General features: G+C 39.2%; 1 protein-coding gene across 2 annotated transcripts; it reads right to left on the bottom strand.

Annotated features, from left to right (window-relative positions):
- Positions 1 to 54,390: 54,390 nt before the first annotated feature.
- Snca (synuclein alpha) lies at positions 54,391 to 143,556 on the bottom strand. Of its 2 annotated transcripts, XM_051152260.1 has the most exons (7): positions 143,391 to 143,550; positions 142,438 to 142,488; positions 141,198 to 141,344; positions 133,215 to 133,256; positions 126,383 to 126,525; positions 55,936 to 56,019; positions 54,391 to 54,993 (listed from the first exon to the last, which is right to left on the bottom strand). In XM_051152260.1, the coding sequence occupies exons 3-7, from the start codon at positions 141,316 to 141,318 to the stop codon at positions 54,961 to 54,963; spliced, it is 423 nt and encodes a 140-aa protein (XP_051008217.1). In that variant the 5' UTR covers positions 141,319 to 141,344; positions 142,438 to 142,488; positions 143,391 to 143,550; the 3' UTR covers positions 54,391 to 54,960. The 2 variants fall into 2 exon arrangements, with proteins under 2 accessions (XP_051008217.1, XP_051008218.1); XM_051152261.1 differs by lacking the exon at positions 142,438 to 142,488 and having other exon boundaries at positions 143,391 to 143,556.
- Between the last annotated feature and the right edge of the window lie 623 nt (positions 143,557 to 144,179).

Below are 144,179 nucleotides of genomic sequence, written 5' to 3'. Positions count from 1 at the left end.
TCTAATTTGGGGAAGGATGTTTACTTCTGTAGTTCTTGTTTTCTTCTATAAGCTCTTTTGTTCCCCGATTTCCTCAGTTCATGTTTTTTATTGTTTCTATTTCCATCTTCAGATCTTGAACTGCTTTATTGATTTCCTTCACCTGATTGTGATTTCCTGAATTTCTTCAAGTGATTTATTCATTTCCTCTCTATAGACCTCCTTAATAGCTTCAATGTGTTTGACTACATCTTCTTGTATTCTTTACAGATTTTGTTCATTTCCTCCATTATCATTTTCATAAGCATAGATTTGAGGTCATTTTCTTGTGTTTCAGTTGTGTTAGGCTGATTGCCTTGGGATAACTGGGTTCTGGAGATGCCATATTGCTTTGGCTTTTGTTGTTTGTGTTGTCATGCTACCCTTTAGCCATCTGGATGTCTATTTTATTGGGTAGCATTTTCTGGTGCCATTCACTACCTGTTGAGAGCAGCTCATAAGTGAGTGGCTATACGCGGAGTCCTCGCTCCGGAAGAGACCAGGAACTTTTTTGTGGACTGGCTGGGTGACCTGAGGTCAGACCCACTTGTGTCCCACACCATGGTGTCTCCTCCTGACTGAGAGACCCAGACACTGGGACCTATATTTAAAATAGCTGTGTGGTGATGCCTTTGAGTGGCATGAACAAAGCCCCGTGTCTGACATTCAGCACAACAAAATAAATAAAACATTAAGTTTGCATTTGCTGAAACTTAACTCGAAATTTCCAAAGCTAATTTTGTCAAAGGGAAAAAAAAATCACTATTTCAATATGCTGTTTATATGTATAGTAACTGTAAATTCCCATGGAATAAATGTGCTTTGTACTATTCCTAAAACAAATATGTATAGGCAGGTTTCTTGTGTGATATGTAACAAATATGTCATGACCTCTCAGAAATGAAGTTCCTAGAACTACATAAACTCGTGTCTACATATTCAAATGTATAAGTTTTCTGCTTTAAGAAGTATTTGTTTTCTAAATAATTTGTACATAAATTCTTAAATTCAGAAATCCAAGAGGTTTTATAAAGGTTTTGAATTAAGGACCATGGTCATTCACTACCTGTTGAGAGCAGCTCAACAGGTAGTGAATGGCACCAGAAAATGCTACCCAATGAAATAGACATCCAGATGGCTAAAGGGTAGCATGAGAACACAAACAACAAAAGCCAAAGCAATATGGCATCTTCAGAACCCAGTTATCCCAAGGCAATCAGCCTAACACAACTGAAACACAAGAAAATGGGTCCTGGGTCTGAGATGCTTCATACTGCAGAACAGCCAATTAAGATGAGGAAATAGGATTTATTTTTGCTGTTTGTTTCTTTTTTATTTTTTAATTATTTAATTAATTTATTCAAATTGCATCTCAACTGTTATCTCATCCCTTGTATCCTCCCATTCCTCCCTCCCTCCTGCTTTCACTCTATTCCCCTCCCCTCTGTGACAGAGGGAATTATGATTTATTATCTCAGTAATTATGCCTGATGTAAACCCAGATGAAAAGGGGTAGGTCTTTTTTATTATGTCTAATGGAAAAAGCAAAATCACTACATGGATCCAGCAGAGAGACAGCCATTATGTGTTAGTTTTATAATTTTTTGAGCCTGGGCCTCAATGCATTTAGTGTGTTGACTCCCAAAGCTGTTTGATTCTTATTTTTGAAGGAAAGTCTTTGGTTGACCTGCATTAGTTCATCACTCATTTGTATTCTTATATCCCTTCTTGTTTCGAATTGCTAATTGATCAGGTAGGAAAAGTGAACAAATACTGTCTAACTTGAATGATATGAAACACATCTAAAGAAAACTTACAATAAATTATTTTATTATTCCGTGCTTCTGGTTTTATTTTTAAAGTCATTTTTACTTTAAACTATGTTTTAATACACATTAAAATATTTTTGCAATAAGAAAACAAAGGTTTTTTTTTATTTAGCAAAATAAAAATAAACTTTTAAGGACCCTAAAAAGAATTCAAGTAATTAAAATAAAAAGCAAACCAATACATGAGATTGCCCATATCTCTTTAAAAATTCCCTACCTGGACTGTAAATGAGAGACACATGGGAGAATAGCAAAATAAAAGGATACAGAGGGTCCTAGAAATCTACAAGTAGAACAATATGATAGGCAGATTTGGGCCCAGGGGTCCCGCTTAAACTAAGGCACCAGCCAAGGACAATACAGGAGGTAAACTTTAAACCCCTTCCCAGATCTAGCCAATGGTCAGAATATTCTCCACAGTTGAGTGGAGAGTGTGATATGACTTTCTCACGTATTCTGGTGCCTCACATTTGACCATGTCCCCTGGAGGGGGAGACCTGGTGGCACTCAGATGAAGGACAGCAGGTTGCCAAGAAGAGACTTGATACCCTATGAGAATATATAGGGGGACGTAATCCCCCTCAGGAACAGTCATAGGGGAGGGGAATAATGGGAAAATGGGGGGGGGAGGAATGGGAGGATACAAGGGATGGGATAAACATTGAGATGTAACAAGAATAAATTAAAAAAAAAAAAAAAAAAGCTGTGGAGAGTGACCAAGGAAAGAGTGATATGGAACAAGCAACAGATTATATGAAGGAAAATATCCTGCCTGTGAATAAATGTGAACTAAAAGATGTGAACAAAGGAAAAAAACCAAAAAAAAAACAAAAACAAAAAAAAAAAAAACCAAAAAAACAAAACAAAATAAAAATTCCCTACCTGGAAGCCGCTAGTCCTGTAGGCTGGTAATAGTCATAGAAGTAACATGAAGTTCATCAAAATACAGAGTTCTATGACAGCCTAGAGGTCTCAGAATCCACTAAGTTCTGCATCCTTGTGCAAACATTAAGAAGAGGATGCCACCCAAACCACAAAGCACATCCACGCACAACAGTAATACATATCTGGCCTATTACCAGACATAGAACTTAGCTATAACTCTTTTTTCAAGTTAGGATTCCCCAAAAGAAAATAATGTAAGAGATGCAATATCTTCCACTAGATCAACTGACAACATTCAGAATAGGAGGAGGCACTTAGGGATCACACAGAAGTGTCTCCACTTTCTTCCTGCTTAACACAGTTCTTTAGATTCAGAAAAATATAACTAAAGCTAGGCATGGGAAAGGGTAAATTGTCATATTTCTCTCAATTATTAGAATCAAGTCTATAGCAGCAAAATTGGTTTAAACACACAAAGAAAGTTTAAATATAGACTCAGTTGTTCCTGTTTACATAACCATCCAATTATTTATCTAGGCCAACATGACATATGTCACCTAAATGATAAAAGGAAAGGAAATAGCTGCAAGTTCAAATACCTACACAGTGTTCTCAGAGTCAGTTGACTAAGAGGCAGAAAATATTTATATTGCTTTCACAGACTCTCATGTCTTTTGATTTGCAATAAATTGCCAAAATTAAGATTCCACTGTTGATTTTTATAAATAAGTAACTTGAGGGAGGAAGAAAAAAGCACTTTTCTGGTTGAGCTAAATGAGTTAATTTAAAGGATAAATGTAGGCTTGTCCTGGCAATTATAAAACTGTAGCAAGCAGAGCAGTGAGATGGCGTCACAGGTAAAGGTGCTGGGCACCAAGCTTCCCAGCCCGATGTCAATCCCCAGGACACATAGCATGGAAGGAAAGAACTGATTTCAAGAAGTCGTCCTCTGACTTGTGCACATGCACCTTGCCATGTGCTGGTGCACACAACATTCCTCTGCCAGTTGTGGCACACCCTGCCCCATAAAATTCTTCACAATTAGAAAGTAAAATAAATGGGGAACTAAAACAACCGTTATGAGTTCTTTCCCACAGATAAATTTAGGATGATCACTATGTTGTTCTGGAGCCAATACACTGTTATCAAAGATACTGAAATAGACAAATTCAGAAGAGCAAAGGCAAGATCAACCTGCATTCTTCTGCATTGCTTCTTTGGGGTCTAGTATACACAAACAGCAAAAGAAATAAGAACAACATCATATCTGATTATCTGATTCATGGTATTCAGTGCTTGATTTCTTTTTTTTTTATTTCTTTTTTAAAAATATATTTTATTAATTTATTCATATTGCACCTCAATTGTTATCCCATCCCTTGTATCATCCCTTTCCTCCCTCCCTCCCATTTTCCCCTGGGAGAAGAGGTCCCCCTCATTCACATAGGGGGAGGGGAGTAAGCTGTGCTTGGTTTCTTGAGTTTCATTTCAGGGACAGACTTTCAAGGCAAAGCCATCCTTAGAAGTTTTAAGTCTCAGAAGGTGACTGAACAATAGACCATGCCTTGGTTTGCATTGTATCACCAGAGACAGGCAGAGACATCGTTTCAGAGCCACACCAGATTCCATGCCTGTGTTTAACAAGCATTAAGTCTCGAGGTCAGAATGATTGAACATAATTTTCCATCTGGCCCATCTAATACCTTGTCTCCTCTGCCTACAGCGCTTCAAGCACCCCTTTTCTGAGGACATCGGTTTTGGATTTTGTTGTTATTGCTTGGCTTTCTCTGAATTTCATCTTTTTATTCTTCGTATAAGTGTGACAATACATTCTTCTTTGCTTTTGTCTGGCTTATTTCATTAATAATATTTCACAGTAGTTCTTAACATTATCTAAATAATGGTGAAGTGAAAAAAGTATTTATTTTTAGGGAAGAATTTAATTTATTTCAACCTAAGGTGGTTATTGATAGTCTTGCAACAAGATAAAGACTTATTCTTATGCCATTTTAAAAGTTGATTTTCTGGGGATTATTCTGGGGTTTTTAAAATTTATTTTTAGAGTACCTCAATCCTCTTACCACCTCATGCAATTTGAGCTATGGTGTTTGATCATTTTTTTTTTTTTTTTGCAGTACTAAACTTTGATTACTTTCTATTATTTTTAACATTTACTTATTTAATATGTATGCCTCTTTGTGTATATGTGAGACAAAGTCTCATGTAGCCTAAGCTGGCCTTGAATTACAGTTTATGTTGAAGGAAATAGCTCATATACAATTTTAAAAATATGTATTCAAAAATAGTATGATATTCAATTAAGAAAATAAATTTTCTTCCACAAATATGTGCTTCTGGAAAATATTTATATCTATACTTATAATTATATTTACAATGTTTATTTTATAAAAGTATATTGAATTTATTTTTTTTAGCAGGATCCAGATTTTAATACAAATTGATATTAAGTTAAATAATGAAACTAATAGTATCTTATATGAATTGGACCTCTGTGCTGAGGCCCGTTTGTGCTCCTTCCAACTTCACAGGCCAGCACAATCAGTTCAAATAGGACGTAGTTTGGAAAGATTGAGTTTTTGTTCCTAGGAAAGAATGATGCATGAGTAGACCCCGGGTTCTAGACAAAACTGTCACCCTCTAGGTGTTGCCTCCAAATGATAAGCATACAACCTTAGACACGTTGTTTTTCACAGCTGACGTTCAAAATTGACATGGCAATATTATTACTCAAAGTTTACAGTGACATACTATGCATCAAACCTAGACTAGATCAATTCATAGCAGACAGTTTGCATGGAATACTTATAAGCCCTATATGTCTAAATTCTGGTGGGGGGGGGTGATGGAGCGTACAGGGTTAACTTACCAATCACTAAAGTTGGTAGTGTTACCTGGCACTAAAAAAATCATCTTCTACGAAGAAAGGGTACAAAGGAGGCTAAAGAGGAAAGTGGAGGAACTAAGAACAAGTAGCTTGGTAAAATATTAGTTACTTTTAAAAGTAATTGAAGCATTTTCTGTATTTGAGCTTGATTTCTAAATTTCCACGTGATAATTACATCATGAATGTGCAGCTAGGCAAGCTGAGGATTTGGGGAGGTCTCTCGCAGTCTACTTTAGCTACTATACGCGACTATTACAGACTGGACTCTTTAAACAGCAGGCACTCTCCTGTGGTTCTAGAAACTGGAAACCAGAAGGATGGCACAGGCAGAGTCTGTTGTTCAAGAACTCTCTCCTCTTGGCTTTTAGATGGTCATCTCTTTAATGCGATTTGTCCTCAGAAGCCTGTACTTTTCTGTAGGGATGCCTGTCTCCCGAGTTATAGGCCTTCTTATGACCTCATGTAAAGCTAAGGATCTTCTCAAAAGCTGTATTTCCAAGTAGCGTTGAAGAACTTGTATCTCACCATTACATACCTCAAGCAACCACAGGGGTAAGGAATAGAGAAGAGGGTTGGAGGACATTTTAGTTCTTACAAAATCAACGGAGCTCCTGACTGAAAAGTATATAATTACTCTATTTTTCAATAATATACCAACTTTTTTTTCCCTAAAGAATATTATGTGAATGTGTTGCCCGTGCTGTTCTGTTTAATTGTATCATTTGTAAAATAACAGACCTTTGGCAACTTTTATTTCCAATTTAGCCTGATGGAAAAAACAAGGGATTTTTCAATATTTTTGTTTGTTTGTTTGTTTGTAAGCAATGAAATTTAACCCATCGTATGTGAGGCAAGTTCTCTTATTCTCATTTTAAAATGACAATTTCCGTCAGTGTTCATGATCATTGCACTAGTTCCAGAGACTTTCAGTACCACATGCTGTCAGCCACATGCTCTCATGGTCTTATTAAAATGTGTGAGTTTAATGAGAAGAGTTGAACACCCATCTTGCTGTGGTCTGGCATGACAGGTAAGAGCAGCAAGCAAGTTTCGCATCGAGTGAATGTTTTTCTGGCCCTTCTTCAATTCCCAGTGAGCCCTGAGGGATCCTTAGCCCAGACAGCAAATATCTGTTCATGAAGCTCAGGTGCACAACGTTCAAGCAAATGAATCTCAGTCCTGCAGCCTTTGTGCTTGACTTCTGGGCCTTGGTCTCTGCTGTTTGAAAACTGTCTGCCCTGGGTGAGAAAATTGAGCCATGACTATTCTGACCCACGTTTTCTGTCTCTTCATGCACATGGCATCATCTTATTTTAGTACTTGGTGCTGATACGTAGTATGTTGGTTCTTTATTTACATTTTTTATTTTTCGTGTTGGAGCATTTTGCCTGAACGTTGCTTGTGGTGTCTAGGGAAGCACGATGAAGCCGTTCGATCATCTGGTACTGGAGTTGATGATGTTGGTGAGAATCCATGTCCATTTTGAGAAACAATTCCGGGCCTTCTCAAAGAGCAGCCAGTGCTCTTAACCCATGAGTGATATCTCCAGCCCACTATGTTACTCACTGAGACAGTTTTCCTACTGTGTTAATACCATCTCATATTTTATGTGTTTACACAACAAATTACATTTATCATTTTAATTAGTTTTAAATTATGAAACAATTTATTTTTCAAATGTTTACTTATATCATTAATGGAGATTACATGATAAGAATTATAAGAGTGCAATTACTCAATAATTGAAATTTTTAATATTTTATTTGCCATGTAAACTTATAACCCCCAATCCTGATGATCATATACTGAGGGAAAATTTTTTTTCTTACAGTTAATTCAGAATTGTGATGTCTGATGTCTTGAATGATTTTGAAAACAATTGGAGTTACTTATTAAAAACCTGATGGTTAAGCCAGCCATTGTGGTGCATGTCTTTAATCCCAGCACTTGAGAGGCAGAGGCAGGTGGATCACTATGAGCTCAAGGTCAGCCTGGTCTACAAAGCAAGTCCAAGACAGCTAAGGCTATTCAGAGAAACCCTGTCTCAAAAACCCAAAAACAAAAACAAAAACAAAAAACCCCTGATGGTTAATATGTGTTTTAAGAGCACTGTAGTATCTTTGGTATTTTCATTAGAGACATATTTAATCGATTGCTGTGAGTATGGGTCTATAAAATGGTATTTGATTGTGATCTGTTGATTGTAATGAGGCATATATTGCCAAAAAACTGTATTGTTGATGAGCTGACAAAATTTCTCTATTATCTTAGGATTCAATGAACAGTTAACCCTTCACTGTTCACTGAGTCCTAATATAATGATATAAAATATATAGTATATATGAAAATAGATATCCTCATCTGAAAATAGACAATTCTACTAAACAGTTCCTTAGGAATTACATATCCCTAAGGAGAAAAATTATTGAAGAACAGAATTTGAAAGCAGTCGGTGATACACACTATCAATATCAGCACTTGGAAGGCAGAGGCAGGCAGATCTCTGAGTTAGAGGCTACTATGATCTACATAGTGAGTTCCAGAACAGAAAAAAACTACACAGAGAAATCCTGCACCCCCCACCCCCCAGCAAAAAAAAAAAAAGAGGTGGTGGAAGAGAATTTGAGTCTGCTGGTTAAAGTCATATCCAAATGAGATGTCCTAATACTATCTCCTAAATAATTCCTTACAGATTATTTTTATAAGATTATCTCCATCATAATTGGCAACTCTAGCATACCCAAGCACAAACTAATCTTTCTTTAGGACATTGTCATCCAAATTAGCTGCTGTTTCTGCACTGGTATTTATGAGTCCATATTCTGCGAGTTGTATGGAGTGGATGAAAGCCTCAGATTCTCTTCTCTGTCATCACCAAGCTACGTACAACCTCACCTTTCTCCTAGGAGACACAGTTTTCAAAGATGGGAGGTCCTTCTCTATTCTCCTCGCAATTCAGAATCCTGTGTGACAATAATGCTAAAAAACTATTCAGTGTTTTAGTCCATTGAATTCAGTATAGAGCATTCCCACTGAGCAAAATACTTTCCTGTGCTTCCCTGGTCAAATATGGCTGCTGTACTTCCATGTTCTCTGTCACTTATGAAGAGGCTGCCATTGTTGGAATAAAACAGCTGGGCAGGTTTCATCAGAATTGTGAATGACAGTAAAATGAAGCAGATGTGATTTACTTCCTAAACACAAGTTGAGGGACCCTGTCTCTATGACAAAAATTCAGCCAGCAGATGGCACCGTTTATCATTGAACTATAAAAAAAAAAAAAAAAAAAAAAAAAAAAAAAAAAAAAAAAAAAAAAATGCACTGAAGATGAACATGAAGGAGGGATCTGTCGCATCCTATTGTTTCTCCTCCAACTCACTTGGGTTCACCTCCACAAAAGATAAATAGATTTGCTCATCTGAAATGGACAAATGGTCTTGTTTCTGGTGCTTTGTTTAAGATTTTAAAATAATGACACGGAACATCTAAAAAGATTAATTGAAAGAATTTGTTATTAGCCTTGAAAACATAATTACATGTGTATATGTTTAGTAACAGACAAATCTGCATTTTCAGATTATTATTCAGCCATAATTCTGTACATTAAAATGTGTTCTCTCAACACTTGATTAAGATAAAAGTGGTAACTGTGCTCTTTGAGAATACTTCCTCTCCCAGCACACAAAGCCAGATGGAATCTGAAAGGTGAAAATCACAAAGGCTGTCACTTTTGGAAAGGTGACAAGGATCTCATTGGACAAGAGGTAGATGTGAAGCACAGTGAGATCAAAGTAGAGCCTCTTGGCTCGCCAGGCTCTGGAGTCATAAGCAAGACCACACTACTAGGAAATGTTGGTCCTCAGAGATAGAGGGAAAGCCCCCCAAAGAAGGAAACTCAAAACCATTGTGCTTGATCCCTCAAAACTGGCTGGATGAGCAGAATATGAGAAGAAGCTTTTTAGTCAAGACCTAAGCCTCCTAGTCTAGGACATGTGTTCTAGTTTTCTTCTGTTGCTCTGATAAATACTTTGACCAAAAGCAGCTTACAAGAGGAAACCTGTGTTTCTGCTCACAGGTTACAATCCATCACCGAGAAAACTCAAGGCTGGAACTTGAAACAGAAGCCACAGAGGAGCACTGCTTGCTGACCTACACAGCAAAGGCTAGCGCTCAGTTAGTTTTCTTATATAACCCAGGACCACCTGCCTAGGTTACAGTGATGCCCACAGTGGGCTGGAGGGCCTTGCCCCTCCAGCAAGTAACAAGACAATCCCAACCCCCACAGACATGTCCACAGACAATCTGATCCAGGCAAGACCTCAGTTGAACTTCCTGTTTTAGATGACTCTAGGCTGCATGCAGTTGACAGTTAAAACTAATGAAGATGATGGGATTGGTCTCATACAACTAGAAAAGTACAGCTTCCAGTTAGACTAGTTCAGGACAGTTGATGGCTGCTGGGGGCAGGGGAGATACTTTTCATCAGGAGCATGGCTGGTGGAAGAGTTTTCATGTTCTAAGTGATGGCACACACATAAACCCAAATGAAAGCAGCACTAACTGGACTCAGGAAAGAACAAGATGAAACAGAAAAGAGGTTGTGAAGATAGTAAGAAAAAATGTGAGAGGGACTCCAATGGAGGTAGAAGGAGGGGAGGATATGATGAAGGAAATTATCGAAGAGTAAATTAAAATATGATTTTAAAAGTTCTTAAATAAACTTCAATTCTGCTTTATCCTGACTTGCCTCACATTCTTTAAAAATATAAATAAAATAAAAACAATTAGCTGACATAATATTTGACTTACTTATTTGAGAATGTCACACAATGCATTTTGATATTAGTCACCTCTTCAACCCTTCTTCTAAATCCTCATAGGTCTGGCTACATCTACTTATGACCCAAACTTTGTGTCTTGTTTTATTTTCAGTAACCTCTTGAATCCAATTTATTTTACCATATACTTCTGGATGTGTATGGTTGCCATGCCAGTGACCACATATTTAAACAAAACTAGCTCTTCCTCCCCAAAACACTATTGCATCAACTCTGTATAGCTCTGTGGTTAGGGTTGGGATTCATGTAGTTCTTTCCTTTGGGTGCTCTAATGATGATTGACTTGATATTATGCAGGTGTTTTACAGGCAACCACAGCTTCTCAATGCCCTGACATTCTTTACTGAATCAAAGTCGAGGACCTGGTATTACTGAATTAAGTTACTGGAAAGATTAAAGAAACTCCTTGGGCTGTTACATGTGATAGTGTGCAGCTGCCGATGTCCCTGTCACTTCTGACAGCACAGGTATTAAGAAAGCAAGAAAAGAATTTCAAAAAGCCATGAAGAATAAATGGCTCTGACACTCTACCTTAAACATGAGAGGTAGCCAAGTGTTTCAGAGACCAAGCAAGTGCTAAGGGCCCTGACAACAAAAGCTCAGAGCTGTAGCATTAAAGAATATTTGAGAAGACGAGTAGAGTAGAGTAGAGAAGAAGTATTAAGAAGATAAAAGACAATGAGGACGTTAAGACCATGGGAAATTAATGTTATGAAGATCTGGTGGCTGGAGTAAGAAGGCTGGGCACACTGGGTGCTACAGTGAGAGTTGCCAAGGGACAAGGAGCCAAAGTTCCTGTCATTAGAGCACAAAAGCTATAAGTCTAGCCACTGGGGTTTACCCTCGCAGCTCAGTGCAATAAGCATTTAAATTTTATGATTGGGAGCCATAAGTCTCTGGTCTCTCTGGACTAGGAGCTAAACTTTTTTGGGTTTTTCCTATAGAATCGAAGACCACCAATGTTAAGGGAGCTATCCTTTTGGTTGTCTATGACTCTCATCTCAAAAGAGCAGAGAACCCCCTCACGTGGTCCTCATGGCAATCTGAGAGCTTGTTAGTATCATCCACTAGGGCTCAGTAGCTCAAAGACATTTGCATTGTGCTGGTGTCAGCTAGAAACATTATGCTTTAGCACTGAAGAGGAGAGAAGGCGATTTGAGAGAGGGGCACTGAGCCATACTCTCTTTCAGGAAAGAGATATATTAATGCTGCTGGCAACAGTGGTATAATGGGATCTGAGGTAGACTTTCAGCTCATGAGAGAAAGCAAAGTGCCTTGCCTTGAAGGTTTTAGATGGAATATATTGTCCTATGGAGGAGCAAGACTGATTACCATGTGACATTTGCACTATGTGACAGAGGGAGTAGGGCACACATGACTTACTTTATAACAGAAGTCACTCTTGTTTCCTGGATAAAGAGTGCTGCCAGGTTAATGTATGACCCATATTAAGTGATAATAGTCAAGGTCCCTCTGATCACTCTGCAGCAAGGGAGATGGTGTGGTTTTGCCCTGATAACAGCCCTTTCATCTTGGAACCTAATTACATGTGAGGCTTGGTAACTCAGAGGTCCTGGGTTGTCTATAATTTCGAGGAGAAGATGTAGAGGTGGGTGTCCCAGCTGGGTTTTCTCTTGCAGTGATAAAATACACTCACCAAAAGCCACTTAAGGAGGAAAGAATTTATTTAGCGTATACTTCCAGGAAACTGTCCGTCACTGAGAAAAATCAGGAACTCAAAGCAGGATGCTGGAGCAGAAACAATGGAGGAACATTGCTTAATGGCTATCTCCCAGGATCATACTGCCTTTCTTGTGACCTAGGACAGCCAAGGCCACACAGATGTTAGTATCCAATATCAAATGGGCAACCCTGAAAGTGTGTATATACTTAACATTATACAAACTGCACAAGATATATTTAAGAAGACATGTAAGAGATGTATATGCACAGGAAACATCAATTAACAAAAAAAGATGCCATGGATTTGAAGGCTGTGGGAGGGTTTGAAGGGAGAATAAATAAAGGGAGATGGTCTAATAATACTGCAATTTCAAATATAAAAAAAAAAAGAAAGAAAAGAAAAGCCCTCAATTAAGTATGTGGGCTTTTTTTTCTTTTAAGAGTTGCCATGCTCATGGTGTGTCTTTACAGCAGTAGTGACTAAGATACCTGGCTAGTTTTATTCAACTTGACACAAGCTAGGGTCATTTGGAAAGAGGGTCTCTCAATTGAAAAAATAAAAATGCCTCCATGAGATTTGCTGGTATGCAGCTCTGTGGTGCAGTTTGTTAATCAGTGATGGAGGTGGGAGGGCTCAGCCCACTTTGGTGGTGCTATCCCTGAGAAGGTTGTCCTGGGTGCTATAAGAAAACAGGTTAGCCGTCAGAAGGGTCAAGTGGAAGAAGCCAGTAAGCAGAACTCCTCTATTGCCTCTGCGTCAGTTTTTGTTCCAGGTGCCTGTCCTGATTTAGTTTCTTTCTGACTTCCTCAGTGATAAACCTGGGAGTGTAAGGTGAAATAAACCCTATCCTCCCTAAGTTGATCTCAGTCAATAGTGTTTTATCACGGCAATAGAAACTCTAACTAAGACACTCATTATGTCTGCACTGACTAGTGCTCACTGCAAAAAGAAACTTCTCTGACAAAGGCTGAGAACAGCTCAGATCTATAAACAGAAACATTTTGAAGGCAATTTTACAACATGACCGCTGAGGAAAATAATAACAGAAGAGAATACTCTATGACCTATAAATATCCCAGCTTTGGGCTGATGTCCAGGAGTACAGTACCAGGTATAAAATTCCCTCCTGTGGACCAATTAAAGTCCAATCAGAAAGCCATCCTCTTATTCTATCAATAGGCACATCATTCTCTTTCAAGTCAGTTTTGTTATGCATGCTCCAGTACGTCGTAAGATCGATGAGCTCTTCTCTCCCTCAGCAGGCTGTGTAGCCCCTTCTTGTACTAGGTAGCGAAGGAACAGATTTCCTGATAATTGTGAGAATGATTTCTGTATGTTCTTTAGTCAAGGTGTGAGGGGCCTTCAATAGTGTGGGCTTAACCATTCAGTTAGAGAGGGTAACCTAAGCTGCATCCCCTTTTGTGGGCAGGAGTTACCTCACCCACCATAATTTTTTCCAGATCCGAAAACTCACCAGAAAATTACAAGATTTATTTTTATTTTTATTTTTTTGTAGGATGGGTAGGGTTTTTTTTTTTTTTTTTTTTTTTTTTTTTTTTTTTTTTTTTTTTTTTTTTGGCTTATACTTTTATATCACTATTCATTGTTGAAGGAAGTGAAACACTGCAGGAACCTGGAGGCAAGAACTGATGCTGAAGTAAAGGAGGGGGTGCTCCTTACTGGCTTGCTCCTCATGGCTTGCTCAGCCTGGTTTCTTATAAAACCTGGGACCACCAGGCCAGGGACAACACCATCCAAAATAAGCTGGGCCCTCTGCCATAAGTTACTAATTGAGAAAATACCCCACAGATGGATTTTGTGGGGTGAATTTTCTTTTTATTTTAATTTTTTATTAATTTATTCTTGTTACATCTCAATGGTTATCCCATCCCTTGTATCTTCCCATTCTTCCCTCCCTCCCATTTTCCCCTTATTCCCCTTCCCTATGACTGTTCCTGAGGGGGATTTCCTCCCCCTGTATATGCTCATAGGGTATCAAGTCTCTTCTTGGCAACCTGCTGTCCTTCCTCTGAGTGCCACCAGGTCTCCCCCTCCAGGGGACATGGTCAATTATGAGGCACCAGAGTAGGTGAATTTTCTTAATTGAGGTTCCCTCCTTTCAGATCACTCTGGCTTGTGCCAAGTAGACATAGAACTAGGTACCGCAAAAGGTACGAAGTGAAATTACTGAGAAGAATGGTTTCAACAGAGGGAAGGCATAAAAGAAGGTGCTAACCCACAGTCAGAGGAATCGCTGGCAGAGACTTTCTCCCACTCTGCTGGCTGCCACTTCACTTGCTCCACAGTTTCTTCTGATGACCGGAAACTTCTGTCTTTTTCTTGTGCTATCAGTCTTCATCAGAAAGTCCTTACCTGCATCTGTAAGCTAAAGATTCTGTTTTTTACCTGTTTAAATGAGTTACATTTATTAGTTTTCATATGTTCAACTTCAACATAATGAAATATTATTTTTGACATGATATTGAATTTATTTTGCCAATATTTTATTGATAATTTATGCATCTGTGTTCATCAGTGAGATAAGGTTGTAGTTTTCTTTCTGTCTTGCTGTGTGTCTTGTTTGGATATCAAGGTAGTACTGGCCTCATAAAGGAGTGAGGAGCTTTCCTCACTTTTTATTTTATGGAATAATTTAAGTGATATTAGTACTAATTGTGCTTTTTGGAATTTACTTCAGTTTTTTCTCTTTGAAATTAGATTTATTTTCTTATATAATATATTCTGATTACAGCTTCTCCTCCCTCTACTCTTCCCAGAGGAAGAAGGTAAGTCCCTATAGTTGAAGACACCCTACACTTCAGACACTGGGCCCCCCTCCCAGAACACCCCCTTCCCCAATCTGGATATGACCTAAAATCTTGCTCCCTGAGGACTAGTTTTCATAGAACCAGAAAGCACCACACATGCTTCCAAAGGAAGGAAACAACCAACAGTTCTCCTCAGCTATGAAACCTATGAACTGCAATGATGAACAGCATAGCACAAGAACCCTGGATTGCACACTCAGCATGAAGACTGTGGCAGTAACAGGCATGTATCTAACTGGGTTTAAGACCTGTTGAAAAACAGGGAAACCTTGTCTGTTACTAGAACCTAGTCAGTCACGCATCTTGGAGGAGAAACTATAAGCACCACTTTACTGCCCCCTAACTAGATTCTATGTATTTGTCTTTATACCTACAAAGAAGGACAGTCCTCACTCCTCGGCAAGGAAACTTCCCTCTTGCACTACATGGAGATGATTACAGAACAACCCAATTGATCAAAACTCAGGGCTGTGTAGCACACTCTGAACTGATATATCTACATCTTCTGCACTCAAGGCTTAGGATTAATTGTGTAAGAGGAGGCAGAAAGTGTTCAAGAGCAAGAGGATTGGGGAGTTTTCCATGAAATGATTTCTTCTACAGATGTCAGAGAGGCCACACTCAAGAACTCTCATCAACATGGCTGCCTAAACAAGACCTGAATGAGGATGATACCAATAGACATTTTAACGTTGAACATGGAAAGCCAACAGTGTGTCAAGGCAGGAAAGAAATGCAGAGAGCAGAATAATCTGCACCCGGGAAGAGCAAAAGAATGGTTACGCACAACCTTGAAGGCATGCATATGTACATGTATATGGAACATTACACAACTGTACCAGTTGTACCTATGAATTAAGGAAACAGCCATACACACATACCTCTATATGCTACACTTAAGATTTAAATAAAAGCCTCAGATTTGAAAAAGGGCAAGGTAGAGAAGGGTTACCATGGGAAGTTTATGAGGGAGTAAAGAGAAGAGGGAATGTTATAATCATAGTATCATTTCAAAAGAGAAAAATATTAAAATATATTATCCCTGAACTCTCTGGGTCCTTCCATCCCCTGTCCCCCACTCTTCCATACCAATCTCAACAGGGCAGGAGTGAGTGCCAGCATCTGTCCCAATCTCCGGCTGGGTGGAGTCTCTCCAAGAGCATCTACATTGGGCCAATATCCACTTATAAGTGAACATATGCCATGCATGTCTCTCTGGGTCTGGGTTACCTCACTCAGGATGATCGTTTCTAGTTCCATCCATTTGCCTGCAAATTTCAACATTTCCTTGATTTTAAAAGCTGAGTAGTATTCTATTGTGTAAATTCCACAAAATCTTTACCCATTCTTCATTTGAGGGACATCTATGTTGTTTCCATATTCTGGCTATTACAAATAACTATGAACATAGTTGAGCAAATGCCCTTGTTGTATCATGGAGCATCTTTCAGGTATATGCCCAGGAGTGGTATTGCTGGGTCTTGAGGTAGCACTATTCACAATTTTCTGAGAAAGTGCCAGATTGATTTCCAAAGCGGTTGTACAAGTTTGTGCTCCCACCAGCAATGGAGGAGTTTTCCCCTTCCTCCACATCATAGCCAGTATGTGCTATCACTTGAGTTTTTTATCTTAGCCATTCTGATGGGTGTGAGGTGGAATCTCAGAGTAATTTTGAAATGCATTTCCTTGATGACTAAGGATGTTTAGCATTTCTTTAAGTATTTCTCAGACACTCAATATTCATCTGTTAAGAACCCTCTGTTTAGCTTTGTACCCCATTTTTTAATTGGGGTATTTTGTTTGGTGGTATCATGTCTGGTGGATCTGGACCCAGGGGGCCTGCACAAACTGTCACACCAACCAAGGACAATACATGCAATAAACGTAGACTCCCTATTCTGATCTAGCCAATGGACAATGTATTCTCCATGGTTGTTGGGAAAGCAGGGACTGCATCTGACATGAACTCTGGTACCCCCTATTTGACCACATCCCCTTGGTGGGGAGACCTGGTGGCACTCAGAGGAAAGGGAAGCAGGCTATCAGGATGAGACTTCATAGATTGTGGTCATATGGAGGAGGAGGAGTTCCCCTTCTGTCAGAGTTCTATGGAAGTAGAATAGGACAGAAGAAGGAGGGAGAATTGAAAAGGGAAGATACAAGTGAGGGGATTACAATTGGGATGTAATCTGGATAAATTGCAATGAATTAAATTTTTAGAAAAAAACTTCCTAAAATTCTCTTATATAGCATTCAAGTACTCTTCAACTTGCTTGAATATAATTATAGTTATCACTTTAAACTTCTGGCCTAGAAGTTCTTCTAAATTATTCTACTAGGGGCCATTATTGTAATATAGTAATTTTGGTGTAAGACATGGCATCTTGGGGTTCTGTGTTAATTTTGTTATGCTGGAATTTGTGTCTGGAGTTAGTTTGTTGTCTGGCTTTTTCTTTTTAATTTCTTTTAGCCACATATTCTTTTTTTTCAGTTGGATGCGTACAATATTTAGGAGAAGTGGGATGTAGTAGGATTGAGGTATCTTTTTTTATTTTGTGGTATTAGTATTTAAGTTTCAAGACTTGGTCCCTAGTCTTACTCTAAAGGGTCAGGTGATATTCAGGATCAGCATGAGCTTCTTGCCTGAGTCTTCTGCTTGCACCAAGAGTTCTGTGGAGCTTCTAATGCCTGTGGTACTCATAAATGGACCTATGTCTTCTTCAAGAGCAAAGATCAGGTTTCCTCCAAAGCTTCCAGCACAGAGCATTGAGGACCTCCCCAAATGCCTGAAAGCCTTAATCTGAGTGAGATTTGGGTTCTACTTGAGTCCACAGCTTCAGCTGCAAAGAATTGTAGCATTACCTGTACCACTGGACCTTTCCCTGGGTCAGCCAAATCCTCTCACCTGAATCTACCATTTTCTCAATGAGTTGTGGCCATCCCTGAGCTGTCACCTTCCCCTGGGTCAGATCCTCTCTCTATTGTGGGTGTGTAGCTCTGCTGTTCCTGTGGGCCTTACTCAGACTCAGCTCAGACCTTCTGTCAGCATCTGATACTTGCTGTTGAAGCCTCTGTTCCTGTGGGACTTTACCTGGGTCAACATTTTTCTCACATTGTTGACTTTCTGGGCACTGGAATTACAGGTGTGTGTTACTACATCCTGCCCTACATTTTTCTTCTTCTTTCCTTCACTTTTGAAAAATGTTTGCATTTAATAAACTGTATTACTTCAAGGCACAAGGATGCAGCCATCCCCGATACCCTTGGGTGAGGAGTTAAATCTTCTCAGATACTGTACGGATGAGCTTGGCTTTCATGATGACAGGAAGAGTAGGAAACTTTCTCTGCTCACACCACATCAGTGGGAGAGGCAGCCCCAGTCTTATTGTTCAGTCATTGTTGACATTGACCCCTGTCTATTCACTGACCTATGTCCATGATTTTTCAAGGTTGATAGTTAGCCATAGCCAGACATGCTGATTTAAGTGACGAGGGTTTGAGGTTGGGAAGTTTGTTTCGTTTGAATAAAATATAAAACCTCCTTTTTTCATTCCCTATGTAATAGTAATGGCTTCTTGGTGTAAATTATTTTATAGGATCTGAAATAAAATCAGAATGCAGAAATCTGAACTGATCTTCTAGAGTATTAAAATATTTACAGTGCCTGACCATGATGGCTGTGTGGACACTCTACATTCTGATGCCCAAGCTTTATTTAAGAAGGGACACTTTTACTGAGATCACATTAAATCATCATTCTGTGGTTTCTCCAATCACTTCCCAAATTCCTCCTTTTCCTTTGTGACAGTAAAATATACTGTATAATATCCACATATCCAGTGACAGATACATGAGGAGTTAACTTTCTCTTTATGGTCCTGGGACTTTGATAATCCATGGCTACAGAACCAAGCACCAAGACATACCTTTAGGAATCTACAACTTTCTACATATTCCACAACATTTTAAATTCAACACATATCATATATATGTTGCGCCTATATGGCAAAATTCAGTGGTATATTATTTTTATGAGAAATAGGAAGATTTTAGGGTTATAAAAGAAAGTAAAACTAATTCAGAAACAAAAAGAAATGGAGATCTAAAGCAGTTAATCAGTTGCAACAGGAAATTAATATATATTAGCCTGTTAGTTTCCAAAGGAGTGCAGCTTTTGTGCAGTTGTGCTTAGAAAACATCAAGAAGGAAGTAGAGTCCTACTTCCTCTGAAGTTCATGCCACATATATGGGAACTTGGAGCTTTCTATGTATTCTACTTCTATTGTAACTCTTTTTGTAGTAGATTACTTGACAGAAGTACTTACAAAAGGGTTTATTCTGTTTCACAATTTGAGGGTATAGTCTTCCCAGATGAGTCAGACATGGTGGCAGAAGGCAGTCTATCATGTTCAGGAATCGGAGAGAAATGAATGCTTCCTTCTCTAGATTCAGTCTGGTACCCTAACTAATGGAATGGTGGTCTCTGCATCTAGTGTATGTCTTCCTAGCTCAAATGACCCTATCTAGAAATGTCTTCAACTATGAGACTAGAAAATTATTTCCTAGATGATGCTAGATCCTGTCCAATTAAGAGCATAAGCCATAATAAACTCAGTCCTTGTCAGCTAAACATGTAATTATACCATTTTTCATAGCCTTCCACCATTTTTCTCCATGACTAATGATGATCTTATAATACAAAATGCACTTAGTCCATCTCTAAAAGTCTCCATTGCCCTTAACAATATCAACACTCTTCAAAACTGTAAGTGCAGAGTCTCCCTTAAGCCTCAGGAGATCTCCTATAACATTGAAAGCCGAGTGGATCCAACATACAATGGCACACAAAAAGGAAGCAACTGGAATGTAGCAAGAAAAAACTTTACCAAAGCAAGACCTAAATCTAACAGGGAAAAATACCAAACTCTATATCTCCATGTTAGTTTCAAGATGGATACATCAGGGGGCCAAAGGACTTGAGCAGCCACACTCTTCCATATCTGGTACCTGCAGCACACATAGGCTCTCTCAGGGCAGTCTTACTCTGTGCCTGCAGCTTTCCTCAGAAGGCACCACATAGTTCCTGCATCTACTGTGTTCTCCACTGTAGCTTTCACTTCACCTTTATAGCTTCACACAGTGACCTCCAAGGAACTCCAACTCTTGGTCATATATTGCATATCCCTAGCAGCATTCTGGGACACTGATGAGATAGGGCAGGTCTGAGACAGAGAAGTGTTTACACATTAATGTCTGCTTTGTCATCTGATCTTATTTTCTGTTTAGTTAATGTTTTTGTTTGTTTCGCTTTCAGACAAATGGTCTTGCTAAGTAGTCCTGGTTCACTTCCAATTCACAGGAAACCTTTCTTCAGTTACCTGGGTGCTAGGAACACAGACATCCACCACAATACTGGCTTTAGGTTCCATTAGCTATCAAATCAAAGAAGAGAGAAAAGATACGTTAAGTCAGCATCTTTTAATAAGTCAGGAAGTCATAAGAGCTCGGTGTACACTTGTGCATGTCCCAGATTGTCCATGTTGTGATTATGTCAAACATTCTAGGTACATTGCTGTGACGTCAAAGGAGCATTCTTCAGCCTGTACATACTGCATCTACGCAGTCTTTATGTAAGTGACAGAGCAGTATGAAAAATGATCATGGGGAAAGAAGAGAACACAAAGAAAGCTGCACAGTGGTTCAATGTTTGCAAGGATGGGGAGGGCTAGGGAGCACTCCTGTGTCCTTATTGTGCCAAAGAAAACTGAATTAGGGTGACAGAAGCATGAGAGTGGGAGAATGGGTTAAAGATGTGGTGAGGTACTCAGCAAGGGATGCTTGACTTAGCACACATGAATAAAAACATAATTTTGTTGTTTCCTAACATTATAAAAATGAAGCTATGTAATAGTTGTCTGAGATGAACAGAGCACAAGATGGTAGAATTAGCCCCATTTTCCTGTTACATAGTGGGTTCTTCCATTATTTTTCTAAAGTTGTAGTGACACAGAATGGCTTAGTAATATTACTTCAAATTACTCATGTAATTGTAGAATAGTCAAGTGAGAAAGAATCCTCACATTGTTAAAACTCTGCCTTTAGAAAAGAGGAAATACAAACAGAACGGTGTTTTACTTGAAATTTATGTCCTGAGGTAATGTGGAGAGATTAACACATCCAGAGAAGAACAAAAGCTACTGTTTGAAAAGACAGTGTTCTGAAAGCTAAAGTGTCGCCTGAATTACTTTTCAGGTTTGATTTCTACTTTAATTGGAGTTATTTAGAAGAGTGTTTATTTTAAATTGAGTAGTTTATCATGTTGTATTTCTCTATATTAATTCTATTAAATCAAATTGCACTGTGCTCAGAGAGTTTTACGCCATGTAAGTCTACCTTTGAAAAGCTTTAGACATTTTCTGTACAGTTGATTTTTCTAGCTTATCATGGGATTTTACAAAATAATAAAAACTATTCCTTTAGTTAGGTAGCACTGGGAGCTCTCCCTCTATTAGAGTGCTGTGGTGTAACGCAGCTCTGGATTCCTTTGCTGTATACAAGAACTTCATAGAGCACCCTCGACTCAGAGATTTGTATTCTTCTCCCTTATCTATTTCAAAGGCTTGTCTCCATATCACCAAGAACACAATCTGCATATTTAACCAAAATCAAGCACTTCAACCTTTATCTTTTAGCTTGAATTCATATTATTTGACATAAATCTTGTGAATTACATATCCCTTTGAAGAATGGAGGGAAGAAAACAGCCAAAATCCTCTCTTTCATAATATAAACAGTGATTGTGTGTGTATGTGTGTGTGTGTGTGTGTGTGTGTGTGTGTGTTTTGTGTATACACCTGTGGAGATCAGAGATCAATACTTAGCATCTTCTGTTGCTCTCTACCTTACTTTTTGAGACAGGATATCTCAAGGGATCTGGAAATCCCTAATTCAGCTAAGCTGGTTTGCCATGAGCCCCTCCCATCCTCTTGATTCCTTTGCTGGGGCCTATAGTCATGCACAGTCACACCAGGCTTTTTGTGTGAAAGCCATGGATCCAAACACAAAGCCTCCTTCTTGCACAGAAAGCATGTTGTGTGCCGAATCATCAGCCAAGCCTATAAACAGTGATCTTTATGGTCCTTTAGTCTGTCTTGTTTCTATGTCTCTCTCTTCAACTCTATGTCAGGCTTAAGAGAAAATGAAACAAAACAAAACAAGAACAACAAAAACCCAGCCAAAACAAACTAACAGTGTTCAAACACTGTGCTTGAAAATAGAGTAGCCTGGCAGTATAGGCAAAGGAGATGATTCTTATTCACCTGGTGTTACCACTTGGCCTATGTAAAAGTCGCTGATGAGCTTCATCCTCATGCCTTATCTTTATTTGACGAGATTTGTAATTTTCTGTGACAGAGCTTATATCCCTAGATATGTGTCTAAAGCAAACATTAATTTATCAGGTATCACTGGGACTAATAAACAGCCTAAGAAGCCCAAATGGCAAGACTGAGGAATGAAAATAACTCAAGGGGTTTGAGACATTCCAAATATTTACAGGAATCTCAAAAGCTACATGTCTATGTGGGACTGTGAGCACATGAAGAAGCACTTGAGAAAGTCCCAGTCTGTCATTTCCGCCAACCTCTGGACAGCTTGAGTTGCTGCACAGTGAGGAGGTAAGGGCCAAGTGATAAATTGTTCACTAGAATGTTAAAGAAGTAGATCAACATAGACACTAATTTTTCAAATGCAAAATTCTGCGGAAAAGGCTCTCTGGGGGTCCAAGAGCTATAGAGAAAGCACTACTGAATGGCCAGTTTGTTGGCTCTGTTTTTTAACAATTAAACTTTATTATACAACCCAACTACTTAACGCAAAAGGGAAAAAAGGTTAAAGGGAAACAAGAATGAACCTTTCCGTATCCGTTCCATAGGACGGGTCCCTAGGTGTCTCTGGCCTGCGTGCTGGTCTGACCTGTTTGCAGATCTTCTTCATGATCCATGTGAGCTCAAGCCTGGTCTCAACTTGTTGTTCCTCTCTGTCTTCTCCACCTGCCTGTCTGTCACATGCAAGGGGCAGTCTCCCTCTCGCATTCAGGGTCAATTAGAAACACAGTAGTCAGCCAATGGTCAGAATATTCTCCACAGTTGAGTGGAGAGTGTGATATGACTTTCTCACGTACTCTGGTGCCTCACATTTGACCATGTCCCCTGGAGGGGGAGACCTGGTGGCACTCAGAGGAAGGGCAGCAGGTTGCAAAGAAGAGACTTGATACCCTATGAGCATATACAGGGGGAGGTAATCCCCCTCAGGAACAGTCATAGGGGAGACGAATAATGGGAAAATGGGAGGGAGGGAAGAATGGGAGGATACAAGGGATGGGATAAACGTTGAGATGTAACAAGAATAAATTAATAAAAAAAAAAAAAAGAAAGAAAAAAGAAACACAATAGTCCTGGTGGAGTCCCTTGGTCCCCTTCCTGACTTCCAGGCCCAGGATGGCTCCACCCAGTCTATCTCAAGGTTAATCTCAGGGAGTATCCATGGCGTGTCCAAGGGCAAAGCCTGCCAAGACTGCTTTCACCTGTGACAAACTCAGCTGAGTAGAGATGTGTTTGAATATGCCAGATATTGTGGACTTAGTAAAACCAGCCCAGGAAAGGCAGGAATAAGATAAAGGCCTGAAGTTGAAAGAAACAGGGGGCAATGAGTGCCAACATCTAAACTTAGGATAATGGGAAAAGGGAAATAAAATAGAGCGTATGTATGGACAGGACAGTGTACTGGGGGATTAGAAACAGGAAGGATCAAGTTGGGGGTGGAGGGAAGGAGAGAGAGAGAGAGAGTTTGGGACAGAGAAGACTAGAATTGGGAGGCATGTGGGGGGGCAATATGGAGCCCAGTGGAGTGGAAAATTCCTAGAGGCTGTGGGGTGACCCTAGTGAAGATTTCTAGTAGTGGAGGATATGAAGCAAGTGAATCCTTCTCCACTGAGGCCAGCAAGGTAGTCCATCCAGGAGAAACGGATCCAAAGGCAGGCAATAGAGTTCATGTCAAAGACAGCCCCCACTCCATTTGCTACGAGATACACATGAAGAACAAGCTCCCCATCAGTTACATATGTGCTGGGGACCTAGATCCAGTCAGTACATGCTCTGTGGTTGGTGCTTAATTCTTTGGAAGACCCTTTGGGTTTAGGTTAATTGCCTCTGTTGGTCTTCTGTGGAGTTCTTGTCCCCCTGAGTCCTTCTGTCATTTTCCCCACTCTTCTACAAGACTCCCTGAACTCTACCTAATGTTTAGACATGGTCTCAGCATTTGTTTTGATTTGCTGCTGGGTGAAGTCTCTCAGAGGACTTTTATGCTAGGCTCTAGTCTCCAAGCACAACAGAGCATCATTAATAGTGTCAGGGTTGGCTATCTCCCTTGCAGTGGGTCTTAGACTGTGTCAGTCATTGATTGGACATTCACTCAATCTCTGCTCCATCTTTATCCCTGCACATCTTATAGGCAGGGTAAATTCTGTGTCAAAACTTTTGTGAGTGGGTTGGTATTCCCCTCACTCTACTGAAAGTACTGCCTGCTATAGTAGGTGAACATTTCTGTCTCCATTTCCCCCACTGCTAGGAGTCAGTCTCTGCTAGAGTCATCCCCGTATTCTCTCAGGGACCTATCCTGTTGCAGGTCTCCAGCTTGTCTCAGAGATACCCTGTCTCCTCCATTTCCTTTTTCTATCCCAACTTTTTCCACTTCCTACCTCCACTCTCTCTATATCTGATCTTCACCTTTATTCCCCTCCACATACCCACTCCCAACATGTTCCCCTTCTTCATCTACTTCCAATGTTTAATCTATTTCCTTTTCTGAGTGAGAGTCAAGTAACCTCCCTTGGACCCTCCTTTTTACGTAGTTTTTTGTTTTTTGTTTTTTTTTGATTCCTGAATTTTCATATGTTTATCCTGTACTATATGGCTAATATCCACTTATAAGTGAATGCATATCATGTGTGTCTTTCTGGGTCTCAGCTACCTCACCCAGGATAATCTCTGCTATGACAGAGCAAGCAAGTCCTTCATCTATCCTGCTTCACAATTATGTCTGCCAGATATACTGAGCCAGAAGGCATACGATGATGCTCCAATGTTATATAGAAAGAATGGGTGACTGGTCAGGGAGTAAACTGTCTCTGTCATCTCTTAGTTTTGGAATCTGCTTGCCTTCACTTGCTATTTATGTAACAATTTTATTCCTTCTCAAGTCTCTGATGAGGTTGAAGACTAGATAGTTATAGTTTCAGTTAGGCTTAAGTTGTTTAAGATTTAAGAAAATGTGATAATGCCTAGAAAGTTGTTGTTTTAAGTTGCTAAGTACAAGCTATGACAGAAAGATTTAGGTACAAAACTTAATAATTACCTAGATACGATAGATAGTATTTTCCTCAAGTTTGCCAAATACAGATAAGCTAAACATTTTTAATGTAACTTTTACATATGGCTTTCCTGTTGTTTCATAACTATTTTTACTGTGTGTAGTTTATTATAAATAAAGTCCATATGCAAAAACAAAAGAGAGAGGCTTCCTCTAAGCAGTTGATGGGAGCAGATACAGCAACTTATAGTCACATACTAAGCAGAGTACATGGAATCCCTGGAAAAGGGTACAGGAACCTTGAAGCCTCAACTGCTGCAGAAGCCATGGAGGAGAGTGATGATTACGTGTTTGCTCCCCATGGCTTGCTCAGTCTGCTTTCTGATAGAACCCAGGATCACCAGCCCAGGTATGACAGGACACACAAAGGGCTGCATCCTCACACATCAATGACTAAGAAAATCCACTGAAGCTCCATCTTAAAGAAACATTTTCTCAATTGAGGTTCCTTCCTTTCAGAAGGAACCTTCTGTTGTTAAGCTGACATAAAGCTAGCTGGCACATCAACTTTCCTGTAATACTCAGGATAATTGAGGAAGAGGAAATGGGATTATTGTAATAGCCAGAATCAGTAGATAACTGCAGTGAGACAGTATTTACCAAAGCTCCCAAGGTCTCTCCCTATCTGAGGAGCTATTGGCAATGAATGGTCACTGTGGGTGTGACAATCAGTTTTGTTTATGGTTTCAGGCCCTGAAGGTTATCCATGCTACAATAAATTTTCCACCAATCACCCATTCATATACAAGTTCTACTAATAAACTAATAAATACCAACTCAGTGGAAATTAAAGTTTTTTTTTTTTTTTTTAATAAATTGAGGGTAAAGAAAATGGAAACTTGCTGGGAGTTCTTCTCTGAAACATAGAGCACTATCTATCCAAAAAATGGATTAAGTACAGTATTTAGTAAACATTTATCATATTGACACAAAACTAAAAATTAGAGTAAAAGGATACTTGTGTTATATTTGTTATGATAAATAACTGAAAATACTGTCAATATTGCTTTTTACAAAGTTGCTTTATTTTTAAAAAGTTGCTTTATTTATGTAACTTACTAAGTGATAATCAGTTCATGATCAAATAATAGGAAATGCTAGAAAAATTCCTACACCTTATAAAAATACCTTGGAAGAGTGAAGATAATATAGAAATCAAGAAACTTGATTAGAATTATTTTTAAAGAGGATGACATCCTGGAGTTAAAACCAATAAAGAAAACTCAACCACTAATAAAGAAAATGCCTCACAGACTTGCCCACAGCCAATATAGTGAAGATTCTCTCTTTTTGGGTGATTCTTGTTTGTTCCAAGTTAACAAAACCAAAACCAAAACAAATAAACAAACAAACAGAAACCTAGAACACACCTTATGCTCTTCTTGAAACAAAACTCGAATATTCTTGCTTCACATGGCATTAAGTTGTGTCACATATCATTGAGAATATATGCACATCACATGCATTTGTTTATAACAGAAAAGCTTTACTCTCACAGGTTTATCAAGTTACAAATTGAGGAAGATAACATTGTGCCCAGGTCTAGGTGACCTTGCCTGTCGGCTGTATCAGGATTGAATGTGTAGCCCTTATCATCTGGACTCATGTCCTTTCTTCTTATCTTCTATTTCTTGCCTCATTCTCTGAATAATAAATGATGGCAGAACACAGCAGAGGATGAAGCTGCGACTCCTTGAAGGAAAGCACTTCTAGCTTCCAAGGTTAAAAAAATAAAAGAAAGAGAAAGCAATAAACAAATGTACTTGGATGAGTAGATTATTTCTGTAAAATGGACCAAGAAAAGCCATAAACATCTTACTCTGAAAGTGGAAATGTCAAATTGGAAATCATGTTGCTGCAACAGCTCTACGTACCAGTTTTTCTAAGTACTGGGAGTTCACTAGGCCTCAATCCCCTGAGATTTCCTACCTTGTTGAGAGGAATTTCAGGCCACTTGGGAAGGTCACATGAGAGTCCAGCTGACAGCCACTGCTCAGGGTTCAGAAGACAGCCAGGATTTACATATAGGCATGTGAATTTCACTCTGACATTCAAGAAAAAGTTACATAATATACATTTAAAAATGCATATAGAGGGCACTCCAGGTATCAGAATTAGAGTCCTTGTGATATATGGTAGACCGAAAAGACAATAGTTCTTTCATAATAGATGAAATATAAATTGCTTTGTATATCATAAATACCCATAAAGTAAATAACCATGTTTGCTCTAAACATGTGTAGACTTTTTTCCTCCTCATTATTCCTTGAACAATGCACTATAATAATTATTTACATAGAATTTTTACCCTATTGAACATTATCAGTAGTTGAGTTGTGGTGTACAATATGCTGAAGAACTGCGGCTTTGGAGCAAATGTTATGCCATTTTATGTAAGAGAATCAAATGTCTGAAGAATTTGGTAACCATAAGAGCTCAATATTGAAGTTAGGCTTCATAAATATGAAAAGCTGATTGGATGGATTTATATGGATTGATATAAATAATAATCATATAAAATATTGTAGAAATAAAAGTTATATTCTACAATTACACATACAGTATAATGGTGTCCAGATGGAATGCTAGTGACCTACGCTGCTGTTCAACATGGTAGTTGTGTCTCAAAAATAAGGGAATACATAGTGTGCTAGGTGAGCCTATGGAAATAATATCATATTTTATGTTACAGTATCCTACTTTTGTAAGTTATGATATCACTTTTGTTGAATTTTTATTGAAATAGCTATAAAATCCAGCTCAATTGTAAGACAAGGGTCTTAGAACGCATTTAAGACCTTTTGCTTTTGTCTCTGAACAAAATGTGATCTACATTGTAGATGAATAATTCAGTTCCCATTAATCTCTCTCTCTCTCTCTCTCTCTCTCTCTCTCTCTCTCTCTCTCTCTCTCTCTCTCACTCACTCTCTCTCCCTTCCTCCCTCTCTTTCTGTCTGTCTCTCTCTTCTCCACTTCCCCACTCTACCTTCTATTTCACCAATATATTGAGATATTGAGAAAATATAATGTAATTGTTATAAAGCATTCATTTAGTACTCCTACTGGAGTGGTCCCCAAAGTGAAGGCTAGAATAAACAAAACAAGAAAAGAGCACAGCATGATACCTTAGCAAGTGGTTGAAGACACAGACCCTAATGTTAAACGCAAGTATATAACTCAGAAAGTCTTGAGAGTGAAGGATCTCTGAAATAAAGGGTTCATTGAGCCATTGCTGGAGATATTCAGAAATGAACAAACAAAATAAGTTTCTGGAATTTCCAGAAGCAAGATCAGGCAGCAGTTTGGGAAATAGCTTTAGACCTAGCACTGAGTAAATGTTTAGAATATAACAAATGTTTCGAGAAGGCTGCCTATCTTAATTACTTTAATACTGTTATGATGAGACACCATGACCAAGGCAACTTGTAAAAGAAAGAGTTTATTCGAAGCTTATAGTATCAGAGTGTTAGAGGCCTTTACCATAATGGTGGGAACTTATCATCAGGAAGGTAGGCAGGCACAGCACTGAAGTAGCAACTGATAACTCACATCTTGAGACACAATAATGATACTGAAAGAGCAAACTCAAAATTGTGTAGGCCTTTGAACCTTCAAATCACACCCTCATACACTTCCTCCAACAAGGTCACACCTCCTCATAATCCTGAAAGCATTACCAACTGGAGAAAGATGATTCAAACATATGAGCCAATGAGGGGGAGGGCATTCTCACTCAAATGATCACATTCTGTCACTTGGCTCCCATAGGCTTGTGGACCACATCATAATGGAAAATGCATTTAGTCCAACTTAAAAAGTCCCTATAGTCTTATAACATTCTCAACACTACTTAAAAGCCCAAATTTCAGGTCTCTTCTGGAGACTCAAGGCAATCTTTTAACTGTAACTCCATGTAAAATAAAAAAGCAAACTTCATACCTACAAAATACAATGTCATATAATATATTTTATCACTCCAAAAGGGAAGATTTGAGGCATAGTGAGGAAATACCCAGGAGAGCACACTTCAAATCATGTAGCTGCATGTCTAATAGCAAAGGCTTTAGGTGGCTCCACCTTTCCAGCATTGTTTCCTACCAGACACACCTTGGGTTGGGTCCCATCCTTGGCAGATAGCCCACATCTTTAACATCCTGTGGTCTCCAGTGGAAAAGAGGCTTCGCTTTTACAGTGTCAGAAATAGCCTCTCGGGGCCTCCATGACTCCCCTGAGACATGCCTAGCCTCAGCAACTCTCTTTAACTGGGAAGGAAGTCCCTCAGAACCCCCTTACTCATATGTCATTCGATTCTAAGGCCAGAATTATGAGACCGATACTGCTAAGTTCAGCTGCATGCTTGGGATACAGGTTGACCCCATGGGAGCACATTTGTATATGCTTTCCTTTGTTGTTTCTTTTTAGGCACAGAAAATTCCTCAGCCTTATCCTTCTTGAAAATTGGAAGCTTAGCCCATAACCCTGAAAGTACCCATATCTTAACTCCATTTTTGAATAGGTCTTTCTTTAATCTTCTCAACTCTTACCTCAATAATTAAATTTCCTGGTTCTCTTTTTCTCTTCATTTTGTCTTTCTTTTTGTTGCTTTTGTCCCTTTTACTATGGATCTGAATAAGAGGGAATACTAATAACCAAGCAACAAAGTCAGTATTGTGCTGCCTTGATAGTCGTTCCACTCAAGAACCTAGTGTACTGCTTTGAAATTTAGCCTTAGGCAAATTCTTAAAACAAGGACGTAAGGCAGCTATATTTTTTATTAAAATATCATAAAAATAGGCTCTAGCTCAGTTGTTAATATTGTTCTCTGCAATCTCTTTGCTGGACTCCCTTAGTCCACATTGTTCTAGCACTACTGATTTTCAAGATCCTACAAGGATAGTTCATTAATCTCTGATTACAGCATTCAGCCAGTTTCTAATGCAAAAACAAAAATCTTCTACATCCCTCTAAAGCACACACACACACACACACATGCACATGCACATGCATATGCACACACACACACATACATACATACACACATACATACACACACACATACACACACACACACTGTCAGGTCTTCCACAGAAATACACAATTTCTTACTGGAGGATACGTCACTGGTGCAGACTTTGAGATTTTAAAAGCTCAAGCTATTCTGAGCTTGTGTCTCAAGAGATAAGCTTTTGCCTATTGCTTCCAGACTGGGTCTTTTGGCCTAACCTTCTGAAACTAAAAGTCCCAAGTAAGACTTTCCTTTATAAGTTGTATTGGTCATGATGTCTTGTCACAGTGATAGATAAGAGCTCATATCCTGACACAGGTAGAGAAAGCTAACTCAAAGTAATGTCATTTGAAATCTCAGTGTTATATTTTCCATTCTAAGACAGTGGCGTTCTTCCTCTAGTGAGGTGACACCTCCTAGTCTTCCTCTAACAGGCACCAGACTGGAGACCAAGTATTCAAACATAGGCTATGGTGGTTTGAGGAAGAAAGGCTCCATAGTCCTATTTAAATGGGTAGGGAGTAGCATTAGGAGTTATGGCCTTGTTTGGGGTAGGTGTGGCCTTACTGGAGAAAGTGTGTCACTAGACGAGGTGTTTGGGGTTTCAAATACTCAACCCAGGCTGCCCATTCTCTCTCTCTCTCTCTCTCTCTCTCTCTCTCTCTCTCTCTCTCTCTCTCTCTCTCTCTCTCTCTCTCTCTCTCCTGCTTTTCCATCTAGATGTAGAAATCTCAGCTACTTCTCTAGCCCCATGTCTTTCTGTATGTCACCATGCTTTCAGCCATGATGAAAATGGACTAAACCTCTGGAACTGTAAGCCAGCCCCAATTAAATGTTTTCTTTTATAAGAAAGAAATTCAGGGATAACAGCTGAGTTGTAATCTGAATAAATTAATAAAAAAATAAAAATAAAATAAAATAAAATAAAAAAGAAATTCCATGATCATGGTGTGTCATCACAGCTATTGTAACCCTAACCAAGACACCAGAACATGGGCATAAGTTGTTCAGTAAACAGGTTGAGAGGAATAACAAAGAGTAGGCAGAAAGCAGAACATGGTATAAAAGAAGTCATTGTTGCTTTGGAAATGTTTGGGGCTGTTAATGGGTTGCTATAGTATTTGGGAGTGGCATTTGAATTAAGATTTTACAATATAACCATGAGTCTGAACTGTTTTGTTTTGTTTTGTTTTTGGTTTGTTTTTCTGCCTGTATTTGTTTAATGATGCACCCTTTCTATCTCTCTTCTACCTTCTATGATTAAAGCTAAATGTAAGACATCCCATCATTTTTCTCCTTCCCAAAATTTATGATTTGTAACATATTCTTTAATGAATCCAGTAGACCTTGGTATATTTTGTATGATGTTACCATCATCATATCAGAAAACTCAAGTTGCTTAAGTACGCAAGATTAGGTTTGTAAAATAGGTCCATGCTTGGCATATTTAAGCCTTCAGGAAATAAATAGTAAAAAAAAAAATAAATAAGCTATAACTATTCTTATTAATAAGAATAAGATGGCACAATGGACAATGGGAACAGTATTGTTTCCTCATTTAAGTTACATCTGAGACCAAAGCTTCTTATCACTGGGAGAAGGACACAGTCACAGCGTGTTATCCAGGGACACTGGTAAGCTTCCGTATCAGCCACACTGGACCCTGAGTCCCTACCTAGCCATAGCTGCGTTAGCTGGGCTCCATTTAGCTGAGGTGTGCTTGCTTTGTCACACCTGCCAAAGGAGAATAGCTGATGCTCTAAAAGGAAGGCAGAGATAGAGTTTCTTAACTTCTCTCTAAAAATCAGCCATTGGAAAAATCACCGTGCTATGTACTAGAATTACTGTCCCTTGGCCTTTATTTCCGCTGCAGTGAAGTGCAATTCTCTTTAGTGCCAGCTTCATGTTCTAAATTTTTCTAACCACCACTCAAATGTATACTCTCCTGGTCAGAAGCACTTTGTCACATCTTATGCCAATAACACTTGGAGCTTCTCTTCTCTGGTCTGTCTGTCTCTCTCTGTTCCTTTCAAGTTTCTTTCTCTAGTTCACCCCTTGCTGCTTTTCACTGTGACCTTGACACTCCCATCCCCTGCAAAGGGAATCTCAATTGAGGGTTTGCGCAGATCCCATTGGCTGGGCGCACATCTCTGAGGGGTTATCCTGATTTCTAATTGATATAGGAAGTCTGTCTTAGTACTTTTCCTAGGCATATGATCATGGGATTTATAAAAAAGCTAGCAAAGCAAGACCCAGCAACAAGCAGCATTCCTCAGTGATTTTTGTGGCACTTACTTGGCTATGCATGTTGCTCTCTGGTGTGCACGAAATAACAAGACATCGCATCTTCAAGTTCCTGCCTGGAGTTCTTTCTCTACCTTCTCTCAGTGATAGACTGCTGGCTACAGGTGTAAGCTGAATAAACATTTCCTCCAACTAGTTGCTTTTGGTGAATGTTTTTCAAAGCAAAAGAGACCGGACTAGAACTACTTTTGCACCACGATTAGTGGATGGCAGACATCATCACACTTCTTGCAAAGCTGGCATTCAAATAAAACCCAATTAACATTTTTAGAAATTATTTTGTTTTTGTTTTTTATCTCAAGAGAATCTGTACATACTACCACACTCATCTCTCACTGTTGAGAAGCAGGACCTAAGCACTGCCATTTTCAGGACATGATTTTGTCCTCTCATAACAATTTCAAGCTTCTCATGTATGTATTATTTCCATTTCTAAAATAGTTAAAAGCAATCTAGGAGTTGTTTTGCACATGCATTAATTCTCTGCAGTGTATGATACTGTTTTGCTTAAAAACTCATAGGACTGATGACATAGAATTCCTATTAGGAAAAGAAATTCCATGTAACCTGTTTTTCCACCACAAATAATTAGTCACAGTTTTAAAGTTGAAATTGTGAGAAATGTGACATGTTACTGTACTTGCAAGGTAGGTGAGGCTGTAGGTCAGCCCCTGATCTATCCTTCCATCTATCCATCCTATGTCCCTACACTTTCTATCTACACATCTATCTTTATTGGTACTAAGCTTGGAACCCAGGACCTCAGGCAGCCTAGTCCAGCACTCTGCCACAAAACAACACTGAGCTTATGACACAGAAGAAAGGGTAAGTGAAGTCAGAGCTGGTGCAGCACAGTAGGACCGCTGGAATATGTATCATCTTCCTCTTAGTTACAAGCTCCTGCTTTGCAATGTAAACACATCTCCTCCAGGGAGAGGAAAAGAAAGTCTGTAGCTTCCCTGTACTATTTTGGAATACACACAAATGGCCCCACTGGGAGCTGTACCTTTAAGGTTGTTATAGTCAACCAGTGCTTATTCAGAAACCTGGGTCATAGAGAATGGAAAACTTTTTTTTTTCATGGTACTGTGGTCCAAATGGAAGAACATCTCTCTTAGCAATTTGGACTTGCTGCAGGCTGATAAGCTGCTGTAGATCCTTGGATAGTTAATGTTGCCAACTTGGCAAGATCAGAATTCCCTAGACAGCCTCTGGTGCCTCAGAGAACACTTCTGAGGGAATTATCTGGATTAGATTAATTTAGGCAAGAAAATTTACTATAACTGTGGATAATAATGTATCATCCACAGGGGGTAGCGTCTTAGACTGAATAAAAAGGAGAAAGTATGCTGACTTGAAGCATTCATCTCTCTGCCAATAATAAGCAATTAGCACACACGGACATTTCAACAGTTGAATAGAGCTATACAAATATCATGTTCAAGCCCAAGACGAGAGAAGCCACCACTGGGAGGTTCTTGGGACCAACCAACCGATGATGTTGGAATATTATTGCTTTGACTAGTTGCTGTTTTTCCCTGGCATTGATAGCAGTGTAGAGCCAGTATCCAATAGCCCTTGAAATTCTTTTGTTCCCATCTTTCTAGCATATGACTTCTATAAGTAAAAGGCTTCAGCATTTCCTGCAATCACTATGTGAATCACTCACATATTTGTGAATTATTTGTGTATACATTTTCCTGTTTACAAGAGCACACAGTGCTCTACCTGTGAGGCTCATTTTTCTTTCACCTGTTTTAGAAAATACAACTGGCATGCATTTGGAGTATTTTATTGGTCCTAGTAGCACTTAGCCTCCCTTCTTGGTTTATTTTGATGATGTGAATGAAGTGATTGTCTTGTGGCTTACCAAATTACCTAGCTGCCAGTGAAGACCGGTTTTCTTAAGCTATTTTTGTGATGCCCTGTGGTTCCTATTCTGTGATTGTCCTACAAATTCTACCTTGCCGTTCATCGCATTAATTGTAATCGGTTTGGTTTTGACAGTTAAGTGGCTCCAATTGGTGCTTATTATCTGGAGACTCTGCCTTTCTTGGTTGTTTTGCTGAACCCTGTTCCATAACAGAATATTCTGCTCTATTTTTCTCACCTACAAAAGAAATGTCACCCTCGATGTTCTCAATATTGCTGAGTTCCTCTTGCAAGAACATCATTTATTATTATATTATGTAGAACATTACTATTTTGGTAAAAGACATATTTTCCACCTCTTCCCATCTTAATTAATAATTCTACTACTCCTGTTTCCTTTCATTTGCTCTGTAGTTTTTAATTTCTATTCAGCTTTTCATAGAACTTCTAAACTCCATTCAAGCATTACAGCTGCAATCTCCTTGAGTCCTAACCACATTTTAAGATGCATGGCAGTGCCACAGAATCAAAAGACCCCTCGCTATTCAGACGTCTGTTCTATCCACTCCCCAACCTCTCAGTCTAGCACTTGCAGAATCCACCAAGTCCCATTCATTGTTTTCTGGCCCCTGCTATAATTTGGAGATATTACAGAACTACATTAGGCTCTCTAGATCCCAGAACTTCACTGGTCAGTTAATGTTGCATCTTGATGTCATGTACTGCTCTGGTGGTCAGAAGAAGATAAAGCTAGATCCTTATGTGTCTATTCTAGATGGAGAATGCTGCCTTGTTTTCTTTTTTTTATCATAACTATTTTTTTATTAATTTATGGACTGCTGCCTTGTTTCAAGCAGAGAAAAGAGGAAAAACTCTAGCCATGAAGAGTAGGGACATTACAGACCCAGGAACATCAGGAGAACCCGGAGTTTGGGGGTTTGCTGTTCTCTGTACTATTCCACATATCTGAGTCTCACTGTTCTCCAGTGTGAGGTTTGGACAGCACTGCTGTGATTTTAGCATTCTGTAACATTCTCCCGCTGGACCTAAGCGCCCTACACCCACATCTACAAAAGTAAGAGGTACTTGACACTGGCCACCAAGTATCTCTAACTTCTCAGACTTCCACATTTCCTTTTGGATCTGTGATCACTAATCCTATGTCTTCTTTACTGAATCAGTTATGCTCAGCAAAAGCCATGTAACTTCATGTGTTTCTAATTAGCACTTCTCCGAACATCTCAAATCGATGTGTCACAAGGCCTGCAAGTTCCCTCTTCTGGTGTCTGTTTGCTTCCTATGGAGTAAGTTTAACAGCCAACACTCCTACCAGACTCCTGCCCATCTCTCTTCTTTGCTAAGAAATATTCAAAAGGATTCTCAAGGCTTTCATTCAGCGTTTGGTACAATGCAATTATTCTGTTTACTTAATATGCAAATATCAGAACATTCTGTCAAGTTTAATAATTGGTTGCTCATTAATGTAATTCAAGTAGAATAAAGCTAATTATTTTTTCTCTTTTAAAAATTTAATTTTTAAAAATTCTATTGTATATACCCACTACACATAGTATTGTGTTCCATAAGAGCATTCTCATTAAAGTACACAATGCATAGCGAATATAATCTCCAATACCTTGGCTCCCTCCTGCTAGTTCCTAGGCTCCCCTAGACACTATTCTTTCTATTTGGAAGTCATAGACACAAACATGATTTTAAAATTGAGAATTCATATTTGTGTTTTTGAGCCAGTTTTAAATCATCTAAAATGGATATCTCCACTTGCATCTGAATGGCATGACTTCATTCTTCTTTATGGCTCAAAAATCCAATATATATATACATATATATATACATATGTGTATGTGTGTGTATATACATATACATGGCTTTCTCTGTTGTGGGATACCTAGCTATGTTACATCACAGACTTTTGTGAATAATGCTGCAGGAAATATTGGTGAGAAAGTGTTTCTGTAGTGCATTTATTTGGCGTCCTTTGGGCCAATACCCATGAGTGGTATAGACAGCTTGTGTGATAGATTTGTGTTTAGTGCTGTAAGGGGCCTCCGTACTGATTTCCATAGTGGTTTGTCTACTTCACACTCTCACCGTCAATGCATGAGGGATTCTTTTGTTGGCATCATGTATCTTGCCAGCATTTGTTATTGCTATCTTACTGATCGCCACTTTTACAGGAAAAACATTTACCACAATATAGTTTATGCCTCATTTTATTGACGGCTAGTAAGATTAACATTTTTTTCATTATGGGGATCATTTGCTTTTTCATCCTTTGAAAACTTTTGTTCGTTTCATTTCATTGACTCATTTATTGATTAGGCTGTTTGATTTTTTTCTTGTTTAGTCTTTGTCCTTTGTTTAATTTTGGTTTGTTTTGGTTCTTTGTATGTTATAAATATTAATCCTCTATCTGTTGTATAGCTAGCAAAGACTTTCTCCCATTCTATAGGCTGCCTCTTGATTTGATGATGCCTCTTGACTATGCAGAAGCTTTTTACATTTACGATGTCAAATGAAACTATTACAACACATCTAAACGGAGTTTTAGCTTATTGAATTAATCTAATTCACGATAAGAAATAGGTTACTACTAAGATAATGCTTATCTTATATTTAAAACTGTCCACTTCAGTCTAATCCACATGGTTCCTGACTATACTTCTTTTGCTCAGCTTTCTTGAAAGAGAATAATACGATTTTTGGCATAGGTTTCTTCACATGTAGTAAATTAACACTAGTTAGAGCCCTGGATTTTTTTGAAAATCAACTAGATAAATGTTAGTACATTAGTCTTGTTAAGTGCATGATGTTACTATCTTTACAGATGCACAAAACATGTACAATTGAATTGATTAGGGCTTGCAAAAGACATCAGGTGAGCTTCTTTAACTGCTGGAACATAATGATATCCACTCAACAGCCTCCGTCATCTAAGATCACAGAAAACCCTGCTTTTCCTTCCCTGTGCAGTTCTAGTCGAGGCAGGATAGCATACTATTGCAGAGAGGATTCCATTGAAGTTTGTTTGCATCCTTTCATGGAGGGCCAAGGGCTCCAAGTATGCTTTTTCTTCCCCAAAGAAAGAAAGGACAAGAGAGATGTTGTCTGTGAACCAACTCTGGTGTTCTCACATATGCCATTGACCAGTGTGCTGACCAGCAAGGAATCCATCTCTTCAGTGACATCTATGCTCAATTCCTGCCTTCCCTGCTCTGCTGGTATATGGCCCTCCATCTGAAAGCACAAGTGAATACACAAGAAATCCGTTCTATTTTTGTCATTTCTGCTCTTGCTCAAGCCCCCAGTATTGCTCCAGCTCAGCATTCAGCTGCTCAGACAATGAGGGTCTATCCCTTCAGCATGCAATTTCCTGCTCTCCATCTGTCAATCACATGAGCCAACAAAAGGAGTTCATTAAAGAGGCTAAGTGCTTGGTTGTTACAAGAGGAAAGAAAGCGAATATTGCTATTTTTGGTCAGAGTGTCCTTTTATAACAGCATTAAAGACTGCTCATTCCTTAGTTAACTGTATCCCTCACGAATCATCCAGTATCTTCGTGATGCTAATTATCCTAGGATGGGGAAAAGGGTAACTATGAGGTTTTGTTGTTTAAAAATAAAGAATAGATATGTAATTATTTGAGAAACTCAGCTTTTTGTTGTTTGTTCATTTATGTATCACTTGAAGAGCTACTGCAGTTCTTGATAAATTATGACGTAAATAAGGCTGACATACAATTAACAGTTTCTTTGCCGAGCATGTTATGGGACCAGCTTTATCAATTTCTATCAGGGGAGGTTCATAACAGAGTAAAATCCTTCAATCTAAGGGTAGTGAGGGTCTGATAGCTTTCACACAGCTCAGAAGGGAACCCTCGCTTATTTGTGCCAAAGGATTGAGCCCAAACATTTTTGATAAATATGCTGTTTTAAAGTAGTCCATTCTTTTATAAAATTGCTTTTCAGTGAGGCTTTCAAATGTCCTAGAAAATTCAATACAATTGACACATCCAAGATTTGACAAATACCTCAGGAGGAAGAAAAAAAAAAATGAAAAATAAAGCCGACTGAGATGATTTTTAAAATTCAATGTTGACTTTCCAAAATAATACCGAAAGCATTTGGATGCTAGTATCTGCATTAGAAGGGAAAAACTGAGGATGTATGCATTTGCTTGCTAAGTACAGTGATAATCTGTCCCTAACTGCTGAATAAAGGTGATCTTAAATGTGTATTTATCAATGGGGAGAGTCAGTGCAGTTTCATTCGTTAAACTGTCACACTGTTCTTTCAGGTTGTGGAAGCAGCTCTTGGTTCCTGTGTGTAGCTCTAAGAGTTCTCCCATCTGTGAACTGTACGTTACACCTGGTGATGGGGCTGGCCCCACCTGCAGGTCTGCTGGCTTGCTTGTATCTGATATGCATGCCTCATTTAGCTCCAGCAGTCAGACCACTTCAAGGATTTGAACGGTGGGACTGAAAGACAGAGAAGCTGATGCTGTGGCAGCTGAGACTCACAGTGGAAGTACTGGGGGCTTCTGATGCCCAGCCTGTCCCTGCTGAGCTCTGCCTTCTCTTCTATGATACCCTCTAGTATCTTCTTAAAAAGCAGACTTATTGCATCTAAACCCAGATGGTGTTTGTTACTTCCAAGAATTAGAATCTTAACTAATTCCTGAAGCCTATCTTTAGCTTACATATATGCGTGCTTAGCATCAATGCCATTCCCATATCCCTAGCTTTCTAATAAAGACAGAGCAATTTAAATTCAATATGTATAGAGCAGAGGGAGAGATTTTCCTCTAAGAATTGTCATACAGATTAAAATGCTTGTCTTAACCATAATTAAACAAAAATTCAGTAATAATCATACTAAAACTCCATACATTCTAGTTCACACAAATAACATTGTTGTGAATATGCCCACTGTAATATAATTAGACTATGTCCATCACTCCTACTGCTCAATACACCCTACTAAGTTTTGGTAAGCTTATATTATAGATAATGACAAAATGTAGAATATAATTGTGGAAGGAAACAGCACACTGAAGGTCATATCAGTATTTGAAATAGTCACATATTGACACAGAGTTTTTAACAATACAAAGTCCCTAAAATGTCATAATGACAACCTTTTGCTATCTTAGAAATGATGAGTAATGCCAGATTTCATAGCAACTCTCAGCTAATGCTAAAATAGCACTTTATCAATGAAGAATCAAGTTAGTGGTGCCATACCTCATTTACTATGAAAGAGAAGGAGAAGCATAGATAAAGAAAAACACAAATCTTGTCTTTGATAACATTACAGCTCTCATTATCCTTTGTTTTCTATGGTATTCTTAGATTCTGAAATTAGTCTTTGTGAATACACAGGTGGTCCAAAAATACGGAATCAAACCTTATACCCCTGGGAGGCTAATGAAATGCACAGGGTGAAAAAAAAAGTTGGAGGACATGCATGGTATATACTCAACTGTAAGTGGATATTAGCCCAACATAGATGTCCTCTAAGAGTTTCCACTCAGTGAGGGATTGGAACAGAGGCTGGGCTTCCCTGCTGGACCTCAGGTGAGAGTGGTATGGAAGAATGGGGGAATGAAAGGACTCAGAGGGTTCAGGAGCCCCACAAGGAAACCATCATAGCTGGTCGATCTGGACCCAGGGGTTCCTGCACAAACTGTTGTACCAACCAAGGAAAATGTATGCAGTAAACCTAGACCCCCATTCACATATAGGCAATGGACAACTCATTCTCCACAGTTATGAAGAGAGCAGGGACTGCCTCTGACGTGAACTCTGGTGCCCACAACTTAATCACTTCCTCTTTTATGGAGAGGCACAGAGGCACATGAGGAACAGGAAGCAGGCTATCTGGATGACAACTGATAGACTGTGGTCATGTGGTAGAGGAGGAGGTCCCTTTGTGTCAGAGTTCTAGGGGAGCAGAATAGGGCAAAAGAGGGAGGAAGGGGGGAAGGGAAGATACTAGTGAGGGGATAAAAATCAGGATGTAATCTGAATGAATTATAATAATAATAAAAATGCAAGCTGATAACATCATCAAGAACATGGTACCTAAGACATCAATAGTTGGGGTAGAGGGACTTGAAGAAAAAACACCAGGTTGACAACCTAAATGAAATCCTGACAGAGCTGAGCAGTGGACAAGAGTGAAAAGGACAGCTTGTACCCTTCTCTCTTTCTGTACTTTTCTTTGAGACTTTATCAGAAAAAAACAAAAAACAAAAAAACAAAGCAAACCAAAACAAAACCAAAAACCCACCAGGAACTTTAATCCCACTAGTAGCATTAGAAGCTATTACACAGGAAGTCTGAAGGAGTCTGGCAGCTGAGTGCTTGATCTGCTAATCAGTCATCTCTCTGTGTGCTGTACATTGGATTCACACTAGAGGAGACTTCAGATCCTGAAAACGCTGAAGTAAAAGCAAAGGTCTTGCCTTCCCAAAATTCATACTTTACCCATGACTCTGCAATTGCCAGAACATGAAGATATTGTATTATAGTATTTTCTTCCCAGACTCTTACTGTTCTACACCTCACCCCGCACCCCTTTTCAGTAGACCAGCTGGCTAGTGAGGGAGAGATTTGAAAGGCCAAGGCCAGGACATGAAGGACACGTCACACACACTCTCTGCAGACCTGTTGGTCTATTTATCATGTGTGAAAGCATCTCTGTTCCCACTGGAGAACTGCATAGGACCCAAACCACAAAAGCTGCTTCACCAATTAAAACTTGCCAGATCTGAGGGCTGGGGAGATGGACCAGTGGACAGATTGCCTGCTGCGCTATTGTTAAGAATCTGAGTTCCCTAGAATCCATGTAGAAGCCAGGTACAGAAGCATATATCTGTCGGTCCAGTGTTTCTATGGTGAGAGGGTAGCAGAAACAAGAGACTCTCCAGAAGCACGCCAGCCAGCTAGCCTGGGTCATGCAATGAACAACAAAAGAGACACTGTCTCAAACAAGGCGGAAGTTGAGGACCAGCTCTCGTGACCAATATGGGTGTATCCTGACACATAGTTCGGAATCACAATTACACACATGTCATGCTTTGGAGAGAACCTGCTTATTAAAATGTTAACAGTTGGTCACAGGACAAGGAGACATCAAATTAGTACTAAGCAGGAAGCTTCACTCCTATTGGCTAGCAGTTATAGTACTGGAAAGTGCTGCTTAGGTTCTTACAAACAGTCTTGCCCAGTTGTGAACCCAGTGAGCTACAGTACTGACCTGCAGGGTATGGTCTTGACTTACCCAAGATATCCACAGCAGGCCAATGGATGCAGCAGAAGAACAAATGGCACAGGAAATAATGGACTGCCTTTCATTGTATTCCATACCTGAACCAGAGAAGGAAATACGTGCCTGGTACTGTAAATTCAACCCAAGGGAGCTCTTAGGCCTCCAATTATTATTATCTTGCAATTATGATTCTGTTCAAATGGACATAGTATTAAACTGTCCTCTAAATTCATATTTCCGTACCAATAAATTCGTGTAGTTCTTAGACCTAATCAGAGACTTCTTTGTGCAGACATGCACAACTAATCAAAATGAACAAAGTGTCTGTGTAGTGCCCAGAGACAGATGAAGTATCTATCACCCTTTCCTCAAGGCTCTGAGACCAACCAAGAAAGAAGAAGGGCAGAAAGACTGTAAGAGTCAGGTAGGACCAAAGCAAAACAGTGTCTCCTGGAAATGACACCTCCATAAGACCTGTACAGCATCAAGGGGTTGGAAGGGGTTCATGAGCTCCAACCCCTAACTTGGAAGATGGCTTCTCGGGGAGAGTTTTCTGTACGGACCTTGGAACATGTACAATGGTCCAGTGAATGGCCACATACCCATGAGTATATGGGCAGCACAAATTGAACTCAGTTATTTAAAATAAGAAAAGAGAAGGGAACAGGAAGTTTAGAGGCATTGGAAGATGAGGTCATTATAAAATGGATTAAGGGAAGGAGTATGTGGATAAACAAGCTTAAGATACATTGTTTTCAATTCTCAAGGAATTAGTAAGAAACATTTCACTTAAAAACTGTTAACAGCTATGGAAAAGGCTCCAGGATAGAAGCTTAATTTACCTCTCAATTTTAATATTTTAATACTTATCTTGCTTTCTGAGAAGCAGTGCTTGAGAGAACACATCTTGTAAAAACACAATGTTATTCTTTGATTTCTGAGGCAAGTCTAGTAATTACTCCTTGTTGTGTGTCTCTAGCTTCCTAACCTTTTCTGGGTCATGTCCATTTTAGAAGTGGATCAAAATATAAGTGCTTAGCCATAAAAAGTTGCAAAGACATATGGACATGAAAGTTTATATAAATCCACAATTTGCATGCTAGTTAAATGTGATACTTTAATCTACCATTGGACACTGTGAAAAGGAAGCCTAAACTTTGAACTTTTTAAAATTAAGATTTCTTTCAGGTATTTTTTTCCATTTGTCTATGGATAATTTAAATGTTTGAAGTTTTACTGCTACCCTTTCTAAAAGTAGCTGCTTTTCATCCTTGCTGTGGCTCTTTTGACTGACCTGAAACAGGGATATATAAAGACAAGTGTGTTGCAGTTCCTCTATTACATCTAAAAGTATGATGAAACATGATATAAATCATATGCACTGGGGCTGGAGTGATGGCTCTGTGGCTAAGAGTGCCCAGTGCTCCTCCAGTGGACCTGACTTCAGTTCCCAGCAGTCACTGAGTGAATCATAACTATTTGTATTCCAGACCCAGGGGATACAATATCTTCTTTTAGACTCAGTAGGCACTGCCCTGGTGAGCATTCATAGACACAACTAACAATAAAATCAATATTTTTTTCAAAGAACACGAACCCTTCAATGTATTTGTGTAGTGTAAACTTGTGTTACATGAGAGCCTGCATGTTGTTGTTACTGATCTCTAAAGCTACAATATTGAGCTTAGCAATGGACTTACCACAACCAAGTGAGCAGCAAGGGGCTGGCTGACTGTTCATGTTATTTTCCTCTATGTGAGGTTACAGTGACGTAAGATTACACCTACTTGCTTCTGTGCAACCTGATTTAAAGCTGTGTTCATGAACTTATTCTGAATCAAAAGGTAGTTTGGGAATTACCAAATTCAATCTAAGATGAAGTACAAGAAAATATTTCTACACTAGTAATAATGCTTAAAACTTTGTTGCAATTTATTTTTAAAAATCTTCCCTTTCTTGCCTTCATCTTTTATTTTTTGAGGTTTTGGTTATTTACTTCTAGAATAATCTTCACAGTGGTAATAGAAGAAATTACTGTAATGTAAACTTATAAGTATTTCTGTTTAGACAATATTTTGATTTGATGACATCTTGCTCTTACATTTTTTATTTTTTTCTTATTTGATTTTTTTCTTCATCCACTAAAGGTAGGAAGATGAAAATGTAGATTTTCCATACAATACTTCAGTTACAATGGATCTTAATACTCTCTAAAAACATAATAAATGCCCCAAATCTTAATTTATATCTAATGTTCAGAGGCTCTGATATGCCCTAGGTTTATATAGGTAGCATATTAGAATAAAACCAAGGACTGAAAACAAAAACCAGGACCAAGTTTTGTCCTGTTTGTTATTATATGTGTTTGTTTTGTTTTGTTTTAATAACTTCAAAGTAGTAGGACATAGTAGTGCATGCCTGTAGTGTCAGTTACTTGAGAAATGGGAAAAATAGTTGTCTGTGCCCATGAATTTGTGTCAGGCTGGGATCACTAATGGGACTGCACACTTCACAGTAGATGGCAAACACAAAATAAACTCAGTGGGTTTTTTTTGTTGTTGTTGTTTTGTTTTTGAGAATTTTTATCTCCCATTGTTTTACTTGAACATTATTATCTTCCTGGCATTTTACGTGTATAATATGGTTCCTATTTCTTTCTTTTAAATTTCTTTTTCTTTCTTTCTTTCTTTCTTTCTTTCTTTCTTTTTTTTTTTTTTTTTTTTTTTTTTTTTTTTTTTTTTTTTTTTTTTTTTTTTTTTTTTTGTCTACTTGCCTTCTAAAGAGAGAGAAAGGAGTCATGTGTTGCAAACTGGGGAGGCGGTGGAAAGGATCAGAATAATGATGATTGGCATTTCAAAACACTGGGTCAAGCTTGCTAAAATGAGTAAAAATTTGTCTTTTGGAAAAGAAAGTCTTGAGGCTGGAGGCTAAATAAAGCTCAGTAACTGTCGCCATGCTTGGTGGTACAAAGATGCTCTCAGAGAGATGCATCACTGGGTAACTCGATCACTGTCCACATATCCTGGAGTGAAACCTAGAAAGTGCTGGCCTGTGCCCGGGCACAATGTCCTGTCATCAAAAACACGGCAAACATGTGCAAGACGGTTTCTAAGTAACCTTTTTTTTTTCTAAGTAGAAGTTCATTCTAAAATGATCAGTCACAACACAATAAACACATAAACCAGAAAAAAAATACTATTCATTGTCATTATCAAAGATTTGGTACATGATTTTGTAATATATTCTTTTCATAACTGACAGCATGGTAGGTTGGTTTCTAGTGACATTACCGTGAATGTCGGCTCTCCAGTACCTTATGGTGAGAATGCCATCGCAGCACAGATCAAGAGCAGCTCCAGCCTCCATTGTGGTCTTACAGTAACACTGCAGTCATGTGGTCTGCTGTCCCAAACATCACAACCATATACCATTTGCACAGTAGCGAGGGCTCAATTCCATTTTTCTTTGTTGTCTCCTAGTGCTGCGGGGCCTGTAGAGAGCCCTATTCTAATGTATAGATTTCTGGTATGCTGCACAGAAAATTAATCTCATCATTTTAATACATTTTATGCAAACAATACACACACACACAAACACACACACACAAGTACGGACACACACACAGAGTCACACATCTCTGTATCTTTTTAAAAGTAAGTCCACTTGCTAAACTCAAATGAGGAAGACCTTATGTGGCTGGCCCAGTTTGCAGCCTTGCACTGGTATAGTTGCTGAATTCACACCTGCTGCTTCTCCATCTGCTACAATTTTAGATCAGTTAGACCTTCCCAAAATATATGGAAAATGTCAAATATAATCTAAAAAAGCACTGTCGTCTTCAAGCTGATGGTGTCCTAAGCTGACTGATGTTTTCTATCCTAGCACTGTTTCCTTTTGTCATTAACCCAGAGTCCCCTCATTTAAAGGATCAGGACAATTTGGTCATGGTTTAAAGAACAGAGAGACAGCCTTGCAAAGGCAAATGCCATTGTGCTCAATGGAAAGCGCTTGAAAGGTTATCTCTCCTATACTTTGATGATATTAATCACATGCTTGAATAATATAACAAACCTTAGTGATGCATTTTGACATTCAGTGAATACACAAGCTGCTTCTGTCTCTACTTAAATATGTCTGGAATGAGAAGTTTCATGTAGGTAATTCCTCTGAGAAAGATGCTACAGAAACTGATATGGGGCCTCCAAAAATATGTCCAGGAACTTGATGAGATCATAGTCTTTCAGATGTGTGGTTGGCTCTTAGCCTCATCTTATGTTTTGTTCTTATTACTTAATATCTAAGCATAGAATTCGATATTTGCTTTCCTTCACATTTATATGAAACTTGTGTTACACATGTATTTCAATTACCTAAAATTTTCCATTTCATGTTTCATAACAATAAGAAATATCTGGGAGTAACGACGAACACAGTAGCTCAAGGGAGTAAGACACAATGAATCCCAACCATTAAAGAAGCATGTTGTAGTAGAAAGGAGGACATTTTGCCCAATTGCTGGTTTGCCACATTTGAAGCCATCTCCATAATGGAGTTCTTTGATGCTCATCATCCTCTTTGAGGTAGGCTGGGTGTTGCTATGAGTTAACACGTCTCATTGTCAATTCATCTTTACAATAATAAAAACATTTTAAAATGCCATAATCTGTATGTCTCTGAGGTTTTGAAGACTTTATCTAACTATCCTACCTTATCTTCCTATAGGATCATATTTATCTGCCATACCTAAGATGTATGTTCTTGTGATAAAAGTAGACTAGTGATTGACATGACCATGATTTGATCAGCTAAGAATTAACTTGTATAGCTTATTTATCCTAAACAGCCTGCAATAGAACTTTCAAAATATTGGAAGTAAACCTTGTATTATAATTGAGCTATATGGGTACAATATTGCATATTAGGGTAGAAATATGCCTAAAAAGGGGCAAGCTTGGATGCATGCAGAGTCAATGGCCAAATTCTCCCAAGACAGGGTAAGCAAGTCCTCAATAGTTCCTGCCTCACAAATATGTCTGTCAGCTATTGGGCCAGAAAGCTGAAGATGGTGCTCCAATGTTATAGAGAGTTTTGGGTGTCTGCTCAGGTAGCAAACTGTCTCTGTCATCTTCTCATTTGGGAAGCTGTTAAGCTGCACCCCCTGTATACTCAGGTAATTAATTTTATTCCTTCTCAAGTCTCTGATGGGGTTGAAGACCAGATAGTTTAGTTTTACAATTAAGCATAATTGTTTAGGGGTTTAGATGTTTTTATGTCTAGATAGATGTTTTAAGTTGATAATGACAATATGTGATGGAGATTGATTTACATTCAGAATTTTAGATTCACCAAGATAGAAAAGATATTTTCATCAAGGCTGTCAAATACAAGTAGCGAAAACACTAAATGTAACATTTATACAATTCCTGAGTGTGTCGTGGTTCTTCTTGCTGTAGGTAGTCTGCTGTATATATGTGTAACAGTATAAATGTATATGTTAAAAATAAAAAATATTTAATAAGAAAAGAAGCATGTTGTGTGTTCCTCATAGAGGCACATACTGGGATGTCAGCATTCCGTAGTGTTGAATTGATTGATAGTTTTTGAAATGATAAAATATTGAATTGTTCAGTGCTTGGCATTGCAACGAAGGTATCGAGTAGTAAAAGGCTAGAGGAATCTCTGATTCCGAGACAGTCCACAGCTTTGTGGCCATGCTAGTGGAGAGCTTCCTGTCACCAGACAGGGATGAACTGAGATAAAGAGGAGCAGCCTCAGGGAGGAGGTGCACTGTCAGAACTCATTTGCTAGAGCCTCGTAATGGACACCACAGATCTAACACCTGTGTTAGATCATGGAGCTCAAACTTTTAATTTCTGTGTACTTTATCATTGTAGACTCTGTGAAACTGTATCTTTTTCGATGTAGACGCTGTCAAGCTGTTCTGACTTAGCTACCACGTAGGGTATGTCGATAGAACAGCCCCCACCCTCTTTGAACCGAGACTATAAACTCATCCGCCAGAATGATAACTAATGAGGTAGCTAATACTCTACCTTGAAACCTGAACTTTTCCAGGCTACGTTTTAAGAATGTTCAGAATGTCCAAGGCCAAGCAGTTTTCTTCCTGGAATTTATATGTTACAAAATTTCAGTTTTTCCCAGAAACAAAACAAAATAAAATATGCACTGGGTCTTAGAAAGTGTGAATCCTTTAGGCTTTTGTGACTTTTTGTTTAATTCTAAATGCACTATTTATTGGCAGATTTTCTATTCAGGCACATTTATTATCTTCCCTGACATTTCTTTTTCTCCAAGAACAATTCAATATTTTCTCCCATCATGATTCATACCACTAGTACCTCTGGACTCCAGTGCTAATACCATACCTTGATAATGTATTCAGATCACAGCACTCAACCATTTTCTTAAGGCAAGTGTTGTGGTGTTTTTAGTTCTGTCTCTATGTAGGTGGCACTTGGGACTGGGGTAACCACTTCTGGAAACAAAGCAGAACTGGCAAGCTGAAACATGCCCCTGTGTGTTTGAACTTCTAGACTAAAGAGAAAGGAAGCAGAGTTGGTTCAAAGTCTTTGCTATTAGTAACAATCGAGATTACAAGTATTTCTTCTTCAGGAAAAAATTCTGATTAATAAGATGCACTTGACTATCAGAAAGTATAATTTGGAAAGGTGTCATTTGATTATGCTATGCTTTAAAATATATATTTGATAATAATAAACATTTGGTTAATTGTTCTATACATATTATCTGTAGTTGTATTGTTCTACTGTAGTCAGTGTTATTTCACAGTCCAATGTAGAGTTTTGTGTCTGGTTTTTGGTGACTTGTTTGTAACATTGTTTGCAGGGTTTTACTTGGATACAAGTTGGATGCATGTATAAAATTAGCATTTTGCAGTTGAAAATGTTATGCAGACATTACATGTTAAATATGAGATATGAACTTGTCTTTTCTTAATATATTATAGAATTAAATATGCAGGATGACAGATGGGACTGTGTATGCTGTGGTGGGTGGAAATAGGAATGGGATGTTTGTCAGCTGAGGAACTGCTCCAGGAACTCAACTCAATTACAGCCTGTCAATAGAAGTGTCCTTCTGTAAGAAGGGAGGTAGAAGTCATTGTTATTACAAGAAGAATTATTCTGTAAAAAACAAAACAAAGCTTAAACTGTTTCTAGTGCATCCAGGAATTGTCATGAAAACAACGATTAGGTATTTGTAATGGCTGGGAACTAGGTCTGGTAGGAAGAAGCAAGGAAAGCACAGGATTTGAATGTCTCTTGTCACCACAGAGACAAGATAGTCATCATAATATTGATACCCAGAGATCTCCTGAGATACAGTTTGAGATATGCTGGACGCCTCAAAGCTGCATCAAATATGCACCACTACATTTCCCCAGCACAAGCTGTGATTATTAAACTTCACTCCAGGTGAGAGAAATATGAGAGGATGGGGAAATAGAAAGACCCAGAGGGTCCTGGAACCCTACAAGAAGACCATCAAGGCTGGCAGATAGGGACCCAGGCGGGCCAGCACAAACTACTATACCAACCAAGGACAATGAAAGCAGTAACCCTAGACCCCCTATTCAGATCTAGCAAATGGGTAGCCCGTACTTCACAGTTGTGTGGATAGGGGGACTGACTCTGACATGACCTCTGATGCTCCCTATTTGACCACTTCCCCTTGGCGGGATGGCCTAGTGGCACTCAGAGGAAGGGGAAGCAGGCTATTCAGGTGAGACCTGATAGGCTGTGATCATATGGTTAGGGAAGAGGTCTTCTTCTGTCACAGGCCTAGGAGAGGGGAAAAGGATAAAAGAGGTAGGGAGGGGGAATGGGAAGATATAAGTGAGGGGATAAAAAATGGGATGTAATCAGAGTAAATTATTTAAATTAAAAAAGAAAAAAATCAAAGTTTGTTATCAACAATCTCTAACACTGGCCTTTGTTCCTACATCTTCACTTAGCTCAGAGAAGATCATTAAGGTGGTAGGGAAAGCATTGCCTTTGTCACTAGCCTTTTGTTCATCATGCTCAGGAAATGGTCTCAGGGAAATCATTGCATGAGCTGCTAAGTTCTCTCAAGTCTGGTAGCTAGGGACATCTGCCAACAATACTTGACAGTTTCTCATCATTTGACATGATGCTCCATCTTTATCAACAAGAACAGATCCTGCTGAACCACCTAGCAGCCTCTGAAGACTGGCCCTGGCATTTCCACAGAGAACTGGGTGAGGCCATGTACAATAGACAGGATCTGTATCTGGAGATTATTTTATAGGAGTTAGCCTTTGTTAGGAGTGATCACATTGGACAACAATGTTCCGCTATTCCAAGTTCCTGAGACTGTGAAAGAGTGTTAGTGTACAGAGTGTGAAATGTCAAGTTGGTACTGTCCTACTCACTGACTCCCAACACTACCCCTCAGGGTGGTCCATGGGCAGCTGCCACAGAAAGTACCTCATCTGCCATTCTTTTTTATCAGTCTACAACCATAGGACTAAAGGAAACAAGTGATTCTTTCCCTGGAGCTATACCTACTGGCATCTCAGCTATGTCGGGGCTAATGGAGAAGTTGGCATGTAAACACTACTTCATGGAGGAAGATGAGAAATGAATTAGATGTGGGAATCTGGAGAACATTCATAGCGGGCTTTTAAGGTTATTTTTTTTCTACTTTATGGATGAGTGAGTTCTGGGTGTATGTGTTTTTCCATGATATTTTCTACCATGATGCTTGTCCTTTTACCATCATGACCAGAACACTAATCTGTAAGTACCCTAAAGACTACCTATTTGTATATACACATCTCTCTTTTTAGCAGCCTATAACCTCACATGGTGAGAAGCTACCTGACATGATGAGTATAGTTTAATCTAAAGATAGATGTGTTCAATCAACACACTGTTTGTGGATAAGACACACATTCACCTCTCAGCAATTTACCATGGATCTGATAGCTTAATAATACTTAGTTAAGTCTATGTTTATTAAATTATTAAAATGTCCCAACAACAGTTACTTAATAGCTTCTGTCTTTATTCCTCAAAGTAGTTTCAGCATCATCTGAATCTTGTTTGCTATTTTCTATTAAGAGTAGATATAAATTATATAACTGAGCATATCTGACATATCTCTTACATAGCTTAAAGACTATAACATATTCTAACCAATAATAGCAACATTGGCTCACAGATTATTTACTATCAGCCAGGAATAATCTAAAGCATTCTGCTTATTATTTATTTTTTGCACAACAATGCTTTGAAGTACTATATTTGCCATATGCATTTTTTGGTAGACAAAGAGAGCCACCCATCTGGGTATCAAAGAATTTGCTCAAAGTAACACTGGCAATAGTCAGTCCTTGATGGTCTTGTTTTGGAGTCTGGGGTCGTCAGTACTCCTCTGGTTAAGCCTCCAGAAGCATGCATCACTGTCTATTCTAAGTCAAGAGTATTATATCCTTCCTAAGATAAACACACAGATTTGCGAGTATGTTTGCTTAGATTTACTTTCCTGGAATCCAGCTTAACATCTGTACTTATGGACATGGGTTAGATTCTATCTTCTTTCAAGATATAAACCTGATATTTATTTAGCTATAGAAGACAGTTGTGAAGGCTTGGAGAAATGCAATTAAAATGCAACAGACTTCCAAGGCATCATATCTTGCTGTGTTGCCATAGAAACAATGGGAATTTCTGGCCACTGACCTTTGAGGGAACCCAAAGATATGTTTTCATAAGGCTCCTAAGAGTAAACAACCTAGGATGTTAATCTCTAGTTGCAGATGCACCATGTAAAAATCTCCTTTGTAACCCTGGATGAATTTAGAGTTACATTGTATTATTCAATCTTACTATAGAGTCAAAGTAAAGCTCCTTGAAGAAATGTCTATGTCTGATCTAATATGGGATATAAGATAACCACAGCTACCATAGGAATCGGAGAGTGGTGAGGAGATCTTAGAAGAGTGTATTGGGGCTATTAGAAGCAAAGTTACCTTTAGAGAGTTCTGATGGTATGTCTTTTTTGCTACATTATGAGCCCTTCAATCTTGGGCTTGGGCAAAGCATAAAATTTGGTCCCAGTGTACAAAAATGTAACTAGAAAATAGGAGCTTATCACAAAATATGAATATATCAAGACCATTTACTAATGGAAATCCTTAGTTCATTCCCTTACTATATGTTTATTCACCAAGTTATTTCACTGATAAATAAACAAAATGTAAAATCCTAGTTATGAGCTAATTTATCTCTTTCTTTGGCCATTTGGCACCAGCCAAGTACCAATGACTCAATGGGGAAGTGACAAGGCTTGCTTTATGGTAAACTATTGTTACTATTACATCAATATTTTCATTTTCTATTAAAATAAATGGCTAGAATTATCAGTAAATGTATCATTTAATTACAATAAAATATCTATCAATGGCTGACTAGTTTTTCTATGATCAGAAATATCTCTTCATACATAAAACTCTCAAAGACACCTGAAGAAAAATAAGAACATCCTAATAATTGTACCTAAAGAAGTAGAATCCACCACACTCCTTAGACATCTGGAAAATTCTATTAGATAGTTTCATGTTCTTCCTCAGAGACACATTGTGAAAGCTGGGATTTTAGGCCCTCCTATTTATAAGCAGTCTTGAGCAAGCTCATTAGCCAGTAGATGCTTAAGCTTGCTCCTGTAGTAAATGAGGCATAAAATTCAATTTCTTGGTGTCGTTTTGAGAATTACATGACTTAAAATTATCCCTAAGTATATATTTGGAAAATAATGTTTTCTTAAAGTATGTCCAAATCCAGGGACAGGGCTAGCATGACCTTGTTAGTCTTGTATCTCACTGTTCAAGGAAGAGAGAACAAAGAAGGCAAGCTCATCCTTCCTAGGGATACAGCTTCCCGAGGGCGAGGCCAGGGGCAGTGTGTTAAGTTTTTACTTAGAAGAATGCATTTCCTTAAAAAAATTTAAACTTTAAGTTAAAAAAAAAAAATAAAAGAAAAGAGCAGTTTAGATAGCACTGTTTCTGGTTAAAAAAAAAAAAAAAAAAAAGGAAAGACAAACCATTTTTCTCTGCACTAAGGCTAGTTATATTACCATTAGCTATTTGACATTTTTATGTAACCGTAGTTCTATAAAACTGTTTTTTTTTCCACCAAGTTCAACCATGAAACTACAATTTCCTTGTATTTTTAGCCCTTAATGACTGAATATTCATTTACCATGTCAAGCTTATTTAGGTAAGTTTGCTCTTCATTTTGCCCATCTTTGTTACAGAGATGTCATCTGCCATCCTTATATTGATAGAGGAAAATATATTACTTTCTTTCTTAATGCCTTAATTAGGGTTCCCAGTGCTGTGAAGAGACACCATGACCCAGGCAACTCTTATAAAGGGCAACATTTAATTGTGGCTGTCTTACAAGTTCAGAAGTTTAGTTCACTGTCACCATGGCAGGAAGCATGGCGGCATGCAGGCAGACATGGTGCTGGAGAGGAGGTGAGAATTCTACATCTTGATGCAAAGGCAGCCAGGAGGAGATTTTATTCTGCAGACAGCCAGGAGGAGACTGGAATTCCACACTAGGCAGAGCTTAAGCATAGGAGACCTTAATAATGAATCACTTACCAGCTTCAAGGAAACTTAAATTAGACAAAAGAATTGTCACTTCTTTCCAGTGTCAAAGCACACATGCAGCTGAACACTCTAAAGTATGTTCTCATTTGGGCAAAAAGAACTTCCCAGTGATGGTATCTTCATAGTCTCTCATTCTTCTTCCTTCCCTGTCACTGCCCAATATACACCAAAGCACTCCTGACCACACACAATTTCTTTACCAAAATTGTACTTTCTGCAAGTGGCTCTCACCATGACTTTGTGGTTTTCCTTCTGAATAATTAGAAAGATGAACTGAATAATTTCAGTCATATTCAAGTTTTTGTCTGCATCTATGAGGAATGAATCCTCTCTAAGGAAAAGTTTTGCTTAAAAACATCCCCAAATTCCTGTACTCACAAGTTGACATTTCTTTTTGTTAATTTTGCTTTTGCCTTCCTATATCTGCTAAGGTATCATACATGCAGCCTGCTGATGGGAGACTTTGAAGTGTTTCAGGATACTTCCTGGGTTGTTGCATATCTATCTATCTATCTATCTATCTATCTATCTATCTATGTATATATACAATAAATTGCAACTTAAGGGGTTCTTTCATATGAATATGTAAAAGGTAGGCAGTCACTATCACTCACTTTTGTGTTCCAATGAACTGTTTCTTCAGTGCAGCTGTAACTCTGAGCAGCACTGTAGATCCAGTTGGCTCTGAGCGGTGGCAAAGGGGAATTCCTCCTGCAGGTGAGTGTTCCATCCTTCAGACAGTGTTAAAAACTTCATTTGTGTTAGTTGTCAATTCATGCTCATGCTCCTGATAAGCATGATTTCATTACTAAAGTTAAATGGAAAGCACAAGTTTGCAATGAGATAATATTTATTTTAATTTCCACAATTTATATACAAACACAAGTTAATAAAACACATCACAAAACTGTAAAATTCATAATTAATATTTATAGGTGCATAGTTTCATGCTCACTTTTTAAAATATGTATTAACAACTTTCACAATACATCATTCTTCTTAGACAGAAAGAATCATTAAGGACACCTAAAACTCTGATGAGATAGCAAATCACAACTTCATAACAACAACAACAACAACAAAAAAAAACCAGTGAAGATTTAGAAATTACTGGTAGTCACTTAGGTGTTTTAAATTTCTTCTAACATTTTAGTTTTAAAGCCACAATATCCACAGCACACAAGACCCTGCTACCATGTATTCATTGTAATGAGAGGGAAGCACCGGGATGCTGAGGGGCAGGTACAGGACATCAATCACTGCTGATGGAAGACTTTGAAACACACTGTACAGCTTTGAGAAAAGGTCATGACAGGGCACATTAGAACTGAGCACTTGTACGCCATGGAACAGCGGCCGGCAGATCTCAGGACACTGGGAGCAATGACATTCTTAAGCTTCAGGCTCATAGTCTTGGTATCCTTCCTAACATCAGGAAAAACAAAACAAACAAACAAACAAACAAAAAAAGCATGCTTTATCAGTAAAAGCCACAGCTGTCAAGTGTCTACTCCCTATGAGGGAGGACCTGGCCTTCCACTCAGATGTTTGATCCTTAGAACTGTGTTTGGAACTTCTCTGTCACAAATAGCAGTTTTCCATGTATGCCATCTGTAGGTTATAGGCACGGTCAGAGTTGTGCCATTTCATCTGTGATCTCCTCATGCAGTGTGAGTTGGCTGGGGCTGTGGGTTACCTCCTTAGCTCTGCACTGTGAGCTCAGACACCAAGGTGAGCAGCAGAAAGCTGCCTCCAGCGCTCACGTGCTCTTGTTCTCAGAAGTGAAAATGGGAAGAGACAAAGCTCTTCTTTCTCTCTGCTACTAAGGAACTTCGCCTTCATGGAAGCTTCAACACAGGCTCCTTTTTCTCTGTCCTAAAGCCCAAGCCTCCTGGACAAAACCTGGTTAACACTCACAGTAGTAAGAACCCTAAGGAACTGAATTAGATAGCCTTCCTCAAGATTAGTTCTAATTATATCAGTATTCTGCTGTTAACCTACCTTCAAATGCATTTTTAAAAGTAAATATAAACTTAAATGACAAAGTTAACTTGGCGCGCTACATAACCTTAATTATATCTTCAACCTTTATCTATCATTTTTTTGTTTTCCAAGCATGATTCATAACTGCCCACTGCTGCTCAGACACTTCCATATGCTTTTGTTTCCGGTAGTCTCTTGTGCTAGAATGTTCTCATTTTGACCTACCATATCTCCCACCTCTTCCACAAAGATCTTGGTTGAACTAAACTATCAAGATCCTAATATGGGTCAGACCTGAAAGTGACAGGATTGCCTATGTGATTACCTGTGATCCAAGTTAAAATCCTAACTATTTCTCTTAATTTTGTGTATGTAGGTGTTTACCTCCGAAGGCATCTCATAAGCCTCACTGCCAGGGTCTACAGGCATATCTTCCAGAATTCCTTCTTGTGGGTACCCTTCTTCACCCTACAAAGAAGGAAGTGAAAATGCAATGAGATAGCATTTTGACTTCTGCAACACAGTTTGGGAGGAAAACAAAAACCTCACATCTAATACATCCATGGGATGTTGGAAGGAATGTCGTTGCAACTGCATTCTTTAGGATTACTGATGGATTCTAAGTGTACTTAACCTCTGCAAAAACACTGTGCAAATGTGGGTTACCAATCTGAAGAGTACAAAGTTTTTCCCCAGGTAATTCACTACCCAGGAGGATGCCAGACCTAAAGCCCATAAATTCTCTCCATAAGCACAATGCAGTAGTACACAATGGATTATACTCAATAGGTGATGATGAATCAAATAATGGGAATGTGTTCAAAAATATTATAAAAATATGTGACTATTCTCCAAAATGAGTAATTATTTATGGTGGAATGTTTGGACAGAACCCATGTAGCATTTGAGCGCAAAAGTAAAAAAGCTCCAAGAAAGTAAGACAGATACTGACAGGCAAATTATTATTTATTTATTTATTTTTATAAATATTATAAGGTAAAGTATATGTGATTTATAATTCATTTAAAATTATTTTTATTTTATTTTATGTGTATGGACGTTCACCCTGAGTGTGTGGCTGTGCACTATGTGCTCATGTGGTGCCCCTAGAGGCCAAAAGAAGGCATTACATCTCTGAAACGAGACCATTGTGACCCTCCATATGGTTGCTAGGACTCAAATTTGTGTTCTCTGGGGGTGGGGAGGACCACTGAGCCATATCTCCAGTTCCAGTCATTCATTTTTAAATGACGCCAAAGAAAAAGTTCTTTTCTGAGATCTGAGGTTTGAGTATACATACTTAAAGCTTAAAAAAACAAAAAAACAAAAAAACAAAGACATGATTGAACCAAATTTTCAATTACTCTCCACAAATGTAGATACTCTAACATTCAGCCCAATATGATGCAGGCTATTTGTATTCTCTACCAAAACCCTTTTGTTCCTTCCCACTTGTTCCATTAAAGCAATTATTATATGATAGAGTGCAGTGAAAATTCAAAGAGCAGAGATGCAACCAGAGCCTAAATGGGCTCATTTGAAGAGATCAAAGGATGCCCAGCTTATGTGGACAACATGCCTGGTGTAAATGCCATCTCCCTCTGCTTTTATCATAGACATGATGGACAGGTAGGCCAGGGGTAGAGACAATGGTTGACAGTGAGGCAAGGTCAGACTCGGAAGATCATGCTTTTGGCAGCTGAACAAGACAGCCTATAGATTACCCTATCCTGCTGTATGGACATCAGCAGTCTCTATTAACATGTTCCAAGGAAGCACTATATCCTTTAAAGTATAAGTATATACTACGAAGAACAAACCAAAATACAATATTTGTCCTAAGCAAAAAGGCAAAGATGCTTTTACTTATAAGACATTCTGATGTGTAACCAGCATGTGCAAAACACCCAACAAAGGCTAAGATAAAGAAACTGATGCAGGGCAAGGTGCTGGCACCGATGAAGTGGCCATGCAGGGGACGGGCTCACATCAGCCATTTTTCCAGAGAAGGGTGTCAAAACCCTGTAAGAAGGATATCAAATACTGCAAGTCTTTTTTTTTTTTTTTTCAGTGAGATCTATCCTACAATGCCACCTATATCCTCATGCGTAGCTTGTATCTTACCTGGACTTTAATGTATGATATGCATGCTACCTGGTGCTTGATATGTATCTTGCACGCAGCCTGGCCCCTACCACATAACCTGCATCTCACCTTGCCTTTAGGATACTTCTTGCATCTCACCTGGACCCCCATGCATAACTTGTATTCTATCTGAGCCTTAATGCATAGCTTGAATACTCCTAGCCATAAATGCATAGTTTCCATCCTGCCTGGCCTCCAATGCATGGTTTGTATTCAACCTGCCAGCCCCATGTATATCTTTTATCCTCCCAATTCCTAATATATAGCTTTCATCCTATCTGACCTTTCCATGCATAGCTTACATCCTGCCTGGCCCTCATGCATACTTTGGAATTTCCTAGCCCTTAATGTAAAGCCTGTACCCTAAGTGTCTCCCCATGTATAGTTTGCATCCTACATGTCCTCCACTTATAGCTTGCATAAAAATCTTCACTGAAGCATGCTATAAAGCATTCTGTATAGGACAATACTCAGTAGCAAAGTTACTACAGAAACATGTATTATTCATGTAAACAAAAGTTAAAGCCAGAATTGACCATGATTTCCAACTAACCTTGTAAATTACTGTCCATTGTAAGCAATCATTTGTAACTTACATGGTGCCATTTAGTATAAGGACATAACAGTGTACTAGCTGCCAGTGTGAGTACAGTAAAATAAAAGATGCCCTCCACTTCAAAATTTTTGAGAAACTAAAGAACAGTTGGGATTTCTGAAAGAGAGTGCACAACAGTACATACTGACATTTTCAATGGTAAGGGCTAATTGATCACCTGCCATCTAAACTGAAAACAGCATGTCAAGATTTGCTTCTACTGCTCTTATGCTAAGACATGTTTTTGTTATAATGTCAGGCAGTGTTAATCAACCCCTGAAGAAAAGAAGCAACACATTGGCTCAATAGAGCAAATCATCAAGATGGAGAAAATGGTAGCCATGAAGACAAAGAAAGTAAATTAAAGGAAAGAACCTTGATATAAGGGGGGAAGAGTCATCTAAATACATCTTAGGATGTAAAGTGCTTATATCTAATATTAAATATATCCCCAGAAATATGTTTTAAATAAAAATAAGCTATAGTTCTAAAACAAGCAAAACCATGCATAGATGAACAAAATTTCTCCCAGAAGTCATGGGTTATTATACCGAACACCAAATGCCAGGGTTGGAATATTTTATGAGTTGTTGATCACAAAGACCCTAGAACTGCCCCCCTCCAAATACTGCAGGCTCTGGCCATTCTTTTTTGTTGCGCATCAGAAGTAGATGATAAGACTCTATTGCTAAAGACACTAAATAACATGCATACAGGACTTAGAGAAGTCAGTCAGGATCTGACCTGGAAGCTAGCTAGCTTTCATAGTCTTAGAATGTGCTATGCAAGATACTGGAAGTAAAAAGACATCACTGTTCTTATCTTATGGTTATAATCTATGAGGCCAACCTTCCAAGTACAATATGCAACAGTGGTACTAATGTTTGGGAGGTAACCAATTGTTCTCTGGTGGATACAGAGGTCTGCTCTAATCATAGTTCCTCGGAAAGAAAATGGATAGTGTTGTTTTTAGCAAATTGACCTAATATCAAGCTGCTTCTAAATATTTATGTTTATACTCTTTTTAAAAATGTTATTTTCATTCTTAATAAGAAACGCCTTTCCTTCTAGTGAAGAGTGGTGAATGTAGAGATTCAGGGCTAGAAAAAAGGCACCAAGTATTAGTGCTCAAGCTTTAACAATACATTTATACTATCCCCTCTAAGGATCAGTAGGCATTCAAGAAGTGGTGGTGGAAAGATTGTAAGGGCCAGAAAAAAGAGATAATATTTCCTTGAAAAGACATAGGAATTTCTATCACGAACTCATAGCAGCTACAGGTGACCACTCTGTGTATGTATAAAAATGAGCCTCTCACCAGTTGGGCATAGATAGAAGGGCTCAGATGATCCCAACTCTCACTGCTGTACTAATTACTAATGATAGATTGGGAGAAAGAGTAAATCATTGTCTTCAGTTTTATATCCAGTGATGATCACACCATGCACTAATAAACTAGTCAAAAGTTCACATAACAGGACCTGATTAAACCAAATGGGTCACAAAGCAAAAACAAAACTATGAATCTGGAAAAGGGGTTGTTAGCAATAGCGGCAGTGAGATCTTAATAGAGCTGAGAGAGAAATAAAATATTAGAGACAGAGAATTTATGAGGTGTTTGTGTGTGTGTGTGTTTGTGTGCATGTGTCATATAAAATTAATTGAAAAAAATGTGCATGCCATAGACTCTGTTTCTCACATAGGGAAACCCACTGTGTGTAAATCACAAGGCATATTTTACTAAGATAATTAGCTATGTTTTATGTGGGCACATTAAAAAGTGAAGTTGGCAGGAATGAAGCACTTGTTAGAAACTAAGTGTAAGATACAGCCTATGTATTCACCTTCTCTGTTGCCAGTTTTTGCCCTGGGTAGGCTATGTGGAGGGTTAGGGGAGAGCATGAAGTAAGGTTGGGAGAAGTGGATCCATGGACCTTGCTGATTACCTGGTGTACGCTCAGTCCTCCCTACCTGTGGAACAATACTTCCAAGTTGTCATTTAACCTACACATGCCTATGAATAGGCAAATAAAAAAACCACTCCTAACCACATGTATGCACCCTATATTCATACATATGTAAAACGCAACCATAGAGTTCATTGGTTGAGTTTTTCCTGACCTTTATGTCTACCGCTAAAATGATAGTAATAATAATTAGGAAAACACACACAACTATAGCCTGATTTTAATAACCACAACAAAATGACTAGCCACAAAGCTGACTGAAGATATGCAGTTCTTGGCTCATCTAAACGGCAACTGTTCTCTTATAGTGGCTTATATGTCCTCACTTATTATGATAAATCTAGCATTATTACACCTAACCAGTTTTTCACAATGAACAACAAATTGCTATGCCATCAACTCCATGTGTCACGTGGGAATAGCAAAGTCGGGAAACATTGGTAGGCCATGCAATAAACACACTGCTCTCAGGTCAGACCAATAGAGAGCTTTTTCAGATTATGAATGAAAATCTATACTGTTCAGTGACATTTGCAGAGAATCTAGTCCTACATGGAAATGATGTGCACCTATGCTCTCATGAACATGGACATGCTCTGCTTTGGAAGAACCCCAGCTAATTCCTTACTTTTTTTCTTCCCTTCTGTCACAGTGACTTAGTCTCCACAATCCTCTCAGACGAATAAAATGGTATGGAGAAAAAAATGAACACTCATTCATCTCATTGTTTTAAAAGGCTTGGGGGAAAATAAAAAAGTAAGATACTAAATTAAATCCACCCAGGGAATCTTTCTAGATGCCTTTTACCAGTCATCAAAAACCAGTTGTATAAAGCACCCAGCACACTAAGTAGGTATCCTCATAAAAGGATTTCTAACTAGGGTTTCGGGAGGTGACGTGCTATCTTAATTCTCATTCTGTTCGGTAAGCAGCATAGTGCCTGCCATTTTGAATGCGCAGCCCTCTCATTAGCTGACTCATCTAATGAGCCTGCACAGCATGGCAACAACTGCCAGCTTTTATTCCTGCTATTTGAGTGTGATCTGGTGGAAACACTAGCACACAATGGAAACTGGAGAATAAGCTGCATTTTTTCATGTCTTAGGACTGTTGAGGGAAAATATTGTTCTATATGTTTAAATATGTTCTTGACTTTTGTTTTAAACTTGTACAGATTAGACTTTTTAAAGATAATCTCCCTGGTTAAGGGGTCACAGGACATCATCAGAGTTCAAGTGTGATGAGCAGGGGAAGATTTGCTGCACAATGGGTACAGAATGAGACGGCCACGTCCTCTTTGCAGGTGCACTGCTCTTTGAAAGGAAGTCCTAAAATCAGCAACTGAATGAGAAAGACTTTTTCCAAGTATGAAACAGAGTCAGCGCTTGTATTCCAGGGAACCTTAGGGAATTCTGAAGATCTTCAAGGAAAAAGGAGGGAACTTTAAGACTTTAACAAGCCAAGGCACAGTTGTTTGCTTTTAACAAGCAAAGAAATGACGGACATTCTGTCTGACTGATAAAAAAAATTCTTCAGGCCAAACAAGCTGCTTGCATGCAAAAGATGGGCGAGGGATATGGGGGTTCTGAAGCAGCCAAGTAGGCGTAGAAATCAGTAGATATGAAACCAAGAACCCTTAGAGAGCAAAGGCTGAGAAATTAAAAGGCTTCACGAAAGCTGGAGCAGGAATGTTGGCAGAGACAAAGTGAAGTCTACCAGGCCTCCTGTCAGAAGGAAATATTCCTCACACAGCCCCAGCCTCTTAGGCTGACTGTTCTATCTGCAGTCCGTGGGACCACTGGCACTGAGGAACTAGGACATCAGAGATCACAGCAGTCTACTTCAGAAGGACTTGCAATTCTGTCACAGTTAAATATTGCCTCATGGTGCTAGTGGCCACTCTCTCTTCCTTCCTTCTTGGCTTTATTATTTTTTTTCTTAGAGGTTTTCTGGAAGCTTCAAACCATCTCTTAATAGATTAGTAGTAAAGAGGAACTTTTAACCAGGTCACAAAGAAACCTGGTAGCCAATGGTAATCCTTCAGAGGTAACTGAAACTCAGCATGGTGGTTCATGCAGGTAGTACCAGCCCTCCCTCGGAGAATTAAAACAATTGGCAAAGATTTGAGGCTAACCTTGGTTACATAGAGTGGGACTTGTTCTCAAAAATAAGTAAATGAAGTCACTAGATTAAACAAATAAAGAAGGTAATTGAAAGGAAATGCTACTAAAATGTTTTCTTGCCCATCTTACTTATAAATGAGCAACAGTAAAGACATGGCCCTCCTCGGTGCTTCATCAGGGTCTGGACACATTCCCAAGACTTTGGAAACTTTACCTGAACTGAAACCACGCCTCTGAGAAGGCTGTCACTATGATCCCCCATTCATTCACCACTGAACAGATTGCACCTAGCTCCAGTGCCTGTACTCTTAATTATAATGTTGAATTTTTGTAAAGTTTCTTATAGATAAACCCTACATATAAAACATTAAGACAGATTCCATGAATGAGGCATAATTAATTTCTGAATACCTGAACTATCTCTGGTATTAATTAAAGCTTGTTACTATTTGCAGCAGGAAAAATAAGCTCAGACAGCTAAGGGAATCGAGTATGTGTGTGTGTGTGTGTATAATGTTTTACCAAGGAGAAACTCAAGCAAATTGCTTCTAATGAAGAGCGCTACTCAGACACATCATCTTCTGAATTTGCAGTAAGCTATTTTATCAGAGGTTCTAACACTATCACCTTCCAGAATAGTTTAAATTATCATCACTTGAGTTGCTTCCTTCTCCCCTGCTGACAAGGAGCAGAATTCTGCTGAGCACTGAGGATGGTAATCCCTCTTAAGCCCCTGCATTATGTCCACTTTGATTATTACAATAAGGCATAATGACCCACTAAGTACATGGGGAGGCACCATATCTAGTCATCAAGTTTAGTTTGCTTATTTATTCACATAGGATCTGAAGAGAAAGAAAAGATTACATCCTCATCATTGATGAGTTCAGTGTTGTCTTTCCTCTGTGTACAATAAGGCACAGAATGTTTATTTATAACCTTTTAATTACTTTTTAAAAAACATCTATTATTTCCAGATTACATGCATTAATGAACTCTCAATAAGTCAATACACAGCTCTGTTCGACATTCTCAACGGATCTTTCTTCACTTTGGTTCCTCTAGATCTCCTGTTGTTGATGCTCTGCAGGAACTCTCAGGTTCCCACAGACACACAGAGTGTCTGCACTAAGACAGTGGGAGCATCATTATGACTGTGAGTGGAAGCTGCAGGTACTCTTGTCTGGTCAGAGTGCATTCGAATGTGACAGAAAAGCTGGAGAAAATTACCATCTCTATCACGTTGTGGAGCAAATGAAAGCTTCCTTACAAAACCACTCCAAGCACTTTGCTTCAGACTGTCCTCCTAGAAACTGTACACACGATGGGTTTTTGAAAACTCTAAAGAAAGTATGCTTTCTTTTGAACATGGTAACCAACTAACCATGTGGCAAATGCTACCTATGATATCATAAATATTAAACTTGGCGACATAAAGTACCAGTAATACCAGTACATGGTTATATATCAGAATATTTACTAAGAATCTACTATGTGCTAGGATAGTGTCTAATTTTGTTATGTATTTCAATAAACACATATTATTTCATTAGTAAGTACTTATTTTATATTATCAAGTTATAGTGAAGTTTTTTTCCTTAGCATGAACGAAAATGGAAAAAAAAAACCTGTAATGATAGAACATTTTGTCTGTTCTCCTCAATTAGTTACATTGGAGACTTTGAGGAACCTCACTGTTTGTCTTTTTCAAACATGGACACAGGCCCCTTCTCTATCCCCACCTGTCAGCTGCCCAGGAACTCAGGTACAGATGGTAGGAACAGATCCTGGCCGTGGGTAAAATGCATCTGCTGTGAGTGAGACCAGTGGAGCAGCTGAAAGTGCAAAGCTATCTGTGTCCTTTAGTGCAGGCTTACTCACAGCAGCTGAGGTGACAGACCACAAGGGTGGGACAAGTTTCTAGCCCTGGATCTGGAGGACGGGTAAACTTTCACTGACTCTTACGATGCTGCTAAGCAAACGTCTATTAATCTTCCAGTCAGTGGTTCTCTTAAGTAAAGCAGGATAAGACCTCTATGAAAAGCATGACCTTTTCTTTGTAGTCTCTGGGATCAAACTCACAGAAGGGCTAGTGCGCTGCCTATGAAACTCTAAGCGGCTTAGATTGGCTAGACCCAACTGTGACATAAGCACAGCACAGAAAAGCACGCCACAATCTTAGAGCTGGCAAATAATTATCATGCAGTGTTAGTGCTTATGACAGCAACTGGCTGCGTGGCTGGCTTCCAAAAGCAGGATGCATCTTGTGTTGAGGGGGTTACATGACTACTGAAAATGCAAGCTTCAAGTTATTTTATATGAAGAACTGACCAAATCTTAAGGACTTTTTGGTATTTTTATGTAAGACTAACGACTTCAAATTTTTTCATGAAATTACAATAGAAAATCTTATTTCTCTACAGTCTAATTCCTTGATGAGGTCTACGTTTTAGGCCAACAAAACCACAATGTGCCTGCTAGTATCAACCTAGAGGCTCTTCAAAAGAAACTGAGGTTAGCAGTATAGACATGCTTATATACAGTGAATGATCCCAATAGTTTCAGAGAATATACTGGTGTATAACATATAGTTTCACTTCAAGCAAAATTAAATCTAGAAGAACAAGTGATATGTAAAGGCTGATAAAGCAGGAAACTAAACAGGATCGAGCGAACCGAGAAGTGAAAATAAGATGTTCAACAGGAGGCGATATTACTCCCCCAAACAGCACTGCATCTAAATATTTTGGAGCTGTCTGGGAAAAGCAGAGAGAGGTGAGATATATCATGGATAAACTATGGCAATAGGAACAAGATTCTGTCCATGAAGGAATGAGAACTGGAGACAGGTGAGAACACTGAGCACTTGCCAGTAGTAGGGTGTGAACATTTAATAACTACTGTGTTTTCTGTGGCAGATACAAGGGTAACATTTGCTCCAGAAGAAACAGTCTGGCAGTGACTGCAGAATGGCTGCAGAATAATGACAGTCAGGTGGGCATGACAGCAAAGCCTCATGCTAGATAGCTTGGGCATTGTGAGTGAAAATGGAGTAGCTGTAACCTTGTTGAAGTCAATAGAGCAGGGTAAAAATCAATCAATCAATCATTCAGGAGGGCATCTGTGGTATCAGTGAATAGAGGGTGACTGCAAAGCTCCAGAGAGCAGCTGACTATAAATGGTGGGAGCAGAGGCCAGGAAGACCACACAGACTGTAAGGAACTAGAGATGTGAAGCTGCCGCAGATCTGGCTCCTCTGAAAGTTTCAGGGAGCTATCAGGCTTGAAGATGACTTAGACCTAAGAGTTATAACCTAGCAGCCATCAATGGCTAATGATCCTAACATTCTAGGCCCTGGCACTGTAAAACAATGCTTTAAACATGAAGATGCTGGCCACAAAGATATGTTTTAGAAGGCTACAACACTAGCCATGGTAGACATGGATCCCAGCCTTGGTGTCCCACTCAAAGACTGTTGAGGACACTGGCACAAGCTGCCTGCCTGCTGAAAGATGCCCTTCACAATAACTACTCAGTGCCAGGGTAACATGTGGTTAAAGTCCAGAAAAAAAAAAAGGCTACAGCCATGCCTAAGCCTAAGCTCCAGGCCTCAGCACTCATAGGCCCAGGGAGCATCTTTTCATCTACCCCAAATTTCTCTCTGGATAAGAGAAGGTCCCAGGCAGCTGATTGGTGACATTTTGAGTGCTGTGATTAAGGAAGTCATTAGATTTCACAAACCTAAAGAGAAAGAGAGGCAAGGGAATAAAATAAATATAATATCACACAAAGACTCTTCTTAAGAGTCAGAGGGTAAAAATATGGAAAACACATAAGCTGACATATGAATGAAAAATGGAAATAAAAAGGAAATGGTGGAGAGAAAGGCTTATTGTAGATAAAAGAGAAAGGATAGTTAGAGGAAGGGACATCTGAGAGAGTCCAGAGTGGTAATAACTAGACTGAGAAGTGTCCTGTGGGAAGAGGGCGTAGAGGCAGGACTGGAAAGAGAGGTGATCCAGGTGCAGGAGCCAGGAGGCCCAAAGGTACAAAGAGACCTGATAACCAAAATGGTTGGAGTATATAGAGAAGAGCAGCCCAGCTCACTGGGTTGAAGAGTTCAGGGTAGGGCGTACTGTGTGTCAGCCAGGAAGGCCCTGTTCTTGAGGGACTGAGGAATGCAGGGAGAATCTGGAGGCCAGGTCTACTTTGATATGTTTTTTTAAATAGGGATCATTTTATTTTCTATTATCATTTTATTTTATTTCTTTCACTTGTCTTATGTGCTAGCTACATCTTTAAGCAATTGAATTATATTGAATAAGAGTGGAGAAAATGAATAGCTTTCTTGTTTCTAATTTTGGTGGACGTGTTCTGGGTTTTTTCCTTTAGTATAATATAATTTGTATATTGCTCATAAATGGCCTTTAATTTATCGAAGTGTCTGAATTTTTTCACCATCAAGACGTTGAAGCTTGTATGTAATGGGAAATATGAAGATGAAGAAATAATGATGGTAGAAATGTGACAGTCACATCACAGCACCTAAATGTACCTTGTATAATGTACCTTCATGAAAGTGAGTTATCAAAACAAACGAAGAAAGAACAACCTTAGTCTTTGTCACAAAAAGTTTGAATCCTGCATCAATATTCAGTGACTTCACTAATACAACACTAAGAAATTATACCTAGAAATTAAAGCGAAAGCTATGGTTAGAATGGATGTATCTGCTTAAGCTACAAAACTGGATCTATCTTCCACTTTGATATGTTAAACAAGCACCTCCGCTATTTGTCCCAGGTTTGAAGCCTAACAAGGAAACCAGAAAATAACAATGTTCTAGAAGCAGAATGGAAAAATCCAGGTGCCGAGGGATGACACTGCTAAATGTGTCAAGCCCTTACCAATGAAAATGATGGTGGAAAGCACACAACCACACAATACTTCCTGTCCTGTGGTCTCACTCACCAGAAATTGATACAGGTTTGTAAAATTTTCCTAGGAATGCAGAATAGTCCAAAAATAAGAATAAATGGGTAGGTGTGGATAACAAGAACAGAAACAAGAGTAAAAAGTCAGATCTCAGAAGATGAATAAAAAGGGTGGTTGGAGTCCACAGTGTTGGAAAATAGTTATGAAAAGAATAACTAGTGATTAATTCAGAGAGCAACTGAACTGACCACGTGACTGCGTAGACTTGTCTCCTCTGCTTATTGTTTTCCTTTAAAAATTAGCTTTGAGGTTTGTTAAGCATGCGGTAGGAATGAAGCTTTCAGGTGTAAAGCAGAGAGAAATTTTGGTTGAGAGTTTAAGATCTCAGGTCACTAGTACATTTCTCTACACTTTATCCGTGAGTGACCCTGGTGCTCGGAAATACCGTCTTGGAAAAACTGACGCATCTTGCTGGGCAGTCAGGTTGCACGGGGGTCCAAAGCAATCAAGAGACTCTCTGACACACACTTCCTGTTTTCTCACTGAAACTGGTCATGGACTGGAAAGCAGGAGGGGAGAGAGTGGAACAATTATCTACCCAGCAGTCCTGTCAGACAGGCAGGTATCATCCTATCTTACCTGGGAGAGCAGAAGCTGAGGGGGCATCACTTTCTGAAAGCACAAAGATGGCATTCGAGCTTAGTCAGCAGCCATGCAAACGTCAAATCAAAGCGGGAGTTTTAAGTGCTGAGATGCAGTTGTAAGCGGGAAAGGTCTATAATAGATTCTGAAAAACTAGTTGGAAAGAAATTAGCCAACAGACGAGAAGGAATGTGTAACAAATGGGATCCGGCTTCGTCAGTGAAGGAGTGGTGCATAACAACTAGGACCCACATGTTGCCATTTTGGGGTTTAGTCAGATAGCCCAACATCTTCCTGTTCCTCGAACAACTAAAAGACTTAGTGTTTGGTATAAAATTTGAATCTTTCAAGAACAGAATATCTTTCGCATCTGTAATAAAAGAAACATGGCGTCTAAAGTAACAGACAGTGAAGCTTCTCGAAGGATAATAGGTTGTATATAAGCAAGTCAGGTGGTCCTACAAAGTTATAGCTACTAAATGCTGAGTTAAGCACACGTGTGACACACATGCAAAAGAGTGTACTATCAAATTTCTAAATTAAATTCCTATGTTAAATTATTATATGTAAAAAAAATCTCACATATTTATAAAATAAAAAATCAAACTGTATAAGAATGATTATACATAATGGACTTTACAATTGAAAGCCGCTTTTTGAAACAAAAAAACAATTGGGTTTGTATTTATTTACTTATTCTGAACAAATACTGTTTTGCATTATTTCTCTATAAAAACTTACTATTGCGCTTATTTCTTTTGATACATTCTTGCTATTTTAATTTTTTTAACTCAATTTTATTTTTACTTCTTGAGACTTTCACACAAGCATAACACACATATTGGTCCTATCACTTATTTTTGATAATTCTCAATTCTGAGCTATTTCCCAGTGACAATCTGTTGAACGCTGGCATTTCCCCCCCTAAAATCATAGCTCTTCCTCCTCATTATTCATTCCTTAAAGTGCAATTCAGTTTCTATTACTTGAGCACACAATTGCTACAGGATTGATCATGATGTAGGCAGCACAGAGATGTGTGGAAGAGCAATGAACAGCTCCTTTTGTGGTAGCCTCGCTCCCCCCGCCCCCACCCTCCAGCCAAAGCGTCCTCTGGAGATGGTTCCTAGGCATCGTAGTGTCAACAGCTTGCTTGACCTGTGAATATTTCAAACCACAGGACACAACATCTGGGTACTACAATGATACTGCTCTGTTTCTGCTGAGAAATAAGCAAGGCCGGTTTTCTAGGATAGAGTGTCATGGCTACTGCCCAGATGGACAATTTGATCAACTTAAAGCCTAGCTGCCACCCTCACTTTACTTCACAATCACCATTAAGTAACTAAATATATATTATATATTTTACGTATGTATGTATGTATGTACGTATGTATGTATGTATGTACGTATGTACGTATGTATGTATGTATGTATCATTCATCATCATAGATCATCTATTTATTTATTTAGTTTTTTGAGACAGGGTTTCTCTGTGTAGTCCTGGCTGTGTCAGAATTCATTCTGTAGACCAAGCTGGCCTTGAACCCCTGCTCTGCCTGCTCAGAGCTGGGATTAAAGGCATGAGCTACCCCCCGCACCCGACACACAGTATATGATTTTTTAAAAGCCCATTCTCCCCATTGCCTTGGCCTACAAAATGAATCTAAAATGTTCACTTGCTCACGTGCGAAAAGCATAGCAATGAAATCAGTCATGTTTCCGTCAAAAGACAGCATGATATAATGGAGTGCAACTGATTAATGAATGACGCCACTTTCATTGCACTGATAAATTATGACTTGACAGAGTACCTAATAGATTAGGTAGCATCAGCATACCTACAAAATGGGGGATTTCAAAACAATTACTCAGTGAGAGACCGATTGAGAAAGCTTAACATTTCCTTTTTATTTTCTTCATAGACTAGCAAAATATGTACTGGATGAGTCAGCAAAGTGCTGGAACTGGTTGACAAAGGTTACTTTTCATCACACACAGAACAGCCATTTGTAAATGTATTTAAAATGAACCTGCTCGTGTATCGTTCCCAAATCCCTCTTTCATTTATTAGTTCTTCTGCTTTGTGTGAAACACTGTCTTCCCCCAGGCCCTCTCTTTAAAGGTCTCCTATTTATGGAAGGAGGGATGACTACCTTGATTAGTGAATGAACACAGTAATGTGGAGCAGAATGCACCAGAGAGAAGAGGCTACCAATCTAACAAAGCAAACCAGGGGAGAAGAAAAGCATGCTGATAACACCACAGATATACACCTTCCAGCTTGTAACCTACTGTGTATTGGTGACAAAGGGAACATAGGTGCTTTGCAAACACAGTGTGGCCCGTGGCTAACGTGAACACTGTGACCACTCATACAAAGCAGTGTTCTTTCTTGCTTGAAGAACAAATCAACCAAAGAGCCAGCTCAGTCTCCAAAGTGATTTTCCACACTCCTCTTGAGGCACATAAAGAAGATAATGTCTATTGTTTTTAGAAAGCACTACTATAATTCAAGTCAGACAGGCTCACTGAGAGGAGGGTTTTTAAGGGCTTAGAAAACCATAGGGCAAAATGGTTTTTAATAAAACCAAGTACTTTTATGTGGCTTCATATTGACTGTATGAATGAAGCCTAGCGAGTCACTTGAAGGCCACAAAGATTCCATTTCCTTCTAAACTGCAAAGGAGGAAACTGAGATTTACTTGGATTTCCAATTATGAATTCACATCGAAGGGAAATTTAGCTAATGAGTAGTTTGGGTATTCATGAGTACAGTATGGTAGCTCAGCAAGATTTTTCCAACACTGCCGATCACGAGAGTTAGTACCATTGTTACCTGGGTGTGGTGGCCCATGCCTGTAACCCAAATACTCAGGGAGGCAGAGGCAGGCAGATCATTGTGAGTTCAAGGCCACTCGGGTCTACAAAGTGAGTCCAGGACAGCCAAGGCTACACAAAGAGACCCTGAGAAGACCATCTTTATAAATGTAACACATTGCTGTCTGATGTCAGCGTTCCCCAATAGGCCTTGACTTGCTGCCGTTGTGATATATCATATTTCTCTGTCCCACAGTATTCACTTCTGTATGCCCACTTCCCAATTTTATAGTTAATCCTTCAGTTTCCACCATTTTAAGAGCCATTTCATTTTCTAAGGAAATCCCCTACAGAAACTTAGTATGTTTGAGTTTCTGACATGTGTCTGACTTCATCAAGTACAAACACCAACATGAATGAAAAGATTTTAACAATAAAGTCCTAAATCAACATGGAAGGTCAAGCTTTTCAGGATGTCTCATGCCTTGAAAACCTCCCTTCTGTAATTATCTGAAGCTTTGCCTGAATAATTACTGAGGGACCCTGCAGTTGTTTCTTCTCCTACAGAGGTCATCACATTAATTAAGAGAGCTTCACTGGGGACAAGTTGCTGCTCTGAATCTTAAAGCAATTTATTTTTAGTCTTTTATTTCCAACAGCGGTGGAGAAAGCATTAAGGAAAAAAAATCCTGTTTCTTAGCAAAGTTTTCTCACACTGAGGTTTAAAGAAACAAGGTTTGGGGGGGGGGGTAGTCAAAGTAAAGAATCTTCTAGAGTGAGCCCTGACAATTGGACTATTATATTTTTAAAAAGGTCAGTTTGAAGTTCACACATCTTTGATGACCTATAATACGCTTTTCCTGGCTGATTCATTTGAACTAGCAGAGGCATGTGAACCAGGTGCTGGCTGTGACCAAGAGGCTAAAATTGTCTTCACACTACATCACCACTGTCAAGTGTGAAAACACAGCAAGACAATAAGTAAACCAAGAACTGAACTGACGAACTGGAGACCGTCTCACATCTACCCTGAGAGCTTCGGTTGGAATGGTATGGTGATGGAGAAATGACAATTAAAGCATGCTTCCCACAGACTGTCTGAGGCTACCCATGTTACAGTTGTGGTATGAACAAGACAAGCCATCTTAGTGGTAAACGTGGACTCCCCTTTGTCACCAATTGTCCCACCTTGTGCTCAGGCTGGCAGATATGCCCCTAGAAGAGAACAGGTCAGAGATGAGTAACTAGTGGTGTTCCCTATTCTTAGATCCTACAGGTGTTAAACAATAGCCAGCCTTGTTTTTTTTCTGTGACTCTCTCTTCCCTTTGTGCTTGTACAACTACCAGCCCCCATAAAGTGCCATGCTGGACGGTTATGGTGTAGGTTTTTATTCCTATAGTGTGGTGAGGATCTTAAAGCAAAGACATCACACACACCCATCTCTACCTTCTGTGCTTCAATTTTCAACTGCAAACTGACAATGAAAAGCATAAGGACATGAGGCAATTTAACTGTTTTTAAACAGAAAACTCTCAATGATTTGTGGCTGAAATTTGGACTCAGATTAAAAAAAAAAAAAAAGGAACTACTGTCTAAGGAGATACGATTTTTTTTAATATAATAGGCCAAAATTATGCATTGTTTGATGACCGTTTTTTTTCTTTTTTTTTTCTCCTTTTTTCTTTTGAGATTATAGTATAATTACATATGTTGGAAGGACCCTGCTGTTTAAGGTTGCAGTCCTCCCAGTTCAGATAGCTATTCTGAGGTCAGTGTTAGGTGTAGGACTCCCTCTCCCCAGCATGGCCTCTGGCTCTCTGCCCGACTCCATCTGGAGAGTGCCTTTAGACATAGATGCCCCTAATCACATTTGATATGTGCCTCTTGACACAGCTCCCTAATAGCTTTCCCCTCCCTGTGCCTATAGGATAATTGGATACCGTGTTTCCCATCCATATATTAGAAGTGTGCTGCCAAATGTAAAACAAGCATCTGTAAAATGCTAGGTTTTAACCAATTACGTACACCTATCCTAGAAGCCCCCCACTGACTCCCCAAGGCCTATGCAGCCTTCGTTCTCCCTGAGTATAGCTGAACTAGTTCCTCAAGGGGTTCCTGGAGTGTTTGCTCTCTGTCTTGCTTGCAGCCTTCCAAGCCCTGTACCTCTTCTGCTCCTCTGGCCTCAGTGAGCTGGTGGCCATCAGCGCCCCAGTTATGAGGAGAACAGCATACATAATTTGTCTCTTCCCTTTCCTCCCTCCAAGGGCTCCCCATGTACTCCTTCTTGCTCTTTATCAAACTCATGGCACATTCCTTTATTTATTGTTGCTACATGCATATATGTACATGTAAATACATATATATCCATAAATATCACCTTCTAGGTCTGTATAATGTTACTCGTCTGTGTTTTCAGGGCTACCTTTCCAGGATTGAATGGCTAATCGTTGTGTTCTTCCCTTAGAAAGACTATTTTTCTCACGGTGAGAATTCCTTGGTTGCTTATAGTTCGTCATGTAAAGTTAACATCTCGTGGGCTTTTTCCTTCCATTTTAGCATGTTGTACTTGACTTGTTCAGCTCATGTTTATGTAGCCAAATTGGTGAGACTTTCTGGGTGTAGTTTCTGGCATCAGTGGAGACAGTTTCTCAGAATTACCGAAAGATGATTTATATGGACAAAATTTAAATACATAGCATCTTGACATTAGAGGAGGCTATAAGGCAGAGTACTTATGTTGATACATTTTTGATGATTTATTCCTTGTCAGGCACACACTCGGAGCTTTACCTCAGTCTTAATAGGTGTGCTCCAGGATTAGACTTACCGTGCAGATGATGAACTCAGAGCTGTCAGTTATGACGGATGAGGTGAGGAAGTGTGATTGCGTTTTGAACTAACAAGCCTCAGTGACTCTCAGAGCACACTCATGTGTGGCCTCGGTGACTCTCAGAGCACATTCAGAGTGGCCTTGGTGACTCTAGGAGCACATTCATGGGTGGCCTTGGTGACTCTAGGAGCACATTCATGGGTGGCCTCAGTGACTCTCAGAGCACATTCATGGGTGGCCTTGGTGACTCTCAGAGCACATTCATGGGTGGCCTTGGTGACTCTCAGAGCACACTCATGTGTGGCCTCGGTGACTCTCAGAGCACATTCATGGGTGGCCTTGGTGACTCTCAGAGCATGCTCATGGGTGGCCTCAGTGATTCTCAGAGCACACTCATGTGTGGCCTCGGTGACTCTCAGAGCACACTCATGTGTGGCCTCGGTGACTCTCAGAGCACACTCATGTGTGGTCTTGGTGACTCTCAGAGCACACTCATGTGTGGCCTTGGTGACTCTCAGAGCACATTCATGTGTGGCCTTAGTGACTCTCAGAGCACACTCATGTGTGGCTTTGGTGACTCTCAGAGCACACTCATGTGTGGCCTTAGTGACTCTCAGAGCACATTCGTGTGTGGCTTTGGTGACTCTCAGAGCACACTCATGTGTGGCCTTATGCTTGGGTGGCAAGTATGTCAGTATGGCTGACACCACTCACCAGTCTTTACCTTATGGTCCGAAATTCCAAGAAAAATGAGAGAATATTTTACTTTCAGGATAATTGAAAGTGTCATTGAATTCATTCACAGCAGGCATCATGCACTTTCCAGCACTACAATAAAAGTATATGGTCAAATTTGGAGAGGGTTCGTGAGGTGCTGAGAACATGGTGTAGTCTTTAGTCCATGTGTGTGCGTGCATTCATGTATGTGTGCATGTGCGCGTGTGCACATGTGTGTGCATGTGTGTGTGCATTTGTGAAGGCCACAGGGCAACCTTGAGTGTCATTCCTTAGCATTTATTCAATTTCTTTCATGAAACAGGGCCTCTTTTGGCCTGGGACTCTCTGATTAGAATAAGTTAGTTGGCTGGCCAGGGAGCCATAGCGATTTGCCTGTCCATGCTTCTCCACCGCCACCACACTCAGGCTCAAGCTCAAATATTTGTGTTGTGACTGGTAAGAAGTTTACTGACTTATGGATTTCCCCTAGCCTGATACGTATCCATTAAGTGGTAACTTTTTAATGTGTGGGTTTGGCTTTGTTAGTCACTATTTGACTAGAGCACCAACACCTCACAATTAATATAATATAATGTTAACCAGTCTCTGGCCACTGGTCATCAAACTTCAGATCTTATGACGCAGCATTTCGATCTTACCACCGGTCCATTAAAGGCCCATTAAGTAATTAGCCAGCACCACTGATGTGTGCTGGTTTTGCTTCTTGCAGGAATCACCACACCCTTTGGCTTTTGGGAAAATGCCTCATCAAATCTAACAGAAGCAACTGCTTAACTAAGCTGAAGTGCGGTGGAATCATTTTCCTTTTTTACTTTTAATAATCTGTACAATTTAAAACTGTTTTACACTCCCAGAAAATGTCTTAGTCTCTATTTATAGACTCTGTAAGCACCACAGTGTCACCTAAGTAGGTGAGAAAAGCTCCACAAACCGTAAATGCCAGAGAAAGCTGTTTCCCAGCTGAGCTCTCTATAATGGCTCTTGACTCCAAAGCCCAATGAGTTTGTGTGTATGGTTTATAATGCACTCCCATGGGATATGGCTGTTAGTCAGTTTTAGAAATTGCATTGTCTCTTTCATTTCTTTTTGTGTTTGAACACAGTCTGTCCTTTGAAGATTACTGACTAAACATGTCACCTACATAAAACATCTTTTTCTGAAGAGTATAGGTAAGTATACCAAGAGAAGAAACAAGAATAAACAGGGGACCATCTGCTCAAATTCCTTCAGGAGCATATAAGCTAGCCACAGCCTCTCCAGCTGTAACAGAGTGCAGCCACAGCAAAGCCCTGGGGAGGCAAAGCTTTTCATAGGCAGCATCTTTCTGTTCTGCTCCTAGGGCAAAGGAACTCCCCAGATAATACCTTTGCTCAGTCCCCACTCCTCCTACACACAGACCCAAAGAGATCAATTAACGCTTGTTCCAGGAAGAAACACAGACCATAGCATCCGTATTGTAATATTCCTTTGTGAATAAGTTAGAAACTTGTGGAGATGAAGAGAAATGTTTTGAGGGAGACAGAAATAAAACTAAATCCATGACCTTATTACTTAAAGGCAAGTGTTACTTTTGGTCAAAATAAAGCAAAAGAATTCCATACTGAGAGTGGACTGTAAATGTGGCCCTGGTCTAGTGAAAGGATTACATCAAATGAACGAAGTATCTGAATCCTAGCATTCTTAGAGGACTCAGCAAGACCAGGAGAAGATTGAGCAAGCAGACAGTAATGCTGAGAGCTGAAAGACAGAATAGGATCCAGGTATAAATAAACGTATTTAATACTAGTGTATTTATTTTTGAATAGCAAAATATATGGCCTGTTCTCAACAGTTTAAAAAGATGGCTTGCTCTTTGATGAAATCCATGAAATCTAGTGCTTTGAGAATATGAGTAATTCTGGGGCGGCAATTGGTAGATTCCAAGTTCACTTTTAAATTAAATGTTTAACTTGGCATGTTAAGTGATTGATTTCCTTATGGTATTTTCATGCATCTATATCACTGTACTTGATCATATTCACCCCATATTTACCCCATATTCACCCCATATTCACCCACTCTTGACTCGCCTCTCCTTCACACTGATGTCTTCTGCCTAGATGCTCATTTTCTGTTTTCATGTCATTTAAATCTAGAGTCTACATATGAGAAAAAAAAGCATGAGATGTTTTCCTTTCTCCCACCATTGCTGTCTCATTATCTCTCTTCCTCACTTTGGCTCCCTTCCTCACAAACTTAAACAGTGGAACAAGTCTGAATGCTCATCAGCCAGAGAACGGATGAATGTAAGTAAGTCCAGAACACACATGTGCTTTGGAGTGATATTTGGAAGCCATCAACTGACCAGTTGCAATCTTTCTAGTCATAAAATTACTTGAAAGTACTTAGGTATACTTGGACATAATTTCCTCTTCCAGAATTCCAAGGAGGTGAAACAACAACAACAAAAACAACAACAAATATTTAAACGTGCATGCATTAGCTCAATAGATAGTGATGTGTTTCTCATTAGCGTTTTAACAAGTGTCCCTAACAAAATTAGCATTCATAAATACATGTATGTATAAATAAATTTATGAACAAAGTAATAAAATATTTTATACATTTAAGATGCATTTTATGACCCAGCTTGCCACTATCATCCCAATATTACTGTCCAGGTTTATTTGTTTCTGGAAAATGTTTGGTTATAAGTAAAATATGTCTTAAGTTGAACAATAATAATTCTTTTCATAAGATATTAACAAGTCTATGCACAAAAAATCACAACATCCTTCTTGCTAACCTGATTCTCTTCTCTCCCTCACTCTCTCCAGCTCTCTGGCCTCTTTCATGCATTTAAACCACAAGATTCTTGAATCTTTTAAAATCTCATATAGGAAAATTTTCTGCTTTGGACATGTCAATCCTATAGTCTAATGGCACCATCCTCAGACAGTCTGCTATTGTGGTATGGCTTGAGTTTTCACCCATCTGTCTACACTGAGACATAGCCTTTCTGTATAATAAGCCTCATATAAATGGTGCTGTCTTACCCACCTCTTTCACATGCTGTTATTTTACATTAATTTGGAAAAGCACATGTGTTCCTGCAGACATTCACACATTCACAATGGGTGCAAATACTTATGGGAGAGAATCAGGAGACAGTGCTTTTCCCCCAGCCTGGCTTGAAGGACTACACTGTTATCCACCGAGGGTGTGCACCACCGGAATGGCTGATGCTCCAGCAGGAATACTGCAGACAAAAGAAACTAGGTCATTGCCAATGGAAGCAGAGTGGCACACTTCCTCCCTGAGGAACTCAGAGGTAGATGGTTTCAAGGACTAAAGCCAAATGGATTAAAGTGAGCACATTCATTCTCCAGTGCATGAGATAACCTTTCAGACTCCAATAAATTGTCAGTGATCCTGGGATGGAGGCATAGGCCCAAAGATAGCATTTACAGTGGAAGAAAACCATGTTTAGCCTCAAGCCACAAGGTCTGAAGATGTTCAGGTTAAGAAAATGAGCTCTGGGGTGAAAAAAATAGTCAACCATTAACAGTTATAGATTCATCTCTCTACCAAAATGGATACAGTTTCCAGGACTATGAAGAGCTTCAGATCTGTTCAGAGTCTTGTCAGGCACCCACTCACTACTCACCCCTTCCCACCTCGCTACTCAGCAGCGATAGACCAGCTGTCAGGCAGACAAGAAATGAAGATTCACAATGCTCTTTGATCTAAGGTGAATAATTAATAAAATTTTGTATTAGAGGAATTTCATCCATTTTCTAAGCAGCTTTCTTTTAGCACAGCCATAAATCTGCCTATAATTGTCTTTAACTCACACTCATTTGACTTTCAATAGTGAAAACCTGCAACTAATTTGACGGTAGCTCTCATCTGTGTGAATTTCATGATACTACCAATACAGAGGCTTCCAGGGTCATTTCTTTTTCTTGCAACGTGAGTTAGCTTGAATAATTTTATATCTTCATTTGCCTCCTCTAAATAAAACAGAAGTATTTAGGAGGCAGTGGATGTGGTATAGTCAGTAATCACTAGACTTTTCTTTTAATGTCAAACAAATTATGTTTTTTTAGAAATTGAACCCAGCATAGGTATTCATTTTTAAAATACATTTGCTCTCACATCATCAATAGGGGATGAAATTATATAAAGCTCTGTATGATATCCTCTACATATTTCTGATCGTGGACAAGATTTTTAAATCTCCAGGAACTCTCATTCATGGACTGAATCTAAATACATGGATGGTTAAGGCTTCGTTAAGTGTTAATTTAACAACCCAATTCTTATGCTTATACGGGAGGTAATGAGATTCAAAGAAAGAGGCATCATCTGTGAACAGCTCTGCTTCCAGACTCCAATTAAGCCATTCGACTATTTATGGCCCTGAGACTGAGTCCGACAGGTTTGTGTACCATTCTATGTGGCCATATTGTGTAACAGTCGGGGGTTCGGAAAAATAAGGCTCCCAGAGAAGGGAAGGAAGCTTCAGTTTCCACTTATGATGAATCTCAAAATAGTACCACGATTTACAGGTTTATGTGGATCCAGAAAGCAGAAATACACAACAGCAAATGAAACTAATTAGAACTTGGCTGCTTGTCTCAGACATAACTATTATGATATAAATATAAAACATCAGGACATACTTTCTTTAATGTTGAAATCAATTCCTTTCTCACAAAGTCTATCCTGATTACATTTTCCCCTTTCTCTACTCTTCCTAGGTAACATCCCACCCCTCCCCCATACTGATCCACTTCCTTTATGTCTCTCATTAGAAAAGAAAGCCTTCTAAGAGATAATAATAATAAAACATAACAAAATAAAATATAACAAGATAAAACAGAAATGATCACATCAAAGTTGGACAGTGCAAACCAACAGAGAGAAAAACCCAAGAGAAGGCAAAAGTATTAGAGATCCACTCATTCTCACACTCTGGAGTCCCATAGAAACACTAAACTAGAAGCCATAATTTGTATGCAAAGGACCTGGTACAGACCCCTGTGACCCCTGTGCTTGCTACTTCAGTCTCTGTGAGTTCATATGAGCTTTGCTTAGTTGATGCTGATGGTCTTGTTCTCCTGGTATCCTCTACTCCCCCTGGCACTTATACTCTTTCTGTTTCCTATTTCATGGGGTTCCCTGAGCTCTGAAGGGAGAGATTTTATGGAGACATCTCATTTTGAGCTTAGTGCTCACAATGTACTGGTTAATAACATAGTTTAATTTAATCTAGCACATTAAATTAAATTAGTTAACATATAGAACTATAGGTGTCTACAGACTCCAAGTAAATACAGTCCCATATGTGTGTGTGTGTGTGTGTGTGTGTGTGCGTGTGTGTGTGTGTGTGTGTGTATTACTCTGCATAGGATGGTGACTAGAAGCCATTTTTATCACATTTCAGAAATTGGGCTAAAGGTTTCTATAAAGAAATCTACAAAAGCTGTGCTAATAAAGATATTTATACCTAGCCCAATTACCACCAAAGAAGACCCACAGTAAAACATCAGGCAGCTCTTGGGGCATACAGAGAAAGAGGAGGAAGGATTGTAGGAGCCAGAGGGGTCAAGGACATCACAAGAAAACCCATAGAATCAACTAACCTGGACTCATCGGGGCACACAGACACTGAACTACCAACCAGGGAGCCTCCTTGTGACTTACTTAGGCCCTCTGCTCATATGTAACAGTTGTGTAGCTTGGTCTTCATGTGGGATTTCTAGCAATATTACCAAACTGTGGACTTTCTAGTACAAACTAGGAAGAAATACTATTTACAAAGACCATAAAATTATACATTTTACAGTACGACTAGGAAATAATGTGTGTGGGGTCTTGCGATATTATCAGTCAGAAACCAAAGTCTCTCTTTCACTTTATTAGCTGTTTTCAAATGAGATGTCTGTGTATGTGTAGTGGGGAGCCAGAAAAAAATGAGCTCGTATGCCATTATCTGATGCAGAAGCAAATGTGTATGAAATCATCCGTGAGTGATGGTTTGCTAACAGCTAAGCATTCACACAAACCTTTGGGGACGTGGGTTCTCTGGAGTGTGACAGAATACACGTCTGAAATGCAGCAGGCCCATTTGAAAAGATCACACGCAGCAAATGGCCCTGCTGTTGTGACTTCTGCACAGTGACAGATTTATTTTCAATCTGATTAGCATTCGAGGATGAAAACTAAACCTATACTGAACCTCTCCTGTAATTTTTTCTATGTGAGTCCTGTTATCAATAACCTTGGAAATTTAAGACTGATCCTAAAAGCATTCAAAGGAGATAATGAAACGGCCATCATCTATTCCTGCTGCTCTTAGACCGCAATCAATCGGGACGCTACATATGTGAACAAATGTTTATCTCTCATCATCTAAAGCCAGAATGGACTTGTCATCCTTGAGCAAGATGTGTGACAGCCTTGCTGTGAACATGGGTTATGTTGGCATTCGATATCCTCAGTTCTTACTGAGCTCTTTCTTCCCTTTCATCTAATCTATATGACATCCAGTCATTTTATGACGGGGCCCATGAAAAAGTCCCAGCTAAAGGCTATCAAGGCATGCACACATTTCCTAGGCTGCAGCTGTGTGGTCACAGAGAAGTAAGCAACCGTTGTCGTCCTTGCTTGTTCTTCCAGTTTGGCTTTGGTTCTATGGGCTTCAGAGCTGTCTGTATTAGGAATGCTCACAGAAGGATGTAGTGCTAAACCAACTGGGACTCTAAATAGTAAAAAAGGGTCAGAAAAAAAAATTACAATTGATACTGTTTGGGTGTCAATAACCATAGTGTTTAAATGAAAAATGACACACTCGCTCTGTCATTCTTTTGTGGGATTAAAAAGGTCAAGTTCATATTATCAGAGAAGGAAGAATAGGAATTATTAATTTGTATGTTTCCAAGCGTGTGACTGATTCTTTATCACAGTGCTTTCATTCCAAAGTACTTTCATTTGTGATACTGCTTTCTTTTCTTAGAGGACACTTTAGCACCTGTATATAATTGATATCTACATGGTTCATTGTTTATACATTCCCTATAACTATAGCTTTAGTTGCTCAGTCTTAGTCTGATTATATTTGTTGCCGCTAATGGAACATGCATAAATCTTCTACCGTCATTCAGCAGAAAAGATTTAAGAGACACCAAATTCTTCCAGACAAGAAAAGATAATCATTTGCCATGATGCTTCTAATATTGACAGTGATTTGTGCTGGGTGCAGTCCTGCAATTGCTGGTAAAGTGAAGAAAGGGTACACAGGCCTGCTGGCTGGCTGGCTGGCAGGCTATCCATCCTTCCTCCTGACCCTTCCTCACAGAGCTACAGTGGTGCTGTGTAGATGAAGCTAGTTATTCTTTTGTGGTGCAGATGAATGACTCATGTGACTAGGGGACTGGCTGTGTGAGCTGGACAGATTTGCCATGGGTAGGACATAGATTTACAGAAGTCTCGGAGGACAAGGTCAGGTGCTAGGGGCACTTCTAAGATGGCATCTATTGCTTAGGAGCAGGGTTAGCAAAACTTATAATTACAGGTCTGTCTGTTATATTTGATAGCACTTACAGGTCTCTGTGTTATATTTTATAGCACTTATCATAATCCAAAAGATGTTAAGCATAAAATACTTCCCAGCTTTTAGTTGTCACCTAACCTCAGCTTTAACTTCTATTACACCATTTCCCTGAGAATTACATTCATATATCTTGTTTTATTTTATTTATTTTTTCATTTAGATACATTTTGTATGTTTGAGTAAGGAACTGTGGGAGATCCCTGAACTCAGGAGACGAGGAACAAGAATAGAGGGAAATAGCGCCGCAAGAGCTGCTGGGCAGAACTTCCCACGCTGGTTGGTGAGATGTGGAGATGGGAAATACCCATCCTCATGCTGAAACTCTTACTCTCTGCAAAGAAAAACTGTGTCCCTTGCCCAACAGTAAACACCCTCAAGTACACTGTTGAATGGATTAACTCTATCTTTCTTCAGATATTTTGGTGTATTCTGTGGATAGAGTAGGAGCCTACATAACAACCTACCTGCCTAAGATGAGAACCATGTCTCTGTAAATGCTCAACACTTGTTCAATGAATGAGAAAGCCATGGCTTATGGTAAATTATACTGTTGAGCTTAAAATGAATTTAGAGGTAATCTTTAGTCATTGGGCTATGAGGGTGAGCACAGTGCTATATATTTTACTGCCAAATCCCCTACAATTCATTGAAGAAAAGTGGTATTGGAGAGCTATGTACTTTATATATGAAATATCCATAATATCCCTATAGTGTGGATTTTTCTTTTTTATTTTAATTTACTATATTTTATACAGATTACATCCCTATTGCTATCCCCTAGCTTGTATCTTCCATGTACTCTCACCTGCAGTCCAGCAGCTAGTCCTAGCATCTGTCCCAGTGCTCCACTGTGTGAGTCTCTCAGAGGACATCTATGCTGAGCTAATATCTATTTATAAGTGAGTATACACTGGGTCTGGTTTACCTCACTCAGGATGATCATTTCTAGATCCATAAGTTAACTTTACAAATATAAATTCTATAGAATTGACAGCTATTAAACTTTCTATTTCTCCTTTTTATAAGCAACGGCTCATTTGTATAAAGTCATAACAAAATTTACTGTAATGTAAATTGTGCTCCTCTAAGAAATCTAAACGGCATAAGTGCCGTTACGCTTATAAATACCAGTAGACCTGGAAGATAGATATACCTTTTAATAAAGCTTGTAAGTACCAACGACATTCAACATCTAAAACCTCACTATATAAAATCAAATGCTACAGTGATAGTATGGCTCCAGAGCAATTACTGTAATGGCTGTGGTAGATCCATGCTGGCTCTTTTAGTCTTAGCTGATGAATGCATCTGCAATCATTCCTATGCAGAATTGTCTTCAACATGAGCCTTTTAGTGAGGAGAAAGGAAAACAAAAAGACAAAATGCTTCATTCCTCTTTGATCCAAACAGAATTACTTCACTAAGATCAATGCCTATGCCTGTAAATTCATATAAAATATGAACACTCCTTGTTGTTTAGTTCCATTGACAATCAAATCTGCATAGCATTTTAGGCCCCATGGAACCCAGTAATTACTTACATGGTTGGTATCAATCAGGACATTCCTGAAGCTGTGGTGAGCTTGCATGTACTAACTTGAAAGCATCATCAGACACCAATAGGTCATGGCTTCTCCCTCCACAGAGCTAGAGCTCACCCTCGGTAGGCTTTGTCTCAGGCCAGCTATCACAACTTTAAAACAGTGCTTTTAAATGGTAAACTGTATTATTTGTGCTATCAACATAAACTGTGATTTTGATAAGTAAAAGATAATTTAAAAGGAAGGCTACTTTGTTTTAGGGTCAGAATTATGGGGAAACCGGATGCAAAATCTTTTCACTTGCATCTTGACAAAACAGACCTTTTCCAAAAATATGCATTGCATTTTGAAAACAAGTGGCTGGAGATGGTGGTGCATGCCTTTAATTTCACCACTCAGGAGGCAGAGGCAAGAAGATCTTCTGTGAGTTCAAGGCCAGCCTAGTCTATTAAAATATGCGAAATACTGTAGACTTTCTATCTGTGAATGCAGCAAAGGAAGAAACCAGTGGTCTTGTAGAAATTGAAAGAGGGAAACAGTTCAGAAGGCTGATGGTTTCTGTGATGAGCCATAAGAGGCACACCTAGCTGTGGGTCTAAGAATAACTTCTAGAATGCAGTTAGGAACTAAATTGAGAATTTAATTCTTTGAGAATTTCATACAGTGTATTTGGTTATATTTGCCCCCACTCCTCTCCCCAGTTTTTCTCCTTACCACCTGCACGATATATCTTTTTTTGTAAGAAGACCCTCATATTCTAAGAAACAGCCTGGTCCTCTGGTTCTGACTGTCTTTTCAACCCCTCTTCCATAATGTTTCCTGAGCCTTTGGTGCACATGATGTTTGTAAGTGTACTGACTGGGAACAAACAAACAAATGTCAATTGTTCTGCATCTTGGTCAGTTATGGATTTCTTTACTTGTCTCCTAATGGGACTTAAGGCCCGCTGTATACATGTTTGGTACTGTAAGCTATGCCAACTACCCATGGCTGGTGAGGCAACAGACCCTAGAGAAGAAGTGCTACTGTTATTATTCTAAGCAACATAATTCCTAACTACATTCTAAGTAGTTGTCCTGATAGCTGCAGGAAAGGGTAATTCTCATCACTCATCAACAACAGCAGAGACCATCACAGAATTCACAACTGAAAGAGCTTTGAACCATATTTTCCCTCTACTGGTTTCCAAAAGACCAGTGGTTTCATTTTTTCTCTTTATTTCCAAATATTTCTGCATTCATTCCCAATGTAGAAGATGTATTGCATATCCTGTCATCCTGTGACCAGTTATTTCCAGGTCATCTTCTAGTCCATACTTTCTATCTATACATATGTAGATATTGGAACTCTAAAAAGCAATTAAAGTCAATTTTTTAAGAAAATATATCTTTACCTCACGATACTATCATTGAATTGAATTGCTATAGGGCAGGCTCTATATTATTTGATTTATTTATTTTTATTCTCATTTCACATCTGAAGGAAAAAGGCAAGGAACAAAAAATTCAGAGAATATTGTCCAAGGTCTCACAGCAGGCAAACAGGCCATCTGACAGGAAGACAGTTGCCAACTATTGTGATCAGGCATTTGATGCAATGCCCATGAACTCATTGCACAAACTGTACATGCAGACACTTCAGGCTCCATGTTTGCCTCTCCTGTGCTCATGATAGAAGAATTTCACTTGTATTGGAAGCCAAATGCTGAAAAGGTAGCAGCAGAATAAAATGAAGGTGGACCACAGAGAGCCTGAATGTGCTAATCATATGCTTTGCACTGTTTTGTAGGGTTTGGCACAGTGTTAAGGGCTGTAGTTGTAAATCTGTGGAAGTACAATGTGGAGAGATCTAACTGGAGGCCAGAGTAAAGATGAAGGAAGACTGATCTACATTAATGTAGGCAAACTTGGGGAAGATGTATGTGGAATTACTAGTTACACATGGTTGACAGTAACTGTGGAGGACAAGGTGGCACACATCTTGTCTATCACAGTAGAGCTGGGAGAAGATTTGCATCTGGCCTTGCTCTTGTCTCCACTATTGAGGAAAACAAAGCCTTTCAGGTGCAGCTTTCTTCAGCAATAAAACTCCAATCTCATAGCTATCAATTAAAAAGTATAAAAAAAATGAAAAAATGAGGAAGCCTAAGTCTGCTAGGCTGTGACTTAGTAGTAGATAGGTGTTGGTCCCTATGTAGGTATATATCTTAATCACTGATATTCTTATTTTAAATAATATTACAATCTGTATTTAATTCATATATTAAAATAATTATATTTTATAAAATTTAGTCAAAGTAGGATTTAATATGTTTGATATATTTCCTAGTAAAATTCAACACCATAAAGCCGTATTTGAATATGCATGTTTATAAAAAATGTATGAGAAAGACCATGATGATTCTTCTGTGTCCAGAGAAGAGTCACATAGTACTTATAGGGGCATATAGCTAAATGCTATGAAATTAAATGTAATCTAACGTGTGTTTGCAACGTCATTATTAAGTGGCAAAAATAAAATAGTTGTCCTAGCTTTTGCCTTTACTTTATACTATATTATTTTTATGCTATGTTATATTAGTATACTCAGTATAAAGGCTCATTTTGAACTGAATTTTCCTTAGGACATCTTAGAAAATACCACAAGCCTTGCTTTGTGGAAGAAAGGTTAGCCAAAGAAAACTCTGGAGTCCCATGAGCTCTGCTCAACCAGGCCAAGGCAAAAGAGCAAGTATGTTCTCAACAAATACTTGTACAACCAAGTATCTTTAGTATAAAAATCACCTGGCTAAAATGGTACTTTAGCTAGGCAATTGCATAGCCCAATTCTATTAATGCATTTATGTTTTGAGTAACATACAGTGTTAGTTCTTGGTAGGAAAAGTTATACTTCTGAAGAGAAGACAAAAAGCTTTCACTCTTTCCCTCCATGTGTTTACAATGTGTGAGATGAGAGGAACAGAAGAATGCAGTGTGGGAGGAGTTCGTGGAGTATGGATGGAGAAGGCCATGGAGTACAGCAAAGAGACCAGGTCATAGAAATGAGTGCTGTGCAAGTGACACACAATCAAATACTCAAGGTAAGAGATGTAATGAGACAGCGCAGGTAAAGGCGACCACCAATACAGCACATGCCATGTGACCACTATTCAGCACTGATGTGCTGTCAAACTTAGCAATTTGTAGGACTGCGCTTTTTCCCTTTTTAAAATTTCTGGTATTGTGATACATACTTTACACCAATAGATATTCTCTTTCCATTGCCACTCTCCCCAGTCTCCTCCAAATGCTATCAAATTAGTTGTCGTTTTAAGGGTGCTTTTATAGTCAGGAACGTGTGAGAACAGGATGTGTGATTCAATGATGGCCGTAGAGAGACAATGAACCAAATGAGTAGGAGCTCTGAATCTTTCTTTGTCTTATCTTGTTGCATTTTCTCTACAATGCTAATGCTGTTCCTAGGCCATGTTCTTATTTAATTCTCAACAAAAGAATGCCTGGAGTGATAACCGTAAGGGGTCGGAGAGGTTCAGAAACTGTACCTGCAAGGCCTCTACACTAGCATAAAGCAAACATGAAAACTTTCTTGCAGCTGTGACTGCAAAAAGAGGCAGGTCTCCAAAGGATGGAAGTGGCACTTGATGGCCACTGGAATCCTTCTCATTTTATGTTTGGTTATGACATACCTGCCAAAGGAATTCTGTGATGCTGAATACTGTGCAACTCCCTGGAGTTGACACAAAGCTTTATACTTCTTATGCGAATGTGGTACAGCTTCCACTCATGAATGTGTTGCTTTGTGGACCCTGTATGAACTACAAATACAAGGAATGGTAGCCATGCTAACCTACACCTATCCCGTGTCAGGGAAGTACATGGCCCGGCGAGGCAGTACTGACAAGCCAAGTGTGCTGGTTTGAATAGGTTTGGTCCACAGAGAATTCTATGTTTGAATGCTTGGCCCATGGGGAATGACACTGTTAGGAGGTGTGGCCTTGTTGGAGAAAGCGTGTCACTGTGGGAGTGGGCTTTGGGGTCCCTTATGCTTAAGCTTTGCCCAGTGTGAAATTAAAGTCCCCTTCTGCTGCCTATGGATCGAGATGTAGCACTCTCAGCTCCTCTAGTACTATGTGTGCCTGTAAGTTGCCATGCTTCCTACCATGATGATAATGGGCTGAACTTCTGAAAATGCCAGCTCCAATTAAACATTTTCCTTTATAAGAGTTGCCTTGATCATGGTGCCTCTTTATAGCAATAAAACCTTAACTAAGACACCAAATGCATTCTCACATCAGGGTCAAAATGGTCACTTCCTATTTTATTTGCTGCTACGATGAAGGTGAGAAGCCTGATGCTTGCTGGGTTTACACAATAAAAGATACTCCTCCAACAAAATGTGAGAAAATAGATGTGGGGCTTTTCTTGAGAGGGGTTAGTCTATACTTCTGTTAACCCAGGGTTGATGTCTGAGCTTCAGTTATCAATCGCCGTTCTTAATCTTAATCGTTAAGTGAGCACGCTGTTATTAGACTCTAGTTCTTTGTGATGAACAAAGAACAAGGTGAGAACACAAAAGAAAGTGTGTTGTTCTAGAGAAGTGCTTTAGCTCCCTCCGTGAGCGGCTGGCGTGCCCTGTATCTGAGCATGCAACCTGTTTTTGTTACCATGGGCGCTTCCACATAGTAAGATTCATGTCATGGGCACATGGTAACTGCTGGCAGGTTTAAATAGTAAATGTTGGATAGTGAGAGTAAGAAAACAGGAAGGCCGACAAATGGCTACTAGCTAGCATCTCTCACTCTGTTGAAAATACACATAATATTTAAATGAAAGAGCAATTGGCTTATGGTTACTTATTTAATTAAAGCATACATATACAAGTATAACTGTGGAAATACGTCTCTACAAAACTGATAAAGGTCCAAATCCCAAGTGGCTTCAACCCTATGAATCTCTTTCTTCATCCATGTAAAACATTTGTTCAGAGGCACACGGCTCATCTTATCAGGGAGGAGTTACAGTCAACTCGGTGCAAGCTATTGCTACTAAGCCAAATCGCAGAATAATTTCCCAAATGAACTAGCCCAAGGGGCATGTCCCATGAAAGCCTTCACTTACCAGGAAACTGAGACAGAGGGGAGGACATCCTATCGGGACTCTAAATGAGAGACGCATGGGAGAATAGCAAAGTAGAAGGATCCAGAGGGTCCTAGAAACCTATAAGTAGAACAATATGATAGGCAGATTTGGGCCCAGGGGTCCCGCTCAAACTAAGGCACCAGCCAAGGACAATACAGGCGGTAAACTTTAAACCCCTACTCAGATCTAGCCAATGGTCAGAACGTTCTCCACAGTTGAGTGGAGAATGGGGTATGACTTTCTCATGTACTCTGGTGCCTCACATTTGACCATGTCCCCCGGAGGGGGAGACCAGGTGGCACTCAGAGGAAGGACAGCAGGTTACCAAGAAGAGACTTGATACCCTATGAGCATATACAGGGGGAGGTAATCCCCCTCAGGAACAGTCATAGGGGAGGGGAATAATGGGAAAATGGGAGGGAGGGAAGAATGGGAGGATACAAGGGATGGGATATCCATTGAGATGTAACAAGAATAAATTAATAAAAAAAAATTTTAAAAGAGTTATATAAAAAAAAAACCATCATGGGGCAGTATAAGCAAAAACTGTGTTACGGTCGTCTTCTTCTCACTCATTTTACATAGTGAGGCTTAGCTTACATTCAGAACCTTTCTAGCATTTAAAGAATACACACTTGAAAGAGACACCTAAAGACTATGTCTTTCTGAAGTGATCTCTTCCCAATGACATACAGTGGAAGCCAAAAGGGCTTCCTAAGCACTGAGGAGTCCACAGCCATCATTTTGAAGAGGAGGAGGAAGAGGAGGAGGAGGAGCAGGAAGAGGAGGAGGAGAAAAGAGGAGGAGGACTATATATTATTTTGAAGCTTCCTCTGTTTTCTGATTTATGAACAGAATTCTGGAAACAGGGGCCCAGTACTTCTGACCTTTGGAGTGGAATACAAGCAATTTGGCATTTGGCTTTAGAAATATCCTCAGTGTTGCCAGTTTCCTCCTTCAGCAACAGGCGTGCAGCCAAAACAGTTTTAACCAAATCCTAGTACCCAGCAAGGCCTATGGTACTGAGACTATTTTAATCGCTGCTGAGACATTGAGAAGAGTGGAATATTGGCAATTCTGAGATAAACTGCTGTTCACCTGTATATGCCATCGTAAATCTGAGTTGCCAGTAGGTTTTTTGTTTTTTGTTTTTGTTTTTGTTTTTGTTTTTGTTTTTTTTTGTAGGCACTAGCATTGTTTTATTTTGAAGCTGCACTTAGTGGAAATGGAGCATAAACATTTCAATCTGAAATATTCAACTTCTAGGCTGGTTGCTTACTTAAAACCCAAACTTTCAGGATTCCCATAGGCTGAATCTTTCATGCCTTACCCAAAGTGTGAGCATGAAATAAAACTTAAATTTTATTTCTAAAGAGTAGGAGAGAATGAATCAAATGCCTGTTGCTACTTTCTAACAACATTGTTATCTGGTATTATTTTAACATTTTGTAAAAATTTCTGTTTTTTTTTTTTTCACCCTAGACTTCTGCATTGTGATATAATGGATCATTTTTCTCCTAATTCATGCAAATGAAGAATTATATATTTTCCATCTCATGGTTTAATTATGTAGATTCTAATGAGATGGTTAAGGTGTATAGGATGCTTTATTGAGGTTTGGGGGAAAGCTTAGAATAAAAATAAAGAATTCTGCAAGCAACATTATAAACAATAGGCAGTATGCATATAGTCTTTACTTGTATTAGCTTTTAAGTGAATGAAGTATTCTGGCTTAAAAGTCACTTAATTCTAAAGGTATTTATTTTAGTACTTTCATATTTTCAGGGAAAAAACACATTTATCTAGTTAAAACTGTTTTTCAGTGTAAAGAAACAGCTGTTTTATAATGGTTGTTATAATTAATGGTTGTGTTAATATTATTAAGGTGTAGATAAATTCTTGATTTCGTGGGAGTAGTTAGTAGAATGGTTGTCAAAAGAGGCTAGAAAGGGCAAGCGAGGGTAAGAGGCAGGAGGAGAATGGGTAAACAGTCCAGAACACGGATAGGAAGGACAACTCTCTGGTGTTCTACTGCATAATGTGACCACAGTTTATAATGTTTTATTAAGTCTTTTATAAGGAGCTAGGAGAATGGCATTGGCAGTTTCCTCACAAAAAAAACGAATGAGCAATGGCTAAGGCAATGGAAATTATAACCTGTGTTTTCAAAATGAGTGGTGTGTGTGTGTGTGTGTATGTGTGTGTGTGTGTGTGTGTGTGTGTGTGTATGTACTCAGGTGTGGGGAAGGATGACTGTTTATCTGCATGTACATATCTACATGTGTCTGAGTGTTGGAAAGGCGTATATAAAGACAAGGGCATCAGAGCAGGCAGCAAGACAAGACGCTGAGGAAGTCTGCACAGAAGCAGTTTGGTTTCCGCGGGTACTCGGACCTGCACATTCTACTGCGTTGCTCACTTGGATTCTCTGTAATTTCACCTCACTTTATTTTGATCACTACTCATCTGTGCGTCACTCACTTCTGGAGCACAGCCATGTGTGACCACACAGATGTTCTGTGGATATGGGTGTTGAAGGAGATTAAGTGGTTAACGTGACATAGAAGCTTTATGCCTTGCTATTGTGACATCACATAGAAACCAGGGCACCCAAATTATCAGTTGTTAAAAATTGCCTATTTGTAAAATCCCCTTGTTAACTAAGCTGAAGAATCGAAAGTATAATTTAACCAAAGGAAAGAAAAAACAAAATCAACAGCTACTAAACTACGACAAACCACCTCCATGCACTTCACAGAAATGCCAGAGGCACTGGGATTACTGATTTCCCTCCAGGCTTGACCTCCTTTTATATCTCAAACCTACTTGAAATAGGCTCAGAACACTTAGGAGCGCCAAGTGCCTGCCTAGGTAGCGCTGGCAAGTGTCTCTGCCTCTGCCTCGCTGGAAACTGCTCCTTCACTCACTTCAGAGGCATAGCCAGTGCACACAAGGCACCAGCTGAAATGCCTTAATGCCTAAGAACTGGTCACTAGAAACCTAAGTTCATATTCCATTTTCACTTAATGTTGACTTGCTTATGGATCAGTGGGCTTTTAAGACTAGCTCCTTTCTGCCATTACGCAAGAACACACACACAAAAAAACACTGTACAGTGCCCATGTCCCTGATCTTAAATGGCTGGCTTTAAGCCTGTCATCCAGAGACCCTTTTCCTCTGACCTGCATATTTCAACTTATCCAAGTAGAAACTCATGAAGAATCATGCTGTATATTTATAATCCCTGTGCTCATGAGGGCTGAGGCAGGAGAGTCATGGGTATTCTCCATAACAAGTCCTGGCTTGGTTTGAGTCTGTGATATATTTTTCAGAAACTGATATCCACTCCCTGATGGTCATCCAGTATATGTTTTCTAATACTATGGACTTCCTCCCTGCATACAAGTTTGTGTTTGTGTATGTTTGTGTGTGTGTGTGTGTCTGTGTGTGTGTGTGTGTTGTTGTTGTTGCTGCTGTTGTTTGGCTTTATATGAATCCTGAGGAAGATCTCCCAAAGAACTGCATTCATATGTTTTGTTGGTCAGTAGTTGGTAGAATTCTCTGGTACCAATGGTACCAGACATGGGCTGACATGGGCTGTCCACTTTGTATGCTCCTTCATTCCACTTCCATATTATAGATGAATAACCATAGGACAACCCAAACAGAAGGATAAGATACAAAAAGACAATGAAAAAATTTCAGAGTTTTCCAGAAACACGTAGTATGATTTGGAGTTGGTGGATCAAAACCAGTAACTGGAGAATTTAAGAATTACTACATCTCCTTGTAAAAGTTCAATGATTAGTAATAAATTAAATTTCAAAAATCTTCTCTGTTACAAAAATTGGAAAATGTTACTTAAAAATATATGTAGGCTTTTGTCTTTAAATTTTATTTGTGATGTGTGTGTGTGTGTGTGTGTGTGTGCATGCATGTGTGTGTTACAGTGGGTATGGGATATATATGTGCAGGGTGTGTGTGCATGTGGAGGTCGGTGGGCATCTTTGTGCAGTCAGTTCCTCCTTCAACCATCTGTGGGAACTGAACTCCGGATATTAGGTGTTCATGCCCAGCCTTTTACCTGTTGAGCTGTCTTGCCTGATCGTATTTGGGCTACCACTAACAGAATACTTTTTGTTACTTTTTTTTTTTTTTTACTTTTGCATAGTATTCACTGTGCATCACACTGTTATGTAAAGACATTTTGTTAGAATTCATTGTGGACCTCAAATTTTAATTCCTAATTCTGATTTCTGTCCTAATATATTTTGCACATTGCCATCAGAGTACCTTCAAGGTTCAAGTTCATATTACTTTTTTATTCAAAGTTGTGAAGGACCAGGGGAAGCTCACTATTTATTGTGTGGAGCTCCTACTCTCCTCTTCCCCACTCCCCTCCAGAACATTTCCTTTAATCCTCAGTGTGTATTTTACCTATTCATCCACAATGTCACTTCCTTCTTTGATTGTATGCTTGAACATTCTAGTAAGTCATCTGTTATTAAATTTTTCACTAATTCTTAATTTATCTTTTATACTTTTTATTTACTTAGTATGGGGGTGCACGTGTGACACAGTGGGCATGGGGAGGTCAAAGGACAACTTATGGGGTGGTGATCTTTCCTTCTACTATGTGGGTCCTAGGCAATCAAACCCAAGTCATCAGGCTTGGAAGGGTATTTCTTGATATCTCTTTAGAAATTACATAATGAGGCCTCTGTTCAACGGAGTAGGAGTTCCGTGAGTGACATCTTAGCATACAGAGTCCCATGTGAACTACAGAAGTCAATTACAAATCAGTTAACTGGTCAATCAGCTTGCTGCACCTTAAAAAGGCCCAAATAAACTATCTCACAGGGAAGTACACCCATATTTAAAAACAAAATTGGAAGTCCTGTGCCTCCCTGATTTGAACTTAATTCACAAAGTCAGAGCCTTTGTGGAACCCCAGGAACAGGTTCACTTTTTCCTAAACAGTGAGAGGAGGGTCAGGCCTGAGTGGCAGCAGCACAGTACAAGCCATGGTCACAGGAGGTGGCTTTACAGTAACAGTACATAAGGGAATTATAAATCCAAGAGTGTGCAGAATCCTGATTGCTATTCGGATCCGGTCTGTGACAGAGGCTCTCTTCTCACAGTCCGATAAGTAACTACAGTCAGACAACAGAAGTCTACACAAGCACATCCACGCTGCTTCAGATTAAGACTACACCCTGACCTTAAACCGGTGATGCTCAGCCCGCCTAGCGCTGCGGCCCTTTAATAAGTTCCTCATGTTGTGATAACCCGCCCCAGCCACAAAGTTAGTTTGTCTCTATTTCATACCTGTAATTTTGCTACTGTTATGAATTGTAGTGTAAATATCTCATGTCCAGGCTACCTTCTACATGACTGCGAAGAGGTTGCAGCCCACAGGCTGAGAACTGCTGCCTTAGACAATTTTAAATCTTTTCACATTGGACAAAAGGAAAGAACCTGGTAACATGGTTTCATAAGCATGGTCCTCAGAGTGGATACAACCAGACATGGACATCTTACTGCTTTTGATTTTTCATGTCATTTAGCCTGAAACTGCATGGAAATGTTGTAAAACCTTGTCAGTTAATACCTAAGAATCTGCTTGCTTCCCTTGTCACAGTCTGTAGCATTTTATTGGTAGTAACATGCATACATCTTCCTTTTTATCTTTCATGCTTTGGTGATGCCTGGGACTGAACCCAGTGTCTATGCTGTGCACGCTAGACAAGTGCGCTACCATGGAGATGACACTCCTGGACCTCACATCTTTAAGTGTGGTGTAATGATTTTAATGAAGGGTGAGTGGGTAAGATCTAGAAAAGAAACATTCTTCAGATCTGAGAACAGATGGCTAATCACTGTGACAACAGAGAGCATATCCCAGATGAATGGCTGTCAAGCTGAACTTGTTTCAATTTTTTAAATCAGTTGGAATTCCCTGCATTAGCAGAGCCAACACACGCAGGCCTTTAAAATGTTCCGTGCGCCTTGGAGAGCCTCTTGTTGCTTGTGCTTGCTAGAGCAGCAATGTGGTCTCAGGTGCCATTTCTTTGTGACCTCGAGCATCTATGTGGAATTGTTTGTTTTGGCATGAAAGACAAAAATGAGCTGCCATACTAACGCAGACCTTACATACAATTCTTTTTCTGTCATTATTTTACTATGTAGAATTCTGAGCCTACTTCCTCACTGATTAGCTTGTCTCATGCTCTAAGGCTAACTGGAGGTTTGCCATTTTAATGTTTGAGGTTGCAAGGGTCAGATAAGAACACTAGTTACATGTTTGCTCCACTCGTCAGCATAGTGCTAAGAAAATGCTGCCAGGAACGAGAACAGTGGGTTTTGGTTCCCTCTATTTGACCCATTCACCAGGAAATGGGACAGGCATACTAGGTGTACAAAGGATTGGCAAGGTGAAGCTTCTAATTTTGTATTTACTTTTAATTACAGAGGCCTGAAGCAAGTCACATTTCTTCCTGGTCTTCCCGCATGTATCATGGTGGTCAGAAAGTGATAGGGTTATTGTAATCCACAGTGACTCTTCCTGCTGCCACGTCCCTGAGTCCTTGAAATCCACACCACATTTCCCATTTGTGATCAGTTCTAGCATTCTCTGCAGACACGTGTGGTGAATAATAGAAATGAGTTCATTTTCTCTGAGTCCAGATAGACATAGTAAAGGCATTTATCCATCTATCAGGAGTTTACAGTATTTTGAGTGGTAGTTTTGTACTTGTAGTATTTACTATGAATTTTCCCAAGGATCGGTTAAGATATAATGAGGCCTGTCCAATAAAACTATATTTGTAATACGTAAAATGTTTCTTAGTATAGTTAAATGGATTCAAATTCAAAATCGGGTGGATGAGGTTTTATTAAAAAATGAACAGAGGCCAGAGAGGCCGCCTGATTTCCTGACTGCATTCCAGGAGGCAAAAACAAATTTGGGTTTAATCCCTTGTTAGGTGTCTGGCCAAAGACACTCTCCCTTTCAGAAAGCTGAGCCATAATCTATCTGAAGGGCTGGTGGTCTGTGAAGCTGCGTATGTGAGTTCCATCTTCTGTATACTTGTCACTATGACCAGTACCCTTTCTTATGAAAACTCGGAGAGTAGATAGGCAATAGATTGTAGCACAGTCAGTACTACTGTGCTGCTGCTTTGCAGAATGATAGACCGCACGCCAAGGGTAAATCTCTTTCCTAAGACATTTTTTATTATTGTTTTTGCTTTTTGGTCTCTTGAGACAGGATCTAACCATATAGTCTAAGTTGGCTTAAAAGTCACTGTGTCACACTCTACCTAGAAACCAAGTTTTCTCACCTCTACCTCCTGTCCTCAGGTACAGGCATGCACTACTGTGTCCCCACATCCAAGGTCGTTTTCTACATCTGATGTCTCACTAGACCCTGATATTCTGTTAGATATTCATCGTTGGACACCTCACTTACCTGGCGCTAAAGGCTTGAGTGAAATGGACTCTTAAAATCTTATAGAAAAGTAAGGGAAAAGCCAACATAGATGCTTATCTGAGTTTTCTGCATAAGCAAACTTTATTTCCCCACATAATACTTTTCAGTTCCTTTGTAAATCCAAAACCAATTTCAAATAAAAGATAACTCAGAGATAATTAATGAAAGAAAGTCCCGAGCTCACATTCACAGAGGCTGCCAGTTTTGTACTGGCATTGGGTGCTTCTAGGGATGAATCATACACAAGGAGCCAAGTTCAAGCTGGTCCACAAGCTGACATTAATTACTTGAATCCACTCCCAGTAGGGCAGTGCCTAAAGATGCTTCAGTTTGAGTAGAATATAGATTTGTTTAAAAGGTAATGATCTAGACAAAAGGATGTCTGACTTCCAAATATGCCTCTAAGAAAAATATTTGAGGAGGAATTGGATATGAGTGGGTAGAAATCCATAGCACAAATGGGCATCTTCACATTCTGTGCACGTCTATACACATGGCTTGGCCAGCTAACCAATGCTGTACCGAGCAACCAAGGTGAGGAGGTGACTGCCTGTGAAAAATGCAGCATTTTCATTGATGACATGTTCCCTTCCTGTGGTTATAAAACTATGATCTTTACTTTCTGAATGTTGACAAGTATAAATATCTTTAAACAAACAAAAGAAAACCTATTTTAGCAATTACTATCTCTATAGCTCAGCTATCTCTCATTGACATGATTGCATTTAATGATGAGTTTTAGCCTGCTACAGCAATTTATTGCTAAATTGTACTTAAGAATGCTTCATTTTTCTTAAATGGCAGAAAGTCTATGTAGGCATTATTATTTTTCACATATTCATCTTTCGTGAGCTCACTGACAAAACTTTATCTTCTTGTTAAATTCATAGCCCAGTTTCAAGCAAAAGAAAGATGCTCAGCTCTCTTCTTGAGGGAAGCTTCTAGCATCAGCCCACACACTGTACTTAATAGGGGGCCTATTGTGGCTTTCTAATGATTAGGCAAAAATCTGTTCTCCCTTCTCTGTCAGACATGTACTCTACAGAACATTTTCCCAGCCTCCTTAGATAATGAATCAAACATCATGGCGTGGAAAAGCGAATGATATGTGCCACTACAAAGAAGGGGTGGAGTGACAGATACACTCTTGGAGAGAGCAGTGGGGCAGCTGCGCCTCAACTTCTCTGCTCAGGAAACTCCCACATGCTAAAACACCCATTATGTAGCTATTATACTTGAGCATTTTTATAGGAGATTCAATGAATCATTCTTATTTTGTACTTTAAGTTTTACTTAATCCAAAATTCAAACCCACAGGAAGGTTTCAATAACAGTTCAAGGGCCCCCCCTATACCTACATTGCCCAGAATCCTTGATCATACAAATTTTACTCTTTCTCTCTCCCTACCACTCCCACCTCCCACTCTCCCTCCCTCCCTCCTTCTCTCTCTCTCTCTCTCTCTCTCTCTCTCTCTCTCTCTCTTCCTCCCTCTCTCCCTCCCTCTCTGTCTCTCTCCCCCCCGTGTGTGTGTGTGTGTGTGCACATGTGTATGTGTGCTGTGATGAAAGATGAGACATTAGCCTCAATGCTCACCATGTATCCCCTGAAAAGAGGAAGGTGAGTCTACACACACACACACACAAAAAAAAAAACCAACATAAAAGTTCTCCTAAATCATGAAGCCAATACTAATACACCACCATTATCCAAGTCAGACAAGGTTAAATTTATTCTACTTGTTGTTTGTTCAATTATTTTGCTGTTACAGACAATCTGAAGCCATACCTTCTTTCTGTCACTGTCAAGACATTTTTTCCTTTCCATTCCCACTTCTTTGGCTTCTGGACACTGACCCTGACCATGGCTTGATATTATTTTTCCTCATCACTAGGCCTCTTCCTACATCAGGCACTGGTGTTTTCACATTCCCAAACTAATGAAGTGGGGAGGGGACAGAAATACCAAAGGGCAGGTGAAAGGGCAAGGAAAAAGTAGTAAATAGATCTACTTTCAGAGTAATGTCAGAATGATTTTGAAAATCAGTGCTAAAATAAATCCATACAGGATACCTAATGTAACCATTCACATTTCACTCATGACCTTTTTTAGAACTGGGATGGTCTAAGGACAACTTGAGAATAACAAATGTTCTTTTAAACCATCCAGTTGCAACATTCAGATTTGCCGACTAAGCCTTATTTCTGCATGCTTGACATTTAGCATTTTATATCTTTTATTATAAGCTACAGCACCACTTACTTATAAAATATGTGTAAGTCAACATGACTTTTGGTCAAAGCAAATCTTTTCTCTAAACTCTAATTTCCAGGGGAAAAAAAAAGGTTTAGGCTTAAAGGAAAAGTATAGTACACATTGAGTAATATTTGTCTCACAGTAAATACTTTCTCTCCATGTAGGAGGTAGAAGAGTCCTGCCAAAAATATGTTCTCTTCAGTGAACAGTTACAACGGGTTGTCAAAAATGTTCACAAATGCAAAAGTAGGCCTGATTATCAGCGCCATGTTCCACACAATAATAATTTGGATTTTACCTAATTTCATCATATATTCATTGTGTTAAATAAATATAAGAATCCCTTAACATACTATGGATAAAATGTTATGGAGAGGTTTGATAGGTTAGCAGCAAAATAAAAATTTTCTTTGCTCCCTTCGATAATGCTAATTAGTTTCACCTAAAACCCCAGATAAGAGGACACACAAGACAATGATGATCATTACTGTGACAACAAGCAAGTATTGACTTCTAAACCATGGATGTGCTGCTTCTCAATCTGTGTTTGCCAAATGCTTTGTCTGCGGGGAAAAAAAGAATGTCTTTCCAATTCAGAAATTTTATTAAGAATATAGTTAGTTCCCAAGAAAAGTCCAAAATAGTCCTTTTAAATTTATCATGTCATAAAACTTAGTGCTCTGTCTACACCCACAGATTTCAAAAGTCAATTCTCACGTTCCTCATTTCTCTACTACTCTAGCTGAACCTGATGTCCTTGCCAGCAGTTAGTCTCCCTAGTTCATATTACAAGAAGCCCCAAGGCCCTGTGTGGAGGAAGGATTTCCTGAGTGTGTGAAGGAAGTCCTGTGGCAAAGAGAGTCTGGCTTTTTCTAGTGGGAGCAGTGTACATGGACAGCTAGCCAGGAGTTATCATAGTGTACTTCCTCCTACCCTGACTGCAGGAAAGGAAGTCAAGTTGATGGCCTGCTCATCAGGAAGATGGGATTTCAGAGGAAAGAGCCAGTCAAGAACTATGAAACAAAGGTAAAAGAAAAGGTTGACAGATAGCCTAACAAAGTGACAAAATCCTGGTCTTAAAAAATAGCAATTACTAGCAGAACTGCAAGCTGGTTCAAACAATAGTTGCTATACAACGCTGTAGCCTGTCTGGACCCAATATTTTCTAGAATGCCTTCTGACAGGAGTGAGAACTACTTTACATGATGCTCTAGCACATGGCTCTTACTCATGGTGTGTGTGTGCCTTCCCATGTTGTGGCTTTTCCCTTCCTGTTTCATTGTAAAGAACACTCCAGTGAAACCGAGGTAGAGGTTAAGTCGTGATTTCTCCTAACAGCAAGTCTCTGATTGACAGGCTCTCACGCCATCCTCTGCATATGAAAAGGGCAAGTTGATGTTCATTGGTAGCTGTGTTGTTTCTTCACAAAGGGATTAATAATGGAGGCCACCAGGATTTAGAATGTGAGAAAAATGACTATGTTTTGCCATTCTCATTTGCCCCTGCCTCCTTCACTACTCAGATTACTAAAAAGTTCTTAGTCTCAAATACTTTAAAATGTGGCCATGCTCTGTCCTCTCAAAATTGCCTTCACCTCACTCTCTATAAACATCTCCATCACTGAAGTTCTCTCTTCCATGCTATATGCAATGGCATCTACTGATAATTTTTTTCTAGTTGCCTTCAAACACTCATAGTGATCCGTACAACCTGCTTTGACTGGAGAGGCTAGAAATAAAAATGTATATTCCAACTGTAAAAAAGAAAATATTTCCAAGTTTCATTGATGTCAAACAATTCCTCATCTGTGATGCTCTCTTCTGTAAATGCTCCTGGTGAGAAACAAAAAATTTCTGGATATAAACTTCACTATGCCCATCTTGAGGATGTGACTGTCTATGTTCTTCTTTAAAACAGGCACTTGTGATACATTGTCGATCTAGAGTATTTGGAGGTTGTAGCTTTCTACTGTGGAGACAGTGGGAAGTTGCATTTTCACAGCGTGTTCTCCGCAATCAATAATTTGTATATTTTGCAGTTGTGATAAAGTATTGTTAATATTGGCTATAGAAGGTCTTATTAATAAGGAAATACTTTAAGATAATTTTAATGAGAGTTTCAATCATTTATATATCATTATAGTCCAGAGCTCATTCAATGCACGGTTATTTGCTTTCTTACCTTTTATGTATTTATTTATTTATTTATTTTGAGATGGGTTTCTCCGCGTAGTCCTGGCTGCCCTGAAACTCCCTCTTTAGACCAAGTTGGCCTTGCACTCATAGAGATCTGCCTTCTTCTGCCTCCTGAGTTCTGGGATTAAAGGTGTGCATCAACATCATCCACCTTTGAAGATTTCTTTTTTTTTTTTTCCTAAGGATGCTTAATGTTTTATTTATTTATTTTTTTATTATTAATTTATTCTTGTTACATCTCAATGTTTATCCCATCCCTTGTATCCTCCCATTCCTCCCCCCCCCCATTTTCCCATTATTCCCCTCCCCTATGACTGTTCCTGAGGGGGATTACGTCCCCCTATATATTCTCATAGGGTATCAAGTCTCTTCTTGGCTACTTGCTGTCCTTCCTCTGAGTGCTACCAGGTCTCCCCCTCCAGGGGACATGGTCAAATGTGAGGCACCAGAGTATGTGAGAAAGTCGTATCACACTCTCCACTCAACTGTGGAGAATATTCTGACCATTGGCTAGATCTGGGAAGGGGTTTAAAGTTTACCTCCTGTATTGTCCTTGGCTGGTGCCTTAGTTTGAGTGGGATTTCTTAACCCATAAAAAAACAGACTTAAGAACTGTTCAAAGGTACCTAATTCTTTAACCCAGAAACCATTTTTAATTACCACTGAACAAAGGTTATTAAAATTATTGCAAATATGAGCTGGTGAAACAGCTCAGTGGAAAGAAGTGTCTTGTGCAGGCCTGCATGGGGTCCTACAGAGTAGTAGAAGTGAGCCAAATCCAGATAGATGTGTCTGACCTCCACAGCCACAATATAGCACATACATAGTGTGGCACATGTGCATGCATGCACACGCGCGCGTGCACACACACACACACACACGCACACACACACACAAATATATTACGCATATACACCCTCAAACATACACAAAATAAAAAAAATCTAAGGTTTGAAACTGTCTTCTCAATTTTATTACATCTTCCACTGTATTAATCCCATTCTATTATTTTCTTACATACTTATTTTAGCTTTTTACTTCATTGACTTTAATAAGACAAAAGCCTCACATTTGTGTGGCAAGAGTCATCTTCAAGGCCTCAGTCACTGTTGTTCTTTTTAGGCTTCTGGTTTTGAATGCTTTATCCTACTTGTTTAATTAATTTTTTAATAACTAGCAGAAAGTTGATAATAATCATATATGAAATTATTTATGAATAAGATTAATAATTAAAGGAATTAGAGAGGGCATCTTTCATTTCTGACAATATGTATAAGAAGAGCATTCTGCTATCTTGCTCAGTTTCATATGATGTTGATAATTTGATAGTTTCTAAATGGGTCAAATGTTAAATTCTGAGGTGTGGGTATAAAGAGTGTACTGGATTTTTAAGAGATAGTATCTTTTAAATAGCATAGAATGTCTTGATAATCTTACCTAGATCCCATGTACAACCATTGATAGGCAGATTAAATAGATTTCTTTGTAGTTTGTAATGGCATGGCTAGAAGTCTATTTAACCTGTCTCAGCTGAGTGTATGCCACAACTGTATCTCAGTTCCAAAGTTTTCATAGCAACATTTGTCCGGCTACAAACACATTGGACACATAATTGTATAGATCAACAAGGAGTTCTCATTAACCACCGTGTTAGAAGGGATAGTTTCTTGGATCTTCAATGGTTACCTAATTCAAATGTATGGATAAACAAACGACAGGCGGTATATACATGCAACGCGGATGAAAAAAAAGAAGGACAAATACTGGCTTATCGTGAGGACCTGGTCAAATGTGTGTTCACAGGAAGGGAGACGGCTAGGGACACAGGAGCTAATAGTTACCTGGAGTGAAAGGGCAAGCATGTAGCCAAGTTGATGGCCTCCTGTGCTCCCAGGTCAGAGTCTCATCTGAACCTTCTGAAAGAAAATGATGGGGGAAAAGATGCAAGACAGAGCGGGAAGCATACAGAACCTAAAATCATCCCAAGAGCATCCCAAGAGAAGGAGAAGGGCAATTACAAACCTCCGATGCATCTGTGCTTTGTGTTGTGGCTCACAGTAAAATGTCCTTTCCAATGCTGATGACTGGTAAGGCAGGGGTTCTCATTTGGGGAAAAGATTAAGTTGAACCTTGGCCTGTTGAAGCTAAAATGGAGTGTTTATCTAAGTAAACATGTATTGATATGAAAGGAAATATTAAGTTAAAATTCTAACTAGAGTTGTAAATAAGGTGATAAATGGTTTTGAGAACATATGGCATTTCTGGGGGAAAGGCAAGCTTGGATAATATGTCTGGAAGCTACACAGTGGCTTAAAGGCTGAAATTGTGAAAATGTGAGGAATAGGTTTTTTTGGGAAAGACTTTGGGCAATAAAAGAATAAAAGAACCAAATAGTAACAAGACAGAAAGACTATGTGTCTTGGCGTGTGCAAATATGTACAGATGCAAAAATGGCATGGTTACTGTCTCATGTGGCTGCATCACTGTGCAAATCACAGCCTCAAAAAGTACACAGTGAAGGCAGAAGAATCGTGTGTAATATCACAAATCCCTTGTGTAAACACTATGCTATCCTATTACTTCCTTGTCCGTGTTTTACATAACACGCCTAACTGTTTTATGAGTGTTGTATGTGCCCTTTATTAAAAGATCCTTGTATAAATCCCACAAGGATTTTTCTAAAGACAACCTTCATTTGCTAAACATTATGCACTCCTTCTTGAATTTTAATAAATCTCATAAACACCACCAGATGTGTCTCTGAGCCTTTTTCTATGATTCCCACTGTCTCTTCCCAGGTCTGTTTTCTGTTTCAGTGCTTTTCTTCAGACCCTGGCCCCACCCTACTCTTGCTATTCACTGAGAAGAGGAACCATATGAATTGTACTAGGGCTTGTTGCGTCTCACACTACTGACATTTAAACAGCTGACTTCATCATAGGATCTTCAGCCTCTGTGCAGTGAATGCTGGGAAGCACATTTCTCCCGCTGATCAAGGTGACTCAAATAGTCCCTGTGGAGACTACTTTACCGTGGAAACAACTACTCTAAGTGATTTTTAATCTCTATACAATTCCGGCCAATAGATGCACCAGAAAGAGGGGGTGGGGGAGGTCAGGTGAGGTGATCTCTTCCCAGACAGTCACTAGTCACTCTCCATGCCAGGCCAGGGTAAGCTGCCAATTGTCAGTCCACAGATGGCAAGCCCAGTCAGGAGGCCATTTTCATGCAGCGCTCGCTGCATATTTCCCCCTGTTCATACCACCTCTCTGTTGTCCTCCTATTCCCAAATCTATCCCTCTCCCCACCTCTCTTTTTTCTCTTTTTGGGGAGCTCTCTTGATTGCTTAAATGGCTGCTGTAAGGTACTCTTATTACCAACCCCCATTTGCCATTTAAGTCATTTAATGAAGCTTCTTCAAACTATCTAATCTGTGCATACCATCTGTTCTTACGGGAATCATAGACAGTACAGAGGGAGTATCTACCAAAATTGTTAGAGAAAAGTCAAATTCTACATAGTTATGGAGTTCTCCCTGCACTGTCCCTACTCACTGCGATGTCTGTGCACACAGCCTTGTAGTAATCACAAGCTAAGACTCCTGTTTCTTTTATACCTTGATTTGCTTAGTTAGAAAGATTGTTTTAAATAGTCTTTTTGTGTGTATGAAATGATACATATTTAAAATAGAGCATGGCTCATCAGAGGCATTACAAGCAGCACTATAGCCAGGACACACTGAGGTGCCTTGAGGCCAAGGGTAGCATATACCTTCTGTAGCACTCTCTTGTAAAATGTTATAAAGTAACATGGAAGTAAAAATATATGACTGGGTACTCCTTTAGTCATGGGATCATTGCTTGACTCAGTACATTCTAGGAGCCTGATAATTGTGATCAAAACTGTAGAAGTTACAAATGCAAGTAAGATGCAGTCTTAGCTTCAGGAAGAAATAAAATCTCCCAAAACATGACAAGCAATTAAGATTATAATGGACTGGACATTACATTTGAGTCTTAAACCATCGGTGCCACTAAAGATCTTTACAGTGCCTATAAAGTGACTACACAACAATCCAACAACAAATACTTGTTGAATGTATCCACATTCATGAAACAATAAAAGACAATATCTCTGTTCAATGCTTCAGTGTCGTGTAGAGCAATTGGTGTAAACACTTCTTCCAGGTTCTACCTACATTGCAGACACAGCTAATGCCTACCCATCTTCCGTGGGTAATGGACTCACTGGGCATGATCTGTTCCTCTTTCTTTAAGGAATGTTACAGTAACATTATTTTTGAGATACAAATCATATCCCCTACATTTTAAATCTATATGTTTGCATTTCTACTCTTACCAATGTGAATCCATCTAGATGGCACAGGATAGGTGAAAGGAGGTAAAATGAAGTCCCTGGTACTCTGGAAATTATATATAACCTAGGGTTTAGCTCCTTCTGATGCACTATCTTTAGAGATGCTTTGTGAAGAATAATCCCACATCAATAAAGATTTCCACATATTCCATGTTCTTTCTTGCCCCAACCCCACCTTATCATCTTGCTTACTGGGTCACATTATTTAAGTTGATGAGAACTGAGATAATAGCACTAAAGGTCACAGTTCAACTTGGGGTTCCCACTGTTTTATATGAGTCAACAAATGCCCAGCATGGACAAACATAGAATCATAACTTTCCTGCATAGATATGCCCTGCCCCTTACTTCACCACCCAACCCTCCCCCTGTCCAGAGGCCCCAACAACCATTGTTTTGCATTCTCACTGTCCTCAGAATTTTGTCATTCTAACAACACTCACATTCTTATATATCCTCACATCCTATAGTCATAGTATTTTATGATTGCCTTATGCCATTTGAAGTATAGATTTTAATTTCCTCCATTTGCTTTGGGGCTATCAGAGCTCATTTTTTAATTGTCACTGAATAAAGTTCCATTGAATGGATGCATCATCGTTTGTTTATCTGTTCTCCCATTAAGGAAGTTCTTGGCTGCCTCCAAGTTTGGGGAACTGCAGATATATCTAGTGTCAAACCATGTGCAGGTCCACATCGAAATATAGGTTTTCAACTTAAGACTATTGGATCACATACTAACTTCAGGGTTAGCTTAGTAAAAAGCCTTCCAAACCATATTACAAAAGGACAAAACGTGATTTATATGTCCAGTTGCAGTGGAATAGGATTTTCTTGCTCACCACTCCTCATCTATGGACTATGGATTTGGGCATCCAACAGGTACATGGTGAGCTTTCCACATGGCTAGCTGTCATATAGACTTTCAGGTAATCATGGAAGAGCAATGGAATTTCAGGTCACTAGACCTCAGTTTGTTTTCACTCACAGTCACTTACCATTTATGAGATTTGGGGTTCATTTGATTTTTTTTTTTACAAGTTTTAAAATGTATTTATAAAATGAAATTACATTACTTTTCCTGATGTAGCATTAGTGTTGACAATAAGTGGAAATTAAAAAATGTGTTATGCATTTTAAATAATATAGAATCTGAAATTTACAAAACACTATAAAAAGTGTATTGTCTCATTTGTGACAGTCCTTTCTTCACAGTGTTTATAATTTGTCAAAGTAATGTGACACTCATCAAACTATAGTACTATTTTATAAATGTCAAGATGAAGCATTAAAATTTTTAGACCTTTAAGGAATAGATGGGCTATAAACTCCAAGCTCTTTTATGGCAGGCACTAGGACATTTATCACCACACCTCTAAAACATGAATTTTATTAGTTTCAATTCATACAGTTAAAATAACCAAATAATGAAGCAATGTGTTCCTGACCAGGTAGCTAATGAGTTCACTCCCACTTTCCACAGGACCCTGGAGAAAGCTACATGACCTCAACCCAACTACACAGATTAGCTCCAGAATTCTAATTCCTTGAAACCAAACCATCTGCATACATCATCATATAGCATGTGGACAGTGCCAAAATCTTGGAACTCTTTGGCAGATGCTCCTGCAGGCAGGATTTGTACTTTCTTTTTTAAAAAAAATATATTTTATTAATTTATTTATATTACATTTCAATTGTTATCTCATCTCTTGTATCCTCCCATTCCTCCCTCCCTCCCATTTTCTCCTTACTCCTCTCCCCTATGACTGTGACTGAGGGGGACCTCCTCCACCTGTATATGCTCATAAGGTATCAAGTCTCTTCTTGGTATCCTGCTATTCTTCCTCTGAGTGCCACCAGGCCTCTGCATCCAGAGGATGTGGTCAAATATAGGGCACCAGAGTTCCTGTGAAAGTCAAACCCCACTTTCCACTCAACTGTGGAGAATGTCCTGTCCATTGGCTAGATCTGGGTAGGAGTTCGAAGTTTACTGAATGCATTGTCCTTGGCTGGTGCCATAGTTTGAGCAGGACCCCTGGGCCCAGATCTGCTCATCATAATGTTCTTCTTGTAGGTTTCTAGGACCCTCTGGAACCTTCTATTTCCCCATTCTCCTATGCTTCTCTCATCTAGAGTCCCAATAGGATGTCCTCCCCTCTGTCCCACTTTCCTGGTGATTTTCATGGGAGATGCCCCTTGGGCTAGTGTCCAGACATAAGTGAGTATATACCATTTGACTCTTTCTGCTTCTGGATTAATTCACTAATCGTGATCATTTCTAGTTCAATCCATCCGTCCACAAATTTTTGGAATTCCTTGTTTTTAATAGCTGAGTAGTATTCCATAGTGTATATGTACCACAGTTTCTTTATCCATTCTTTTACTGATGGACACTTAGGCTGTTTCCATGTTCTGGCTATTATGAATAAGGCAGCTATGAACATGGTTGAGCAAATGTTCTTGTTGTGTGCTGGAGCATCTTCTGGGTATATTCCAAGGAGTGGAATAGCTGGGTCTTGAGGAAGCCTTTTTCCCAGTTTTCTGAGATAGTGCCAGATAGATTTCCAAAGTGGCTGTACTAGCTCCTTCATTGCTGGTAGGAATGCAAATTAGGATTTGTACTTTCTTGAAGCTTGGTTTTGAGCATGGCTCTGCAGCAAAAATGCTGTTTTACTTTTTTCTTCTGTTAAATAAATGGAAACAACAAATTCTAAACAACCTCAATTCTGTTTGTCACCTTAAGTGAAAGCTAGCCTGAACAGAATATCAATATAAATTTGTGGAAGATTTAGTATCTTAGCCTGTCATCTCCATGGCTGCCCAAAAGATAAGCGGTTTTGAATGATTCCAGTGTGATCAAGTGACGAAAGCAGAATGTTTAGAGCTAATACAGACTGAGGAAACTATTCCTTTAGATTATTTTTTGAGTTCAATATAGGAATGGAACAGAAAAGAGGAGTCCAAGGGTTCCATAGAGATGCTCTGATCATTATTCTGTATATGAAAACACATTGTACTCAGTCTGTGTCTTAGGACTTAGTGCCATCACACTATGTTCCCTGTGAGTCCATTCACCACATAGTTAAATGTTCATGTGTAGGACACAGTGACAAGCTAGGACAATGCATAATTTTGTATATTTACATATGTGGTTGCTTTGGAGATAGGTTTGTTGTTGAAATTCTTATTGGCTGCTGTGTAGGAATCACTTTCATGGGTCATTAAAAACCCTCAACTTGAATGGAAACTTGAACATTAATATAGTTCCAGTTTAGATTACATAAAAGATATGAAGTTGGCAGATAAAGTATGGCACTACTAATACCTAAGCATTAATAGATCCTGACAAAAGGATTATCTCTATCAGCTTGTTGAAATTCATGTGGGTGAATAATACAGTGGTATTTCAGTGCATCCTAGCACACTGAACACCAGCCAGGTGTACTGAAATGCACAAAAAAAAAAAAAAAACAAAAACAAAACAAACAAACAAACAAAAAAAAACCACAGATAGGAAAGTCCTTAATGGGGGAAACTCCATTGTAGTGTGATGATGCTTTAAACACATTTCAATTGTGTCAAACATAAGTACTAGGAAACTATAAGTCTACTTTCAATCATCCAAAAGGGGATGCATAGAAAATAAATTAATAAAAGCAAGTTCCACGTTGAGAGAAAACTCACAGTAAGTAACATAAAAAGCACATAGAAAATGAAATTTTATAGAAAAACTATAGGTGTACAATCATTGGAAAATGAAAGCGCGTTTTGTGAAACATCAGACTAAAACACATATCACATTTTACTGTATTTTAAAATTAATTTGAAAAGAAAAGTTGGTTTTGATGGCAGCAGCAGACCTACCGTACATATGTGTGTGCAGCCAGGCATGGGTTTAGCTAAAATGCTGGGTAAAGAACAAGTAAAAAAAAAAAAATGGTGGCACTCAGAGGAAGGATAGCAGGTTATCAAGAAGAGACTTGATACCCTATGAGCATATACAGGGGGAGGAAATCCCCCTCAGGAACAGTCATAGAAGAGGAGAATAAGGGGGAAATGGGAGGGAGGGAAGAATGGGAGGATACAAGGGATGGGATAACCATTGAGATGTAACAAGAATAAATTAATAAAAAAATTTTTTAAATCGGGGCAGAAATAATTCCTTATAAAATGCTGTGAATAAATCCAGCAAAATGTAAGGCGATGATTCACATAACCAAATCCCCATATTTACCATGTGGCACAGAGTGTCAATTTCACATAAATATCCTAATATAGTTGGAGAGGGTTTTCATGAGGCGAATGGCTGAGAGCTACGGGGCCAGCTTTGGGCTTCCCTAACACTATCTGGATGAGGGTCAAACAAGGACAGAAGTAAAAGACTGGTATCTCTTAAGCATCTTGCTCACATATTTCTTACTGGCATCCAGGTCTCACAGATCACAGATGTGTTTTGATCTAAGAATATGTGCACAGAAAATGTGCCTTGGATGTGCAAGTGACAGCCCTTCAAATAACTGTGCTGTGGGGTATCAATTGATCCCTTGCACCTAAAAGGAATTGCTGTGTTTTGAATAAGAATGGCCCCATAGGCTCATATATTTGAATGTTAAGTCACCAGGGAGCAACTGGTCTTAAAAGAGTTAGGAGGTGTGGCCATGTTGCAGGAAGTGTCTCACTGTGGGAGGGTTTTGAAATTTCAGAAACCCAAGCTGGGCCCAGTGGAACTTTCTCTGCTGCCTCCAGATCAGGTTGTAGAACTCCCAGATCTTTCTCCAGCACCATGGATACCCGCTTGCCCCCATGTTCCCTGGCATGATGGCAATGGACCAAGCCTCTGAAACTGTAAGCAAGCTCCATTTAAAGGCTTTTCTGTATAAGAGTTGTCATGATCATGGTATCTCTTCACAGCAATAAAATACTGACTGAGATGCTAACCTACAGTGGTTTGAACCAGAATAAATGGCACAGTGGGCCTTACTTCTTGGGCATTCTGACTATGGTTTTTAATACAAATATTTTCAAAGTTGAAGATATGCCCCTAACTGAGAAATTCCTAGACTACTAGTATAGGCTATAGATAAAGAAAGTCACAGTCCCCTTTGGAATCTTGACTAACTCCAGAGTTGAATACTCAGAATCACAAAATCTAATGCAGTGGAACATTTTTTTCTTCTCACAGTGAAACCATCATTGCTGAGAAGTCTGAAGAATTGAAGGAGCCCAGTGCTTCAGCCAGACCTACTGGATTCCACTCAACTACAAAGTACAGACAGTGATAAAGGCATGCTTTCTCATCCCTTAGCAGAGTCTCATTCATCCTCTTTACCACGTCACCTCAGTGTGTGTTGGCATGTGTGCATGTGCATTCATGTATATGTGTGTGTTTGTGTGTGTATGCATGCATATGTGCACAGAGGTGGGGGGCTGTGGATTGGGGGGGAATGGAGGAGATGCTATATCATATACATATTCTTTTCCTCTCATTTCCTTGTCACTTAGAAAGCTGTAGTGCTCCCTTCCAAGGAATTTACATGCTTAACTGGCAGCCTGAAATAAAAGGCAGAAGGAACATGAAATCTTTTTTTAGGCCTTCCTTAGTGTTTCATTTTATTGTTTATATTCCAATTTTTACAGGAAAGCATTGGATATGTTTGTATTTGAGCTGGGGAATGTTGCTTTGAAAGCGATTATTTTCAAAGGAAAACATAGTTAAATTTTACTTTTAAGTATGAACATGTAGATGCTCAAAAACTCCCAAGTTATGTGTGAGATCCCTGTTCATCTGTGAAATAAACTCATACACTATGGATGTGTCTAACTACTAGGAATAAATGATGATAATAAAAAGATGGCAAAATGTGCTTTTGTGACTTTCTGTACCTTATCAAACAGGATAACAAGCACATTGGGAATAATATGTAAAGCAGGGATTTTGTAATGCTGTGAATGATATTAATAAAAAGAGGAAGGTAATATTCTAGTGATACAGAAAAATGAAGATAGTTGCTAGTATGGCCTGAATGTCCCCAAACCCATTACTTGAAATATAATCACTAATGTCACAGTATTGTGATGCAAGGCTCTTTAAAGGTAATTACACTGGATCTGTGATCCAGTAAGGGGGTCTAAAGGGACAAGTTCACTGATTCAGTGTTCACCTTGTAAGGCCAGCAAACCTCCCCTCCAAGAAATAGTAACAAGATGCCATCTTGGAGCAGAGAAGAGATCCTCCAGGACACTAAACCCATCTTGTCTTTGAGTTCCCAGCCTTTACAATGTGATAAGTAAATGTTCAGTGTTCATAAACTACCCAGTCTCATGTATTTTTGTCACCATAACACATATTGACTATGAGGGCAACTCTCTCAGAGTTCAAAAGATTTGTGATAAGAATCAGCAAAGCTAGTTATTGATCAAGACTCAAAAGATCAGATATACTTGTCAAATATACATGAGCCAATAAATTAACCACTCAGGAAATACAAACCATAGCTCTTAGGAAATTTTTGTTCAAGTGTGTTCTGATATTCTGATATGTCATGTAATTATCATAAGCTAACAAGAAAGAGAATTGCCAAAATGATATTTCATAGTGGTGGACAATTAAAATAAAAAGTAATATATAAAAAACACTTCTGCTAAGAATTATTGGTGATCAGAAGTTACAAGACTTCACAATAAAATCTGATTCCATACTAGGAGGAGACAAATAATTGTTGTCAGTGCACTGGGTCCCACAAATCAATCTTATACACCACTATAGTTATACTGGTCGGTGCAGTACTGAACACATAGTGTGAATTAACTAGCTGAACTCATAAATGTGTGGATCAGTAAATGAATGAACAGCAAAGGTCATAGCCATATTAATAATTTCAAGTCCTGTAAAGCTAAAAGGGCATTATAAATCAATTTAAGTTGGAATTTGGGCAGCAACAAGGAAATTTTTTATCTTTAATTTCTAACTGTAATTAAAAGAGAGTAATGCTCAGAAATGCACATACACACATGTACACGCACACATGCATACATCACATACATTTATCATGTGCTTTTAAGAACAAAGGTGTTTACAATGTTTAACACTGTTTTATAATCTGGTTTTCACTTTATGTGGCAAGAACAACCCATTATGACATCCACCATTCTTCTTCTGTACCTTTCTGTTCAAGTAACCATCATATGGATAAGTCATAATGTATTTAGTCTACTGGCTATTATCAAGCTTCTAGCATTTAAGAAATGCATTACAACCAATGCTTTCCCAAATCATCTCATAGTTAAATCTAGAATTGCTAAGCTTTTGAACACAAAGGACACTGATTAGAAAAGCATACTTGCAGGGCTTTTCTACCAGTGTTCCATGTGTCCTTAGGGATGGTCCTCTCTGTCATTCTCAGCCTGGGACATAGAGATACTCAACATGTGGAGCACATGGAAACATTGTGCCCTCCCACATCAACCTCAGTTCCTGAGATCCAACACTGCAATAACAGAGTCCTAGGTTCTCTGGGCTCGATTAGGTCTTAGAAAGAAGTGTAGGCTGACTCCCCACTAAAAGAGAAGAGATCAGGAAGAGTGCTTTCATTCCAAAGCCAATTGATTGGGAACGTAGCAGTAGAGACAGTTCAACTACATGGAAAAGCAGTCCCAGACAGAGCTACCAAACACCAGCAAAAGCAAGGGCACTCTGTGCCTCTCGTTTGTCCCCTCTACTCAGAAGAGACATGATCGTACTTTCAAAAGAACTTAAGGAAGAAGGAACTCTAAGTGTCATGTGCGGTTGTTCTCTGGGACAGCTCCCATCTTTGGAATTTCTAGCATGGTGAATTAGCACAGAGGAGACATTTTCTGTGTGTTCTCCTATAATGTCTGAGAGGAAGAGAATGGGACAATGAAGACGCGAATTTCATAGCTGATCCCCCTGGACCTCTCATCATCTAGGCAATCAGGAGCTTTTCCAGGATTTGGTGTAAAAACCTCACAAGAACATAGGGGTCATGTTTCTGTCCTTCCTCAGGAATGTTAAAGAACGTGTCTACAAAAGAATAGATTGTGATCTGAAATGCTGAGAGCTCTGAATGCTCTTTTAGCAGGGATCTAAAACTAAGTGTTAATAAGAAAAACTGAGTAAGGAGGGTTATTAACCCAGGCCATCTCATATCTGCATTCCATTGAGCAATTAGAATTATTCTCTATGCACCTGGCACTAAGACACATGAAGAAAGATAATTATTTCCCTGCCATAAAATGCTAACAGCACTGGGGTTTTCTTCACCTTAAAAGAAAAGCTTTTAAACTTTGTTTACACAGTGCTTCTCAAAATCATTTGAGCAGAACCCTTCCTAATTACAACATGAAGATAATATTTAATAACACCTAGTGGTTTTTGAGAACTCTAAGGAAAGTAACAGCGGTGTGATTGCTAATCTCAACTGTAAACAGAGTGGGAGCTAGAATCACCCAGGAGATGAGCCTCTGGCAATGCCTGGGAGACCTTATCTTGATTTGATAACTGAAGTGGGAAAACTAGTCCACCCCGCGTGGCACTAGGGCCTGGGCTAGGATATTGAATGGTATAAAAAGAGAAAATAAGTAAAATGCTCTTGACTGGAGTGCTTTGGTTTTGTTTTCTTTTGTTTTTCTGTGTCTTGCTGCTTCAAGTTTCTGCCACCTCAGTTTCCCTACCATGATCAGCTCTACTTGTGACTTGTGAGTCAAAGAAAACCTTTCAACTTTAAGTTACTCAATTTGGAGGATTTTAATCACAACAACATGAAAGAAACTAAGACAAGGACTGTGACTCATTTTATTTATCCCAATAAAGTAGCATCCTTGGTGAAGTCAACTCCTTTCTGTATTAAACCACTTAAAAAAGACAAACTACATGAATGTGGGAAAGGTCCTCTATAGTCACATGCTCAAACCAGAGATATAAAGAGAATCTTTACTGAGAACATCACAGCTATGCTGCAAGCCTGTTCACTGTCCATCTGTGTTCCCTGTTGCCTCCCCTTCTCGCGCCAACTCTGTGCACTTGGCTGGCCAACTGACGGAGAAAGAGAGCTGCCGTAGAAAGGATAAATGAGTTGCCAGGGGTCTGGCACTGCATAATTGAAAAATAACTGGCCTAATACTCAAGCCATTGATTGAGATACAAAACATGTTGAGCTCACATCATTCAATAATTCTATTCCATAGATAAAAAATGTCTATACTCAAAGCAGTGTGGTGACCTTATCCAGGATGGTGAAAGAGATGAGAACATTGCCACACTCCATGACCTACAGAGCTGCCTTCTGTACCCAGCCACACTTTCTACATACCTGAGCAAAGTTAGTAGTGCATGTAAACCAGGCATTGGGTATAAAGATCAGGGCCAGATGGCTGTCAAAGTGGATCAAGAAGCAGATGCGAAGTAGCTCCAATCAGAACACGTATGAACTACCTTTGTCTCAAACTTACAGTGGCTGCCCTCAATGGACAAATGATTGCTACAATATGCAACTCTTTTAGTGTTAGTGGAGGTATTTTTGAAAGGTATCTGCTTCAATACGTTGTAAAATAAGATTAAACATGAAATATCCTAGTAATTTTACAGTTTTTATGACAAATACATTGATCCAAATCTTGGTGACTTAAGTAGGAAACACATGCCTTCACCTGGAGACTTAGCAAATAACACACGATCCACAGAGCCAACATTGGAGTGACAAAGCTACAATGAGCACACAACCCTACTGCTATATGACAGGGGATCATATGACGCATTAAAAAGGAAATGTCTCTGCCGGGCGTGGTGGCGCACGCCTTTAATCCCAGCACTCGGGAGGCAGAGGCAGGCGGATCGCTGTGAGTTCAAGGCCAACCTGGTCTACAAAGTGAGTCCAGGATGGCCAAGGCTACACAGAGAAACCCTGTCTCAAAAAACCAAAAAAAAAAAAAAAAAAAGGAAATGTCTCATTTTTGTGTGAATGCCCAATAATAAGTAGAAAGAAGTGTGTGCACGTATGTGTATGTGTGTGTGAGAGAGAGAGAGAGAGAGAGAGAGAGAGAGAGAGAGGGATGAGAGTGGCTTTCTGACTGCTTACTATTATACATTTTCAAATTCATCCCCTCACAAGTGTAGCTAAAACCTAAAGTTCATTTTATTGCTTGCATACACAGACCTGCAACTATTCTCATTAGTATGAGTTGAGTTCTAAATAAATTAGTTATATTCTCTTAATTAGAAAACACCAATGAACAATAAAGGAAAATGGAAGTTGAAATATTCATGACTTCTTTCCATTTTTTAATTATTCCATCATTATCTATCCACTGATTCCAGACTATACTGTTTGTCTTAATATGTACTATAACTTTGATGGAAATTAAATACTACTATGAAATGTAATAAATATGTTTAATAATTCTACTATGCCAGAGGACGTGGTGGATCTTTAATATCTTTGTAAAAAAAAAATAAAGGGTTGATAGAAATTGTAATAATGATTTTTTATGAAATAATTACTTCATATTGGAATGGAGACTTCATTATCTCCTAATAAAATGATTACATTCATGATATGTACCATTTAATTTCAGTTCTCTTGATTACATAGTTCCATGCAAACCCAAACTAGTCTCATTAACTTTATTTCTAGTCTTGAAAATATCAAGTGATTGAATTATTCATGAATTGCTGTGTATTTTGACTATTTAGAGAACCATAAGACATCTTCTGTCATTTTACTTAACAAGTAACAATACAATCTATGCTTCTATGGGATTAGAGTCAAAGCCTACATTGAAAAGCTACTAATCAGATTATTTCTTGCCTTTTGAATTTAACATAAGCCTAGTGGCTGCCATAACATATAAACACATTATTAATCACTTCCTGCCTCCATTCGTAGATATTACCTTAGTTTGCCATTTTGTTAGAAAGTGAAAATACAGGTTAGATTGTAAAAGAGATTAAAAGGAAAACAAACCGCCTATATAGAGAGCTCACGCATGTAAAGCCAATAGCTAATACTGACTGTATGAAAGTAATTTTTCAAGGGGGTAACTTTTAGCTTCTGTTAAAAAAAAAAGAAAAAAGTAACTCTGAGATGGCAGACATAGTAACTTGTTTGATTGTAGGAGTATGTGCCTGTGTGTGTGTGTGTGTGTGTGTGTGTGTGTGTGTGTGTGTGTGTAGATGAATGTTTCCTTTTCCCTTGAATATATAAAATAAATTTCGTAAAATCATTTAAGTTTGCAAGCATCTTTCATATAGTGGTGGCAGCTTAATTATTAGAAGTCAGTAAGATCCACAATTCATCTCCATCCACACCAGTCCAATGAAATGGCATCAAATACAATACAACCACCCAACAGCTGTCTAAGTAGGAACAATGCATACGATTAGCAGATCATTCTTTAGGTATAAACATTATTCTATATGGATCACATTGCAAGAAGCAAAAATGTTACTGATGATATGTCTTATAAAACAAATTAATTAAGCCAGCTGTGGTTTTCTATTCTGGCATATTATCATTCTTTAGGATTCAGTGCTGTTCATGGACTCCATTCCCACAGAAAACACAGAGCAGGTCGCTTACTGTGTCACAAGGCTTTCATTTAGGATTGAATATTCTTAACACTGTGTTGACTATTTTCAACCGAGCATACAGGACTCAGAATTCTAATGCTTTCAGCTGATTTACTGCATTAACCATTATTAAACACTGAAGGAGAAAAATTTACTGCTCAGGATAATATGTTGCTAATCCTGACGATTCCACCTATGGTCTGTACTTCTTTAAAGAAGTGTTCAGCGTTGCCTGTGGCCTGTGGCTTCTTTGTGAGCTCGGGATAAAATGGCTCATCTAGAGGCAGCACATGTCTTCTGACCAAGCTCTATTTCAGTGTTTAAGAATTAATCTGCACAATGCTGCACACATTAATCATGCTAACAGGAGACAAGGAGAAAGATGTGGAAAACATTGAGGCAATGCCAAACCTGACATGGCCCTTCTACCTTTGTCTTCTTTACCCAGTGCATACTTGGTTAGCTACTCTTATGAATTAAGAAACCGTTATAGACTACATGTGCTTTATCCTGTCTTGAAATCCAGGTTTTCAAAAAATTACTTATATTTTATTGATGAGATATTTTAAAATTAGCAACTTCTTCTGACTTGGAAGAAAAAATAACCAACACTCCTGATCCTTGGTGCTTCAGACTTCCTTGTATGAAACCTGTGAGCTATCATGTGTATAGGTTGGTGCCTAACAGGGACAGGAAAGGAGGCAGAGCAACATTATTTATGCAAGGCAGTAGCACCACAGTTGACTCAGTTCTTTCACACATATTAAAAACCTTTTAAAAGCTACAACTTTTCAGAGCACTCTAAAATGAACTCTGTCCATTATTGAGCAATGGTCAATTTGAACAGCAACCCCAAACAGAACACCATTAAGCAGTTAGAGAAGACAGACAGGCCAGATGTCCCAGCCAGATGCCCTGGTGACTAGTTCTGCATTGTATACACTGTCGCATTACTCAACAACATGCAGTCCAGTAACATGCTTTGTTCAATATTCTCTGTACAAGTAGATCTCTTTCTCAGTTGAAATGGGGAGTAAGGTTTATCTGCTGTACCTAAAACTACTACAAGCTTTCATTTCTGCCAGTGTATATTAGTCAGTTTCCACTGTAACAATCAACCGAATGAGTATGGAGCAACTGATAAGCTTCTACACACAGACAATTGTAGATGAGATCTATCTATTATTGAGTCACTTATTAAATTTTCTGCATTTAGCATCATGTCGATGTTAATCCCCATTTGTATATAGCACAGTCATATTACATATATGAATTTTATGTGTGCAGATTAATATATACATATAAATAAATTCTAAGTACTTCACCAAACAGAACTAATAAACAAATATGGTCATTTCAAGGTATGAAAGCAATATGCAAACGTAAGAAGCAGCTTTACACAGGTATCTATCTAAAAGAATAATTCTCTTTAAGTCACATCAAAAGCATCAACAAAATAAATTACTTAGGAACAAATTTAATGCAGGTTTTAAAGTCTCAAAAATCTGAAAACAATAATATTGTTTTTTTTTTTAAACTGAGAAGAGAGGGGTAAAAGGGCAGAAGATCTATACTCATGGATATGAAGAATGAACAATGAATGTCAGAGGTTCACTGTGGTTAAAACAGCTTAGAGCTGGGATTTGCCTTCTGCCCAAACTAAAATGACACATTTTACAGACAAAATTCCCTAAACCCAGAAGAGTTGGATCAGAGGACCTTAAATATCTAAAGCCGCCTTGAACAATAAGTAGTAACACCAATAATTCAGATTCATACATGTAGGCATTAGAATGCCAGATTTAAAACTTTGTTACAAAGCTAGAGTAACCGAAACAGCATTATACTGACCTAAAAACAGTCACATAATGAATGCGATGGCACAGAGAACCTAAACACACAGACTAGACATCAGTCACACTTTGCCAAAACTATCAAAAGCCTACAATGGAAAATGCAGCACTGGAAAAACTTTCATAATCATCACTAGGAAAACTGAATGTCAGATGCAGAAGGAAAAATGGCATAAGCCGAAATACAGCACTCAAAACTTAAAAGCTACTATATGGAAACGGAAATGAAACATTTTTGAGATTGTTCTGAGCAATAATTTTTTTTTTTTTTTTTTTTTGGACGAGACTCAAAAACTTCAGGCTGGAGAGTACAAATAGACGAACAAAGCTGCATCAGATTGACAGCTTCTCCGCTGAAAATTAGACAACCTTCAAGATATAGGAGTGAGCTGTGACACAAAAGAAACAATTCGCAAATCATGCATGTGTCAGGTGCTGGTATTTTTTTTTTAAACGAACTTGAATTACTCAATAAAAAGAAAATAAGTCACTTGGATTAAAAATAGACAACAGAGTTTAAGAGCCAAAGGTGATGAAGGACACCAACGAACCAAGGCTAACTAAATACAGCAGGACCAATGCATGTATGAGCTCCCAAAGTCTGAGGTAGGATGCACAAGGCTAGCACAGCTGCTCCAGATGGAGAGATGAAAGGAGAAGTGGGCACGTGCCTCCACCCCTAACACAGAAACAAGCTCCACTTGGTAACCACTTGCAAATGAAAAATTAGCTTCTCCAAGCATGTCTCCCTGAAAAACAAACCCCAGCAGACGGCCAACAGAAAATTAATGCAGTGGCATCTTTGGGGGTTCTTTGTCTTCAAATACTGTATTGGGGCTTTTTCTAACCTTAAAGGTCTTTTTGCACATATATTGTGGTTTCCAGCTTTGTGTTTTTATGGGCTTCCGGTGCGTGCAAATGTGTCTCTGCATCTATATGTGTGTCTCATGCTTTTTCTTTGGCTCTTTTTCTACTGTTTGCTTTTGTTTTATGTGATTTTTTTTTTTATTATTCCTTAGATATCTTTATTTTCTAAGAAGATACTAAAAGGGTGTAGATGCGAATAAGAGGGGAAGTAAGGAGGAACTGGGAGAAGCTAAGGTAGGGGACACAATATTCAGAATATATGCTTGAAAAAAATCTATTTTCAATAAGAGAAAAAAAATGAACAAAAGGATCTGGAGAATCGGCTCACTGGTTAACGTGCTTGGTGTAGAAACACGAGATTCGTGAGAAAAGCCAGGCATGGCAGTGCATATCTGTGAACGCAACACTAGGAAACTGAGACATTGGCTCCTGGGACAATTGACTGAAAAAATATCCCAGTGTCAACCTATGGCCTCTATATATGTCTGCACAAACAAGTGCATGTGCATCACACACACACACACACACACACACACACACACACACACACACACACACCCCACAGACACAGACTATACATGCTACACACACAGCACACACATATGCATACCATACACACATATCAAATGCATATACACATGCAAACCACATATACCATGAACACACACATACACTATATACACTGGAGGCACATGCTACACATACATATCACATACATACACCACACACACACCAAGATGAAGAGGACAAGGAAGCTTAGTGTGAGCTGCTAAGATGTAACTGATTGAGCCAGTATCAAAATTGTATGCAAGTTTGTCAACCGCTAGAAGCACAGCAACCATAGCTACCATATAGTCTGATAATCATACTGGTAGAATTATAGAAAGAAACCATTTACAATAATAAAGATATGCAAGGAAGCAAGAGAATAATCCGCAGCTGGATAGGTAAAGAAACTGATGCGTGCACAGGTTTGCAAATACAACGCTATTCAGCCTTCAAAAGGTCTCTACAGAGAAGGAATTCTTGCATTTGCCACAGCATGGGTAAACCATAAGGACATCCTACAAAGGGAACTAAGCCAGACACAGAAAGGTACATACCTTGTGATCTCTCTTCTATATAGAACCTATTTTGTAAAACATCAAGCCCATCCATAGAAACAGGATGGAATGGTAGCTACCAGGGAGGGGCTGGGCAATGGGAAGAAATAGCAAGATGGTGGTCATAATATGTCAAACTTCATTTAGGGGGAAGGTAGAGAGAGAATGCCATGGAAACCTAATATGTGACAGAGTTGTTACAGTTAATGCTGCTGTATACCGGAACTGTCACCACAATTAGGGAAAATGTCATTTACGGTGTTGACTATGTTAATTATCTTGATTGCTATAATCATTTTTGGTTGTATGTATATTTACTAAAATATTGTGCTGTATTCCATAAATACAATTTTCTTTAATTAGTTGTACCTTATTAAAGCTGGGAGAAAATCTCACCTTAGGTATCTGAAATGGTACTTTGCACTGATATTAAAAATAGAATACATAAGAGCAAAAATGTCCCCCAAAAAATAACATTAAGAAATAACAGGGCAAAGAAATGAACTATTATAGCTTAATTCTGGACAAGAAAACACAAACAAGAAAAAAGGACACAAAGAAGAAAGTGTGCCTGCTCCCTCATCACCCAGGAAGCAATGAGACAAGTACCCTCAGAAAGCATGCTGGGTAAATCCAAGGCCACCTTCTCTTTCCCCAGTGTTCTGGGTCCTAAAGACCCCTGCCACTGAGAGAAGGAAGATGTGGTTAATCCACCTTTATTAGTCAGCTGTCTGTAAGCCCTAATTCTTGCACTTCCAAGTTTTTCAAACACTGTACACAATCATTATTTCTTACAAATAGGCCAAATGGGGTCACTGACAATCAGTTAAAGAATACATAAATAATATATTTAATTTATATTATATGTACATTGGTGTAACACACACATTGGTATGAGGGTGTCCGATCTCTTGGAACTGAATTTATAGACAGTTGTGAGCTACCATGTGGGTGCTGGGAATCGAACCTAGGTCCTTTGGAAGAACAGTGTTCTTAACCACTGAGCCATTTAGTTGAAAAAGTGGGAACGAGCCTTGAGTGCATTGTCACAGGACACAACTTCCTGAACAGAATGCCAATAGCTCAGGTTCTAAGATCAGTAATTAATAAATGGGGCCTCATGAAAATAAAAAGATTCTGGAAAGCAAAGAACACTGTCAACAAAACAAAACAACAGCCTACAAATTGAAAAATGATCTTCTCCAACTCTACATCAGACCAAAGGCTAATATCCAAAATACATAAAGAACTCAAGAAATTAAACACCACCAAAACAAATAATCCAATTAAGAAATGGGGTACAGAACCAAACAGAGAATTCTCAACAGAGGAATATTGAATGGCTGAGAAACACTTAAAGAAATGCTCAACATCCTTAGTCATCAGAGAAATGCAAATCAAAGCAACTCTGACATTCCATCTTACACCCATCAGAATGGCTAAGATCAAAAACTCAAGGGACAACACATGCTGGTGAGGATGTGGAGAAAGGGAAACACTCCTCCATTGCCGGTGCGAGTACAAACTTGTACAAGCACCTTGGAAATCCATATTGAGCTTTCTTAGAAAATTGGGAATAATTTTACATCAAGACCCAGCCATACCACTCCTGGGCATATACCCAAAAGATGTTCTACCATACAACAAGGACATTTGCTCAACTATGTTCATAGCAGCTTTTTACTCATCATAGTCAGAATCTGGAAACAACCTAGATGTCCCTCAGCTGAAGAATGGATAAACTCAGCTATTAAAAACAAGGAAATGTTGAAATCTGCAGGCAAATGGACAGAACTAGAAAAGATCATCCTGAGTGAGGTGAGCCAGACCCAGAAAGACACGCATGGTACATACTCACTCATAAATGGATATTAGCCACATAACACAGGATAAGCACACTACAATACAGAGACTGGTGTACCAACCAAGAACCATGCATGGTGTGGACCTAGACCCTGTGCTCAGATGTAGTAGACAGGCAGCACAGTCTTTGTGGGTCCCACAATATGGGGAGCAGGGACTACTTCCCACATGGACTCTGCCCCCACAAACGTTGATCACTTCCCTCTGGTGGGGCAGCCTTGTCAGGCCATAGAGGGAGAGGACACAGGTAGTACAGATGAGACTTGATAGGCTGAGGTCAGATGTTAGGGGAGTACTCCTCTTTCTGAGGACTAGAGGAGGGAAGGAGAGGGTATGACAGAGGGAGAAAGGGAGGGTAGGATGTGGGGGCGGGACAATGATGGAGGGGGCTACAATCGAGATATAAAGTGAACAAACTAGAAATAAAAATTTTTAAACGCATAAATAAATAAATGCTTGTTTCTTTTTACCAAGGTAACTTTGATTAGAATGTAAAAGATGAAATAAAATATTTCAAATTTCACTAGGAATAAATTCAATGATTTTATTTGAACTGTGCATATGTTTAGGATAAAAAATATCACATTTACTGGAATTTATTTGAGTATTTCTAGAGTTATTCTAGATATTCAGAACTTCATCAGCTTCCTGTAAAATTAGCAGAGCTCCCTCACTACATAAGAAAGGGTCTTAGGCACTTAGCGCAAGCTTTCATAGCTAGCAAATGACCAGTATAATATGAAGATCAACCATTTTAATCCCAAACTCACTTTTATCCCAACTTTATGCTGCAATTTCAATGTTTATGGCTTTATGGTTTTATATTAGAAACTTTTTTTTAGAAAACCTACAATACCTATAGGAGAAATAGCTGCAAATGGTTCATTTTGGAACATTGGTAGATTACTGTTTTAGAACATTAAGAAAGGATTGGTATGTTTAAAAAAGTAGAAAACAAGCCCAGGTTGATAAAATGTGAAGTATTTTTAATGAACTATTTGTGATTTATATTGCATATCCAATTTTTAATGCATATTTTATTTATTATCATTTATTCGCATTACCCTCCCTCTTAACTTCCCATTCTGACCCTCCCTCCATCTTCTGCCTATTTTTCTCTCTTAGACATCTGATGGGGGTGCCCTCCTACCCCAACTGTCTGGCGACAGCCTATTAGGTCTCATCAGGATAGCCTGCATCCCCTTCCTCTGTGTGCCTGCTAGGCCACCTTGACAAGGGGCAGTGACCAAATGGTGGGCACCAGAGTGCATGTCAGAGGTTCAGCAGCAGTCCACCCTATGCCCAGTATGGAGAATCAGCTGTCCATTGGTTACATCTGAACAGGGGTCTTGGTTCTCTGCATGCATTGTCCTTGGCTGGTGCATCAGTTTATGCAGCTCCCTTGTGTCCAGATCCTCAGACTTTGATGGTCTCTCTCTGTGAAGCTCCTGCTCCCTCCTGGACCCTCCATCCCTCCACTCTTCCCTACAACTCTCAGCGCTCTGCCCATAGTCCAGCTTTGAGTTCCAGTATCTGTCCTGATCCCCCACTGGGTAGAGTCTCTCAGAGGAGATCTAAGTTGGGCTAATATTTACTTATCAGTGAGTATAATGCATATTTTAAATGCAGGCAAATTGGGAAATGGAATGAAACATGCTTTCTAGCCTTTTTTTACATTCTGAAGCAATGGGTTCTTCCACTAACTCTAGTATTTCCAATTCCATCTATTAAAAGAAAAACAAAACGCAAAGGAAACTATGTTTTGATGACATGGGTAGGGAAGTGATACTGCAGAAAAATGAGTGCTGGGGGCATCAGGTAAGGCCAATAGGCTGCAGGAACTTGATAGTCACTTCCTGTCTACAAAGCCCATTGCACAACTCCTCATTGTACAGTGAGGAACTAGTTTTAAAGAGAGAGTCTGCAGATATAAGTGAGTATATACCATTTGATTCTTTCTACTTCTGGGTTAACTCACTCATTATGATCATTTCTAGCTCAATCCATTTATCCACAAATTTCGGGAATCCTTTGTTTTTAATAGCTGAGTAGTATTCCATAGTGTATATGTACCACAGTTTCTTTATCCATTCTTCTACTGAGGGACATTTAGGCTATTTCCATGTTCTGGCTATTATGAATAAGGCTGCTATGAACATGGTTGAGCAAATTTTCTTGTTGTGTGCTGGAGCATCTTCTGGGTATATTCCAAGGAATGGAATAGCTGGGTCTTGAGGAAGCCCTATTCCCATTTTTCTGAGATAGCACCAGGTAGGGGAGACCTGGTGGCACTCAGAGGAAGGACAGCAGGTTGCCAAGAAGAGACTTGATACCCTATGAGCATATACAGGGGGAGGTAATCCCCCTCAGGAACAGTCATAGGGGAGGGGAATAATGGGAAAATGGGGGGGGGGTGGTAGGGAAGAATGGGAGGATACAAGGGATGGGATAAACATTGAGATGTAACAAGAATAAATTAATTAAAAAATATCTTTAATAAAAAAAAAAAAGAGAGAGAGAGTCTGTTAATGGCCTTCCTTTGGCCCTTTGTTGAATGAGTGTGACCATGTAATTTTCTGACAAGATGTTCCCTTATTCTCATTGGATTATCAATAAACATACAATAGATACTAGATGCCTCCACACTAACCTGATGCCTCTTAAATTTTAAAATATGGTAAAGATACACATATAATTACAATTTCAAGTAGAAAATAGGCATTGATATAATGATTACCACACACACACAAATGATTACTACAAAAGCATTGTCCCCACAGAGGAGAGCTTACTTGGTCTTATGTTCACATCAGCTGGAAGTTCCCTAGATTGCCTTAGGCTACATTTATTTGCTCTAACAGTGCAACTGGCTGTGGGAAGTCTAAGTACCCCATGGGGCTCCCAATCCTCAGTGCTTTAGCCATGAAGTTTTTCTGCCACCTAGGATGACTGAGATAAAGCCCACACTAATCTTCCTACAGATGAAAGTCTTTTTTGGGGGGGTTTCAAGATGTCCATTTCAGAACCCTGTTGATTACAATTTGGGGATCAGTCAACAGGCAAAGGTTTTATATCATGTATGTGACTATTATTAATGCTCAGAAAATTGATGTTTTTCCACTCTTCTTATCTTTAATAAGCACTCATTAACTGCTGAGTTTGTGCTTAGGAACTTGCCTAGATACATGAAGTACTGATGAAAATAATACCACCTATCTAGACATGGAAAAATAAGCATCACTTAATTTATTTTAAATGCAATGATACTTTGGCAAACAAGAAGAAATTAGACAGGTTAGGGCTTTTGTAGGTGAGAATGGTTCCAACTTTAAATAAGTCAAAACAGACATTTACAGGAAGGTGTCATTTAACAAAGACCTGGAGAAGAGGAACTGAGAGCCAAGTGCAGGCTCTCACAGAACAGCCCTTCAACGTGGGGAGGGGCAAGGCCAAGGCAGCTGGAGTCTCTCAAAGAATTAAAAAAAACAAAAACATGTTGGGGAAGAAATGCAAAACTCATCCTGCTGTATGATCATGAGGTTTGTAAAACTTCATCTTTCAGGAGGTTTCATAATCCATTCCTTTGGCATTTAATAGGAAAGCTGGACCTAGAATAGGTCACTAGAGCCCTATTTGTATCCAGAAGCAAATTTAAAATTCTGAAAGTGTAAGAATTACCATATGAAACCATGATCTGTGTTTGATATGCACTTTAAGTCTCTCCGTTTGAAAATCATATATTTGGTAATGAGTTGTTATCAGATATGCAAATATGTCATTTAAGAAGAGATGATGTCATTACAAAGAAATCAAGTGAAAAATCCTCATTCTGGAAATTTAGGAATAAGGCATGAAAACATTTGCTGCTGCCGCAAAGAGGAATTCCAGACCCACCATTCACATGAAAGCAGCCATTCTTTCTGAAATGTCACTGATCCCTTAGCATTTACTACATTGCTCACTCCTGTAGCTTTCTTCCAAAAATTAAAACAATTGGGGTTATTGTAAGTGTGACTGACATTTCACAGGGAAAACAGTCTGTCAAAATAAGAGCCCTATAAAAGTGCAGGCCTTCCCCGCGGTTCACATTACATACATGCTTTCTGAGGCATGCACAGGGTCATGGTGTCCATGGTTCATCACTGTAGCATAAAACAGGGAGCCATACCTTGCCCATCTGGTCCTTCTTGACAAAACCAGTGGCGGCAGCAATGTTCCCAGCTCCCTCCACTGTCTTCTGAGCGACTGCTGTCACACCAGTCACCACTGCCCCTCCAACATTTGTTACTTGCTCTTTGGTCTTCTCAGCCACTTAAGGAAAATCAAGAGCAACAATGGATTAAAAGATGGCGGTGTGACAGAGACATTCAATAATTCCACTTCCGGTAGCTGTCAACTTTTGCAGACACACATATTACATGCAGCAGAAGTCTGAAGAAACAAGACTCCAAGGTAGAAGTGACATATTTCAGCCAAACATTCAATCTCGGCTGTAATTATGCATAGATTAGAAAATACTGAGTGTTTAACTGTGACACAGTGCAACAAGTGAGTTGGATTTGGCTTGCATTGAGGCAAATGGACAGAAAAGCACAAACCCAGGGGCCGCATCAAGTTGTCAGGATAAGCACCTCAGCACGAACGCAGTTTCAGTGCCAACTCTGAGATCGAACTTCCCAAGTTCACATCTATTATCCCTTGTATGCAAACACTTCTCACACATTTAGTACCACCACTTTGAAAGTCTAAAATTCAAAATTTTACTAAACTAAACTCTTAACTTTCAAGCGGCACCAATGTGATGCTAGCAGAAAATTTCACACTGTGATCTTTGTTACATGCTCCGAATTATTCTAAAATACAGTATACAATTGCCTTCGGGACAATATGTACACAGTATTTGGAATATGAATGAATTTCACGTTTAGATTTGGATTCCATTGCCAAGATGTCTCCTTATAGATGTGTGTGTATTCCCGAACCAAAGAGTTGAATGCTAGAACAAGTCTTTCCTTATGCACCTCTGATAAGGAGGCCCATGTGTGCATACAGGTTCTTCATACATTTTGGTGACAGGCAACAGAGGAGAGCATGGTAGAGAAAGAGGACAGTTCTTTTAAAAGATTGTTTATTTTTTAATTATGTACTTTTGTGGCTGGGGGGTCAGGTATGTGCACATGTGTACAGATGCAGAAGTGGTATCAGGCCCGCTGGTGCTGGAGTTGCAGGAGGCAGGAAGCGTCTCAGCATGGGTGCTGAGAACCAGAGTCTGGGACTCTGGTCCCATAGACAAGCAGCAAGTTCCTGAGGGGGATTTCCTCCCCCTGTATATGCTCATAGGGTATCAAGTCTCTTCTTGGTAACCTGCTATCCTTCCTCTGAGTGCCACCAGGTCTCCCCCTCCAGGGACATAGTCAATTATGAGGCACCAGAGTACCTGTGAAAGTCATACCCCACTCTCCACTCAACTGTGGAGAATGTTCTGCCCATTGGCTAGATCTGGGTAGGGGGTTAAAGTTTACTGGCTATATTGTCCTTTGCTGGTGCCTTAGTTTGAGCGGGACCCCTGGGCCCAAATCTGCCTATCATAATGGAACAGTCATAGGGGAGGGGAATAAGGGGAAAATGGGAGGGAGGGAAGAATGGGAGGATACAAGGGATGGGATAACCATTGAGATGTAACAAGAATAAATTAATAAAAATATTAAAAAAATAAATTACTATAGCTAAAAAAATAAAATAAAATTCTGAATGTAAATCAAAAAGAAAAAAAGAAAAAAGAAAAGCAGCAAGTGTTCATTAGCGCTGAGCCATTGCTCTACCCACACAAGGGTTAAGAGAGCATTTCAGTCACTTTCATGGGAACAGAGTATCTGGAATTTTAGTAAGTGTGAAAAATGAAGAGACTTATTTAATATACTTATATCTTATTTCCATAAAAATAATATGGTTACTTAGTTATTGTTTTAAATAAGTTGAAGTTCAGAGAAGATGAAGTTCCCATTAACTCTGTAGTACTATGCAAGAAACGAAAGACAGGAAATTATGTTTAAATAAGTCTAAGTTAAACAAACAAACAAAAGGTTCTTTGCCTGAACCTCTACATCGTATATCCACAAAGTCTGACATCTCCCAGTTTGTACCCACATGGGTGTCATGTTTGCCTTTCATTTACTCTACAATCTTTTGTTTGTTTGGGTTTTTTTTTTTGTTTGTTTGTTTTGTTTTTTCTCTTTTGCCCCATATTTCAGAGTGTTTGCTTGTTTGAGTTCATATTCTCACTATATTTTCTCACCTAAGCAGAGAACGCATGTTTTTCCCCTCATGCTTCCCTAAGAAGCTTGTCGGTGGGCGCTGAGGAGAGGAACCACAGCACCTCAGCTTTCTGTCTGCCTACGGAACCAGACAGATTTCATGTCATTAGCCAGAAAGGCCAACAATTCCATAATGTGGGCAGAGAAAATCACCTGGGAAGGGACACTAAATGTAACTGCAGCTGCTGGTAAAATCATGGGGCTTACACCTTAAACCAGGCAGTGTGGGGAAACCCCAGGGTCCTGCAGATTGCAAGCAGCATTTACATAAGTGACTCTGTAGCTGCCTTTCAGGTTCAACCACTGTGAGTCTGCATATAAACCGCCTGCCATGCTGGAGGCTTCCTGGAGAGCACTGGGTATCCACAGCCTAATTTTAAAGGCCAGAGCAACACTATACCAGACATCTTGCTTTAAACATCACTGGGATCATGCTGAAGTCTGTGGTGCAGGTTGATATGTTTTTCTCCAAAAAAGCTTTGCTTGAGATTTTCTTGTTAAAACATCTCCAAGGGAAGCAGAAATAGGTTTTGCCTTTTTACATATTCTCATTTTCTGCCAGCCACGAGCCTCACTTTATGTGCACACTTCTTTATATAAATACACACTTTAATCTGTTGTTTGTAAAATACAAAAACTGTACAGTTAAGTGTAATTCATACAGGATTCCATTTCACTGTTTTATCATAAGAATAAGTAAAGACAATTATAAAGTGACAGCGTATAGTAGTGGCAACCAATACACTTAAAAACAAGTAAGGGGAAAATGGGAGGGAGGGAGGAGTGGGAGGATACAAGGGAGGGGATAATCACTGAGATGTAATATGAATAAATTAATAAAATAAAAAAAAAAAGACTCCTGTGTGTGTGTTTAAGGTCTTTATCCTGGTTTTCTACTCACTGAAACTACCGGAGAAAACAAAAGACAACAAACTTATTTGTGTTTTTTTTTTAATTTCATAAATGACATTTATTTTTGTGGTAAAGACCTTAAACTCAGGATATTTAAAAAAGTATTTACTTCCCAATCATTAGCTACAGTAGAGCTCAAACTGACTTGCTTATCCCAGCCAATGGGTTATGTTGGTGAATGGACTTCTGTCTGACAAGAAACCTTCATTCACCCGTCTATGCAGTGACCTGATCACTGTGTTGTTACCTCTCAGTGTCTCAGCCTGCTAAAGACCTCCAAACAACTCCTTCTCTCTCCACAGCCCCGTGCATTTCCGGCTATATCTCAGTGGCAAACACTAATAATGTTACCATGATTTACCATGTCTCTGTGTTTTGAGTTCTTTAAAATCAATAGCACAGTTTCTCACTGGTCATCTAATGCAATGGCAAACAGCAAACAAATAATTTTTAATTTTTTTTTCCAGACAGGGCTTTGCTGTGGAGCCTGGCAATCCTGGATTCGGTTTGTAGACCTGGCTGGCTTCGGACTCACAGAGAACAGTTTGCCTCTGACTCCTAGAGTACTGGGACTATAGGTGTGCACCACCGTGTCTGGTTTCAACTTAAATTTTTAATTCAACTTAAAAGGAACTTAATACCTAACTTAACATCCAAATTAATGTTAATATATAGATTTATATATTATTTTAGTTAGTAAAAGTAAATTTTTAATAATTAAGTTGTTATGAAAACAATAATAAAATAAACAAATTTTAAATAAAAATATTCTTAAAATCTCCTGATATAGTTATATCAAATACGTATTTAAGCTTTATCACCATTTTTTTCAATTCATCTGTGTTTTTATGTGTATTTATATGGCCCTGGAGGCCAGGAGAGGATGTCGGATCCCCTGGAACTAGAGTCACAGATGGTTATGAACTACCAAGTGGGAAGTGAACCAAGGTCCTCTGCAACCACAGTCAGTGCTCTTAGCCGCTAAGCCCACTCTGCAGCCCCACAGTTTATTTTAAAGCAACTTCAAAGTCTTTCAGTAAATCTAATGAAATGAATTCTTATATCTCTGCCACAGAACCTATATTGGCAACTGAAACAATACAATGAGGCCAAAAATGCCAAAATTTAAGTTATTTTCTACACTTATACTGAAGGCTTATCTGACTGAGAGATTCTCTTGTCCTTGGATTTGGTAAATAGAAAAGTTAGAACCAAAGTTTCTTATTTTATATTCCTGCTGAGAAAGCTAATGGGATGAATCTTCGGGGAACTTCAACAGTGGTGGACAATGATACAGGCTGTAGGAATGTCTCTTGTTTCTTTGTGTGAACATTACTAACAATAATGGGAAAATTTATCTGGCAAGTATGATGCACCTGTAATGTGCATTTTATATACAGTACAATAAGCCACCAACTCTATCTCTATTTTCATACTGACGCATTTATCCCTGTAATTGAAATTTGGGGGTTCTATTAAATAATCCCTCTCAACAAATTAAGAAATTTATTTATATGTCATGTGGAAGAATGGTACTTACTGTGGCCTCTTTTTGACTAACTGTGACAGCATATTTGATATTACATAACTACCAGGGTTCTGCACTGGTGGAAAGACTACATCTACACCACTGTGTCCTTTCTCCCTAACAGTGTCTCTCATAGTATTTTGTGAAACACTGCATCCATTTGAAACAATAAGTATTCTGTAGTGAAAGTTTCAAGGCTAGGTTATACTATATTTGTGAGTTTACGAACCGTGGGTCATTACAATTTTCTAAATATACTAAAGGGAAAGTACAGTATATAAAAACTTCAGAGTCAGTCCCCACTCTCCACATAACTGTGGAGAAGGTCCTGTCCATTGGCTAGATCAGAGTAGAGGTTCGATGTTTACTACCAGGGGAGGGGAATAAGGTGAAAGCGGAGTCAGGGAGAACAGGAGGATACAAACGATGGGATAAAAATTTAGTTGTAATCTGAATAATTTAATAAAATTAAAAATTTTTTAAATTTCAACATTATAAAACTATAGAAATGTAGGCTTGATGACCATAATTCTTGAGAAAATATTTGTAAAATGTTGTCTATTGCATAAACCTCTTTCTCTGTCTCTTCCTCCCTCCCGCTCGCCCTCCCGTCTTCTTGCTCCTCTAGGCCCCACTCTCTTTACACACAACATAAGAAGTCATATTTTACATACTGTTGTTCAGGGGAATGCTAAACACTTCTAAATTTGTCAACAGAGAGCCCTGCAGCTGGTCCTAGCAGCAGACTCTGAATCTCACCACTTGCTACCTGTGTTGCAAACAACATGGCTTTCTCCCTCAACTATCAAAACTGGAACACCATTATTCTAGGCTGAGCCTCTTCTTAACACTGTCCACCTGTCTAATCTCTTTATCTTGTTACAATCGTGCCTAAGTTTCAGCCTACAGAAAACAAGTAGCTTCCTTACTCTCTCGCTGTCTGCACTTCCTGTAGGACAGTAACAGAGAGGCCATCAGCACTGTGAACTTCCGAAAGAGACTGTGTTTCTGGACCTCAATTTTACTTGACCAGTGCACCTCATTCTTCACCAGTGTGCTAACTGGGATGATGTTCTTTTCTTCCCTGGCTGGCAAGTGTAGGCTCTCAGGAAAGGGCTACTGGAAGACACAGGTTGCTGCTGTGTAATATAATGTATTTTCTATCAGTTTTCAAGGTCTTTCATGGATGAGAAAATTAAATCACGAGAAGGTTAGGACTCTAGCCAGAAACCACACACTGCAATAAAGAATAGACAAACATCTAAATCAAGGCTGACACTGGCGTTTGTATATTCCCCATACTGAAGTAAGAGCAACATTTTTCCTGTTTCTGTTTTACACATTGCTGATGGACACTTGCTGTGGTGTTATCATGGCGAGGCTTCCTAATCATGTCAATTACATTTCTGACAGGTCTCTTTTTGCTGCAGGAAGTCTGACGCATAATAAACGCATGTTTGGAAGTTTGACTAGAGCCAAGCTATGGCAACTTGATTATATTTTTCCCTTCTTTGGTTTTCTTAGTCTTATCACTCTACTTTTCATCTTCCTAGATCAACTTTGTCATTTTTGCTCTTTATGAAGTCTTATTTTAGGCTTAGTGAAATTCTTGAAATTATGCCAAGTAGACATAAAACACTATATATATATAGTTTTTTTTAAATAAAATACTCCTAACAATATTAAGGACTCTTAATCACAGAGGAAATGGTTAAGTCAGTCTAATTTATGGTCCAAATACTAAATACTAAAGAAATGTCTACATCAAATATTTGAAGAAGGAATAGCATCATTGCATTTTATTTATTTATCTGTTTGTTTGTTTTTATGCAAATACCCAAATACCAAAACATTAGGATTAAATATGGCTGGCAAATTTAAAGCCATCATTCTTGACCACTAGACAATTTGTCTATAAATCTTTAATCCATATTTGTCTATTTAAAAGTACTTCATAAACAATAAGGTTTAAACAAAGTCAATATTCACAGTACATTGGTGCATGCCTGTAACCCCAGGATTTAGAAGGTTGAAGCAGAAGCCACTTCTGGCCTATGCAGCAAGACTCTGTCTTTTCAACAAACCAAAATAAAATTTTAAAAAATATATACATGAAATAAAAGAATACCAATGCTCTTCTGTAGACAGTGGTTTTTATAACTGTACTTTGAACCATAGGCATTAAGTGCAGTTGGCCTAGAGGGCATTTTGAATATCACCAATGGATAAAAGCCAACAGAACGTACCTGTTGTCACTCCATGAACCACTCCCTCCTTAGTTTTGGAACCTAAAAATAAAACAAAAATATTGAATGTATAAGTCTCAAGCTGTCTGAATTTCCAGGCCCCAATCAAAAAATTCTCTATATCCAGAAGTTCATGCACAAAGATAACCTTAGAAGACAAACAGCACCAAATGCACACAAAAACCACTAGAGTGGGACGATCCAGCCACCTCCACAGAGGAAAGCTAGCAGAGGCCTCTCCAGGTTGAGTTCAAGAAGGAGGCCTGGAGAGGGTGGTTAGGGAGTTTGACAGCAGTCTGAAGCTTCTGCGCTGTGCCAGTGGGGTGATCGGAGACAGGAATTGGGCACTGTGTGGCTGAGAAAGCTACAAGGGAGTCTAACAGTTCTTGTAAAAAAAAAAAAAAAAAAGATCTGACACATATTTGAAGTGACAGATACATGTAATCTAACCGCACAATGTAAACATCCATGGAAACATCACAAGGGGCCTCACTGATTGGTAAGAGTTTTGCGCCTTTGTGCATCAGATAATGTAAACTTAACTTTAAAAAAGAAAGAAACAAAAAAATTTTCAATAAACATGACTTTTTAGCTAACCCTTGCTTGATACTTCATATATTAACTTACAGAGAGATGGGGAAAGGTGAGATAATTCAGGGCTCACTAAGATTCTGTGTGCAGACCTGTAGATGTTATAAAAGCACAGCAGAGCTGAGACTCGGCAACTCACAACAAACAAGAGGAAGGAAAGGAAGTGTACATCAATGTCTGCCCAACCTCTGGTGTGTGTTCACTTTACCTAATCTCTAAAGCAGCCAATCAATGCCCATTTCATTCATAAGAAAATCATAGATCATAATTAAGCAAGGTAGTGGTGGTGCACTCCCTTAATCCCAGAGGCAGGCAGATCTCTGAGTTCCAGGACAGCCTGGTCTACAGAGTGAATTCCAGGACAGACAAAGCTATAGAGAAAAACCTTGTATCAAAAAAAAAAAAAAGTAACAAATATCATAATTAAGTGATTTGCTTAATATTAAGTAATAGCATGTTATGGGCACTTTCAAACTAGGTCTGTACGTAGGATAAGAATTATTCTTATGTCTTGACCATTACTAAACAAATAATGTTATTAAAAGTAAGATTGTAAGCCATTTTAATCTTACTCTTTCTAATGTTGCTGTTTTCAGTATAATTCATATTTTTTGAATTAAATGTTTTTGGAGATTTGAGGTTGATTTGAAAAACTCTGGGTTTTTGTTTGTTTGTTTGTTTTATATACCAGAGTATCTTCTTTCACTCATCTATTGGTGAGACTCTGGGCTGATTCCATAATATGCTATGGTTGACTGGTCAAATCTGCGTGGGTATGCAGTATATCATTTTTGTATGCTGACTCTGGTGTTAACACAGAAGTGACATGGCTAAAATTTCTATTTATAATTTTTTGAGAATTCTTCATGCAAGGAATTTCATAATTGAGTTTTATTCAGTAATAAAGAAGACAGAAATGATCTGTGTAGTAAAATGGATGGATCATCGTGTTAAGTAAAATTAGGCAGCTCACAAAGATGGTATCATTTTTTTTTCTCCCATATGTGCAATACAGAGTGTTAAAAAAGAAACAAAAGTAACAGAGCACTAATAATGATGTGGAGAGGAAAGATGAGGGAAGGAAAGTATAATAGAGGAAGGATTATAATCAAAGTGCATACACGCATTGTGAAGGATCATGTTGTACATGTTTACATAAAAATGTTCTTATGGAACAGTACCATAAACAATGAGTATACACAATGAAGACAGAACAGCTGTGATAACAAAGAGATATAAAAAGGATCGTCTCTACAAATAATAAACTGAGTACTAGAAGGGTGGACGTAACCCCTGTTTATGAAATGCATGTGTGGGAAGGTCATAATGAAACCCTTCACTCTGTACAATTAATATCCACAATTTATGCACACACATTTATCTACATAATATATACATATAACTAATACAAATTTTAATCAAAAGCTATCTAATAGAGCTAAAGACATAGTTATTGGTAAAGCAATATTTTCAGATGTGAAAGGATCTGGATTGGATCCTCAATATTACCAAGAAAACGAAGAAAGGAATGAAGATAGGGAGAGAGGAGAATTAACTAAAATAATCATATCTAGACACAGGTAAAGGGTAAAATGAAATGAGGACATATAAACTGAAAAAGATTTAGGTCTATGTAAGAGAAGAAAGATACCAATCTATACTTTTAAATGCACTATTTTTAAAAATCTTGCTAAGAGTACAGAAAATAAATAGGAAAAAATAGAGCAAAACCATATCATACATATAGCTTACTAGGGTCCAAATGCTCAGTAAATAAAGTACAGATAGCAACATTTGTAATGAACTTCACGATTTCCTGTACATAACTTATTCATGAATCAAATTCTTCTGTTTTGTGATCAACACCATGACCAAATGCACCATGTGGAAAAGGGGGTTTATTTCAGCTTGCAGTGTGGCAGTGCATCCCCCTATGAAAGCCAAAGTGGGGACTTGAGCATGGCAGGGACTGGAGGCAGGAGTGATGCAGAGGCCTTGGGGAATCGCTCCTCACTGCTTGCTCTCATGGCTTGCTCAGCCTGCTTTCTCATAGCACCCAGAACCACCTGTTCAGGGGTGGTGCCACCCACAGTGAGCCGGGTCCTCCTCCGTCAGTAGCAACCATGAAAATACCTTCACTGACATTGCCACAGGTCAATCTGATGGAGGCAATTCTTCAAGTAGTATCTCCTCTTCCCAGATAGCTCTACTTTCTGTCAAGTTGACAAACACTAAAAAGCATATGAGGTAACTTCTAATTCCAAAATTGTTTAAAATTGAGATGCACATTTCTACAATCTGAATAATATGATCAATAAGAGTATCTAAGTCCATATGAAGAAATACATTAAAGCATTCGATAAATATTTTTGACCATACATAAGCATAGCCTTAAGTGAAATCTGTGTATATCATACTTAAAATGATATTTTAGAAAGGAATCAATTCAACTCTTTTTTTTAAAGCATATGTAGGAACTTTCATTTTGAAAATAAAGACATTCCCACCCCACCCCCAGAGTCCAGGTTTAATACCAAAGAATAACCAAATCTACATCATTATTTTAGCAAAAGGATCAAAGGAAACAGTTCAAGTAAAGCCCTCAGAGCTGTTTAATGTGTTAATACAGGCTTAGTGAAGGTCTAGTTCTTACACACACACACACACACACACACACACACACACACACACACACACACACGGGGGAGGTGGGAAGAGACAGAGAGAGAGAGAAAGAGAGAGAGAGAGAGAGAGAGAGAGAGAGAGAGAGAGAGAGAGAGAGAGAGAGAGAGAGAGAAGTGCTTATGAAGGAAAAGCTGAAGCTGAAACCAGAAGAAAGATCACCAAACAAGAAGCACCACAAAATGCAAGGCGTACTTGTAAACCTGAGTGGACATGCTCTAGCGTTTTAAATGTGTGCTGTCTTTGTGTATTTCACAGGCACTGCTCATTTTGCAAAGCACTCTAGAGCTGCGAAAAAGACAAGCTGAGCTGTGCAGCGTACACGACCTGCTAACGAATGGAGAAACTGCATAATCAGGAGAAGGCTCAGGGACATTACTCAAATTATTAAACATTCTGAGTCATTTATAAGTATGTTAGGAAAGGATAAAACAATAAAACTAATATTTATCTTACGTCATGTAGTTTTTTTTGCAAAAACAATGCATTAAGTAGTTTCAACAGCGCTTGCCTTCTTCTCCTTGCATATGTCTTATGGGGGGGGGTCCTACAAAACTGGGTGGGCTGGAGTCCACAGTGGTGGAGGGAGAGCAGAACAGCAGGAACAGCTGAGCTTGCATTGTGACCCAAGAGGAGGAAACCAAGAGCACACTGGGAATGATGGGTGACTTTTAAAGCTTCATAGCCTGCCTCTCCTCCAACAAGACCACACCTCATAATCCTTTCCAGACAGTTCCATTAGCTGAGACCAAAATCATGAGCCTCTGGGGTGGCATTCTCATGCACATCACAACAATTCTTCATGTCATGGTCTGTCCACGATAGTTCCTTTGGCACGAGGTTGAGATGGCATTACCTCCTCTGAGAATATGGCTCACGTTCTCAGTGTATGCTTATACCTCCAGACCTTTAACAGCATGTATACTAAGACTACAGTAGAGACTACATCTGCTATCTCTACTTTGTGTCAAGTTGACAAACACTAACCAACATATGAGGTAATTGCTAATTGCAAAATTATTTAAAATTTGGTTGTACATTTCCACAATCTGAATAGTCAACTGTTTCCGCTATAAAGCAATTTCTCCCAGCATTTTTCACTTTATTGCCTTGATGTGCCTTCACCTCAGCTGGTCAGTTTTCTCTTTCTGGGATGCATTTCTATAGAACAGCACATGGACTTATCACCAGGAGACAAGATACAACACACCCACAGGTGTTGCTATTCGTGAGAATTGTGTAACAGATGGAAAGTGGCAACTCAGTGACAATTAATGAAAGAAGTGATTTAATTTAGTCACCAATTATAATGGGCTTTGGTTATTTGTGTGATGATTTTGAGGGTGAAGAGGTAGCAGTAAAGTTTATACCTTGCATAATTACTCTTAATTTATGCACTGCAATAACAGATGTTTAAATTGTGTTTGGGACAGGTGCTAATAAAGTCTCAACTGGAATTTGAATATACTGCACAGGTAGCAGGACAGCTTGTCTAAAAGAATGTCTCTTTTCTGTATCCTTCATCTTTACTCCCTACAACCTTTAAGATCATGACTAATCAAAAGAAATGCTCACTGACTGATCCCTGGTCTGTATTTTCTCCCTCAGTGGTATCTAAGAATTTGACATTTGACGAACTCATGGAATGCCTGTTTAATGGAGGATAAATGATAGTCTTGATGAAGGTTTTGCAGTTCAAACCAATACCTCATCTTTGCTAACATATAAATAATAATTTGCCTCCATTTACAGGCAAGCCATAAATGATAATATATAGCTAAAAATTAGGTGTCAGGGGGCAAATAAAAAGCAAGATGTGGAAGCTGGGAGACAGCATAGATGATGGCTTCTCTGAGCTGAGGTTCCCTGCCACAACCCTGTCTTGGTTTTGGGGACATCACAAGGGTGCAGAAGAAGAGGGCTGTGAGAACTCAGCTGTATCATTGTTTTATATGTTGACTATCTAACCACATATAGTTAGATCTATGGCCACTGCTGCTCACCAAGCAAAGAAATTGAATTTGAAGTGATTTTCTTCAACTTAATACTATAAAACCAACATTATGTGAAGCACAATTTATGACTTTACTCCAATTTACAATTATATAAAATGCCATTGAGATTGTTCTTTATGAAACTAAAATTTGTTAATTGAAATTTTGTGCAAATATCACAAAGAGAAACAGCACACTGATTACTATGGCAATTTTTCAATTACTTAAAAGTCAGTTAACCAAAGATTAACAATAAGGGAATGAGGTGATCTTTCTGACAAGCCTTTTCGGCCATAAAATTTTTTGCATACTTCTAACCTTTTATTTTTAATATTTTGTTTTTCTTGAGAAGGATTAAACCCAGTGCTGCATACATGCAGACAAGCACATCACAGAGGTGTTGTTCCAGCCCAGATTACTTCTAATCCTTCAGTTAATTGTTGATAATAGTTTCATATATTGGATGAAAAAGAACAAATCTTGTTGGCAAAGTACCTAATGAGTTGAAAAGCTCATCTGATAATACTCAAGGTTCCTAAATATGAGAGTACACTCAGTTACCATATTTCCACAACAACTCTGCAGAGTACCTGCACTTCCTGAACTATGTTTGTAAAAGAGAGAAGGTGTCTCAGACACATTAAGGGACCTCCTGAAGATTTCAAAGGTTGAAGTGATGTGCCTCGGATGAAAGTTAAGTTTGTATGACAGTAAGTCCGTAGTCCGCACCCCTTTTATTTTTCTATAGCCTCTGAGTCAAGTCCAGCTTATTGGTGTGATAAATAAAGACTGAAACAGGATCACGCTAGTTATAGCCTATGGATGATTTTATATGGACTTCAACAGTGGAGTTAAAAGTATGTTCGAACATCAGCAGGAGTTGACAAAAATCTGAACTATAATTCTAATCTTCACATGTTACTTTTCATCCTAAATTCTATGCATGTGCTCACCTTTTAATTAAACTCCAGAACATAATCAGCAATTGATTAATTATGCATGTGTTAACTAGAGTAACAGACATTGTTAATATTAGTAACATTAGACATATTTAAAGTTATACTTTTATACAATTGCCTCACAGAAAACAAAATTAATCTTTGAAAACTGCAATCATTTTATTTACTCAAATTCACAACTAACAATAAAAACTAATAAGCGTTCTACTCGATAAAATCTGTTTATTATCCAGAAAGAGTAATAGACTTGCAGTTTTGCTTAAAAATCAGTGGTCTAAAAGGAAGACAGATATATTTATTAAGCCACTGAAGTAGAAAAATCTAGTCAGAAACCTGAAATTGAAGAATGGGGTAAATTGAGCCCCCTCAAATCTACAAATAACTGATTTTACATTCTGAATTCTATCTAAAACAGTATATTTCATAGTTACACACACACACACACACACCAAAATTAACTCACTGACACCTTTTTCTTAAAATATACATTTCAAGACTTTCTGAAGGGATGTGTTGAGGTAGAAAAAGAGATTAATTAAGTCAATGTAAAACTAATCTATGAAGAATGAAAAAAGATGATTTGCTAGAAGCCTGAAAGAGAAGACACAATCATGCAAAGGTTTGCAAGTGAAAATGTTCCCACTGATGTGCTGGAGACTCGGCCTGGCTTCCCAGACTTGATACTTCTCGGTGTAGCATCTCTGCCACCTGGTCTGCTCCTTTTCTATCTGGATGTTTACCCTTGGCCTTCCACCAAAGTAGGTGCCCTCCTGCGAAGGTGGAAATGCTCAAAGAAGCAAGGAGGCAGGTGAGCCATGCATCTGTGCTCCAGTGCACACCTGTGTCTCTGCTGGGGATGAGTGCGTGTACACGTGTGTTCAGTCCTTCCATCAACGTATTGGAAGGGATTTGTAAAGTTACAAGCATTTTACACAGGGAAAGGCACAGAAAAGGGCATGCTGGCTTATATTTCAAGGTACACACATAGGCAAAAAAAAAAAAAAAAAAAAAAAAAGGCATTAAGTAGCAACCTCTTCTTGTTCCCTGTATGCATGGCCAGAGAGCTGAACAACACAAGCATTTCTGACATTCCCTGAGCACCTGTGTCCACACAGACCAAGCCATCCCTAAAGGGAGACGCACTGGGGAAAAAAACTTCAAATTTGAAGGCCAAAGTAGGTGTATTTTTCCCAGATATTAAATAAAATCATGCAAAAAAAATCTTGTTTTTAAAATGATAGTTCATTCAAATTACCAAGTATCATCTATAGTGATGATGAAAGAGGTCAAAGTGCCATGAGCACATGAGGCTTATTTCATTTTGTCTTGTCTTGTTATGGAGCCTCATGTAGCCCAGGCTGACCTATGTAGCTGAAAATGACCATCAACTCCTGATCCTTGGGCCTCCACTTCCCGAGTGCTGGGATTACAGGCATGTGCAGCCATGCTTGCTGCCATAAATGGGTTTGATTCGTAAGCATGTTCTTGGTTATTTTTCATGGGTTGTCAGTTTTTAAAATTCAATGTAATCACACCCAGAAACACTGAAAACTGAAATAAAGACCCCAAGTCAGTAACACAATTAAATAGTCTATGGAAAGCAAGCGATGCCCCTCACTTGTATCTCAGAGCTACTATGCGGATTTACATTTGCTCACCTCCACATACCTGTCACTCCTCTGAGAGGCAGTGACATGCATGCATCAGACACCACACAGCAGCCATCCCAGCTCATCAGTCACAGTGTCACTACCTACCTACATAGAGGACGCCCTCTTTTGTCTTCCCTGCTGCTTCTGCCACACCCTGCTTGGTTTTCTCAGCAGCAGCCACAACTCCCTCCTTGGCCTTTGAAAGTCCTTTCATGAACACATCCATGGCCAAAGAAGTATTTTTGCTCCACACTAGAGAAGACAGAATGCATTTTGAATTAGAAAATTTAGGCAAAAGGAAACAGGATTGAAACAGCTAGAGTGGTGAAGGGGGAAAAAACTGAGAATGAAATCACTAAAAAATTATAGGGACCCCCCCCCCCTGCCCCATCCCCCGTGTAAGTGCGCACTGTTTTTGTTTTGTTGTGTTGTGTTGTGTTTGTTTGTTGATGATTAGGAACGGTGCTGCTTGTGTGTGAATTATTTCACTCAAAACTAGTACAAAGTCATGCATACCACGTAAGGATGGGATGGATCCAGATGGGTCACCTGACTGTTCTTACATCATTTTAGAAGTGGAGTTACATGGGAAGACGGATGCCCTCCACCCCATCTACATCCCAGGGCCCAAAGATGACATTCTAAGAAAAAAACAAAACAAAACAAAAAAACAGAGCTGGAGTGGGGCAAGAGGAAAAAGGACCTAGAGGGGAGTCAGTCTTTGCAGGGGGTGGGGGGAGTTGGCACTGCTCCTCAGGCCAACTGCCTACAGCTCAGCCTTTCTAATCTAGCAAGACCTTCCACCCACCACTAGCTCTCTGTCTGTTATCTGCCCTGAGCAGGCAGGTGGTGTTTTCGCTGTCCATACACTTGGGCAGTTTCACTTCAGTGTCACCCAACCTAGGAGTTGCATCCCGTGCTCATTAACCCCTTATCACCTGTTGCCTGTGTCCAATGTACTTCTGTTTACCATTGGCCAAATGCATCTGCCTTACTCTACAGAGAGAAGCTAGAATGTCCCTAGGTTAGAGGATGAAAGTTGGATGTTTATGTTCCACCCAACGCCCAGCACCCAGCTTCCAGGACACAGCACTCAGCACCCAGCACCCAGCAGGAAACACCCCTAGCGGTTCTGCTTAAAAAAGCAGGTGCCACAGGCAACCTGGCCTTTCTCTTGGGCTGTGGGAGGATGGAAAGGCAGGTCTCCAGCGGAAGGAAAGTGATGTACTTTCCACACGCTGGCCGAATCCCTCACCGCCCAGGTAGCAGAAGTTGACCTCCTCCAGACTCGTCTGGATTCCTCTTAACCAGGGCTCCGGAGCCGCTGCGATCTACAGGTACTTACCGGCGCTCGAAGCTTAGGCAGAACTCAGGTTCCTCCTTTTCCTCCCCAGATCTAATTTCAATGAGAGACAGAAGGAAGGCTCTAGGCGGAGGGGCTGGGGCAGCACCTGCTGTTTCCTGCAGCCGTCTGCTGCTGGGCGCTCCAGCTCCCTGGCTCCCCCACGTCGCCCCCGCAGCTGATTTGTCAGCGCCTCTCCCCGCCCCTCGCCTGCCTCGTGCCTTCGCCTCTTTCCTAGGGAGGAGACTGGATGGAGATCCGTGAAGGCTCCCGGTACCAGGAGCACACTCCCCGGGAGGAAAGAATAGAGGATAGCTTGAGCTTCACCTAGAGTTCAGTGGCCCCGCTACTTTATGTCGGCTGAACTTGAGCGGTAGTCTTTCCTGCCCCATCCCCCTCCGTCCCTGCCTCCTACTGTTACCAGTTCCTTTTGCGCTACCTCCTCTGGGACGAACCTGGACGCGGCATCAAGGGCTAGACTGCTTGAGACTGTCATGTATGGAGCCAGGCCCTAGGGAGGGAGCACACACCCTATGGGTTGCTTTTGTTAACACAGCCCGAGATTTCCATTTGCTTTAACCCCGAAGGAGTCTAAAAAGGGTTCTGGGTGTGAAGAGGAGGCTACTAAGGAAGAGTTACAGGTCGAGGAGGTAGGGGGAGGCTCAGCAAATCCTCTTTCCCACTCCACTATCACCATTTTCTTTTCCACCAATCAGAGGATGCCAGACGCTGATTTTTTTTTTTTTTCCTCCCATCTGTGGAGCAAGGAATAAATACATCCCCCAACCGTCGAAAACTAGCTGCCTGGAGGCTTTTTTGCTCTTGAAATGTTGCTTCCCATAGAGAACCGCGTTACACGGTTAGGAGGTAACGCCTGTGGGATTCACCCTTTGGGACCACTGCAGGCAGTGTCTTCCTCCGCCCCCACTGAAAGGCCGACTTTGCACACCTCTTACCTTTCTGACTTCTGGGTGCGGTGCGTGGAACTCGAGCTGACAGACCCTTCTTCCAGCCCCAGCACACACGCAGAGGCAGATGCCCACGCTTCGAAACAATTTCTGTACTGCTTAACGCACCTCCACTTCTTTCTGAGCTGAGGAGAATGCCGCTGTCCTATAGCTGAGTAGATTTGAGAGCCAAGCTCCTCCCCCAGTGGAATGCTTTCCTTTCCTTTCTTGTATTCTGAACTTGTGTTGGGCACTGGGAGCAAAATCAAGCTTTTGCGGTATTTAAAAAAAAAAAAAATGTAGGAGGGAAAATGTCTCTGATCTTTGCACTCATTTGACTTCTAAATTCTGAATAATAAATAATAAAACTGAAGTCCAAAAAAGCATTTTGAAACAGAGACAGAGGGAAAACGACTTGTTTAACATGTTATTTAGAAAGGAGGTAGGTTGAACCACAAATGCTGAGTAGAAGGAATGTGACCAAAATTCATTGCTTAAGCATCGCCTTACATTCTTGGTGTTCCTTTTTTAAAAAAATCAAACTTCAACTGGGCGTTGTGGCCCAGACCTTTAATCCCAGGGAAGCAGAAGCAGGCAGATGGCTGTGAGTTCAAGGCTATCCTGGTCTAAAAAGTGAGTACAGGGCAACCAAGTCTACACAGAGAAACTCCGTCTCAAAAGAAAAAAAATCCAAAATAATAATAATAAATAGATAGTTAAATAAAATCAACCTTCCCACACAGTAGTAGTATAGATGGCGTTTACTTGAAATTAGAGGAAGAAGGTGGCATTCCTAGA

This window comes from Acomys russatus, chromosome 10, assembly GCF_903995435.1.
Source record: "Acomys russatus chromosome 10, mAcoRus1.1, whole genome shotgun sequence".
NCBI lineage: Eukaryota > Metazoa > Chordata > Mammalia > Rodentia > Muridae > Acomys > Acomys russatus.
The sequence above is the reverse complement of the archived record's forward strand: the minus strand, read 5'-3'. Positions and strand labels throughout refer to the sequence as shown.

Excerpts from the sequence above, each read along its gene's own strand:
- Snca (XM_051152261.1), bottom strand. The coding sequence starts at position 141,318 with ATGGATGTGTTCATGAAAGGACTTTCAAAGGCCAAGGAGGGAGTTGTG. Across the intron at positions 133,257-141,197 it reads AGAGGGCGTCCTCTATGTAG|GTTCCAAAACTAAGGAGGGA; the intron begins GTAGGTAGTGAC and ends TTTTATTTTTAG. Across the intron at positions 56,020-126,382 it reads AGAAGGACCAGATGGGCAAG|GGTGAAGAAGGGTACCCACA; the intron begins GTATGGCTCCCT and ends CCTTCTTTGTAG.